Source organism: Mauremys mutica, chromosome 3 (genome assembly GCF_020497125.1).
Source record: "Mauremys mutica isolate MM-2020 ecotype Southern chromosome 3, ASM2049712v1, whole genome shotgun sequence".
NCBI lineage: Eukaryota > Metazoa > Chordata > Testudines > Geoemydidae > Mauremys > Mauremys mutica.
Genome location: NC_059074.1, coordinates 34567923 through 34712101, shown reverse-complemented (window position 1 = coordinate 34712101; position 144179 = coordinate 34567923). Strand labels below are relative to the sequence as shown.

At 41.7% G+C, this 144179-nt stretch overlaps 1 long non-coding RNA gene across 1 annotated transcript; it reads right to left on the bottom strand.

Annotated features, from left to right (window-relative positions):
- Positions 1-36883: 36883 nt before the first annotated feature.
- Positions 36884-130137, bottom strand: LOC123367276. Its single transcript, XR_006578384.1, has 3 exons — positions 130061-130137; positions 48829-48914; positions 36884-37434 (listed from the first exon to the last, which is right to left on the bottom strand). It is a non-coding gene; the product is annotated as an uncharacterized LOC123367276 (long non-coding RNA).
- Positions 130138-144179: the final 14042 nt, after the last annotated feature.

Here is a 144179-nt window from a genome sequence, read left to right as displayed (position 1 = left end):
GACGGTAGAATGCAGTACATTCTAGGAACATCAGCGTTTCAAGATGTTGTTACCTGGACCAGGGAGTACTGGGAATGAGGTTTCGTTTGCCTCACATACATTATACAGCACTGAAGAGGTTAAACAAAAGTTGCCCCTTCCTTAAAATGTACTAATTAAAAATGTAAACCCAGAGAAATACAGCTGGATAAATAAAAGCAGCCCAGATGGTATAGCAACCAACTTCTGGCAGGTCTTGCGGCAGACAGTATTCCTGCATATTTTATATCTTAGCCCAGTATGTCACCAGACCAGGCTACATCAATAAATGCTCATGAAGAGTTACAAAATGAAGGGCAATTGAATGCTGTGAATATTCCCAGGGCATCTCAGTTCCGAAAACACTTTTACTAAATAGCAGGGTGTTTATCTACTCTGTAAATTCAGAGTATTTAATAGCCCAGGGTATTTCATACTTAACTCTGGTGGAGTGGTTCTAACTGAGCTGTACTGTAATCTTTGCAGCAACACGAGTTCAAGTGCTACAATATTTAGGTCAAAATTCACCCCTCGGCTTTGCACAACAGAGGTACCCTATTGATCTCCCCTTATCAGTGGATTCCAAGGATATGTCTACCCTGAAATTAGACACCCGTGGCTGGCCCATGCCAGCTGACTTGGCCTCACTGAGTTTGAGTTAAGAGACTGTTTATCTGTGGTGTATGTGTTCCAGCTCGGGCTGCATCTCGAGACCCTCCCACCTTACAGGGTCCTGGAGCCCAGGCTCCAGCACACACCCAGTTGTGTACACAAACAGCCTCTTAGCCTGACCCCCATGAGCTTGAGTCAGCTGCCCCAGGCCAGTGTAGACATACCCTGCGTGACTTTAATAGACTTTGGATCAGGTGCTGCATGTGCAGAAATTCTGAAGTCTGGATCCAACAAGTGCTCAAGGTTAAAGTATGGGATTGGGAGTGATGAATCCTGGGTGATAGTCACCACTCTGCCACTGTGTGACCCTGGTTAAGTAACTTGTCTTGTCTAAGCCTCAGTTTCTCCAGCCATAAAAGCGGATAATAATTACAGTTGTGAAAATAATTGAGTTTTCATTTTGAATCGACCCAAAATGAAAATGTTTTGGTTTTCTTGGTGAAACAAAAATTTAAAAAATATTTCTTTCAGATTGAAGGAAATGTTTCGTTTGACTCGAAACTAAACACTTTATTTCAATTCTGGGCATATTGAACTGCTTTGTTTTTTTATTAAAAGCAAAGGAAATTTGGACAAGCCATTCATAAAACTGGATGTGTTGGCATTTACCCAATAGCTTAGTGGTTAGAGCACTCATCCAGCATGTGGGGCACCTGGCTTCAAATCCCCACTCTATCTGCTGTAGATTTGAACGTGGGTCTCTCTCTCTGATGGTGATTGTGCTAACCCTTGGGCTAGAGAGGAGTTCTACTGAGGTGGGTCTCAATGTCTCCTGTGAAGCTGTTCCACTTAGTATCAATCTTCATTGGTGTAGGCCCTGGAATCCAGGTGTCCCCCTGCCGGTGTGCGAGTGCCCTAACTGCTAGGCTGTAGAATCAGTCTTACTCTCTTGTGCAATGAATATTTAAGTAGTTATACAAATCAGAAGAAGATTCAACAGGAGAGACTAAGAGAGACCCAGTGGAGAATACCATCTGGGTGGCTAGGGCAGTACTTACAGGATGGGAGATTCAAGTTCAAATTCCCGCTTAATATCAGGCAGAGCGAGGATTTGAACCTGGGTATCCCTCATCCTGGGTGAATGCGCTAACCACTGGGCAAAAGGGGGAACCACCACCCCTACTTTATCCAGCTCTAATAATAATACCTTTTTAGTGTAGTGATCTGAGGTTTAATAATGTGTTTAAAATACATCACCTTTCTCAGATGAAAGGTTCTATAGAAGTGTAAAATATTGTTATTTCCCTGCCATTTGTTCACTGATTGGCATACAACTTGCAGTTTCCCAGGGGCAACATTTCTTATGGTCGCCTGCTTTGTTTCTGGTTCTTTATCTGGCCTTTTATGAAGGATAAACTTATTGCTGGATATATCTGTCTAACTGCACCCACATTGTGAGTGTCCATATTGGATTGAGTCCTCTTCTCCCACTGGTATAAATCTACAGTAAGTCCACTGGTTTAAAAGAAGTACCTTCAATGCTTCCTGGAGCCTCATGGAGCAGGAGCTACACCTAGATAGGTTCCCCGAGGAACATATCTTCATGCCCTTCCCCCTGCCCCTGCACAGTGATGTGGCTAAACACACTGGGCCAGATTTTTGACTCCAACTTTACCTGCTTTTTACTGCATCATCTGAAGATTCCCCTGACAGAAGAATAGGTGTGTTGGCGATGTGCAGGGACAGAATAGAGCACACAGTGCTGCACCTTATGTCCTGGCACACTGGTCCCTGCAGCAAGCATACTTTAATGCAGCCCTTAGACTTCCTTAACTGATGCCAGGAATTGTCTTGGCACCCTGGGCAGCTCAGGATCAGGGGAGTGGAATGATGGCTTAGAGCAGTGGCTTTCAGCCTTTCCAGGAATCTGATTTGTCTTTGTACCCCCGAGTTTCACCTCACTTAAAAAGTACTTGCTTACAAAATCAGACATAAAAAATACAATCGTGTCACAGCACACTAGTACTGAAAAATTGCTTACATTCTCATTTTTACCATATAATTATAAAATAAATCAACAGGAATATAAAGATTGTACTTACATTTCAGTATATAGTATATAGAGCAGTATAAATAAGTCATTGTATGAAATTTTAGTTTGTACGGAACTCGCTAGTGCTTTTTATGTAGCCTGTGGCAAAACTAGGCAAAATATCTAGATAAGTTGATGTACCCCAGGGGTAGGCAACCTATGGCACGCGTGCCAAAGGCGGCATGCGAGCTGATTTTTAGTGGCACTCACACTGCCCAGGTCCTGGCCACCGGTCCGGGGGGCTCTGCATTTTAATTTAATTTTAAATGAAGCTTTTTAAACATTTTAAAAACCTTATTTACTTTACATACAACAATAGTTTAGTTATATGTTATAGACATAAAAAGAGCCCTTCTAAAAATGTTAAAATGTATTACTGGCACGCGAAACCTTAAATTAGAGTGAATAAATGAAGACTCGGCACATCACTTCTGAAAGGTGGCTGACCCCTGATGTACCCCATGGAAGATCTCTCTGTAATCCCAGGGGTATGTGGCTTAGAGCACTTTAAAACTAGCATCACTGAAAATCTGACCCACTGTTTTGTATCCATAAAACCTCATCTTAATTGGATGAACTGGTCTTTGGTAGTTGTGTAGGAGAAGGAGAGGTAACACCTGTTGGGAGGGAATGGAGTGTAAATGTAATGGAGTATCATCATCTGATGAGTAGGTAACATCTTAGAACTGGGAATGTGGGCTAAATGAAGGTGTTATGCTGTGGGGACAAATATCAACGATAGGCAAAGCTTAAAACCTTTAGAATACAGGTGACAGCAAATAGACCAGGAGCCAACATTTTAAAAAATGAAATCACTAAAAAGATGTGAATAGCTTGTGGATTCCTTATTTGTAAAAGACATAGATTAAAATGTGTATAAGCAAGTATAAAACTAACAACTAGAAAGAAGGCAAGGGTTAAACAAGGGTGAAAAATAAAAGCCTGATAATAGTTAAAATTAAAAAATAAAGGCAGACAATAAATAAGGACTGAAACCAAATTTTTTAAAAGTGGCATTTAACAAAATACATAAAGAGGTAATCATGACTAGTTAGGAGGGAGGCTGGGGATTGCTTATATATGGGCTTGGAATGATTAGATTATTATTGGTAAATATTGATTTCATTGCACACAAACAAATTGGCAAAAAATATTTTCATCGATAATAATCGAAATTTCTAATAGGCAAAGTAAGAAAAATGATGCTCGAGAACTTATTAAAGTTTGATTTAAAGAAATTTCCTTTGTATATTTTGACATGTAACACTGACAATTTGTGTTTTAAAAGTTCTAAAGCTTTAACTTTAGAATCTGTCTGCTGACATTAAATTATTATTGTCTCATCCCTCCCATGATTTTCTGCAACTGTCAAAATTTAAATTGGTGAAAATAAAAAAAACCCTCAAACCCCATCATTTTGCACAGCTGTGAAAATGTAAGTAGATAAAAAGCTAAAAATATGCTTAAAAATAAACATTGATATTATCCATTGACATTATTAAAAATGAATTCTGCCAAGCCTACTTGAATATTATAAAAAAAGAAAGGATCATCTTGGTCATCTGACATGTTATATCCCTTTCCCCTACTTTAAAGTGTGTTATACTATTTTGGGCCCTGACGCTGCCAGTATTTACGCATGTACTTTACTTTAGGCACATGTAGTTTAATTCCACTCAATAGGTGTGTCTTCACTGCAGAGTTAACGTTGGTGTTGTCTTTGATCTCCTTTCTGTCTACACTAAAAAACCTCTAGGCTGAACCTCAGGTGCTTTGAACTCGGGCGTGGTTCAATGTATAAGCTTGAGCCTGGGTTTTATGTTATCCTGGGCTGGCGACCCACCTACGTTGTTGTGAGAATGCAGTCTAATCAAGCCTGGGTGCTGTTAGTTCTCCAGTTCTATCCCACAATTCCACCTGGGATGTACTTTCTTGTCTAACTCCTTCTTTCTGCACTGGAAATCATCTAGCTCAGCCATGTAATCCCACATTTGCCGGCTCCATTTCTGACGCATTCCACAGCATTTGAACAGAGATACTGGCCAAGAAACCCTCCTCCTATCATGCTGGCAGCTGGGCAGAAACTGACACCAGACTTCTGGTAAAGCAGTGGTGTGATATCAGTAAGACCTATGATTTGTGGAAATGTATCCAAAATGACACCTTTATGTTTAGTGGACAGGAAAGAAATGGAAAGGCAGAGAAGTCAGACAGGTGTGCTGTGAATCACTTTGTGATTTGCAGACTTAATTTCTTAATAACATTCTTATTACAAGTTCTTGCAGCCAAATGCTGTTTGCTTTCACCTTCAGAATGTCTGCATTAGTAATGAGTAAGTCCACTTGGGAGTTATTTACATAAAAGTATTGTCTTCCTGTCACTGCCACAGACAGCAGCTCCACACTAGGTGAGAGAGACAGAGAGAGAACCCTGAGAATGAATTCACAGAGCAGCCCAGTTTAATGAATGACTAAGAACCATGGGATGTCTCCATTGAAATCCATCCCAGCCCATTGTGGATGCAGTGACACGGATCTGGAATGGCTATGGCATTGCAATGGGGATGCTCCACTTGTGGTAGGTTAGCCCAGGCTAACTCTGCACTGCAGACATATCCACTGGGACTGTTCACATGCATACAGTTAAGTATATGTGTGTTTCTAAGCTCTTTGAATCAGGGACTGTATATTTGACATGTCTGTACAGCACCTCACACATTTTGGGCACTACTGTTGTATAAGTAATATACCCCACCCAATCATGTTTGTGGCATATGCCACAGATGCTAGAAACCAATTTTAGAAATGTTTACAGACTTTAAAAAAGTTGTCTTAATTCTTCTCTCCCATCAGTTTTATACTGGTGTAACTCCACTGATCACAGTGAAGTTACTTCTGTCTTGGAGCCTGATCCCTTTACAAGGATCCCCACAGCTGGATTCCTATTCTGATGTGGATCCCTTTGCAGGATTGGATCCTTACATCTGTGTAAGTGAAAATAATATGACTGTATTATGTAATATGATTGGAATTTCTTTTGTATTCTTTGTTTGCTCCTTTCCAGCCCACACATGGGTCTCAAGTCTATCATGGAAATCAGTGAGTCTCATATTAACTGTTAGACTAGGGCCATATCCACTCCTGTGCCCTCTTTAGCTTGTATTGAAGACAGAAGGCAGTATATGGCCCTTAATTATGGGACATAATGGATACTTATGCATTGTAAGTATAGAGAAGCTTTGGTGAAATCCTATAAGGAAAATGGTTCTATGGGTTTATTGTAGCCATGAACATCATTACTGTTATAGCAGGAACTAACAGCATACATTTTGCCATAGTAACTCTGAGAAAGTCTTATTCCAAAAATGGTCTCCTGAGTGATTTGGAATAGACTTTGACTTTATGGCCAAATTTTCATGCAACACTAGGTTGCTTTTTGCTGTAGTAAATGTACTGCTCTGGCAGATGTTTTATTTTCAGAATTTTTTTTCAAAATCAACACTACTGAGTGATACTGTGAAGTTTTGATGGTGTAATCCTGACTGAAAAAGTCTTCTGGCACATTTGATAAAGACTTGTGATATACATGCTGCTGTGTTATAATAGATATACCGCTGCACAACCAGCTATTTGAGTTGAGCACCCCTTCTTCCCCCAGTTTTGGACATCTTCCTCTGAGCTTCCCATATGGTTTGGGGAAACTTTGAGTTTTATGGACTGACTCACACCTTCTGAGGAGCAAAAGCAGCAGACCCCATACACCTCTGAATTCAAGCGGGAACAGAGACAAACCTTCTGTGTTGCAATAAAAAGAAAAAGCAGCTGGTAAGAACATGAGACATTTCTTTCTTCAGCAGTTTTCTTCCCATTTCCTTTCCACCCACCCTTTTCTTTTTCAGTTGTCTGTTCCTGGATCTTTTCCTACTCCAGGTGATGTTTCCTTCTAAGTGGAGAATTTAAAGACTGAAATGCCAAGATGCACAGCACACACACAAGTAATAATTTGTCTAGTGTGCAAACATCTGTTACTGGCTGCATAGTTAATGGCTTGAATGAAACAATCTATTCTTTACTGGATACTTTGGATAGTAGTGTATATTTTCCACCAAAATGTAATATTTGCTCTTCATTGAGCAGCTATGGATGACAATTTCAGATAGTGGCTGAGTAGATGATATATGCTGTATTATCTGTTTTAACATGAAATGTTGTATATTGGTTCCTAATGACACTGATGAAAGAGTTTTCTGATTGGCTTGGGAAATGAGGGAGCTCAACAGACTCAAGGCCACCACTTGATTGACCAGGAGTACAGTTTGATGAATTGTTCATTATGAATATTATTCACTGCAAATTTATCTCTTGTTTTTTCCAGTTAACAGATTGTCCACAAAGTCAGATTTCTACAGATGTATTTATTATTCATAGGTATTTTCCAAGTGGTTTGTGTGGACCTTTCTTTAACTTCTCACTTTGACTGCTTGCTATTTTTTTATTCATGGTATGTGCGTGGTCAGCTCAGTCATTTTGTCTGTGCTCCTTCACTGGCTAACTCCAACTTTTTGAAGAGGAGAGTAACCAATAGTGAGTGATCAGTAACAAATAGTAGATGGTGCTCTTCTTGAATGAGGTATGAGTCTTCAAATAGTCATTCATTATAGAACTGGTGAAAGGCTTTGCAAACATTTTCACAAATAGTGGACATTTGAATACTGAACAACAAATATTATGACCTCATGAATTACTGTGTAACAAACTAGCTTCTTTTATTGTGAAAATAGTCCTGAATCTCCTGAGCTGGAGACACTCAGGGCAGATCTAGACTAGAATCATGACATTGGTGCAGCTGCACTACTGTAGCGTGTCTAAGGAAGACACTGTATGCCGATGGGAGAGTGTCTCCCACAGACACAGTGCTGGTGTGGACAGTGCTTAAGTTGCTGTAACTTACGTCACTCAGAAGGATGTCTTTTTCACAAGTTAGATCAACTTAAGCAGTAGGATAGGCCTGCCCTCAGTGAAAGCATAAACTCAAGCCAACAAGTTATATGAGCAGAGAACAGGGAATTGGATTCTAATCATGTCACCTTCTCATTAAGTGACCTCAGGTAAGTCACCCTCTCTGTCTCAGTTACCCCATCTGTAATAAGGAGCTAAAAATACTTTATTTACCTCACAAGTGTATTATAAAAATTAAGTTGTTAATATGTGTAAGAGCTTTGAAAATGAAGGGCTTGAATTTTTAGGAAATTTTCTCTTTTGTTTGCAACTTATTGAAGCTGTAAATACTTGAGTGCCCAAACTACACTTGCAAAATTAGAAGCCACATTTAAAAGCTTAGGCTTAAAATTGTTACATGTAAGTGTTAGCTTTGACTACAAAAGCTCTGAAGAAATAATTACAAACTGTAATATTAATGCTTAGCATTTATGTAGAGCTTTACATGTTCAAAACACTGTATAGACTTTAGCTATTTTTCACAATACTCCCGTGAAGAGGTGAGTAGACATTATTGCTACAGCTGGGTGGGAAATGATGACATATGTTGTGGTTTGAAGATATGTGTGTTGTTTCTTTAATACTCTAGCAGAAAGGGTCTGGGGAAGTTATATGCATAAACTCTATAGTGAAGCAGAGAAAGTATGTAGTCTTTGCAATAATAGTTCCCTCCTGTGGGATACTGCCTTCTGATTTCTTCAATTGTTCTTCTATTTCTTATCCACGTTAAAGATATCTAAGGCTATGTCTACACTAAGTTAAGTTGACTTAAATTACATCGATGATCATCTACCTCTGTAATTAAATAGCTTTTGCACGTCCACACAATGCTCCTTATGACAGCGGAGCATGTTCACAGTTCGTGCTCTTGCATTGACAGAGAGAGCAGTTCACCATGGGTAGCTATCCCACTGTGCAACTCGTCACTATTTGCCGCTGGGTGTTCTGGGAATGGATCGCAGGGCCTCACAGGGGCAATCTCCGCATCCCATGATACAGTTTTCTTCATCCATGGGCTTCTTATTACATTTCATGCCACTTTTCAACAGCACCTGTAAATTGCACCTGCCATTTCTGTTTGAAAGCATGGATCCTGCACAGCTATCCAGTCTCATCATGAGCATTATAAACACAATGCGGCTGATGCTGCAGTATTTCATGAACTGCAGCTCTGATAATGACTCCATGGTGTCTGCCCTGCTGTGTGTGCTATGGAAAGAAACAATTCAAGATTGCTGTTGGCATTCATGAAGCAGCTGCACACAGTGGACTGTTGCTACTGGGCTCAGGAAACAAGCACTGAGTGATGGGATTCCATCATGATGCCGTTTGGGATGATAAGCAGTGGCTGCTGAACTTTTGGATGCACAAAGCCACCTTCTGGGAACAGTGTGCGGAGTTCGCCCCTGCCCCGTTGTGCAAGGACAACAAAATGAGAGCTGCCCTCATGGTGCAGGAGTGTGTGGCGATCGCTGTGTGGAAGCTGGCAACTCCAGACTGCTATTGATAAGTCACTAATCAGTTTGGAGTTGGGAAGTCCACAATGGGGGTTGCATTGATGCAAGTGTGCAGGGCCATTAATTGCTTCCTGCTCTGAAGGACTGTGACTCTGGGCAATGTGCGGGAAATAGTGGATGGCTTTGCGGCAATGGGATTCCCTAACTGTGGTGGGGTGGTAGATGGCTTGCATATCCCCATTTGGTCCCCAGACCATCTTGTGATGGTACATCATCACAAAAGGCTATTTCTCCATGGTCTTGCAAGCACTGGTGGATCACTGGGGTCGTTTCACCAACATCAACATGGGGTGGTTGGGGAAAGTGCATGACACATGCATCTTCAGGAAGACCTGCCTTTATAAAAAGCCACAAGCAAGGACTTTCTTTCCAGACCAGAAGGTTTCAACTGGAGATGTAGAAATGCTAATAGTGACCCTAGGAGCCCGAGTCTACCCCTTACTCCCATGGCTCATGAAGCTTTACACCAGAAACCTTGACCGCCTTCAACAACAGGTTCAGTAGATGCAGAATGACTGTTGAATGTGACTTTGGCAGATTAAAGGGTCACTGGTGCTGCCTTTTTGGAAGGTTAAACCTCAGTGAGGAACCTGTTCCCATGGTCATAGTAGCCTGCTGTGCTTTGCCTAACATTTGTGAAGCTAAGGGGGGGAAGTTTCCGAAGGGGTGGAGCACTGAGGTGGATTGGCTGGTGGCTGCTTTTGAGCAGCCAGATACCAGGGCTGTTAGAGGGGCACAATGGGGGCCTATTTGAATCAGGGAGACTATTAAGGAGCTTTTTGACAATGAGGCCCAGTAATGTGTCTTTCTGTAATGCACTGGCCCAGGCATTGTTTTCTAGCATTGTTGAATGACCTTGTAATGATTGCTGTGTGAACATTAACTGTAGTCTGAAAATGTACAGATTTCCTGTGTGTCCCATCTTTGCAGAACCTGAGAATATGTAGGATTAAAAGGCCTTCCCTCTGTATCCATCTCACAAGTCCTTTTATACTAGATGGTGTGATTTGCAGAAAGCTTCACAAAGGGAATGTTAGAAATGAGTGCCACTGTTTCCTCACTCTAATCCTCCCACTCCAGGTGATGGGCTGATCCAGGCTTTACCTCAGTGTGCCTATAGGACTGACTGTCTCAAATGTACAGTCAGTTCACCCTAGTAGCTGTATTCCCTGGAAAATCTTCATATAGGCAAAGTAGGGCAGAATTTTAATTGTCTGAATTTCCTTCCTTTCATAGGCTTGTCAGCCTTGTAATGTTTTGTTTTTCTTTTTTGTCCTTGAAAATTGCTTTAAATCTGTTTATTATAAGATTGTAATAACTGTGAATTAAGTTGGGTAGTTTGAGAAGTCACGACAAGTTTACTCCACTGTACAATTATACAGCCCACAATTCAGGAATTTTTTTTTAGTATTTCAAATCTTCCAGAATGTTCTGCAGAAAATATATTCACCATGTCTAATAAAGCTCTTTTTCTGCACTATCATTACATTTCTTCAAAGCATTTCCAATAAGAACACTCCGAAATATGTCCCCTTAGCTAGTTCATCTGTTCAGTCAATAAGCAACATTTTATTGCTTTTATGAATTAAGCCCACTTTACATCCAATCATTTTGCAAACATCTGTAGCTGAATCAGTCTAGGGAGCTTTTGAAAAATCAATCAGTGGGGAACAGCTTTCACTTCATGTGTTTTTTATTTTAATAAAGTATTTACACACGTTTGCTCCAAATGAAATGGAAAAAAGCACTAACCCTGGGTGCCATATTCTAGCAGTGCAGTGAAACACCGCTTGCAGCTGGTAAAAAGGATGATTGGGTGTTTGAAAAGAACAGCTATCACCATTGGAATAATAGACTATCAATAGTCTGCTTACTGACCACAAGCAACTAAACCAGAGTTTTTATAGTGACCAACGATGGACCCAGCAGACAAGGGCCAAGGTCCCCATTGGTGGTGAAGATGGATGAGCTATGAATGTCAAAGCATGGACTATACAAGGTGGAAAAGGAATGATTTTATGCACCTCTATCATATCCCCCCTTAGTCTCCTCATTTCCATGCTGAAAAGTCCTAGACTCTTTAATCTCTCCTCATATGGAACCCATTCCAAACCCCTAAGCATTTTAGTTGCCCTTCTCTGAACACCCTCAGGAGCCAATGGAACATGGTGGAAGAGTCCTTGGGAATGGAGATTTCCCCCCTCCAACCCAAAAAGCCCTCTACATCTCCCAGTCCCAAGACAGAGAGAAATGACGGGACAGACCACAATAAAGCATCAGGGCTAAAGCTCCTGTTGTTACAGACTCCAGGAGGAGGGGCGTGTTTCTCATGCATGTGACAGGCATGACCCAAGCTCTGCTCAGGGAAGGCCACAACTCTTTTGAAGTCCAACTCAGACCTCAGAGGTGTGTTCTGTGTCACCACGTGGAACATGTTAACACTGAACATTACTGGGTACAAGACAGATCTTGTCAGAGAACTCACTGGCTACAAGACTGTAATTGCCAGCATTACAGAGGCCTGCCTGCCACAGAGTGATGAAATCACTATTAAAGGAGAAACCCTCCTCCATTCCAGTGGTCTAGACTATACTCAGGTGTGGCACTTATTAGACAACCTGTAGCACAGACCTTAACTACATGGAACCCCATGTCGTCACACTTACTTTATGTTCAGCTTTAACACCACCATGCCCACTTATCTGTCTTTCTGGCCTACATGCCAAAAGAAGACATGTCACCTGTAGAAAAGGACATATTCTTCCACCAGCTAGCAGGAAAAAATCTGGTCATCTCAGCTGCATGACACATTGCCAGCGCTTGGGGATTTCAATGCTGTGACTGGCTGTGATTGAACAGAGTGTGAAACCATGATAAATCCCTTGTGCTTCAGGTTCCCCAAATGACAACACTGCTTGGCTTCTTATTTGTTGCCTATGGTTTGTCTGTCCTGGGCCCCTGATTCGGCACCTCAATAACCAATGCTGGACTTGGATTTCAAACAATGGACATCCTCCAATGAATAGTCTTGCCTATTGACACAAAAACGTCTCTGAGCTGAGACGAAGTTCAGGATCTAACAAACCTGTGTACTACAAGATTGAGCCAGATCTGGTAACATCACTCTACCATTCCTGTTATGATGCCATCTATTGGGGTCACTCTGACTTGTGCAATGGTCCTCAATAGACTATGCATGTTTGATGATGATGAATCCTGTATTGGCATATTTTCCTAGTTATATCTCATTTATTATTTTTTAAGATACACAGGCCGTGTGGGAGGTTGGAGAGGAAGGGTAATTTTGTGGCTAAGGCAGTAGACTTGGAATCAAGAGGCCTGGTTTCAATTCCCAGTTCTGCCATAGATTTCCTATATGACCTTGAGCCAAGTCACTTGATCTCCGTGTCTTGGTTCTCTCTTGGTAAAATGGGATGATACTTCCTTACTTCCACCTCTGTTTATTTTGTTTATTTAGATTTTAAACTCTTTGGAACAGGGACTCTCTCTTGCTATGTGTTCTTATAATGCTGTACAAATGAATAACAATAAGTTGCCCTCATCTGGTGTTTCCTCTGGTTGAGGTAGGAGTAGTAAGGGAAGTGTTCACTTCTGAGTAATCTTAGAGAAGAAAAGCACATTAATTATGGAGAATCAGGGTAAATTATGAAAAATTCAGAGTACTGCTTCCACCCTGTCTAATATACAGAGATGGCCTTTAAAAACTCGCTAGGTTTTCCAATGGTAATTATGAATGATCATCTCAATACCCACAGTACTCCCTTGTTTTTCCCTCACATAAATTCTAGGAAATATTCTCAATGCTGAAAATACTGTTCCACATTGTAACATTGGATTTTTATCAGAACTTTCCACTGAAGTCAGCAGGTGGTTTTTCTTAAAAATTGATGGCTATGTATGGTTCAATGAAAATACTCATTTAGGGCTATTTACATCTTTGTTTACATTGAGTAGTACCTTACTTTTGGAATACCCTCATTGATTTTGATGGGACTACTTATAATATAAGGTTCTATTCAGTGTGAGTAAGTATATTTGAACCTGGCTCTTAGGCTTGGTCTACACTGGGGCCGTGGGGGGGATTGATCTATGTTACGCAACTTCAGCTATGTGAATAATGAAGCTGAAGTCGACGTACTTAGACTTACTCACTGCAGTGTCTTCACTGCAGTGAGTCGACTGCTGCCGCTCTCCTGTTAACTCTGTCTGCGCCTCTCTTGGTGGTGGAGTACAGGAGTAGACAGGAGAGTGCTCGGGGGTCGATTTATCACGTCTAGACTAGAAGAGATAAATCGACCCCTGCTGCATCGATCACTGGCCACCGATCCGGCGGATAGTGTAGGGTACCCTGAGTTATCTAAGGCAATTGTCAAATTTTATTGGCTATCACCATCCCTCTTGCTTGCTGATATTACATTTCTGAAAATGTAAGGTCACTGCATATCTCATGCACTGTATATTCAAATTATTTGATTAGATTATTGATCAAATTATTGATACTATTATTCAATAGTAAATACTAGGTTAATTTGCATCTAATTTAAGATCAGCAGTGTCAGATAAAATTATGTATTTTATTTTGCTTATTACTCCTAGTATCCCATCCCAATTAGCACATGTACTAGCAGAAGTCTCTCAGAGTATAGGGCCTGATTCTCCACTACCTCACACATTGTGTAGTTGTTTATGCAAATGGTAAAAGTGGGCCAGATCCTCAATCCCTGCTTGGGTATTTTTGCACTGCTCTGGTAGCAAGAGAGGCTGCAAAGCTGTCTCAACAATGGGAGCTGAGGATTCATAAGAACGGCCGTACTGGGTCAGACCAATAGTCCATCTAGCCCAGTATCCTGTCTACCAATAGTGGCCAATGCCAGGTGCCCCAGATGGAGTGAACCTAACAGGTAATGATCAAGTGAGCTCTCTCCTGCCATCCATCCCCACCCTCTGACAAACAGGCTAGGGACACCGTTCTTTACCCATCGTGGCTAATAGCCATTAATGGACTTAACCTCCATGAATTTATCCAGTTCTCTTTTAAATGCTATTATAGTCCTAGCCTTCACAACCTCCTCAGGCAAGGCGTTCCACAAGTTGACTATGCGCTGTGTGAAGACGAACTTCCTTTTATTTGTTTTAAATCTGCTTCCCATTAATTTCATTTGGTGGCCTCTAGTTCTTGTATTATGGAAATAAGTAAATAACTTTTCCTTATCTACTTTCTCCACATCACTCATGATTTTATACACCTCTATCATATCCCCCCTTAGTCTCCTCATTTCCATGCTGAAAAGTCCTAGCCTCTTTAATCTCTCCTCATATGGAACCCATTCCAAACCCCTAATCATTTTAGTTGCCCTTCTCTGAACCTTTTCTAATGCCAGTATATCTTTTTTGAGATGAGGAGACCACATCTATATGCAGTATTCAAGATGTGGGCGTATCATCGATTTATATACGGACAATAATATGTTCTCCGTCTTATTCTCTATCCCTTTTTAAATTATTCCTAACATCCTGTTTGCTTTTTTTGACTGCCACTGCACACTGCGTGTACGTCTTCAGAGAACTATCCACAATGACTCCAAGATCTTTTTCCTGATTTGTTGTAGCTAAATTAGCCCCCATCATATTGTATGTATAGTTGGGGTTATTTTTTCCAATGTGCATTACTTTACATTTATCCACATTAAATTTCATTTGCCATTTTGTTGCCCAATCACTTAGTTTTGTGAAATCTTTTTGAAGTTCTTCACAGTCTACTTTGGTCCTAACTATTTTGAGCAGTTTAGTATCATCTGCAAACTTTGCCACCTCACTGTTTACCCCTTTCTCCAGATCATTTATGAATAAGTTGAATAGGATTGGTCCTAGGACAGACCCTTGGGGAACACCACTAGTTACCCCTCTCCATTCTGAGAATTTACCATTTATTCCCACCCTTTGTTCCCTGTCTTTTAACGAGTTCTCAATCCATGAAAGGACCTTCCCTTTTATCCCATGACAACTTAATTTATGTAAGATCCTTTGGTGAGGGACCTTGTCAAAGGCTTTCTGGAAATCTAAGTACACTATGTCCACTGGATTCCCCATGTCCATGTTTGCTGACCCCTTCAAAGAACTCTAATAGATTAGTAAGACACAATTTCCCTTTACAGAAACCATGTTGACTTTTGCCCAACAATTTATGTTCTTCTATGTGTCTGACAATTTTATTCTTTACGATTGTTTTAACTAATTTGCCCGGTACTGACGTACCTGTAACCTGACGGTCTGTAATTGCCGGGATCACTTCTAGAGCCCTTTTTAAATATTGGCGTTACGTTAGCTACCTTCCAGTCATTGGGTACAGAAGCTGATTTAAAGGGCAGGTTACAAACCATAGTTAATAGTTCCGCAACTTCACATTTGAGAACTCTTGGGTGAATGCCATCTGGTCCCGGTGACTTGTTACTGTTAAGTTTATCAATTAATTCCAATACCTCCTCTAGTGACACTTCAATCTGTGACAGTTCCTCAGATTTGTCACCTACTAAGGGTGCCTCAGGTTTGGGAATCTCCCTAACATCGTCAGCTGTGAAGACTGAAACAAATAATTTATTTAGTTTCTCCGCAATGACTTTATTGTCATTGCAAGGTTGCATCCAAAGAAGTGGGTATTCACCCACGAAAGCTCATGCTGCAAAACGTCTGTTAGTCTATAAGGTGCCACAGGATTCTTTGCTGCTTGGTGCTTTTATTCTCTTAACTATTCAGTTTCTCTGTGATCTTTAGAAATAACCTTACAATGCAGTTAACACAGATAAATGAACATTACCTAACCTGCTTGAATTCACTCGGCACGTTACCTATTTTAAAAAGATTTTTACAGGTACTTTAATATACGCTGCTGGCGCTTTATTCTGGAAGGTCATTTGAATGTTGCCTCAGAACTGCTAAATTGCTTATTGATCTCATAATTAATCATGTTTGTGGTTACCTCTGATGTTTGTCTCTGTGGGTTACTTTTTCATGTTATTTAAAAAGTTAAATTGAAAAATGATAAAAAGAATGAGTTCTGTTTCATGCTTTTAAAATATATTGTGCACTTCCAAAAAACAATGGTGGGGGGGGAAGGGGAAGAAGGAAGCAGAAAGAAATAACATAATTATTTGTTTCTTAAGGGAAGTTTTAGATTATTGCTTTGTGTTTATATAGAGCTGGAAAGTGCATATGTAAGTATTGTCTTGATTGTCTCCATGGGCTAAGCCTGGGAGATCCAGCAGTAGGAGAATGAGCCTCTACAGTTTCAGCTAAAGCGGGAAGTCCTCTAGTGGTTATCAGTAGCATACTTATTTCTTTTGTGGATCAGGCACAGAGGGGGGCACAACACAGATTGAACAGCTGTTTCCTGAATATGAAGGGCTGGGGCATTGTTTCTGGAAGATGGGATATTCTTTAATTAACATGGAAAAATGACACTGCTCTGTGAATATCATCTGAAAGAGGAACCAAATCCATCAGTTTAAAAACATCAAGGCCCTATGATGTTGTCTTTCCATAAACTAGCAAGCTCTCTAACAAGCTGACGTTTGGGTCTCCTGAGTAATCAGATCTGACAAACCATTGTCACTGTCACATGATTACCACTTAAAGTGGAGCTTTCCCACAGCGGTATTACTTTAAAGGGAGCCTCTGGCTGCATTGCCTTTTCTTTAGACCCCCTTTAGGGCCAGTAGTGGGGACAAATGCCCCTCTCTCCCTTTGGGCCGCCCACTCTCTGCACTCTAATCACACATGACATTTCTGGACACATGGAGAATTCTTCTTGGTGTGCAAGAAACTATCACATGTGGCTCCCAAGAACACTTATGTTTGCAGAATAAAATCAAGCTGTAATAGTATATTATACTGAGGAAAATTACATCTACTAAACCTGCTTTCAGAAAACCACCAATATGAGTGAGATACAAGTTGTAAGTGACTGTGTCAGCTAACCTCCATTCTCAGCAACTTGGTGATGGCTGGGAAAGGAAGCAGCAGCTAGAAGAGACAGCACTAGTGTAGCCTTGTGTATTCAGTGATGTGTGTGATATGTTGGGTTTGAGAGATAGTTTTAGTCAAAAATATCTGATCTGAATTACTCAAAGTATGGGGGCCAGATCCTTAGCTAGGACAAGCTTGACATAGCTGCCCTGACTTCTGTGGAGCTATGCCAGTTTCCATCAGCTGAGGATCTGACTCTCCATTGTAAGTAAAATACACTGCAATTGAAGTCTTCCTGCACTTAATGTTTTGCTAATGATAATAATGCTGCTACCTCAGAAGCTGCTAGACTAACAGTGCTGGAGGCTGAAGTCTTCTCTTATATAGAGAGAACAAAGAACAGCATGAACAGCAGAGCGAGTTTCTTCACCTTGCTTGTCTTCTTATGCGGATCAATATTTCTTTAAGGGTCACTATAGTCTTTACTTTAGATGCATCTCATTTCATTTTCATATTCATGTTCATAAGTTCCCTGAACAGCCATCGAATGAATAGTTTTTTGTCATTGCTGATCCAGGCTGGGTTTGAAATACTTAATGGACAAGATTCAGCCTTTGTGTAATTCCCCTTCTTTCTCTGGCTGGGGTTGCTTTTTGCCCATTGAATCATGTTTGAAAAGCCCCTGACCCTGTGCATCTTGCCATTGTAAAAGCTGTAAACGAGTCAGTGCTGAAATTCAGAGTTGTGCAAAGAAATAGATATATATAGCAAATGACAGCAATTGTTTATTTATGATTTTTTAAACACCTAGGGAAGAAATCTTGAGGTGCATAAAATTACTTTCTATTAAACCATTTTCAAAGTGATTATGATAGCTAATGTCTAGCCATTTATAGTAACTTTGTCCAGTAGGGCAATAAAATGCATTTTTAACACAATTTATATGAGACACTAATTGCCAGATCTGCAAAGACTTCCGACCTACATAATTTCATTGTTTACAATATTAACTACTAAAGCAAAGAGAATTGTTTGTGACACCCCCTGGACAGAGACCAAAAATCTAGATTTGCATTAATGCTCCAGTGAACAAACGCTCATCAAGGAAAGATTAAAACACAGAGATGGGTCTCCCTCTGCTCCCTCCCATTTTGCTTCTTCTATCATTATAACAATCTCTGCTGCATTTTCAAATGTTTGATTATCTAGTAAGCATTCTCTTTAAAATTGTAATAAAGGACTCATAACCCATATGTTCCCTACTACAGCAAATGAAAGCATTGCTTGTGTTTAGTTGCAGTAACTAAATAGGCACCGTTCATTCAAATCTTCAACTTCCCAGAAATGAAACACAAAAAATAGGTGAGAGCTACAGTGTACCATCCAATCCAATGCAAATGTATGCAAATTTCTTCATATTAGAGTCATTGTCTAGTTGTCATCCTCACATGGGGCACATCAAAGCCATATGACCTGATTTTGCACCTGCTGTTTAATTAAATTTACAAGGCAGACACTCTCTCTACTCCCGGTGATATACAAATCCATTTTTACTACCGCAGCTTCTAATTTACAAGGTAGTTGACTGCTGTGTTTCATAGTCAATAGCTGCCCAACTGCTCTTTGTTAAAGTGAAGATTAAAATCTGAAAACTGGCCACCATTTGGGTATATGAATTAAAAGAAATATTAAAAGTGATTTCCCTCTTCACCTTTTAAAAAAATGGGGCAAAAGGGAATCTATAGTAGGAACATTTCATACCAATTATAACAGCCTAGATATTTTTCCCCCTCCTGCTGTGCAGAGACCAAGACATAGCACTTTTGTCAAATTATCAATAGCTTTTGCTGTTTTGCTAGAGCCGTGTTTTGGAACATAGAAATACAGCAGTGCTCGCAGATATGATACTGAAAAAGCTGTCTCTTCCCATGCATGGCCATGCAAAGTTTATGGCAGGTATTCATTCTATTGGACTGAAACCTTGGTTAGAGATGATCTTCTTGTTTCTGCTGCCATTTTCCCTCTAAAGCACAAAAAAATGTTACCTTTCAGTCTCCTAAACCTGCAGTCAATAAGAAGCTCTAAATATCAGTGCTATAAAATTCTCTCCTGATCTTTGGAATAGATCCTCATCTTATTGTAATTAACCTTACTTTTTCTTGAGTGTAATCATTGTACTCTGAGATCCTGCGGTTTATATATACTGTTTTTAAATTAAATTAATACAAATTTAGATATAAAGCTTGCTCCTAAGATCATCTGAGATGATATTCAACAGTTGCTAGGTGCACATTAGTAGGAATAAAATAAACCATTGTATTTTCTTTTCCACTTCTCAAGAGAGAAGAATGTAGTAATATTGTATTGAGAAACGAGATGTTATCAATAGACTATCTTTAACATAAATAGCAAATTGTTTTTATTTATCCTTGCATATATTTAATTTGAAGTAACATCACTTTTTTAAGCTCCAGTAACATAAAGAAAGTGAGGAGATATAATAGAACTGAGATGTTTTGCTATGTATTTTAGTTGAATGAGCAAAGAGTCATTTCATAGAGTTGCCTATAGGTGGCAGCACATGTTCATGTAACAGAAACAAAACTCCTAAGAAAAGTTAGAACAAATCCATATAAATGAATCAAGGCTTTTTCCTGAAAATTTCTTGTGGGCTACATGGGCAAGTCCATGAAAATAAGTTGTGCTTTCTGGTGATACAGATGCTTAGCATCATAGAGTTTAAGAGAGAATAAGTATGCAAATGATACATACAATTCTGAATGTTATGGACCTGATTCTGTCACCTTCATTCACATTGAGTTGTGTACTTCACTTACTTCCTATTGATTTCAGTAGGGCTTTGTACTGAATAAGACATTAATCAATGTGAGAAGGGTGGCAGAATCTGGCCCATCATTAACAAAGATACTGCACGTTATCATAGCGATAAGAATTGCAATTTGGATAGTGCCCTATATCTCGCTTTCAAACATTTGTCATACAGTAACACAAAAATAACATGATGGGCGAGACTGATTCTTGTGGCTTAGCCCTGTGCAAGAGGTGGTCTACAGCTGTGCTGCTGCCCCAGAAGGATCTCTGGGGACAAATTGTTCTTGGAGAGTAAGTGTTCCATCTCCAAGACCTGTGGTTCCTACGAGATCTATAGGATGCCAGGACCATGTGAATGCCCTGGGTCTCTGCACCAGCTGAAGTTGATTTCTGACAAGTGCAGCTTTACTGGAGCCCCATTGCCAGGGCTTTCCTTAGACCCATAGCTCTCCGGACCTACGCCTGGGGTTTCTCCGAGTGTGGAAGGAACCTTGAAAAATTTTAATTTAGCCCAGTCTCATTAACTTGTCTAGATTTTCCCAGGACATGGGTGGAACAATGCTTGTCCCCACAGTAGAGTCTTCAGCCCCCGCCCCCACTGCTTGCACCCTCCCCAGTTGTAGATCTCTGACCCTGTAAGAGGGTGGGAGTGTTTAATGAAGTTCCCTCTGCATGGGAATGGAGGGTGATGAGGATTCCACATAGAAAGGAACTTCCACAAGAATAATCATTAGGGAGATATTCAAAGGCAGAAACCTGGCAGTTAAACCCCAACTCCTCTGACTTTCAATGGGAGTTGAGCACCTAACTGTCCTTAGTGTCTTTAAAAAAGAATGATCTCCTGTATAACTCAGGCCATAGAATGTCCCTGAATAAATTCCTGTTTTAAGCAAGACCATATCTTTTAGAAACACATCCAATCTTGATTTTAAAATTGCCAGCAATGAAGAATCCACAACAACCCTTGGCAAGTTGTTTGAATGGTTAATGACCCTGACTGTCCTTATTTCCAGGCTGAATTCATCTAGTTTCAACTAGATATTTAATTGAAGAGCCCATTATCCAATATTAGTTCCCAACTCCTTACTGTTCTCTTTGTTAAACTGAATAGATTGACCTCTTTGAAGCTATCACTATAAGGCATGTTTTCTTAATATTTTAATCATTCTCATGGCTCTTCTCTGACCCCTCTCCAATTTATCAATATCCTTCTTGAACTGTGAACACCAGAACTGGATATAATATACCTATAGCAGTTACACCAGTGCCAAATATAGAAGTAATAAAACCTCACAACTCCTACTTGATAGTCCCCTGCTTGTGCATCCAAGGATTGCATTAGTTCTTTTGGCCACAGTGCCGCAATGGGAGCTCATGTTCAGCTGATTACCCACCATGACCCCCAACTCTTCTTCAGCATTACTGCTTCCCAGGATGGGATCCCCCATCCTGTAAGTATGGCCTACATTCTTTGTTCCTAGATGTCTGACTTTGCATTTATCCATGGTAAAACACACCTTATTTGCTAGCACCAAATGAACCAGATCATTCTGTATCAGTTACCTGCCCTTTTCATTATTTCATCATTCAGAAATGAGCAATGCCATTTTCAATAGAGAGTGCCTGCAACGGTTCTCACTTGGGGTACGTGGCCTAGTGGTCACGGCTGCAGCTTCTGACTGCCAAGAGGGTTGTGGGGAGGGGAGCCCAAACTGTCCCACTCCACTGGGCTCTGACCCAGGGCCCTTTGGGCTACCAGTAGTCTGGCAACCAAGACTGCTTAAGGCTGTCCTCTCTGGGCCTCTTCCTTTCATTCACGCACTCTCCCCTCCGGGTTCAGCTTAGTCCAAGGCTTTCCCCTGATGGGGAAACCCAAATGACAATACCTACGAGGGGTTTACCAATGTCCTAGATCCGCTGGATGCTTCCCTCTCTGGTTGTCTCCAGGGTGGATCCTCTCTTCCCTCAGGGAGGGCCCTTTTGGGCAGCTGTTTCAGCTGGCTGGGGGCTGGAGCTGGGGCTGCAGGTCTGCTCACCTCCAGCTCTGCCACTCAAAGAATCTAATTCCCTGCCTTTTAATTCCTCCAGCAGTTGGAGCATTTGCTGCAGGTGGGTGGGATGGGGCTGGCTGAGCCCAAAATAATCCCTTAACCCCTTGTTGCCCAGTGTGGGGTTTTTACACCCCATCACAGTGCCACTCCCCTTCTCTTTTTGCCCACTCAATCCTTCCTAAATAGATTATAACCGTTAATTTAATATTCAAATCATGTGAATCATCCCACCGGGTTTCAGTAATACCCAACTAGATGATGTTTGTTACCCCAGATCCTAGTCTGGTATCATTCATATCACCATTTTAAACATGTGAATAGGTGCTTAAAGTTATGCACATGCTTAACTGCGTTGCCAAACTGGGGCCAAGATCAATACATTGCAGCCTATGAATTGTCTTCAAACTATGATTGTTGTCTATCGGAGCTGATCAGCAATTTTCTGATGAAACAAGTTTTTATGGAAAATGCCAATTAGTCAAGCCCAAAATGTTGCTTCAAAAACATCTGTGTTTGACAAACTTTTAGTGACTCTAAGGCAAGGTTTCCATGCAGGATCTTCAGATTTGAAACCAATTTCTCCCTGTTAGTCCAAATCAAGTCTAAAATGTCTGTATCCTGCACTTACTTCCTTAACCTTCTGAAACAAAAAGTTGTTGCCAGGACATTCAAAGAACTTATTGGACGTTTTGTGTTGTGCCATATTACTTTTCCAACAGATGTCTGGGTAGTTAAAGTCCCCCTTACTACCAGGTATTGTGATTTGGATATTTTTGCTATTTATTCTAGAAATGCCTCATCCACCTGCTCCTCCTGATTTGGTGGTCTAGAGTAGATCCTCCTACCATGATATCACCCTGGTTTTTCTTCCCTTTTTATCTTTACACACAGAGTTGCAGCTGGTCTGCCTCTCACCTCCTTCTGGACCTCAAAACAAGTATATTCTTCATATATAATGTAACACCTCCTCCCTTTTCCCCCTACCTGTCCGTCCTGAAGAAGTTATACCGCCCCATACCAATATTCCAGTCATCAGATTTGCCCCACCAAGTCTCAATGATGCAAGTTAAGTCATAATTTATGACTTATGGATTAATACTTTCAGTTCTTTGTTTTTATTCCCTATACTCCTTACATTTGCGGCAGATTCTCCCACTGTTTTCCCTCTTGCTACTCCTATGACCCTATTGCAATTTTGGATTCCTTTCCCCCTCCTCCACAACACTTAGCCCTATCATTTGAGCCTCTATTATGGTGGTTTTAAAAGTTTCCCTGTAGTTTGCAGGCATTTCACTCTTGTGACGGTTCCTTTTATTTTCCATTTAGCTAGCTTCAATTTTGTGTAGTTCCCCTTTTTGAAGACAACTGGTACTGTGGTGGGTTTCTTTTGTATTTTCTCCCCTACAAAGATGTTAAATTTAATCACATTAAAGTTGCTATTACTGAGCAGTTCAGCAGTATTCACCTCTTGGATCATATCCTGTGCGCCAGGTTCATATCTGGCAGTATCTTTAGTGCCCACATGGATGAGGAATATTGGCTAGTGGTCAGAGGATGCATGAGCCTTGGTAAACTTTCTTTAATATCTGGGATGTGGGCCCCAGACAGGCAGCACATCTCCTGGGACATGATGCCTACACCCCCCTCAGAAAGGAGTCCCCAGTAACCACCCTCCCACATCCTCTCTTCTTGGTGTGGTGGCCATGGAAGCAGATGGTTCTGTTCCTGAGCATTTAGCATCTGCTACTCTCCTTCTGTTGCCAGAACAGCATACTGTTTCATGACCTTGATGAACAGGGAACATACATGGGGAGTTTAGCACCATCTCTGCCTGAAGTGGCCAGCAGCCTGTCTTCTTCCTGCAGAGCAACCAATTTGCCTTCCTCCACTGGTGCTGCTGTTGTCTCTAGTTGGCTAGCATGCTCCATCCTGGAGGTCTCCACGTGCATCCTGTCAATGAAGTCCTCATGCTTCTGGATGTTATGCAGATGAGCCACCTCCTCCTGCAGCTTTCTTACCTGATTCCTGAGGGCCTCAACCAGTAGACACTTTTAACACTGTGTGGTTCCCCTTGCCTGGCTCTCTTCAGCTAGGACATGCAGGCTGCCTCCAGGGTTAGGATGCCTGTCTGGCCAGGGGCCCCCACAGGTGCAGGCAGGGGAAGAGCCAGCAGTGGTGCTGAAGATCCGCCATTATCCTCTTATTGTGGGTTCTTCCTTGTAGAATAAGTGCAAGTTAATGGGGGTGAACCCTTCCTTCCTGCCTTCCTCTGCTGGGGAACTCAATTGGCTAACTCCTTTAGTCTTCTAGCTGCTTTAACCTTACCAGCCACACACACAACTGGAATGGGTGACTTACCCCAGGGTATGTCTACACTACAAACCTAAGTAATTATGGCGGTGGTGCATGTCTACACTACCCTCCTTGGGTCGGTGGTGCACATCGTCACCAGGAGCACTTCCAACAACCTAAAAGGAGTAGTGTGGGGAGGTGAGAGACAGGGCTCTCAGCTCCGCTGGCTGCCTCAGCTGGCCCCCCTCCACTCTCCATTCCTCACAGGGAGCAGGGGAAGCTGCCAGTGGCTTCTCACCCCCTGTTCCCCACAGGGAGCAGAGGAAGCTGGTGGGGGCTTCTCAGCTGCCCCCTCCCCCTCCTGAAATTGACAATACAGCGGGAGGAAGACTGTAGTGTAGATACTGACATAATTAGGTCAACATAAGTTGCCTTATGTAGTGTAGTGTAGACCAGCCCTCAGCCATCTCTAATCACTGGTCTATTTATAAAAACTGCACTGCTCTCTCTTCAAAGAGCCCTGCTAGTATCAGTCACTAACTCACCCAACTGCAGAGCACCTTAGCCCAGACAATCAGCTGCCAAGCCTAGATTTCAAACACAGCACACCAGTAAACCAGCCCCGTCCTACCAAACTCAATGGCAAATTTTCAGCACAGAAAAGTGCTCCACAGTTAATCAAGACAGAAGTGCCCCAGAGAGGCTCCGAAGCTGGCAACTCCTTTAGCCTTCCAGCTCCCTTTGTCTCACCTGCACCTCTAGAAGAGAGAGCAGTAAATGTCGATACCCTGTTTTATAGACCAATGCATTGAGATAAAGAAAATATAAGTCACTTGTCCAATGCCACACCACAAGTCAGTGGCAGAACTGTGTTAAGATTTCAGGAGTTCCTGGTTTCTTGCCCATATTCAGTTCATTAGACAATACTGCTGCATTTCTTTGGACCCATAATTCGAGCCATGTGAAAGTGTTGAAAGCATTTTTGTGAATTTTCATTCAGAAAGTTCCTCTTTTCATTTTCAGGTAATTTCATACCATTGTCATTTGCTTTTCTGCTAAAAATGGGAACAGTGGTTATTTACTTCAAAGTACGCAAAAATCTGAAAAGGCAAATTGTTAAGCAGAAGTGAGGTAGTGGGCATCTTGATGTTTTTCTTGTGTGTGATATTTAAGGTTAGAGAGTGTCTGAAACAGAAGGACAGACTGTGTTTAATATGCTTCCTGAAACTTAACTCAGTATGGGCTCTTGCACATACTCTGAGTGCTTCAACCATTACTCTGAGTGCTTCAAACATTCAGTATGAGGAGTATTGTATTAGCCACACAGCTCAGCAAACATAAGTGTCCAGTAAATTGAGCCCCAGCATTTTTCCAGTTTACCATTAAGGAAGAGGGATGTGGGATGTATATATATTTAGACTGGAAGAGAGAACAAGAAATAAGCCTCACACAGCAACAAACACTAGCGGCAAGAATGAAAGAATGAGATTTTAGATGAGAAAGTATATGACCCATCCTACACAAAGACAACATAAACAGCATCAGAAAAGCTGGCGTGTACTCTACCAGGATCCCATAGTGTTCCCAGAACATTACTGATTAGTCAGCATACAGACACTCCCAGGGGTGATAATCTTGATTTATAAAAAGTCAAGCAGAAGCAGAGCATCAGAGTTAGACAGAACATCTGGCCTTGTCTCTAACCAGAATTCCTTGTATTTGGTGTAACCACAAGTATTGTATTTGACCTGACACTCATCAAAAGCCTCACACTGAATATCTGCCATGTTTGGAGGCAGGGTGTGCTCTCTATCAATTTTATAAGAATTTATGGCATCCATTACCATACTATCTGCGCACCTCACAATATGTAATGTATTTATCCTAACAGTACTCCTGTGAAGCAGGGAAGTACTATTATCCCCATTTTACAGATGAGAAACTGAGGCATAGAGAGACTAAGTGACTTACCCAAGGTCCCACAGGAAATTTGTGGCAGAAAAGGGACTTGAATTCAGTCTCCTAAATCCCAGGCTAGCATCCACTGGGTCACCCTTCCTCACCATTTCTTCCTTTCCTGTTTCTCTCTGTTTTCCCCTTTCCCTAACTGGATATTTTTCCTTCTGGGTGGCCACCCTGAAAATACAGAGAGGAAAATGATGTTTGCCCCATATTCTTGCTGAACGAGGAATGTAGAACCCCAAACTGCTCTGTTGTCCAAGCTTGTTTCCAACGGACTTCACTGACACCATGGGTGGGGGAGAACAGCATTGTCTGAAAACAGATTATTCACCGATAGTCTTTAATTTCGAGTGAATCTTAACCTGAACAGTGCTTTTAATGTTCCTCTTGGCTCAGAATGACAAGTCATCCCAATCTGGTACATTTCTTAATGGACCTTTCTTTGTTAAATGCACCTGCATTGAAAAATGGCCATCCTGCTTGTAAAATATATTAATTACCTTACTGGAGTAATTGTGAGTGCTTCCTGTGGTGAGAGTTGGCAGCAGTTGAAAAAAAATTGTACTGTGACTAGCGGGAACTGGAGCCGAAATAAAGATAGGGAGCATGTGTGGCAACAGCTGGAGATAAGACGCATTACTCGGAAACAAGGGAAATAGAAGCAATATGAGCAGAAGCAGTCACACCACTTAACTGAGTCAGTAGTGGCAGAAAGAAAACTTTTAAAAAAACATGGACGTAACTTTTAAATAGAAAAACAACCTTCGGTGTATCAAATGGACAAAGAGGTAGAAACCGTTCAGAGCTGAGATTTTCACCTAAGCAAATACTTTTCAATATGCTGTGTGGTAGCTTTGTGATTAAGGCAACAGAACTAGGAAAATGCTTGAGAACATCAAGTTGGATTATTCCAGATCTTTCTTAGTTAAGTGGAGTGATTCTTTAATTTTTACAGGTAAATAAAGGCATGGGCTTTATAATCATTCACTGCACCTTTAATGGGAATTATAAAATCTACTTGTGTATAGTGTAATATTGAGAGAACTTCAAAAGTTATAGGCGGGTTGCTCAGTTTCAATAACCTTCCAAAAGTTCTCTGTTTTTATTAAAATATCAGAGTTTCTTTGGACAAGCAATGGATTATGAAATCTTATGAAACAGATATTCTTGTGTGGCTTTCAGTACTTCCTGGTTCCAGTTAGGTTGGACTAGATGACCTCCTGAGGTCCCTTCCAACCCTGAGATTCTATGATTCTATGATTATGATAAATATTTTTCTAGTGGTATTCTGTTTTTTTTCCCCACTTATCGGTCCAAGTGGAGATGCCTGTGGAATAAGGAAGACCTCAGAAAACTCTCATGCTCAGAGTTTTCACAAGAATTTGTAAGTCAGCTGTCCCAAACATGAGACCAAATTTCCAGCCTGCATCAACTCTTCTCTTATTTTTTCTCACTCAGGTGCATGCACTCTTTTGTGCAAAAGTACATTTGTCTAGACCATTTTGTTCATTTACCCTTACAAATGGGCATTTTTTGTTCAAATATGGTAGTCCAGAGATGAAGGAAACTACCGTGCAGGCAGAGAGGGGGACTGGATAATCTAACAAAATCTTTTCCATATTCTAATTTCTATAATTCAATATATATGCAAAATTAGAGGCCAACTTTTTTAAAAAAATAGGCCATTTTAATGCACCATTGCAATTAGTTTAGCAGTTTTGAACTGGAGTCATGAGCCATACCTTGAAAGGATAAATGCTATCTCCTGCAGCATAAGATGTTTGCAATAGGCCTATCAAGTGATTGAAAAATTAAACACAATTAATCGCACAATTGAAAAAAATTAATTGTGATTAATCATAATGTTAATAATAGAATACCATTTATTTAAATATTTTGGATATTTTCTACATTTTCAAATATATTGCTTTCAATTACAACACAACACAAAGAGTACAGTGTTCACTTTATATTTTATTTTTTATTACAAATATTTGTGTTGTAAAATACCAAAAAAAGAATAGTATTTTTCAATTCACCTCATACAAATACTGTAGTGCAATCTCTTTATCATGAAAGTTGAACTTACAAATGTAGAATTACGTACAGTGGCCAATGGCAGGTGCCCCAAAGGGAATGAACAGACAGATTATCATCAAGTGATCCATGCCCTGTCACCCAATCCCAGCTTCTGGCAAACAGAGGCTAGGGACACCATTTCTGCCCATCCTGGCTAATAGCCATTGATGGACCTATCTTCCATGAATCTATCTAGCTCCCTTTTGAACCTTGTTATAGTATTAGCCTTCACAACAACCTCTGCAAGCAGTTACAGAGAATGACAGTCCGTTGTGTGAAAAAATACTTTCTTGTGTTTGGTTTAAACCTGCTACCTATTAATTTCATTTGGTGGCCCCTTGTTCTTGTATTATGAGAAGGAGTAAATAACACGTCCTTATTTATTTTCTCTATGCCACTCATGATTTTATAGACCTCTATCACATCCCCCTCTTAGTCGCCTCTTTTCCAAGCTGAGAAGTCCCAGTTTTATTAATCTCTCCTCATATGGAAGTCGTTCTATACCCCTAATATTTTTTCTTGCCCTTTTCTGAACCTTTTCCAATTCTAATATATCTTTTTTTGAGATGGGGCAATCACATCTGCATGCAGTATTCAAGGTGTGGGCATACCATGGATTAATATAGAGGCAAACTGATATTTTCTGTCTTATTATCTATCCCTTGATGATTCCTAACATTCTGTTCACTTTTTTGACTGTCGTTGCACATTGAGTGGATGATTTCAGAGAACTATCCACAATGACTCCGAGATCTCTTTCTTGAGTGTTAACAGCTAATTTAGACCCATCATTTTATATATATAGTTAGGATTATGTTTTCCAATGTGCATTACTTTGCATTTATCAACATTAAATTTCATCTGCCATTTTGTTGCCCAGTCACCCAGTTTTGTGAGATCCTTTTGTCGCTCTTAGCAGTCTGCCTGGGACTTAACTATCTTGAGTAGTTTTGTATCATCGGCAAATTTTTCCACCTCACTGTTTACCCCTTTTTCCAGATTGTTTATGAATATGTTAAATAGGACTGGGCCCACTACAGATCCCTGGGGCACACCACTATTTACCTCTCTCCATTCTGAAAACTGACCATTTATTACTACCCTTTGTTTCCTATCTTTTAACCAGTTACCAATCCATGAGAGAACCTTCCCTCTTATCCCATGACTGCTTATTTTGCTGAAGAGCTTATGGTGAGGGACCTTGTGAAAAGCTTTCTGAAAATCTAAATACACTATATCCACTGGATTTCCTTTGTCCGCATGCTTGTTGAGCCCCTCAAAGAATTCTAATAGATTGGTGAGGCATGATTTCCCTTTACAAAAACCATGTTGACTATTTCCCAATAAATTATGTTCATCTATGTATCTGACAATTTTGTTCTTTATGATAGTTTCAACCAATTTGCCCAGTACTGAAGTGAGGCTTACTGACCTGTAGTTGCCAGGGTCACCTCTGGAGCCCTTTTTTGGATGTGTGTGTGTGTACAAAAGATTATTTAAATGATAGGTTACAGATCTTAAAACAAAGATGTGCTGGGTCATCATCTGAGACTGCTATAACATGAAATATATGGCAGAATGCCGGTAAAACAGAACAGGAGAGATACTCTTCTCCCCACAAGGAGCTCAGTCAAAATTTAATTAACACATTATTATTTTAATGAGTGTCATCAGCATGGAAGCATGTCCTCTGGAATGGTGGCCGAAGCATGAAGGGGTATATGAATGTTTAGCATATGTGGCAGATAAATACCTTGCAATGCTGGCTAAAAAAGTGCTATGTGAACACCTGTTCTCACTTTCAGGTGACATTGTAAATAAGAAGCCAGCAGTATTATCTCCCGTAAATGTAAACAATCTTGTTTGTCTTAGCAATTGGCTGAACAAGAAGTAGGACTGAGTGGACTTGTAGGTTCTAAAGTTTTTCTTTTTTTTTTGCAGTTATGTAACAAAAAAATCTACATTTGTAAGTTGTGCTTTAACAATAAAGAGATTGCATTATGGTACTTGTATGAGGTCCATTGAAAATACTATTTTTTATCATTTTTACAGTGCAAATATTTGTAATAAAAATAATATAAAGTGAGCAGTGTACACTTTGTATTCTGATTTGTAATTGAAATCCATATATTTGAAAATGTAGAAAAAAATCCAAAATATTTAATAAATATTGGTATTTATTGTTTAAGTGTGATTAAAACTGCAATTAATCGCAATTAATGTTTTTAATCGTGATTAATTTTTTTGAGTTAATCACGTGAGTTAATTGAAATTAATCAACAGTCCTAGTTTGCAATGATTACTTTTCCCATCTGAACCATAAATAAAGAATAACAATGCATATTTTTAGGCCTGATAAAGTATTTGGCATCATGCAATACACAAAAATACAGTCGCAATCATTACTGTTATTGCTTCACAAATACACACATGCACTTGCTGGTTCCCCACTACTTACTCACTCTACCTACACTGCTCCACCAATGATCACAATTACAGCTTTTTTCTGCTTCCTTCTCAACCATTTCTATTCATTTTTGCACATGAATTATCCTTTGCACATGAAATTATCCTTCCAGACCTGGTCTGCAAAGCCATTGCCCTCTTATTTAAATTGCCCACCTCTATCATGTAGCCAACAAAAAGAGAATCCACAAAGTGATTTATTAGGTCATTCTATTTTTATTCTTTTTTTATATATTAAAAAACAAAAGCACTCCTACACGATGCTCACTTGTTTTTCCCAGGTATTGTTTTTGTTGAAACATCTTTCTATCCCACAGTCCTATTTGTTTCAGAGTAGCAGCCGTGTTAGTCTGTATCCGCAAAAAGAACAGGAGTACTTGTGGCACCTTAAAGACTAACACATTTATTTTAGCATGAGCTTTCATGAGCTGCAGCTCACTTCTTCCTATTTGTGTCACTCTATTGCATCATCAGCAATGTCTATGGTCTTCTTCCTCTTCCTGCTCCTCCTCCTCCACCCCCCATTTTTGCCTGAAGTCTGAGCTTGAGTTTGGTAAAACTGGGAGCTACAGCAGTGCTGCTCATCCACAAACAGCTGTCAAGCAAAAACCTATTTTGTTTTGGCTACTCTGTATTACTTGACTGTTTTAATGGGAAGTTAAAGAGCAGCTGGTGCTCTGATGCTAACAGTTACAGGCACAATTTATGGTGATCTTACTTAGGGTGGGATTTGCAAAATGTACTTAGAATTGGCATCAAAGCAAGTTTTACCATCGACTTCAATGGGATCAGAATTAGGCCTATGTATGAATGTTTTGAAGATCCCACCTTGAGGGCTGCGGTCACCACTTGATCCCAAGTGCTGCTGCATGGAAGGTACCTTTTCTTACACCCCCCCTCCATCAGCACCCCCAACAAAACCTTCCCATTAGGCATAAGATTAGCTGCTTGCATTCCACTTGCAATCTTTTTGCACATTCGTTTGAAGATGGGCTGAGGCTGTTACCAGCACTTTCCCTCGACTATCACAAATACAAAGGGCCAGTTGCATCACAAAAACCCTTTGAGATTTTATCTAAAAATGTTTTTCTGTGGTGGCAAAAAATCAGAACAAGAGGAAACAGAAATAGCCCAAATGTGCAGACAATTTTACATCTTAACCTCTTACAGGACAATTTAATTTTCAGGGTGAAATCCTGACTTCATTGAAGTCAATGACAAAATTCGCATTGATTTCAAAAGGGCCAGGATTCCACCCTCACTAATTCATACCCAAATTGTCTCCTCTGACTGTGGTGTGCTATAATTAATACAAAGATGTCTTTTCAATCTATGATAGCCAGTATAATAAGATCTTGATCTCTGCTCATGCTTTGAGCTCTGGAGGTTCAGTCCTCAGTGATCACACTACACAATACAAATAATAAGATGGACACTAACATTTTGTTTCTTTGGCCATTTATGTGCACATACTGTCTTAATTCAAGTGAGGTTTATGATTGAATGTACATTGTGTTCATCTGAAATAGTTCTCTAAAGTTGAGACTGTAACAAAGGAGATGAACTGAAAAATGCAACAATTAAAGCCAGCCACAGCACTCTCTTAATATGAAACATAAATGCACAGAAATTCAGATGTGAAAGTTATTACTTGAATTTTTACCAAATAATATCTCACACACACTAGCAAAAAAACCATGAAACCCTGGGGTTCTTTCACTTGGAACAGAGAGGGACAGAATGTTCAGCTTCACTGGGCACATCGGCAGAGGAGACAAAAGATAATGATCTGAACACAGTTTTGTACAAGTCTTCCCCAATCACAGTATACAACTCCCAGAACATATTGAATCAGAATCCTCATAGCTAATTCCCATTCCCTATTTCCTCAGGTCCTCCTATCACAAGGGTGGCAAAATATCCTTTGGCGTGGATACTCTAAATAGCCACAGTTACTTCATCTTCCATCAAGCAGCAATCCTATATGTAGCCATATGAGCCTCCTTTCTGTAAACACTGTCCAGTTTCCCAAGCAAAACAGCAATCTCTTAGCAATGAAGCCTTCTGTGCTTTGTCCCCAGACAAAGCTACACACATTTCCTCAACTTCCAATCAAGTAACAGCATGTTCCAGTACCATAGTAACCCAGGTGCACTCTACTCTGCACTTCAACCAAGTTAAATCAGGCAGAGGCTTTACAAAACAATATGCTGTAAACAAGGCAGTGGGTAAACCCCGCAGGTGATTTCTATTGAGAAATTGCTTAAAATAAAGATTTAGATTGAAAGTAAGGCGAGGGGAAAAAACAAAACAAAAAGCAAACCTTCTTCCAGAACCAATTAACTAACAAACCATTAATTGAATTACAGGTAACAACTAAAGTGAACTAAATGTTACAAGATTACCTATGACTTCAACAGAAGTTCTTTCATGTAATGCATTCACAGCTTCTGTGATCACAGCCACCTGCAGTAATTCTTTTTTATTGTAATGAATACATGTGATAGAGACAACAACATGATTACTGGGAAGTCCTGGGACTAACACCTTCTTTTAGAAGATTTACCTTATGGGGGAAATTAGGTGCCTTACCTTATCTGTGGGCCAGTCACTAGTAAGCAACGTAAATGAACAGACAGTCACACACACAAAAAAACCTCTTATGTTAAAAGAACTTTATTGAGGTTGCAAAATCAAGCACTCAAAAGTTAGGAGATGCCAGAATTAAGGTTGCCTGTGTGTATGCCTTTACATAATTGCATACATAATCTGACTAGAACAGAACTTTTGTTTCTTAACAACCTAAATCCAGTTCTCATCCCTGATTGAAGGGTTACTGTCAATTTGAATATTCAAAACTGGCCTACATTTAAAACAAATCAGTTTATGATAGAGCACCCTTTAAATAGCATATGCTAAATATTTCTTTTAAAAATCCTTTATATGCTTTATCATGCTTGGGTAATGTGTAAATTAAACCAAGTGAAAATAATGGAGATTTTGTTTCATTTAATCTCTTTCCATTTCTATTAATAATAGAAGGAATAATATTTTCAGATGGAAGTGTAATTTTGGAGGTGATGGTGTCTTTTTAACATATACAACCCATTGAAGAAAACAACTATATTCTCATATCATTCTTTTCTTATTTCTAAATGCACCTTTACTCTACATATTTAAGATACGTAACAACCCACAAGGGGGATGAAATCAAATTACATACTGTATGCATAAACCACAAAAGTACTGATTAGAGAGAGAAAAGAATGTTTGATCAGATTGAAAAATGTACTATGAAACTGCAAAGATCTGAATTTTTAAAGGCTTATTACCATACTGCTGTGCTCAGGGATATGAATACACATCAGTATACATTTTAATTAAAGCATAAAGTTTTAAAACTAAATTCTACTGAGTTCTTACTCAGCATACCCAGAGGCTTCCCCCACTTTTTTTTTTAAATTTTTTTTATTGGCCTGGATTTTTTTTTGCTAGATATTGCAAACGCCAATCTTTTAAAGCTTCTCCAAATAAGAAACATCTTCTCAGATTTATATAATGTATATGAATATTTGAAAAAAATTGTTTTAGAGTCATTGTAAGCCTACTTGATTGTTGCTAGTAAAATTAAAACCTAAAATTTAATTTAGAACCTAATAGCTGAAAAAACCTCAAAGTCTAAATAGGCTTCAATTTAAGGACACAATTTTATTGCAAAATATATGGCCATGTGGAAACTTCTATTTGCATGTGCCAATGAGTATTTCTGGCACACTTTGTTCTGCTGGTGCATTTTGAGTACCTATATGTGAAGACATAACCCTAATCATGATAATTCAACATCCTTCTACCAATTCTTGCTCAGAACTTGTGTGGAAGTAGCTTTCAGCTGCAAGTGATTGAAATCATTATTAAGACTCTCTCTTTTAACTCCAAAGTTGCTGACTCAAGAAACTTCTGGATATCTGATTCTGAGGCATTTCTTTGCTTATCACTGTTCCCAGATTTCCAAGCTCCTTTACTACATTTCCTTTCTTATTTATTAAGGTAAGCAGTGTTGTCAAGTGGATAGAGCAAGTGACAGGATATCCAAAGAGTGTTATTCACTCACTGTTTGACTTCAGGAAAATAATCATACCTACCATCTGGAGGGTTTGAGATTCTTGGTTAAGAGGAGCTACACCATTTCAAAGTATTACAATTACTTGATTTTTATCCAAATTTTGTTTTCAACAGGATCAAGTTTATTTTCTTGACTTTTTAAAAAACATTCTGCTTTAAAGAATCATTTTATTATTGTCCTAATTACATATAGTCTCAAGCAGTGATCAGGGTAACAGTCTCGAACTTCCTAAGACTTAGGCAGGTGAGTAGTCCCAAAAGTTAAGCATGTGCCTAAATCATTGCACAATTGAGCCCTATGATTTCAAATCACAAATACATTCCCAGTTAGGCTGTAATAAGCCACTTGCACCAGGGATGTGCATTCTCACAGTGGGAAGGAGAAAGTGATTGAGTAATCCATTCATTCATTTTCCCATTTAAACAGTTTCTCATAACCAAAATTGAGTCAGGTGACAGCACCATTTGAAGTTTGCTCTAAGATTCCTGGTGGAAGTGTTCACACAGCCCTCTTGAAAACTCTTTGATTTCCTTTCTTCTGGCTACAGAAGTTTCAAAAATCTAAACAGGGATCACGAATAATAAAATGTGACAGAGCCAACCAATCACACTCCATGAATAACAAACTGAGAATAGTTGGAGACGTAGCCAAACTGAAGTTTGTGAACAACCCAGAGGTTGAAAAAATGTTTACAGAAATTGTACTTTGAACAGTCTGAAGAATGAACAAATTAGTCTGTTCAAGGATTCTTCCCAAGAAGGCAAAAAGGGCAATAGTGCGCAGATAAAATGCTTTGCCCAGCTGTAGTGAAAAGCTTTTTGCAGGATTTGGAAGTATCTTTTCTCTCTCTCTCTCTCTCTCTCTCTTCCCCTAAGTCTGCTCCATTTCAAAAGCAAATAAACAAATAATTAAATAAGTATTGCTCTTCAGAATCATGTGTATAAATCAAAAGGAGAAGCCATTCCTTTCCAGTAGCATTCAGTGCATGGGTGCACTCCTTCAGAAGCAAAGAAATCATTCTATCCTTCACCTTCTGTGTAGAAAAAAGGGCCTGATCCCAAACCCACTGAAGTTAGTGCCGGGAGTCCCCTTCACTTCAATTGGCTTTGAGGTCTTGGGAACCTTAAAAAGGGACATGGGCAAAATAATCCAGCACATCAAGGCAGTGCTCTCAAGACCTGAAAATATGCCATCAATCTCAGTGTGGTGAATGCCCTGTTGCTTAAATTTTGTTCTCACTGAAGAAAGTGCATCCTGCCAGGACTCATCTTTTGTTCACAGCTTCATAATTGGCACCAATTAGTTGTGAGAACATTCTAAAGTTGTATTCTTGATTGCATCGAGTGAGACTGGACAATTGCTACAACTGAGTTCTTGAAGCTCATTTTTCAGCATTTTGTCTCAGTCTTCCATGGGGGAAAATAAAATCCAAATCTGAGTCAAGTTCATTCATAACAACAAACATAAAAACACCCTGGGAATCCAAGGGGAAAGTCAGAAAGACACATAGATAAAGCAAGAGTGAGAACAATTATTTTTAAAGTTTAAAAGTGATTATTTTGCTAACAGTGATTTTTGCTCAAATAGAAGACTAACTCCTTAGCTGGTGTAAATTGGCCTAGCTCCATTGAAAGGAGGCGTATGCCAATTTACAGTAGCTTAGCATCTGGCCCTTTAAATGATTGCTTCTAATAGCGTTGGAGGGGTGATCTGCAGCTAAGCTGGAAAGAGTCAAAGGGTAAAATTGATTTATTAATCATTATTTTTTTTAATAACAGCATAGCTTTTACACAGTACTTTACATATTCAGCGTGCTGTACAAACAGGAACTCATTAATTAATTCAAACTCCCCCTCCCGTGAAGTGGTTAAGTAAGTTTAATGGGAGTTCAGAAGTCCTCCAGATTTGATTAGAAGAGGCAATGAAATTTTTTGTCTAGGCTGATAAAGTGTCATGGTGCATACTCGATAGTGAAGTTAAAGATGTGCTTTTGACATTTTAGAGAGTTCACAACAAAACCTTGTAGAAAATGAAACATAAACATACATGCTCAAATTAAAGCTTGTTTTTCAAAGGATTGTTGTGTTTATATTTTCTGATTACTGGTAAAAGAATAGTATTCATTTTGGGTCAGTGTTAAAATCATTTTGGTATGATGACATATTTGTTACCTTCTTCTTGGTAAGAATTATTTGTTTATTACATGGATAGCTTGCAGTGTCTGATGTCATTAACTATTCTTTTCCTGGCTTTCAAGTGGGTGAGTTTTGTAAACAAGACGGTAGATTAATACGTTATCACTCAGCAATATTAACTGGCTTTGGAAATGAAGTTGCTTCTTTTTGGAGCAGAGAGATGAAGTTTAGATCCTGATCTGGAATTTGGATCCAGGCTTTTAGTTGGATTCCACCTTTACAAAAGAAGAAGCAGAAAAATGGAAAATTACTAGGCAGAGTTTAAAAAAAAAAAGGACAAAAGATGATTATATAAAATGAGGGAAAACTAGTGAGAGAGAGAAGCAAACAGTGAACTAAAAAGTAAAGGCCCAGTTCTCTTCTCTCACCAGTTTTACCTCAGTATAACTGTATCATCTTCAATGTGAGACAAGAGACAATAAACTAAGGATGAGGTTTATAGAATGATCAAAAAGTGCAAGTTAGGTTAAATCCAAATTTGACCCATTTTTTGCTGCAGTCAATTCACACCCAGAAGCCAAGTTTTATGTGACACTGGCTCCTTCTCTCCAGATGGATTAAGTGTCACAGTCAGACCTATTTTTAAAAGAGCTGAATCTTATTCATGGAGAGAGAAACAGAAAGGAGAGATGCTTTTAAGAAAAGGCTTGCTGTGAAGTATTCCATTAGAATATCTTGGAGAGCTCTTCAGTGTTTGAAACCTGAAAAGGAGATGGGGGAGGGTGAGAGCTAAAGATCAAGTTATTAAGGAATGATCTTAGAACCAATGTCTTCTTGCCCCTAAACCTGACTTCATAGAGTAGTTTGCTGATAAAGGATTGCAAGATTTATACCCTGTAGCCTTACATTTGGTTTCCTTTCAAAGAGAAATATAGTTGTAAAGTGATTCTTTAGTGACTCAAAGAATCTCTACTAGTAATGCAATGAGCGAAAATCAATTTTAGTTATTGTGACTACATTGTTAGAATTTAGCCTTTTTTTGTTTCAAAATCATTCGTAAACTAGCCCTGATTTCTTTGAATACATTGGATTCAATTATCACCAGATAGTTCGCCATGCTCATTTCACATTTTGCTTCTAATTTTCATAGTGTTTCTGTTTCTTTTGACCTGAATAATTCAGTTTAAACTTGTTCATTAGCAGTTCGTTATTTTATATTCTTTAGTCTTGGGCACTTTGACAAAATCTCTCTCTGGATATTTTCAATTCCTTCCCTAATACTTGAAATAATTTAATTGACTTTGTATGGAGATTTACATGAGAGAGGAAAGATCGTATCAAATCAAGGATACATTGAACCACCTTGTACAAGTGCATAACTAAAATAAGTTTAGGTATGTACTATCCACACTTTGCATTGGCGAAAGCTGGGTCAGGTGTGCAATGAAGGATTTACTTGGCTTGGTTCTCTGCTATATTGCACCTTGTGATATCATTGACACAGATGCAATATAGAGTGTTAAATGCTACTACATCACAATGGTAAAGACACCCACATTTCCTATGACTATAAAAGGTGCAGGATAACAGAGAATCTAGCATTCTATTTTCAGCCCCTAGGAGAGACGACTCATACCTGCTGCAAGTGACGGTGGGGGGCAAAGTGAGGGCAGAAGAGTCAGCAGATGTTACTGAGCATGCTCAGTACAAGCCAAGCACCAACTGTGGGGGAGGCATGTGACTCCTGCACTAAGGGCCCTGGCTTGAGAGAAAGCAGAACTATTTACAATTACTAAATTATGTAATATCCACTTCATCCCTCATTCCCAACATCTGTGAACAATAACCAAAGACAGACTGAAAATATAGGTGGCGGTGGTTATAAACAGAGCCTTCTGACAAAAGAGATGGAGGTTGGTTTATTCAGTGTAGCTGACAGGTTGACAATAATGATTGACAGGATGTAGGATATGTTTGGATACCATCTTGTACTGTATATTTGGTGCCTACTGTCATGTGACCCAGATGCTATCTTGCTGAGCATCATACACAATACCAACTAAAGCTAGTCAAAACTCAGAATTTCTGTTCAGCAGAAAATCATATTTTGAAATTTTCTTTTGTCCCAGATTGCAATGAAAAGTTGAATTTTGAAATTTACCTCAAAACAAAATTCCTAAATATTTTGTCTTGGAAATCTAATTGAAATGTTTCATTTTGACTTTATCATTTTAACTTTTGGTACAAGTGTAGGTGGTTGCTGTGGGCTAGACACAACACAGCACCGCATGGATAGAGTCAATGGTCAAAACAATTGTATGTTACATCCCCCAGATCAGCTGCAACATGTACCCCCATTATGTAAGTGATTATGTTAATGCAGACCTCTGAACAGTTCAGCTTAGCAGGACAAAATAGAAAAAAAGACTTTGTTTAATGTACTGGTAGTTATTGGGTAACATCGATGAATGCAGTCCAGTTGAAGAGTCCCTTAGGAAAAAAATGAGTTCAGTGCTGTGCAGTGCAAATGTTCACTGAGCTATACACTTAGAATATTCTAGTCCAAACTTCCAACATCATGAAATACACCCTAATCGGCTCAAAGGAAAAAAGATATAAAATGCTAGTACTTAAGGGAATACACAAGCTTGTGACTGCCACTGTTTCTAGTCCCTGGTTTGGTGACTGAAGTCGAACACTTTCAACTCAAATAGTGAACTACCAGATTTGTATATAAACATCCTTATTTGTGTGTTAAATATGCGTGTGCATTTGGAGATTGTCTATTTTTCAAAGAGTGAAAAATTCTTCCAATTTTTTGAGGGGATGGGGGTGGGTGGGTAAGTGGAAAAAAAAGATGTGTGAATAAAGCCATATCAAAGATCAATTCTGAATTATTGAAATAGCTTCACAAATAATTTTCCAGCTCTTCATCTAATTCTAATTTGTACACAGCTCATTATTGGGGTGTCAGATTAAGTCACAGAAATGTGGTGTTTTGTGTACCTGGTCATTTTTGTTTTTTTCTTAGATTAATAAGTCCAGAAGGTAACACATACCGTACAACCTGATCCAGTATCAAGCACACCAAATTCTCTTAGAGCTGTAGCATATCTTTTGGAAAGGTTTGATTTGACTGGAACAGTCTTAATTGAAAGACTACAAATGATGGAGAATACACCACATCCCTCAATAAATTGTTCCAATGGCTAATTGCCCCCTGTACTGCTGAAAAATCATGCCTTGTATCTCATCTGAATTTGGCTACCTTCAGCTTCCAACCATTGGATCTTGTTCTGTCTTTTGCTGATAAAGTGTGCATGAAGTGTAAAATGTGTGTGTGTGTGTGTGTGTGTATGTGCGCGCGTGCGCGCGCTTTGGGTGGGGGAAGGGCGTATAACCCACTGTTATTGGAATAGGAACCTAAACCAAAATATTGCTCTTACTGTACACTGCATTGTGCCATTTTCACCAGTGGCTAGAAAGCTGTCTAATTCTTCTTTAGGCAGCAGCAGCTGCACAATAGAGGGAGCACCAGTGCCACTAATTTACCTATATCACACCTGAAAAGGTTGCTTTTTGAATTAGAAAAATGCTTAGCATCAATTTATAAATATAGGGTCCAACTTGCTAATAACTGTAACAGGAAATCAATAATGGGGAAACCCGGAAGGACTTGAAAGGATTACATTTTGCCAAAGTTTCACATCTTCTATAGAAATATATAGATGGTGCCTTTGGCAAAACCAGTGGACTGTCAAAATTAGTTTTTCTGAAAATAAGCTATTACAAACCTTACCTATCTCATTCCCCACCCTACCCCCAAAGGCACGCATCATTGGTATCAAATCCAAGTGCAGTAAAGATATTTCAATTTGCCCCCTTAAAATACTGAAGCAAACAGTTGCACTTAAAAAAACAAAATCTTCCCTAGTCTTATCATTGCAGCATGGAGAACCTGAAAGTGAAATTGACTATAAACAAAATGAACCAAGCATAATGGATGTTTAAGGCTGGACTGCAGTCAGACCTGGGACCTCTGACTTTTAAAACACGAGTCTCCACTGCTAGAGCTAAAAGTCCCTCTGATGTTAGCCAAGTAGGCTCATCAACCTCACTGTATGGCCCAGTCACCACTAGAGGGGGACAAATTGCCACTCTGAGTGGGTTACACGTAAACTGTGACAAGCACATTGGATTTTTAAAATGCTTTCATTTTTACTACTCTCAGATGTAGCTAGAAACATAGGTAAATAAATTTATTTGTTTGTAACATATATTCTGAAGTTGATAGTGTCCTTTTAAAAAATATGCTGACTGAAAGATACAGAGAAAGCAATGAGATATTCAATCTTCCCTTAAAGTCTTTCCCAGTAAGTCCTATATCAGGGGTCGGCAACCGGTGGCTCGCGGCTCGCCAGGGTAAGCACCCTGGCGGGCCGGCCCGGTTTGTTTATCTGCTGCGTCGGCAAGTTCAGCCGATCGCGGCTCCCACTGGCCGCGGTTCGCGGTCCCAGGCCAATGCGGGAGGCAGGAAGCGGTGCGAGCCGAGGGATGTTCTGGCCGCGGCTTCCTGCCTCCCGCATTGGCCTGGGACCGTGAACCACGGCCAGTGGGAGCCGCAATCGGCCGAACTTGCTGATGCGGCAGATAAACAAACCGGGCCGGCCCGCCAGGGTGCTTACCCTGGTGAGCCGCGAGCCACCGGTTGCCGACCCCTGTCCTATATGATATATTCCTTCCAAATTGTGATAAGATTAATTTTATATTTAGCACACTATTTTCATTGAAAAAAGGGCTTAGAATCACTGTTAACTTCTTCTGTGATAAATAAGAGTAAAAATATACTGCCTAGGGAGTAAAATATTGATTTAGGCATGGTCCTAAATTACTGGGCTCAGTATTGGTATAAGTGGGTGAGATTTAAGGGTCTGTGATATACAGGTGGTCAGACTAGATGATCTAATAGTCCCTTCTGTCCTTAATCTCTATGAATGTATGAACATGAGCCTAGCATGCAGAGCACAATTTATTAATTATAATGAATCTGAAACTGAGACCTTTGGGCAAGTCTCCAAGGGTTTAAGGTGCTGAGCACCCTCAATTCCCATTGTCGTCAGTGGTAGATGAGGGTTCTCAGACCTGGTATGATCATGCAAATTCAATGAACTGTCTGCTCAAGTCATTTCACCTCAGTTTCACATACTGTAAAATGGGGTTGATAATACTTATGTCATAAGTGATGGGAGGATTAGTTCGTTGCTGAAAACCTGTTTCCATTGAAGGCAATAGCAAAACTATCCTTGATCTGAATCCACTTAATGGAAATCCTTCGACGTTTAAAAGCACTAACAACCAGTTTCTGGTACCTTCATTTACACTGAGTGGTACCTTACTCTGCAAGCAGGCCCATTGATTGCAGTTGTCCAACTTGTGCAGCAAGGTACTACTCAATGTGAATGAAGATATCAGAATCTGGCTCTCATATATGGCTATATTATTTGTTATTCCTATTATTATTCCTACTATTATTTATTTATTAGTTTGTGGTATTTTATTAGTTAACATACAAGAAACAGAAAGGACTGAAGTCTTCATAAGAAATATCTGGACATCCCTTTATTATGAACAGGGACTTCAAAAGGGTAATAATTTTTCCTTTGAAACGAAGGGCTTGTCTATACAGCCCCGCAGTTCGGACTACAGGGGTGTGAATTGCAGCATGCACTAGCATGCTGATCTGTAACTCCCCTGTGTGGATGCTGCTGGTTCTGCTCCTCTTTCAGACAGAGCTAAGTTACCTTTTAGTTTGTGCCAGTAGGGCAGTCCACATGGGGCAGTTATACCATAGCATACTAGTGCCTAATATTCTCAAGGAAATAGATGGAAGGGAAAAAACCTTGTTGTTTACATCCCAGGAGGTAACTAATAGTATTAACTTCAGCCAATCAGAGAGGGAGAGTTTGTTGGTGCTTAGGGGAGAAGTACAGGAAGTTTTGTCTGAGTCAGGACTGTAGAATCAAGTCTTATAAATATTAAAGGCAGTTACTATGGTACATTTCTTGTTGGTATTACCAAAACCAAGAGATATGTAATAACGGGAGAATGATTCCTGGACATTATTCATAATACATTATTAATTATTGATTGTCTTTGGATAAAAAAGCAAGAAGAGGAAACTTTTTCCTCTCACTTGCAGTAAATCATGTTCCTCATGGCAAGAAATTGCATCCATTAATACATCAGCATAAATGTGAGCTTTCAGTATTGGCATTTGGCCAGCATGATGGCATCACTCCTGTATCAGACTGTCTCCTCTTCTTAAACAGAGCTTTTAAGATTTGTTACCTAACAGTTCTATGTTCTTGGGGAACCAGGGCACAGTACCCAGCCTGTCTGACCCATGAAAGACCTTCCCCGCCCCAGCCTCTGCTTGAACCAAACCCAGTCAGAAGAAAGACTTACAAAAAGCAACAAAGAGGCAGTGGGAGACACATCTAAACCCCTCCAGACAAGGGTGACAAGATTAAGGAAACTCCCCTTGCCTTATTTATATATATAATTGGAGAGATACCAATCTCCTAGAACTGGAAGGGACCTTGAAAGGTCATCAAGTCCAGCCCCCTGCCTTTACTAGCAGGACCAATTTTTGCCCCAGATCTCTAAGTGGCCCCATCAAGGATTGAATTCACAACCCTGGGTTTAGCAGGCCAATGCTCAAACCACTGAGCTATCCCTCAAGGATGAGACAGGGAGCCATACCCATTAACATACAGAATGGAGAACAAAGATTCCAAGGCAAGAACCGCATTGAACTCTGGGACCAGAAAAGCAGGGAAGCAGTGCATGATGGGGGAATCTCTGCTCCAGATGTTGTTGAACCCACACCTGGACACACCCAGGTCAGTAGTTATAAGACCAATTCTGTAATAAATCCTTTATTGGTATCCAAAATACTGAAGCTGCCTAATTGCATTGTGAGCTTCCTCAAAGGAATACCACCCATAGCCAGGAATAATCAGTTTCTGTTGTCTAGCCTGAACAAAACAACTTTGGTATACTCCCTTGAGCCATCAGTTTACTCCCAAACAAATCTAGAGTTCTTCCTTGAACCATTGTTCTTTCTCTACAAAAACCCCTACTCATGCTCAAGTAAGTGCTCTGGTGCCAGAACCCAGACCAGGGAAGCTAGGTCCTGCAGGATAGCTCCATTGGGAGGGAACTTGCAGAAGGGAGAAGTAGAGCTCCGTATGAGGACACAAGTGACACAAGCAGTACATTGAAGAATTTCAGAACCCCCCCCCTTGGCCCCCCAGAGGAGTAATCATAATAAATGAGCATACTCCAAAGTAATGGGCAAATCTGGTAACAGAGCACTACCACTTCTGAGATGATACAAATTGAAATTAGAAAAAGGTGGCATTGCTAGCCATGTGACTTTATGTGGTGTGCTTTGTGGTGCTTTTGAATTGAGCTAGTATAAAATATTCAGCAAGAGAGCAATCAGTACAAAAATATAGAGAAAGTAATAGAGAAAGGTAAGAAACTGTCCACATCTTAGGTGCTAAAAATTCAGCTATCATTCTGGAGCACTGTTTTGTTTCTCAGTTTTTCATTGCATATTTACTCATTCGCTCTGAACCCTTATTTTCTGGACATCCTCTGACTTCTCTTACTGCCCGGAAGTGTCACCTGCTGTTGTCTTAAGGGCACACAACTGTTTCATTTCACTTGGCACTTTCACATGATAAGAGTACACAAAGTAGCACTCTTGTTTCCTGAGGTAAGCTGAGCACAGAATGGTAACTTCAACGATAAATCACCTCTTGTGCTATGGGTCCAGGTCAAACTGTGTTATTTTATAGTAGCCTGTTATGTATGTTTCCCTTCTTAGTTTTTTTAAAAAACAAACACAAAAACCAGAGGGGAAAATCAATTAACAAATCCTTTTCCCCTTAAAAGAAATTTGGCACAAAGAGTTTTCAATTATAGTATATGCACGATCTATGTACTTCTCTGTCTATACACTCATACTGCATCCATCATTATGGTGTCAGAAGCACCTTAATCATAATCAGTAATATGAAATGTTAGGTTATTAAAAATAACAACATTTCAAAGAAATGCATTTCAAAACCACTGTTCATTATCCAATATCATTACAAGTGTGGGTAGAAATACTTTTACAAGTAAATATGCTTTAAAACAATGTATTTTGATCATAACATTATTCTTTTGCTTGCAAAGTTCAAGGTCCTGTGTTTCCTCTCCTACAGCTGATGATAGATAAAGTCATGTAAGGAATGCAGCAACTTGCAAATTTAGGTGTTATTGATGCCATCATTTGCTGTCAGAGAAACTTAGACCCCTGAACCCAAGATTAAAATATAACTCACTTTACTGTGAAGTAAAGTCACTATTGAATGGGCCAGATTCTGCTCTTGGTTACTCACTAGAAACCCAGAGGAAATTCAGTGAAGTCAATGGGATTACTCTAGATTTATGCAAGGGAATGGATAGCTGTATCTGGTCTTTGGCTTCCTTGACCTTGGTAATCACAGAGGCTTATTCATGCAGTTATGCAGTGACTGATGTTCACCTCTGTCCATGTCAGTATGACAAATGGATTTTTCGGTGGTTTGTCAGTGTTTGCATTATCTGTTCATATCTTGTCTTTGTCCAGTATTACAGTATAGCAGGGAGTCACTGTGGCAGAGCTTGGTCGAGGTGAGTTAGTGTGGGGCTTGCACATTGTGCAGCTGGACAAACAAATTCTGTTCATATTTGGGGAACATATTTGACACAGGCTAAGCTGATATTCAATGTTTTGCACCCCTCTAGTAATGATGTTTTATACTGCAGTGGTTCTCAAACTTTTGTACTGGTGACCCCTTTCACATAGCAAGCCTCTGAGTGCGACCCCCCCCCTTATAAATTAAAAACACTTTTTAATATATTTAACACCATTATAAATGCTGATGGCAAAGCGGAGTTTAGGGTAGAGGCTGACAGCTCATGACCCCTCATGTAATAACCTCACAACCCCCTGAGGGGTCCCTACTCCCAGTATGAGAACCCCTGTTTTATAGTGTGGTGTCCAAGCAGCAGATTGGGTTTAGAAATCAGGCGTTTATATGCCTCTGTTTTCTCTTCAGCCAACACTCCCTTTGAATCATTTTTCTCATTAGGTGAGTCCTGTGTTCTGTGCTTGTGAAAGCCAATTGTGTGCGTGTCTCATCAATGACCTTGCATGTTATATCAAGCAGTGTCTTCCACTCACTTTCAATGTGATCTGTGGGTGTCAGATCCAGTGGAAGCAAGCTCTGCACTAATGATGTTACACAGACTGTTTTCTGTTGAGATCTTTCAAGCACTTTGTGCCTGTGTCTAGAGAGCTTTGGAGAATTTTCCTGATAATGAGGTTGAATACCAATAATAATTAGTCTTGTATCTCTAGAGTGGTTTGTCCAGCAATCTGCCCTGCATATGGACCTTGTGAGTTATACCCTGCAGGTTTCTTTGTTGCACAGTGTTATAATCAATCAAGGATGCATCCAGGATATTTTCTGCTTATTTGACTGCTGGGAATCTGTGTAGCTGATAACCAGCTCATACACAGCACATTTTGTCGTAAGAAGGAAAAATGTGCTGCGTCCCTTTGCAGATCTGGATTTCACAGCAGCCAACATGCTATCACAGCCCAAAGAAAGAAATCAAGGTGCAGATCACACCCAAAGAGATCCTTGTTTCAAATAAATATGAAAAATGTCTGCCTGGGTTTGTGTTTCAGTTAAAACTCAAAACTGAGTTTTTTCTCAAGTTATTTCTCAAGATTCATATGTCTCTTTGAGTAAACCTTGAACCAATTTGGGGTAAATCTGGAATCAGTTCAAACAAACTGAGGCCAATTTATACCTTAGTTTTGTGTTGACACTGTGCAAATTTAAGTCAGTTTCACCTGTCAAAGGAGTTATAGATTCAATGTTAAAGCATAATTTATCACTGGATCTGGCAAATATAGGCACCTCTTAGGTGAATATAGTTGTTATGTGCTGATTGTTTTCCTTTGAGTGGTTGTACACATATACATTCTTCTATACGTGTATCTGCGCCCAATGCACTTGAGTTGGAGACTTTTGCCAGCAGTACATGCTCCCCAGTGCATGCGTCTCTGCTACTCTCGTGTGCCAAACCAAGGATATTAAGGGTTATGACCACTGCCTCCCTCTCAGTTCCTTTTTACTGCCTGTAGCAAGAATTGGTGCTCCCCCAACACTCTTCAGCTTTGGTTAGCCAGCCTTTGGAAAGAGAATTTCTCTAATTTATATATAGTTAAAGATAATTTAATGTTGGTATAGTTCAGTTAACCTAGATAATTAGTTCTCTTGTTCAGGGGTTTAACATGCGAAAATCCCCAGGATTCAAGCAGTGTGCCACATGCAGGGCTGTGATCTCTGCTACAGATAGGACCAAAAGCTGCCTCATTTGTTTGGGTGAGAGACACGTGAGGCACAAATGTCCTATTTGTACCTCCTTTCCAATGAGGATGAAGAAGCAGAGGGATTTCTGCCATTCCGTGCATCTCATAGAGAAGACAATGAGTCCCTCTTCAGAACCTAATCCTGACCTCAAGAGGATGGACAGTTCCTGCACAAGAAGCAACCCTCCAGTCACCATGGCCTCTAAGCCCAAATTGAATGAGAAACATGGCTCATAATATTCACCTGAAGCTTCCTAGAAATGTCCTAAACCATCTGTTTCCTCTGAGATGAACAGTCTATCAAAGTCTCATTGCTCCACAGGAAAGCTTCTAAAAAGTTCTCTGGTGCTGAACTGAGGTCTGGTTGCAAACACCAACACTCACCATCACCATTTGAGGTGGCACCGTTGATACTGGTGTCTTCACCATTACCAGGCACATCTTTGTCTCTGGCACTGTAAACTGCAGTGCCATCAGCAATGGTAATGGAACACTTATCTCTGATTTCAGTGTCATCAACACTGCAGGGCTTCCTTGCAGTGAAGGACCTTTTGTGTCTGCCTCTGCTGGACTCTGGTTTACTACATTGTCTGGCACCTATTCCATTAGCCTTGACTTTGTGGGCTCCATTGATGGCATTTCATACTGTGGCACTCTCATACTGTGGCAATCTTACATGCAGCTCTCAACAGCCTATTTGCTGGCAGTCGGCATTGACCCTTCCTTCTGACTGCCTCACCTGCTGCCACTGGCTCAGTCAGATACATCTCACAAAACTCTTTTGCTTCAGAAATTACTGTCTCTTTTCGGATTTGGGAGCAATAGAGGAAGTTCCTTACCAACACAGAGGCAAGGGTTTCTATTCCCTGTACTTACTGATTACCAAAAGGAGAGGTGGTTAACCCATTCTGAACCTACAGGAGCTGAACTGATTCATCAGGAAAAGCAAGTTCAGAATGGTCACCATTGCTTCTATTATCCCTACCTTGGAGATTGCCATGTTGCCCTCAATTTGCAGAATGTTTACTTTCATGTGGTGATACACCCTGGCCACTGAAAGTATCTTCAATTCAACAAGCCCTACCAGTATACAGTGCTTCCCTTTGTTTTATTTCCAAGGGTGTTCCCCAAGTCCATGATGGTGGTAGTGGCCCATTTGCACTGCTTAGGTGTCCAAATATTTCTTTACCTGGATGATTGGTTAGTTTGGAGAAGATGAGGCACCACATCCAGAATAGCATTCTCATCACCAGACATCTGTTCTCTCATTAAAGCCTAAAAACAAAAGTAGAAATTGACATTATAACTGTCACAGTGAATAAGTTTCATAGAAACAGATCTGAATGCCACAGCCACCGTGGCTTACCTCCTGATGGACAGGTTTCTCTCCATAGCCTCCCTGTTCAAAAGCCTTAAGTCCAGCTCTAGGAAAACAGTGTGTTAATGTTTACAACTACTGCGACCCAGATCCTCATGCACATACATGACTCAGCATATCAGACTTCCCTTCAGATATCTGCAAGCCTGGCTTCACTTGGTATATCACGCAAGAAGATATTCAATGGACGTATGAAGAGATGGCTGAGGAGCTCGCTGGACCATTAAGTATGGTTTTCAATAAGACTTGGAGCACTAGGGAAGTTCCAGAAGACTGGAAAAAAAGCTAATGTTGTGCCAGTGTTTAAAAAGGGTAAACAGGATGACCCACATAATTATAGGCCTGTAACCCTGACATCGGTCCCAGGCATGATAATAACGTGCCTGATATGGAACTTGATTAATAAAGAAGTAAGTGAGAGTAATGTAATTAATGCAAATCAACATGGTTTTATGGAAAATAGATCCTTTCAAACTAACTTCATATAATTTTTTATGAAATTACAAATTTGATTGATAAAGGTAATAGTGTTGATGTAATATGCTTAGACTTTTGTGAGGCATTAGACTTGGTACCACATGACATTTTGATTAAAAAATTATGACATAAAATTAACACAGCACACTTTAAATGGATTAAAAACTGGCTAATTGATGGGTCTCAAAATGTAACTGTTAATGGGGAATCGTCATCAACCAGGCCTGTTTCCAGTGTGTCCCACAGGATTGGTACTTAGCCCTAAGCTATTTAACATCTTTATCAATGACTTGAATGAAAACGCAAAATAATCACTGATAATGTTTGCAGATGACACAAAAATTGGGGGAATGGTAAACAATGTAGAGAACAGGTACTGATTCACAGTGATTTAGATTGCTTGGTAAATTGGCACAAGCAAACAATATGTGTTTTAATATGGCTAAATGTAAATGTATACAGCTGGGAAGAAAGAATGTAGACAATACTTACAGAATGGGGGACTCTATCCTGGGAAGCAGTGATTCTGGAAAAGGTTTGGGGCTCGTAATGGACAATCAGCTGAACATGAGCTCCCAGTCCAACACTGTAGCCAAAAGGGCTAATGTGATATATAAATAGGGGAATCTCAAGTTGGAGTAGAGAGGTTACTTTACCTCTGCTTTTGGCACTGATGCGACAGCTGCTGGAACACTGGGTCCAGTTATGGTGCCCACAGTTCAAAAAGGTTATTGATAAATTGGAGAGGGTTCAGAGAAGAGCCACAAGAATGATTAAAGGGGATTAGAAAACATGCCTTATATTGATAGACTCAGGGAGCTCAATCTATTTGGTTTAATAAAGAGAAGATCAAGGGGTTACTTGATTTACAGTCTGTAAGTATCTAGATGGGGAACAAATATTTAATAATGTTGGCTCTTTTATCTAGCAGAGAATGGCATAACACAATTCAGTGGCTGTAAATTGAAGTTAGAGAAATTCAGATTGAAAATGAGGTGTACATTTTTAACAGTGAGGGGTTGTGTCACTGCCTGTCCTGTGACACTGGGTGCTTCCATGCTCTGCAGCTTTGGCTTATAGCCCTGATCCCAGCAGCCTGCTCACAGCACAATGGCCTCCTCCTGGCTTCTACCCAGGGCCGGCTTTAGGCCGATTCCCCCGAATCGGGCCCCGTGCCTAAGATGGCCCCACACCCTAAAGAAGAGCACCTAACTTAGGTGCCTTTTTAATTTTTACTCACCCGGCGGCGTTCTGGGTCTTTGGCGGCATTTTGGCGGCGGGTCCTTCAGTGCCACGGAAGACCCAGAACGAAGACCCAGAGCGCCGCCGGGTGAGTCATCCCTGCCGGGGCTCCCTTGAAACTATTTGAATTGGGCCCTGCACTTCCTAAAGCCGGCCCTGCTTCCACCAGCCTGGTTACTCCTTGCAGAGTGACACCAACAGCCCTTCCAGTCCCAAATCCCCAAAAACGATCTCCCCTGCAGTGCTCAGCCCCCCTCACTGTAGCACTCACAAACCTTATCATGTTTGCTGTCCTTTTAAAGAGAGAGTACACAGCACCAGCCCAGTTTTTTGGCTGAGGATTTTACTCTTCAGTTTGAACCACTGCACTGAGATAGTTGTGTAATAAAACAAGATTAACTTTAATAAAAAAGAACAGACATTTAAGAGATACCATTGCCTTGCATTTTAGCCAGGCAATGTGAATCTAAGAAACTATCTGTGTGTGTGAACCAGTGCTTATATGTGTACAGATTTTAAATTTGAAGTGCTAAAGGTTTCTAAGGAAGGGCTCCTACAAGGCTGCTGATGGTGATAGTAGGAATGAGAACTTTCTCTCAGCCAGTAAGGTTTTCTTATTTATCATTTAAAAGCAAACAAGTATGTAGGTACGTGAAGTTTAGTAATTTACTTTATTGAAAACCATAATGGAAATAGCATTTTATTTGGGCATATAGAAGACAGACTTTCACTAGAGAAACGTCTGGACCCCTGTATTTACATAGGTCAGATTCTTGGGGAGTTGACATCCCTTATTGACCCCTATGCTACTGTCATCTAGCTTCATACTGTGCCTTGTTCTCTCCAACAGTCCTGCTTATCTTGCATTCCAATGCTGGGGTCCAGCAGTGCAGGTTCTTATATCTTTAGATTTAAAGGTTTATGATAGGCCTCTCTGTTTTTCTTCCTTCGAAGTGTATATTATTTCTGCCTGTTCCAATAGGGCAGTGCTTTAATCCTTAAGTAGAAGTACTAGGTTCCCCATCAGTAGGCCTATCCTTTGGAAGGCTCTCATCATCAATGCTTTATTCCACCAATGGTAGGATTTAGACAGTCCTTCTCACCCAAAATGACCTGTAGAGATTGCTATGACAGCAGCACAAAACATCCAGCTTCCTTATAGCTGACAGTGAATGTCATCTGATCACTATCATATCACCATGATATGCATCCCATTAGACCATTGGGCCTGTCCCACAACTAATTTTTAAATAATATATTAAATACACATCAGCAGATATAATGGGGTAATTATTCAAAACTAATGCCCTGAATGAGCAAAATACTTAAGCCCATGTGTAAGTTCATTCTTTAAAGAAGTATGGGCTTAAGTGTTTTGTTGAACCAAAGCCTAGGTGATTAAACTGCAACCACATGACTACATGCTTGATGCAACAGATAATTGCAACAGATAATTGCACCCACCAAATATATATGTGTATGCACAGAACTGGGGATTGGGCATATAAATGTGCAAACGTGTGCATTTTGTGTGCTCATTTGCCAGCTTGTGACCATGTCTGAATATTTTTTAGGTGCAACCGAGTTGTCTTTATTTGAAAATTTGGCTCCTAGAACAGAGCACAAGTATGGTTAAATAACCAAAACATCAAAATTAAGGGGGAACTGAAACATAACATTTCCTTATTATACACAACTTTTCTGTGCCTATATGTGAACCTATGTGTTCTTCATATTTCAGGTAAGAGTTTTTCATCATAATTTTAAAAAAATCATATAAATATGTGGAGCAATATGAAGATATACCTATCTCATAGAACTAGAAGGGACCTTGAAAGGTCATCAAGTCCAGTCCCCTGCCTTCACTAGCAGGACCAAATACTGATTTTGCCCCAGATCCCTAAATGGCCCCCTCAATGACTGAGCTTTCAATGCTGGGTTTAGCAGGCCAATGCTCAAACCACTGAGCTATCCCTCCCCCCAGCCTTTGCACTAACTGGAGGTTTGCTGATTTACACCAGCTAAGAAACTGGGCCACTGTATGTAAGTGACTATTGTAGTTTTGTCTACAATGGTAAATGTGTGGTGTCCTGTTTCTCAAAGGTCTTCTTCCATTTTACAGTATTTTGTGGCCAGTCACACATTTTTAAGAACTATACCATATGGAGTACACATGTACTTTTATGGTCTAATAAATTAGTTCATTTTATTATTTATGGACCCATGGTCTGATTAAACAGTGCCAGCTCAAGGTTATCAGAATTTTTTAAGTGGGAAGTCAGCTACAAAAAGACAAGCTACCTTCCCCAGGAAGTCCTGAAATAATAACCTGCATCTAATAATTTCTATGGATAAAACACTAAACCTCGTTCAGCTTCCTCAGTTTGCCTGAATAAGGAGAACTGAGTAAAACATAAATGAGGCCCTCAGGATTTAGACTTATTTAAAGGAATATGGAACTCCTTTTAGTCTGAAAACAGGGCTTACAAGTTTCCAATACTAATGAAAATCCACTACATATTTAGTAGCATCTAGACCAAAGGCCAAACTGAAAGTTGTAATGTATCATCTGCCTTTAAGAAGAGCTTCCCTACTGCTTTCAGTGAAGGAGTTCTGCTTGAAAATTGGACCCGTGACCAGACCTAAGAGAGTGCAGTTCTAGTCTCAGCTACACCAGTATAAATTCCATGTGACTCCACTCTTTCCTAAATGTATATCAGTGTAAATGAGAACAATATCTTGCCTGTTGACTTCAGTGTCATTGCACCTGTTTGACTCAGGTCTGGTTTTTGGCCCAATATATCTAAATTCACCTCTCTTGCAAAAGAAGACATACTATTTTAATGTGTCAGGCTACCCACGAGTTTACAAGATAGGTCAGATTCTCAGCTAGTGTAAATCGACATAACTCTTGCTGATTTGTACCAACTGAGAATCTGGCTTCTCTTATTATAATATTTTTTCTTCTTTTCTTAAAATGAGTATGGAATTACTCAAAGGGCAGCAAAATGTGCTGGCATTCCTTTACTTTGCCTTGTCAGGTCACAAGCATCCATGCAAATGACTTGTGTGTAAACACACCTGACTGTGTATCGGTGCAGAACACTTAAACCTATTTGCAGCAGAGAAAGAGAGAGGGGAGGGAGATAGTAAAATTCTGGCTGATCTTGTTTAGTGATTGATGGCTCTGGTTTTATTGGTACAGTGGGAACAGTCAGAGTGGCCTGAGCAGAAAGCAGCTGTTCATTCTGCACTCCTTGAGCAGAATCTTATGTTGCCCTTCAGGCAAGCCAGGTGGTTGCAGATCTTCAGTGGCATCTTTGCTGGAACTCACTAACTCCTACTTCAGTGTGGGCCAGTCTTGCAGTCCCTCTCCAGGGGCATATACGATTAGCTCCAACAAACTCTCCAAAACAATGTTTGAAAAATTATTCCTGCCTTAAGTGTAGTGTTCAGAGGAAGGAGGGGGGGGAATCACAAAGCAACAGTAACCCCAAAACAAACCAAGCTGTGAGGGAAGAAGTGTTCAGGAAAGCTTGGCTGTAATTGTGCAGGTGCAGAGGTTGGGTGGATGCCAGGTCATGCTGGTGCCATAGGTTTTGCATTAACATTTATCAGACTTGAGAGAGTTTCTCAGGAAAAAAAAAAACAACAACCCACAATGATTTTAATATCTGTCAGCTGGCAATGAATTTCATAGTGGAGAGTAAAAATCTTCGGGCATGGTACATACTGTCACTGGAGCCCTAACGGTATAAAGGAAACATGCCTGCGATAGTGGTTCCTTTGGTTATTTTCGTCTGCATCTGACAGATTAGCAACATGATGTATGCTCACAGAAAAGCAGATACAGTTTGTCGCTAGAATTGAGCAAAATCTTGAAACACTGTCAAGGTGTCCAAGGGTCTTGATCCATCCGTCATTGAAGTTAATGGAAAGACTCACATTGACTTGAAAGGGAGTATAATTAGGTCCTGAATGACAATGGAATTAAGATTGAATATTGAAAAAAATTATTAAAAGGAAAAAAAATTGATTTAGAGAATAGGCAAAAAGGGATAAAAGCAATATAAAAAACTCATCATAATATACTTGTACTGTCGCCTAAAGCCATTCACCAAACTAATACATTGGCAAGATGTGGTTCTCATTTCCATTGGTTCATTCAGAGTAATTCTGTTGATTTCACTGGAGTTATTTGGGATTTACATCCTTGTAAATGACAGCAGATTTAGGCCCTTATGCGTATGGCCTTATGGGCCCTTATAGATCAGTTTCTTAAATATGCTGTTGTGTTTCAAGGTGAATTAATTTTTTCTTTGTGAACATGTTGTGCAATTAAAGGGAATACAAGCAAGAATTAGACTATCATCTAACCAGATTCTTGGCTATCCTGGTTTTAGGCTCCCTGACAGGTTATAACAAGATCCCTGTCCAACTGCAGTTGGGACCAAGTGAAAGGAGGGGACAGAAGGAGCCCTCTCTCTACTGAAAATCCTAATCCTGAGCCCCTGAAAAGGAGCAGATATTGTGCCCATGTTGTGGCTGAATGTACTTTCTTTACCTAGATAGGTTTCCAAACAAATCCCCCTAAAATTTCCCAAATAGCCAGTCTCTCCTACCTGGGGTTTCTTCTTCCTCTGGTGCTTCTGTTCTCTTTCCAGGTCACCTTTAGTAGCTGCCTATGCTCAGAATCCTTGTTGCTGTTTATTTTGTGCACCCCTTCAGTGGCAGAATTTGTGACCTCAGGAGAAAGCACCCGGGAAGGACAGACCCGACAAGGAGGCAGCTTGTTTACTTTGTGGAATTCTTGTTGCCAAACAGATAATGTCTTTTTCATTTTGCACCTTCCTTTTCCCAGAAGGGATGGGAATATCAGACTGACAGGATGGTTAAACCACTTTACTTGAAAAGGCAACTGTAATAAAAGCCACATCATTCTGAGCCCAGGTTAAAGATGTGTCACTAGAGTTGGTTAGAAATTTTCAGACAAAACAAAGTTTTGGACACAAACCCAAAATGCCAGCTTTCAGACATCTCTATCTGTGATCGTACTGTATCTCTGTAAGGGGAAGGGTAACAAGTCCTCTCTTGTTTATGTAATTTGATGTTAAGGCTGTACTCCCCAATGAAATTGGATAGTGTTTGTTCTCCAAATTGTATACGTTTCAGAAACATTGTTTCTTCAGTCTTTGGATGAAAAATGCACAATTTATCCCTGCTGGGTCAGAATGATTAGTTTTTTTCATTAGATATCAAAAAGGGACCCCATTCACATATGTTTAGTTGTGATTTACAAGTGTTTATTTACAAAGTGAGCAATTTGAAATAAAAGACCATTCAGAAAGCAGGGCATCTGTAACTTGCACATTTATAACTGAAGGTCACAAATTATGAATGATTTAAAAGTCATACTGCCAGACGATGTAATTTATTTTAATTATTATTTATTTGTACTAGCATAGCACCCAGGAACCCTAGTCATCGACCAGGACCCCATTGTGCTAGAGGCTGTACAAACACACAACAAAAAGATGCTCCCTACTCAAGAAGCTTATAATCTAAGAGTAAGACAAGAGACAACAGATGGATATAGAGATGGGGAAGCATAAATAAACAGTGAGACAGTATTGGTGAGCATGGTGAGTGAAGGTCTTTGCTGAATTCCCACAAGCTCCTCCTCTCATGTGTGGGTGTTACAAATCAAGGTTTATTTAACTGTGTAGAACAGTGCTGTTCAGTCTTTAAAGGTAGGTAGTCACTTCATCAAATGGATTTGCAGAAGGAAACAAAATGTCATTCTGAAAATGAGTTGCAGTATTTGCTGTAGTATTTGTGCATTGTTGCATCATTGCAATTTAGCATAATTATTTATTGATGCAACTTCATCTTCTGGCTCCTGGAATGGAACAATCTCTTCTGTTCTCTCAGACCTGGTTAATGCTGAACAATTTTTTTTCAGACTCTTCATTCACCCTATATGTTGTCTGTGGACACAGATGGATGGAAAAAGGTCTTCTCCCTACACTCTCATAAATGCTTGGAGTGGAGAGAAGGGAACCACTTTTATTGGTGGGAGAAACTTCAGGTCACCTCTTCATTCTGCCAGCAGTAGCGAGAACTGCCGTGGTACCCACATCATAATTCTATTTGCCCACATTGCCTGAGCGAGCACATGAAGTATTGATTAGATGCCTACTCTCTGTGAGAAGGATGATGAGTCACAAAGAGTTTCATGAAATTATAGAGCAGCAGATTATATCTCACTGGTGTAAACACATAAAGAAAGGTAGGTGTCATTAGTCCCATTTTACAGATGAGGAAATTGAATCATGGGGAGGTGAAGTAACTTCCCCAGGTCACACAACAAGTAAATGGTAGAGTCTCATGATTCCTGGCCCCCAGTTTTATCCAGTGAACCACATTGTCACTAAGATTGAAGATCACTTCTGGTTGTGACTATAGTTCCCTCCGAAGTGAGCAGAGCGCTGCAGAGTGGTTGTAGTTCACCCAGTGTGAAGATAGACTGAAGCAGTATACCTTATTGTTCTGCAGCTGGGCAATTGGCCTTGTCTGGGCACTTGCCAAGGAAATGAGGTGTAAATCCCAAAATGTATTCAGAGGACAAAAAGAGAAGGGATAATACACAGACCAAAGGTATTGTACTAATTTACTGGGAGAGTGAACGGAAATGTATAACCAAACACAATATGCAAAGTGAGGACTCAGAATGAACTCTGCAATTGACTTGATCAGTCATGTATTTCCTTTGGTGGAAATAGAAAGTATTTTCAGTGACTAATCCTGAAATTCACTACAGCTTTACATCAGGCCTCCGGGCAGTAAGTACCCTGTAACTCCCTTGAACCAAAATAGATTCAAATGACATTGCATATTACCACCCCAGACCCACTCCCGCTCTGTTTTCATCTGTTTTAAGTGCACTGAACTGCACAGTCTTTCAGTGCAGATTTTATGTGTGTGACATCTTAGCCCACACAATCCACCTGCTTCAATCTCTGTTTCATTTTAAACAATTATTGTGGGTTTCTTTAAATAGCAGCACAGACGCTGGATTATTTACTGAAGCATTAAGCAACTGAATAGTTATGAACTGGCTTCTCTGTTCAGGTAAATGTCTTGCCAGCTGTCCAAGTGATGTCAAATAGGCCTTTTGTCTCTCAGATGAAGTACTGGAATTTTTAAAACCAGGAAGATGAGAAGAGTAGAATGACTGCTTCTTTCTTTCTTTCTTTGGTTTTTATATTCAGAAACTGAAAGGAGAAAAAAAATCAAAACGGAGTAAAAGAAATTAGACCGTGGAACTCATTGCCAGGCAATGTTCATGAGGCCAAAAATTTGAGAAGATTCAAAGAACGATTGGATGGTTAGCCAGATAACAGAAATATCCAGCATTGTTATAGTTAATGCTAACAAAAAGTATTAGAAGGAGCTTAAGCGCAATCCCTAACTATTAGAGATCAGGATGAGACCTTCACGGGGGGAAGATTACCCCATAACTGCTCTCTGTGGTGTTTCTTGCCCCTTCCTCTGAGTCATTTGATGCTGGCCACTGTCACAGGCCGGATATATCTAGATGTATAAAGTACATAAGCTGCATAATCATAGGGGACTTCAATTTGAGTGATATGTGCTGGAGGTCTCATTTTGGCAGAACTAAAACAAGCTTGGAATTTCTTAATATTACAGATGACAGTTTCCTAATTAAAAAAGGGTTGCATCCAACAAGGGGGAATTCTGTATTACACCTTGTCTTGACAGATAAAGACAAACTGATCACAGAACTAAAAATGAATGGTAACTTAGATATGAGTGATAATGACTGGATCACATTTACAAAGTGCAAACAGAATGAAGTCTGAATTGAATATAATTCATTCTAATCAACATGGGTTATGGAAAATAGATCCAGTCAAACTGAGCTGATAGCACTTTTTTTTATGAGATTAGAAGTTTGGTTGATAAAGGTTATAGTATTGATGTAATACATTTAGACTTCTGTAAGGCGTTTACTTGGTACCTCATGACATTTTGATTAAATAACTAGAAAAATATGAAATTAGCATGACATGAATTAAATGCATTAAAAGCTGATGAACTGATAGGTCTCAAAATGTAACTAAACAGGGAATCATCTAACAGTTACATTTGTAGTGCAGTCCCACAGGGATCGGTTCTGGAACCTATGATTTTGAACATTTTTATTCATGATTTAGAAGAAAATATAAAGTCATCACTTATCAAGTTTGCAGATAACACAAAAATTGTGGGAGTGGTAAATAATGAAGAGGATGGGTCACCGGTTTAGAGCAATATGGACCACTTGACAAGCTGGGTGCAAACAAACAGCGTGTTTCTAATATGGCTAAAAGTAAATATGTGCATCTAGGAACAAAGAATGTAGCCCATACTTAAACAATGGGGGACTCTGTCCTTGGAAATAGTGACTCTGAAAAAGATTTGAGGGGGGGTCATGGTGGATAATCAGATGACCATGAACTCCTAGTCCAATGCTGTGACCAAAAGGGTAAATGAAATTCTTGGATACATAAACGGGGGAACCTCAAATAGGAGAAGAGAGGTTATTTTAACTCTGTTTTTGAAACCAGTGCAACCAATGTTGGAATACTGTGTCCAGTTCTAGTGTCCACAGTTCAAGAAAGCTGTTGATAAATTGGCGAGGCCTCAGAGAAGAGCCATGAGAACGATTAAAGGATTGGAAAACATTCCTCATAGTGATAGACTCAGGGAGCTCAACCTATTCATCTTAGCAAAGAGAAGGTTAAGAAGGGGATTGATCACAGTTTATAAGTACCTACATGAGAAACAAAAAATTGATAATAGTCTATTCAGTCAAAGATCCGATGTCTGGGAATCAAAACTAAACAAATGCAGATGGGAAACTAGACAAATGCAAATAGGGTGTAAACTTTTAACAGTGAGGTTAATTTACCATTAGAACAACTTACCAATGATTATGGTGGATTCTTCATCACTGATAATTTTGAAATCAAGATTTTAGGTTTTTATAAAAGATCTCCTCTAGGAATTATTTTAGGGAAGTTTTATGGCCTTTATTATACAGGAGGTCAGACTAGATCAGGGGTCAGCAACCTTCGGCACATGGCCCATCAGGGAAATTCATGGGTGGAACGTGTGCCGAAGGTTGCTGACCCCTGGACTAAGTGATCACAATAATACCTTCTGGCCTTGAAATCTATAAATCTATGACACTGGGGTAGTTGAAGCCTGGGTCTTGATATGCCAATTCCTTTGTTCCTATGGAGGAGTGAGGTCATTATCTGTTGGTCAAACTGTAAAGTTTTGAGTCCAGTTTTACTTGGATTTCTCTCAAGCCAAACTTCTACTGATGTCAGCCAGGAGCTTACCCTGAGTGATGATCTCAGGCTTTGGCCTAGTGTGTATTTGATTTTATTAATATTTATGCATAGTTTAAATTTACATTTTTATTCTCTTCCCACTTCCATTTCTTTTTAGGAAGAAAGAACTGCCTCTGGAATATAAACGTGCTAGACTAAATTCCTCCTTCATTTACATCCATGCAGCTCCAGCAAAGAAAATGGGTCAGGTGGATTTTACTAAGGACAGCATGTAGTCCTATGTTTATAGTACTAGTAGATGCTCATTTTGCTTGCTTGACCTTTAATTTGTCCCGCCCGTTTCAAAACATGAAAGTTATAGTGACTCTCCAAGTTAGTTTATTCTTAGTCATGAGGGACCACAAACATATAGTAAAAGTTTTCCTCACTTCAAACTTGATAACCTGCCTTAGGGAGATATCACAATAGCAGGATGTAAAAATGTAATTGGGAGGAATGTGCTGATGGTTTTGAATCCTTTGTACAATGTCAGGGTTCACTTATGTATCTGGTACATAATTACCTATTAAGTTACACTTCTGCTGGTGATCCTGGAGCTATTTAAACCAGTGGGACTCTATCCTTTTCAGGCCATTACATTTAAAAAAAAATTAAAGATGGCAAGATAAACCTGATCATACATGTGCTGAACATTGTAGGAGATATATAAATCATATCAATCTTTCTAGTTTAGAAACCCAGCAACAGATGAGCTTGGAAAAGTGGCCTATATCTTAATTTAATTTCCTGTACACTCAGAAGAATGGTATACACGCATTAAAGTGCTCAAGCACTGGGGAAATGAATGGCTCTGGGCATGAGTAACAGCTACTAAGCCATTCCTTTCAAAAACTGGCTGAAGAACAGCCAGGATCAGTAGTGACTGAAGGCTGTCTTACATCAAATGACCATCTCGTGACTGTCTGGAGAACGGTGTGAAATGAAGTACTTGTGGTCAGGAGGACACATCTCTAAAACCACCACCAAAATCAGCAGACAGGCAAAGGTTTGAATGAACATGAAAACAACTAGAAATAGGAACATAGGAATTGCTATGTTGGATCAGGCCAGTAGTCCATCAGGTCTAGTATCTGGTCCTGACAGTAGCAGTACCAGTTATAGATTTTCTTGCACCTTCTTCTGATGTAATAGGCATCTGTGAGATAACCTGCTCTTCCAGTCATTAGAAACAGTTTTACAATCTGAAAAGTGACATGGTTCAGATTTAGGCTGAACCACACTGGTAAGGATTCAGCTGTGGCTGCCTATTCTATACCAGGTCTGCATATCCAAAAGAAACTTCCTTTTCCAGGACTATCAATTTGACAATTTTCATGGATACCAATATCACTATATATTGAAAAGACTATGGAAAAGTTTTATTTGATGCTTTTTACACAAAGTGAAACACTTCAGAATATTTTAAAAAACAGCATTGTTTTCTCTCTCTCTCTCTCTTTTTTTTCCGGTGGATTGCGTAGTTCTCACTGTCTATTAATATCAGCCCTGGGAAAACTTTATTTCCATATCCAACACTTCACATTCTGTGGTGTAGAAGAAATTGCAGTAAACACAAGCTGCCCTTATGACTTTAAAATCACACACCTCCCCCTGCTCTATCACAAGCTGACAGACTACAACTGGCCACAGTAACAAGTACTTAAAAATCACAATGCCATTTAACATTTAAATTGCCATCAACACATCCCTGGCAAATGTTCACTATGGTTGGTGACTTTTCAGAAGCCTTCACACAGCTGATGCCATGTAAAACAAAAGAGTTGATGTTTATATGAATATATTTAGATACATATATATGCATATATTTAGATAAAATGTTCTAAAATTCTTTAATCCCACAAAAAATGGCTGCAGTTAGTTTTCCTAAGGCTTATTTTAAAATGTTTTCATTGTATTTAGAGCCATTTTAGAAGTCTACATATTCTTGTGTTTAGGTGAACAGTTTTCAAAACCCATCTGTTATGACCCCTGCTCTTTGGCAATTCTTTTGCTTAATGCACAAGAGGAAGCGCAGTGTCTAAAAGTGATATAAAACAGATTAGTTTGCCCAGAAAGGAAAGCTGTTAAGAGTCATACTAGTGACCTGAAGCAAATTTGCAAAAGAGCTGTACGATAATAACTGTCTATCCAGAATCAAATGAATTGGGAATCTATAGTATTGTCCTCACAAGTTTATTCTTTCTCTGCCCATTTTTAAAAGATCCCAAGATGGCGTCCATCTGTATGGGCTCAAATCACTTGTACATGCAGTTCTTTGATCTGTAAATTAAATGTGAAAATGATAGACTTTTCAAATTCAAAGCACCCCAATTTGCAGTCACAATTTATTTTTAATACATAGGCTTGGAAGGATTCTTTTTATTGGTAAATGTCGGTAACATCGATTTCAACATACACACATACTGACAAAAATTATTTCCATTGATGATAATTGAAATTTATGGACAAAGTAAGAAAAATGCTGCTTGAGAACAAAGTAGAATTTGATTTAAGGATATTTACTTTGTATATTTTGACATGTGATGTTGAGAATTTGTGTTTTAACAGTTGTAAAGCTTTAACTTTTTGAATCTCCACATTTACTGTTGTTAAATAATTATTGACTGAACATCTCCATTGTCTGACCCCTCCCACAATTTCCTGTAACTATGAACATTTAAATAGAGAAAAATAGAAAATATGTTTAAAATAAACATCGCTATTATCCATCAACATTTAAAAAAATATATCAAATTCTGTCAAGCCTATCTAGAATATGTGTGTACAGCACCCTAGCACAATGGAACCCTGATCTCGCAATGGGGTCTCTAGACACTACCATAATACAAATCATTAATGCTCCTTTTATCATCTGAGCACACAAGTGATCATGCACAAAATTGTGCAAATGAGTAATCACTCATGCAAAGCAGTGTGTTCCTAGAGGCCACATTGTAAAATAATTGGTCCTTCATATCTTGCTATCTACCTAACCACTCTAAGATCACAAAAACATTTTTAATAAATGTCTCATTTATGGGAGAATGACACAATTTTGCTTTCAGCTGCACTCATGCACTGACTTGGAATTTGTCCCAGTGGCAAGATAGGTCGGGGACTGCCTAGTTTGTGCCTTATGACACATCCATTGAACCACTAGCTACATGTTCATTATTAGATTTATCTACGAGGACAGACTTTCTGGTCACAATCACTTCTGCCTCCATGGTAGGAGAATTGTGGTCTTTAATGGCAGACCTCCCATTTAGGGTATTCACCAGAGAGAAGTGTCACTATCGGACCACCCAAAGTGTCCTCGGAATTTCATATTTATCAAACCATTCATCTCCCAATTTTCTTCTCAGGACTTCATCAGATGAGTCAAGAAGTCGTATTTCATACTCTTGACATCTAGGTAGAAGGCTAATGCCCTCCTGACCGGACCAAACTATTTAGAAAATCTCCTAGACTATTTATAGCCATTGTGGACAGAAACAAGGGTTTGATAATTTCAAAACAGAGATTGCTAAAGTGGATATCTAGTTGTAATAAGATTTCTTATGACAGTGCTCATGTCCAACCCCCTTCAAGAGTGAAAGCACATTCTACAGAGCACTATCTACAGCTATAACCTTACTTAAGGATGTACCAGTTGCACACATCTTTAAAGGGGCAACTTGGTCCTCTGTTCATACTTTTCTAGTCATTATGTCCTGCAGCAAGATCACATGTGATTATAGGCAATGCAATTCTCTCTTCCATATAGGACTCTTTTCAAACCTCCCTCCTCCTTGTGTTGGGGGAGATACTTCTTGGGAGTCACCTGAAGTGAAACACTCACAGGGATGATTCTTGAAGAAGAAGTAACTCATCTTGTGCAGTACCTGGAGTTCTTCAAGTTGTGTGTCCCTATGGGTGCTCCACTACATCTCCTCCTTCCCCTCTGCTTTGGAGTGGCCCTTGCTGGACTCTGCAGTGGAGAATGAATTTAAGGCAGTTCACCACACAGCTCCATATAGCCTCAGTGTGGGGCACGAGGATGTGTGGGGCACCTGCGGGAGCCAAACAGGCACCACTACCAAAAATCTCTAATCAAAGGCATAGGCCACAGGTACACCTGAAGTGGAGCACCCACAGGTGCACACATCTTGAAGAACTCCAGCTAATGCACCAGGTGAGTAACCAATCCTTCCCCCCCCCCCCAAAAAAAGATGCTGATTATACTGACTACATTAACTTTAAAAGATGGTCTGTGCCAACCAAAATAATCTTTCTTCCTTAAATGTAGACTCTAAATCAGAGGTGGGAAAACTACGGCCCATGGGCCATATCCGGCCTGCCAGCTGTTTTAATCTGGACCTCAAGCTCCCGTTGGGGAGCAGGAGACAAGAATTCATGGGAGACAGTATTTCAAGTGCTGCCCCTGCAGCTCCCATTGGCCAGGAACCGCAGCCAATGGGAGCTGCAGGGGTGGTGCCTGTGGACGGGGCAGCATGAAGAGCCGCCTGGCCATGCCTCCATGTAGGAGCCAGAGGGGGACATGCTGCTGATTCTGGGAGCTGCTTGACGTAAGTGCCGCCTGGAGCCTGCACCCCTGAGCCTCCCACCATGCCCCAATCCCCTGCCCCAGCCCTGATCTCCCTCCCGCCCTCCAAACCCCTCAATCCCAGCCTGGAGCACTCTCCTTCACCCCAAACCCTCATCCCCAGCCCCACCCCAGAGCATGAACCCCCAACCAGAGCCCTCACCCTTTCCCACATCCCAACTCCAATTTTGTGAGCATTCATGGCCAGCCATATAATTTCTATTCCCATATGTGGCCTTGTGGCCAAAAAGTTTGCCCACCCCTGCTCTAAATAGAACTGGTCAGAAAATAGTAAGTATTTTTCATGAAAGTTTGAAAAAGAGATGAAAAATCTTGTTTAAAAAAAAAAGGTTGGAAAGTTGACTGGCATATAGCTAATGTGATGCTGATTTTTTAAAAGGCTATAGCAGTGATCCTGGCAAGTACAGGCCAATAAGCCTAACTTCAGTACCGGGCAAATTGCTTGAAACAATAGTAAAGAACAGAATTATCAGAAACATAGATGGACATGATATATTGTGGAAGAGTCAACACAGCTTTTGTAAAGGAAAATAATTCCTCACCAATCAATTTGAATTCTTTTAGGGTGTCAACAAATATGTGGATGTGGGTGATCCAGTGGATATAGTATACTTGGACTTTCAGTAAGCCTTTGACAAGATCCCTCACCAAAGTCTCTTAAGCAAAATAAGCAGTCATGGGATAGGAGGGAAAATCCTCTCATGGATCAGTAACTGGTTAAAAGATGGGAAACAAAGGGTAGGAATAAAGGGTCAGTCTCCACAGTGGAGAGAGGTAAGTAACAGGGTCTCCAAGGATCTGTAGTGGGACCAGGGCTGTTCAACATATTCATAAACATCTGGAAAAAGGGACAGACAGTGAGGTGGCAAAATTTTCAGATGATGCAAAATTACTCAAGATAGTCAAGTCCAAAGCTGACTTCAAAGAGTTACCAAGGGATCTCAGAAAATTGGGTGACTGGGAAAGAAAATGGCAGATGAAATTCAATGTTAATAATTTAAAGCAATGCACATTGGAAAACCTAATTCCAACTATATATACACATGATGATGGGGTCTAAATTAGCTACTTGCTCTCAAGAATGAGATCTTGGAGTCTTTGTGGATAGTTCTCTGAAAACATCCACTCAATGTCCAGCAGCAGTCAAAAATGCTAACAGAATGTTAGGAACCATTAGGAAAGGGATAGATAAAGCAGAAACTATTGTAATGCCACTATGTCAATCCATGGTATGCCCACACCTTTAATATTGCTTTCAGTACTGTTTGCCCCATCTCAAAAAAATATTAGAATTAGAAAAAGTATAGAGAAGGGCAACAAAAGTGATAGTGGTATAGAACAGCTTCCATGTGAGGAAAATTTAAAAAGACTATTCAGCTTGGAAAAGAGATGATTGAAGGGGAATATTTTTGAGGTCCATAAAATCATGGGTGGTGTGGAGAAAGTTTATCCCTTCACATAACATAAGAACCAGGGGTCATCCAGTGAACTTAATAAATAACTGGTTTAAAACAAACAAAAGGAAGTAGTACTTTCACACAACACATAGTCAGCCTGTGGAATTTGTTGCCAGTGGATGCTGTGAAGGCCAAAGGTATAACTGTGTTAAAAAAAGACTTAAGTTTATGGAGGATAGGTCCATCAATGGCTATTAGCCAAGAGGGTCAGGGATGCAACCCTATTCTCTTGGTGTCCCTAAATGTCTGATGGCTGAAAGTTGGGACTGAGTGACAGGGGATGGATCACTCAGTAAATTGCCCTGTTCTGTTCACTCCATCTGAAGCACCTGGCAATGGCCACTGTTGGAAGACAGGATACTTGGCTAGATGGACCACTGGTCTCTGACCCACTATGGCCATTCTTTTGTTCTTAAAATTGCCAGTTTCTCAATGAGAAAATTATAGGTTAACCCCATATTAATTTATTTTAGTTTTAAACAAAAATTTTCATATTTTCAGGGGTGGGGTTGGGTGAAATACTAGAAAATTTGATTAAACAAAAAAATTCTGTGAAAAAGTATGTTTTGAAGATAAGGCTATTTTTCATTGAAAAAAGAGCTTTGATAGAAAATTTTAAACCAACTATAGTTCTGAACGGCAGTCATGTTTTCAGCTTTCTATTAATAATTAGGGCTGCTTGATTTTTACACCATTTTCACACTAACTTGGAAATAAGACATAGTGAGCCCAAGTTACTATATTGATTTCAGTGGCATTACCCCCAATCACAAGTGTAATTTATAGGGGAACCAGTTGAACACATTTTTATAACCTGTATTTGTGATTTAATATTTAGAAGATTGCATGTATTAAGCATATGAAAGGAGACAGGTGATTTCTAATGTTTCCCTGTCAGCATCTTTTTAAAGGGCTTGTGTATGCCTTGAAATAGAACAATACAAAACAAAAGCACTAATTCATTGTTTTTAACTAGTTGACAAATGTGTCTCCATATAAATATGTATGATCTATGTTTTCAGCTGTATATAATGAGCATTAGCTTTAAAAAAAGCCCAAACATTAGGCTACATAAATGCCGTCTTTGAATGGAGATATATGAGTTTTAGATGAGATCTACAGAATCAATGTACTGTTGCAGGCTGTGTTTTAATTAACTGGGGATATAATCACCTTAGTGCATACAACTGTCCATATATTTGTTTATGCAGAAAATGTAACAGGTGTGAGGAAGATCAAATTTACTGTCTTCCACAAATGAGGATAGATCTGATAACTTCTGACTGGTGAAGTAAATTCCTGCTACCAGATACTGTAAATACAATCTGGTATCTTAACAGTCCTCATTTAAAATGTTATTTTTAAATGCGATGACCTGATTTTTAGCTTTGCATTTGAAATTCAGGACCGACCTACTATATTTTGGAAAAAAAACATTCTTACATAATATATTCAGCCCTTAGGACTAGTTCTCTTGTGCAGTAGGGGGTTTGCAGAGCCACACAGTCTTAGCAGGAGTTGCCAGCAGCCAGAGGCATTGTTCCTGACTGCAGCACAATTCCTATGGGGGCCTGTGTAAAATGGGGAGATTTTCTAACCAGTTTAAAATTATGAAAGTAATGTTAAAGCTAGCTCATGGTGGGGTTTACACCTGGTTTACCTTTTTTTTTTTTTTTTTAAACCTGTTTGTGGCTACAGTTGTGGTTCTTGAAGTTGCTTCAGTATAACAGGCCAGACTGCTTCAAACCAGTTCTGCACCAATGCTCTGAAATAATTTTAGCTGAACTTGTTTGGAGATGGTTAGAAATCTTCCCCAGTGTGGACCGGGGCTGGGAATGCTGGGGGTATATGGGCAAGCACAGCCTTTTTGAAATGGTGCAGTGGATGTTCCCTACAGCATAGCTGTAACATGCCCATGGCTTTACCATCCTTTTGTTCTGCCCCATCCCATTATGGGTGATTGGTGGTGTTCGTGCTAGCCCAGAGCAGTCTAACCACATATTGTTTTATTTGTTTATTTTACAGTGAGGTTTTTTTTAATCTTTCACTAATGCACTACCACTAATGCAGCTCCTCCAGTGGTAGAAACAGTGGAACCAGTGACTGGAATTTTAACCATTGTGTCATAGAATATCAGGGTTGGAAGGGACCTCAGGAGGTCATCTAGTCCAACCCTCAGCTCACAGGAGGACCAATCCTCAACGAAATCATCCCAGCCAGGGCTTTGTCAAGCTGATCTTAAAAACCATGAAAGAAAGAGATTCCACCACCTCCCTAGGTAACCCATTCCAGGGCTTCACCACCCTCCTGGTGAAAAAGTTTTTTTGTAATATACAACCTACCCTCCCCCCCCCCGACTGCAACTTGAGACCATTACTCCTTGTTCTGTCATCTGCTACCACTGAGAACAGTCTAGATCCATCCTCTTCGGAACCCCCTTTCAGGTAGTTGAAAGCAGCTATCAAATCCCCCCTCATTCTTCTCTTCTGCAGACTAAACAATCCCAGTTCCCTCAGCCTCTCCTCATAAGTTATGTGCTCCAGCTCCCTAATTATTTTTGTTGCCCTGCACTAGTCTCTTTCCAATTTTTCCACATCCTTCTTGTAGTATGGGGCCCAAAACTGGACACAGTACTCCAGATGAGGCCTCACCAATGTCAAATAGAGGGAATGATCGCGTCCCTTGATCTGCTGGCAATGCTCCTACTTATACAGCCCAAAATGCTGTTAGCCTTCTTGGCAACAAGGGCACACTGTTGACTCATATCCAGCTTCTTATCCACTGTAACCCCTAGGTCCTTTTCTGCATAACTGCTGCCTAGCCACTCGATCCCTACTCTGTAGCAGTGCATGGGATTCTTCCATCCTAAGTGCAGGACTCTGCACTTGTCCTTGTTGAACCTCATCAGATTTCTTTTGGCCCAATCCTCTAATTTGTCTAGGTCCCTCTGTATCCTATCCCTACCCTCCAGCATATCTACCATTCCTCCCAGTTTAGTGTCATCTGCAAACTTGATGAGAGTGCAGTCCACACCTTCCTCTGGATCATTAATGAAGATATTGAACAAAACTGGCCCCAGGACTGACCCTTTGGGCACGCCGCTTGATATTGGCTGCCAACTAGACACGGAGCCATTGATCACTACCCGTTGAGCCTGATGATCTAGCCAGCTTTCTATCCACCTTATAGTCCATTCTTCCATAAACAATACTTCTTTAATTTGCTGGTAAGAATACTGTGAGAGACCATATCAAAAGCTTTGCTAAAGTCATGGAATAACATGTCCACTGCTTTCCCCTCATGCACAGAGCCAGTTATCTTGTCATAGAAGGCAATTAGGTTAGTCAGGCATGACTTGCCCTTGGTGAATCCATGCTGACTGTTCTGATTACTTTCCTCTCCTTTAAATGCTTCAGAATTGATTCCTTGAGGACCTGCTCCATGATGTTTCCAGGAACTGAGGTGAGGCTGGCTGGCCTGTAGTTCCCCAGATCCTCCTTCTTCCCTTTTTTTAAAGATGGGCACTACATTAGCCTGGTATACCCAGTTGTGGAACTGCATTGGTGGTGGTAGTGCAGTGTAGACAAGGCCTGTGAATGGAGGGACTGTGATTGTGATAATCCCTTTGCACAGGAGAACGAAAGGCAGTGGGATGGATTTTCAATTCTTTGGAAGGAAAGGGATGTTTTTTCTTCTATTCTTTCCCCATGTGGATCCCACTTTTGGTGTACATGAGCCTCAACCACCGAGATTGGAATTTGTTCATCAGCAGTGTCTGTTGGAGCCACACCTGTACCCTGCATGTCCTTCTGCCACCCACTACCCCAGGGCATATAGGGCAGAGCATCCCTGACCACCTCAGTTCTTTCAGAAGCCCAGTTGAGATGTACGCCAAAAAGAGGATATGGAGAGCAAGTTGCGGGATCTACACAGACAAAACATCTTGAAAAACCACAGTTACTGTAACATAAGTGACTGTTCTTTCTTTTTCAAGTCTCTGTCTGTGCGGATCCCACTCCTGGTGAGGAAAGTGCAAGGAGTCGTAGCTACAGCCACATAAACAAGGATTGCAGAACTGCTCTCCTGAATTTGGCATCTGATCTAGTTCCTAAATACAGGGTGTAGTGTTTGGCAACTGTATTGGCTGAACTGCAAGGGGCTGCCCTGTGGATCTCTGATACAGGAATCAAAATCATAGGACTACAAGGGACCTTGAGAGGTTTTCTTGTCCAGTCCCCTGCACTCAAGCCAGGATTAAGATTATGTAGACCAGGGGTCAGCAACCTCTGGCACACAGCTCACCAGGGTAAACACCCTGGTGGGCTGGGCCGGTTTGTTTACCTGCCACATTCGTGGGTTTGGCTGATTGCGGCTCCCACTGGCCACAGTTCGCCGCTCCAGGTCAATGGGGGTGGCGGGAAGCCACAGCCAGCACATTCCTCGGCCCATGCCATTTCCCGCCGCCCCCATTGGCCTGGGAGCAGCGAACTGCAGCCAGTGGGAGCCACAATCGGCTGAACCCAGGGACATGGCAGGTAAACAAACTGGCCCAGCCCTCCAGGGTAAGCATCCTGGCGAGCCACATGCCAGAGATTGCCGACCCCTGATGTAGACCATCCCTGACAGGTGTTTGTCTAACCTGCTCTTAAAAATCTCCAGTGATAGAAATTTCACAACGTCTCTAGCCAATCTATGCCAGTGCTTAACTGCCCTGACAGTTGGGAAGTTTTTCCCAATGTCCAACCTAAACCACCCTTACTGCATTCCCCCTTGTCCTATCCTCTGAAGTTAAGGAGAACAATTTTCTCTCTCCTCCCTGTAACAACCTTTTATGTACTTGAAAACTGTTGTCATGTCTCCCCCTCTCAGTCTTCTCTTCTCCAAACTAAACAAATCCTTTTTTTTCAAATTTTCCCTCATACGTCATATTTTCTGAACTTTAATAATTTTTGTTGCTCTTCTCTGGACTTTCTCCTATTTGTCCACATCTTTCCTGAAATGTGGTGCCCAGTTGAGGCCTAATCAGTGTGGAGTAGAATTAAAGAATTACTTCTTGTGTCCTGCTTACAACACTCCTACTAATAGATACCAGAATGATGTTCACTTTTTTTGCAACCGTGTTATACTCATATTTAACTTGTGATATACTATAACCCCAGATCATACTTTTTCCTAGACAGTCATTTCCCATTTGGTATGTATGCACTAATTGTTCCTTTCTTAGTATAGTTTTTTGAATTTGTCCTATTGAATTTCATCCTATTTACTTCAGACCATTTCTCCAGTTTGTCCAGATCATTTTGAATTGTAATCGTAATCTCCAAAGCACTGGCAACCTCTCCCAGCTTGGTATCACCCACATACTTTTAAAGTGTACTCTCTATGCCATTATCTAAATCATTGATGAAGATATTGAACAGACCCTGACCAGAACTGATCTCTGCAGGACCCTGCTTGATATGCCCTTCTAGCTTGACTGTGAACCACTGGTAACTACTCTTTGGGAACAATTTTACAACCAGTTACACACCTACCTTATAGTAGTTCCATCTAGGTTGTATTTCCCTAGTTTGTTTATGAGAAGGTTATGCAAGACAGTATCAAAAGCTTTACTAAAGTCAAGATATGCCACATCTACCAGTCCCCCCATCCACAAGGCTTGTTACCCAGTCAAAGAAAGCTATTCGGTTTGTTTGACAAGATTTGTTCTTGACAAATCCACGCTGACTGTTACTTATCAGCTTATTATCTTCTAGGTGTCTGCAAATTTATTGCTTAATTATTTGGTCCATTATCTTTCTGGGTACTGAAGTTAATGCGACTGGTCTGTAATTCCCCAGGTTGTCTTTATTCCCCTTTTTATAGATATTTGTCCTTTTGCAGTCCTTTGGAATCTCACCCATCTTCCATGACTTTTTGAAGATAATTGCTAATGGCTCAAACATCTCCTCAGTCAGCTCCTTGAGAATTCTGGGATTATTTCATCAGGCCCTGGTGACTTGAAAACATCTAATGTGTCTACGTAATTTTTAACTTGTTCTTTTCCTATTTTAGCCTCTGATCATTTCCACAGGCATTCATTAAGTTAGATGTCAAATTGCTACTAAACTTTTTGGTGAAAACTGAAACAAAAAAGTCATTTAGCACTTCTGCCATTTCCATATTTTCTGTTACTGTTCCCCCCCACCCTCATTGAGTAATGAGCCTACTCTGTCCTTGGTCTTCCTCTTGTTTCTTATGTATTTGTAGAATGTTTTCTTGTTATCCTTTAGGTCTTCTACATACTTGTGTTATTTGTTTATAGTCATCCTTTGTAATTTGGCATAGTTTCCACTTTTTGTAGGATTCTTTTTTGAGTTTCAGATCATTAAAGATCTCCTGGTTAAGCCAGGGTGGTCTCTTGCCATACTTCCTATCTTTCCTAGGCACTGGGATTGTTTGCTCTTGTTCCCTTAAGTATGTCTCTTTAAAAAACTGCCACCTCTCATGAACTGTTTTTCCCCTTAGACTTGCTTCCCAAGGGATCTTACCTACCAATCCTCTGAGTTTGCTAAAATCTGCCTTCTTGAAATCATTTTCTTTATCATGAACTCTATATTTCTTAGGCATCCCAAAGAGGTTGCCTCGTCTATAGCTGAGTGAGCTCTGATGCTTGAGAGGAAGAGTCATATCTGCTAGTTGGTAATAGATTGCAATACACCAAGCATCCATGTAATAAATGGGGTGATTTCCTGAATGGCTTTGTCCTGTCAAAGTAATGAAGAAGGGTTCTAAGATATTTAAAGTGCGGACTTTGGTTTCACCCAGGTTTGTGCATTCAAACTGGTACAGTGTTCCTTCATCCCTCTGTTTCAAAATTTCTAAAAGGACTGAGTTATGTTTATCGCCTCTACACACACTCTGCCCCCACCGTCTTGGGCCCTAAAAACCAAATCATGATCCTCCCCATTTCCTTTCCCAAACCTGCAGCCCTGCAATGGGTTGTTTATGTAAAGTAACTGGTTCTTTGAGATGTTTTACCCATGTTGATCCAATGACACCTCCCTCCTTCAATCCTTATTCTTTTGGAGTCAGTCTCTGCTGGGATTCTGAATTAGCGAGAGGGCTGAGAAGTGGCCAAGGCCATTCTGTCCTAGATACCCTGGATTGAAGGAGGACATTCAGGGTACAGTCTTGAACACAAGCCTGAACAAAGCAGACACTGCTGGTGAAAATACTCCAATCTCACATGCATGAGGCACATGCTCAGCAGAATAGGATCCACAGGGACAAAACATCTCTTTAAGTTCTTTTCTCTTTCTTTAAAGGGCAGGAATTGCTGGCAATTTATTAGCAGTGAACATTTTGGAATGGAGTTATTTCAATTGTGCCACAGAGGCATCAGTGATTTTCTAAACAAATGCATCTATGAAACCATTTGCAATTTTTCCTTGTACAGTCTGATGATACTCTGGAGATCTTATATTCCTCTAAGATATTTTCTATACCTCATTATCTTCCAGTTTAGCTCAGTGTTCTGGCCAACTGTCAGATGGCTGTGAATGCTGCTGCTAATGAACTGTAAATTGTCCAGGGAATAAATGTTGTCCTAGCATTTAGTATTACCAATTTGAAGATCTTACATACAGAGACAACAGAGTTACACTTCTCTTTCTTTAACTTTATTGGGGTGTTAAATAATAATTCAGTTTTACGTATTGCTGCAGACAGGCAGTTGTGTGGTGCTGTATATAGCTTTTATCCATATGATTCAATCACAAGAAGGAGAGATCATAATTCACAACAGGTGAATGTTCAATCTGAATTCAATTAACAGCGTAAAGACTTTTTGTGTTAGGACAATGACTTCATCTTTAAGTTACTCCATTGTGCCTGGGGAATGAAGGTCTCCCTATAATATGGGTGATCTGTGGTGGCCTGTAAACTACAAAGCACAGGCAAACAGAATGAGCACAGTTCTGCTCTGTTATAAGTGAAATCCTATTAGAATCAGTTGACTTATACTGGCATTACTGAGAGTAGAATTGGGTCTGATCATTATAAACCAGTGAGGCTCACGGAAGGCCACGGTATCCTAGTAATTTAATGTAGTGTAAGAATAAATTAAGGCCAAATATATTATAAAGGTACAACAGAAGCTTTTTTTATAGCACTTCCAAAGTAAAGCTCTTTGGAAGTCAGTGCCACAAAAATAACATTGCTTCTGGAAATACCAGTTTAAAGTCCTGGCCCTGCAACAAGATTCACCTACGAGGACCCTTACATCCATGCACAGTTCCACTGAAGCAAAGTGGATTCCATGTGGGGAGATTCCTATTGCAGGAATAGCATCTAAAGGATTGATAATCCAGGGGGACACAATATGCGAACTACCTACAGAACTCCCAACTCCCTGAACTATGGTGAACTACCTTGGCTTCACGACAATATACTGAGATAAATTTATAGAATACTTTAACTATTTTCATAATAGACGTACATACACAATGCTGGCTTTCTGTTATGTTTATCTTAGTTGTACAATCAGTTCTATTTATTCTTTTTTTAATTATCCTAATTATGGATGTAATAAAGAACATAGTTCACAATTCAATGCTACATTGAGGTAGTCTATAAGAATCAGAGGCATCATAGTCAGCAGAGTCTTCTCCTCTGTGAGTAGTTCTGTTACACACATATTATGTAGTCACAGTATATCATATAATTCTTTGAAAGAGGCTACAGGAACTTGCATCTGCTGAGGACTGGTGGCGAGGTTATAAAAGCCATTATGTGATTTATCAGCTTCCACAATTCAGGGTTCTGCAGGGACTGGTCCACCAAACCACTAAAGTCACCCAATCTTATCAAGCTGTTTCTCCAATAGTCTTAAGATAAAATTATAAATAGAAAGGGTGTTCTAATCTGCATTTAAAAAGTGAAAGCAGCAAAGAGTCCTGTGGCACCTTATAGACTAACAGATGTATTGGAGCATGAGCTTTCGTGGATGCATCCGAAGAAGTGGGTATTCACCTATGAAAGCTCATGCTCCAATACCTCTGTTAGTCTATAAGGTGCCACAGGACTCTTTGCTGCTTTTACAGATCCAGACTAACACGGCTACCCCTCTGATATTTAAAAAGTGGATATGGTAGATTGGGTTCAAATCCACTAAAGCATAATAGGTAAGAGCTGGAGTGGAAAAGGAATGTGCATGTGACTGGGAAACAAAAAAGGTTGGTTTGTAATACCAACTTGGTCAGCAACTTGCTTTATGGCCTTAAGGAGAAAATGAGGAGATTTTCAAAAGTGCTCTTATGTTGGCCTATGGAGACAATGGTAAAACTTCTATTGACTTCAGTAAGGGCAGAATTAGACCAGCAATGAGTATATTCAAAACTCCCACCCTGTATGTTTCAATTGGCATTCCCATAGTTAGAGGTTCTCAGTTTCCTAATCTGTAAAAAGTGGGTAAGGTTTAAACTCTTCTTTTGTGAAGAGCTTTGAGATATCTGGATGAAAAGTACTCTAGGGGCCTGATTCCCATTTAAAGGAGCATTAGTATAGATGATAATTGAGATCTAGAAGTCTATTCGATACTGCATTTATCACTGATATCAGAACACCTTCCATTAGGGCATTATATGATATGACTAACATGTCACATATGGTTGGTTTGTTTCTCTCATCCTCTCCCTTTGGGCAAATTGTGTGCTCAATGTGCTGTTTTGGTTTGTTTTTTAATTACATGCTGTAACAGGGTTTACTCACCACTGTGGTGCCTCCTGCTGTCTGTCCTGGGGATTAGCTCAGTTCACCAGTGCACCCTCCTCTGGTGGTGCCTCACCACTGTCACTCCTTTTCTAGGACCCACATCTCTCCAAGCATCATGGCATCTTCTTCAGCAATGCAGCACTCTGGCCATGACACACACTGTGCTCCCCCATTCCGGGGGACATGCAGTCCACAGTTCAGCCACTTCCCTTAATTGCTACTGCAGCCAATTGTCTGGCCACTTCCTCATGACCTCAGTACCCTCTTTGCCCTTGCCTCAGGGCCTCAGCCTACAAACCCCAGCAGCCAGACAGGATCTGTCTCTCGCTCCCCCAGTCCTTGCTAGCAGCACTGTCCAGGGTGCTGGCAATTCACTCAGCCCTCCGGGGACACAGTCCTTCCTCCCTGGGCTCCTAGCAGAGAACTGCACTCCTCTGCTTTGAAGCTCCCTTTTTATATGGGGCCGCCTGGTCCTGATTGGCTGCTCCCTTAAGCCCTTCTCTGACTGGCTGTCTCCTGTGCAGCCTCCCTAGGGCTCTATTAACCCTTTAGAGCCCAGTGTGGGGCAGGCACCCTATCACACGTGTGTACTGTGCTATATGTTTATATTAGTGAGGGCAACATCAAAAGAGCCTTTCAAGGTCATCCACTTAAGGATTCCGGCTCCCACTTAACAGTCGTCACCGCTCTTTGGCAAGACCCCCGTATCTCTCTGTCTCATGACTGGGATTTGAAGGATTCACTGCTCCCTGCCTTACACTGCAATATCCCCAGCCTAAAGACCAATTCCGGTGCTTCACTTTCTCTCAGAGGGCTATGAACAGTATATTGCCAGCAGTTACAAGTTAACACATGGCTCTTTCTAAACAAGCACATTTATTCGATAGGTAAGAGCATTACAGAGAAAATATATAAAAACAATAAAGTTCCTGTATGCATGGTAAAGTCTTACTGAAGTCACCCATCAGCATTGTAAACTTGCGGGAAGCTCCAATGGCTATGACAGTTTACACCAGCGGAGGATCTGTCCCTTGTAAATCAGTTGTCTATCACTTATTCTATGTTAGCAAGTCAAAAGTCCCCATACTTCAGGTAGGTTGGGGATAAAAAAGCATATTTTGTGGCTAGGACATTACTAAAAGGCTTTTCTGTGATTGTTATATCACTCCAGTTAATATGACTTTTCTTAAACAAAATAAGCCCAGAACAGGAAATTTGCATGGCTAGGAACATTCTTTTTTCTTTTTAAACTGTTTTATGGATTTTTAAATTTTATTTTGTATCTTGGTGTTTCTAAAATATATATACTATAAGGGAAATTAAACCTAAGCATATGAAAATACATCAGAATTCTAATTTGTCAAAGCATTATGTGATGTACCTTTTGGATTCACAGACTGAACCTCAGCATAACACAAAGTTTGAGTTAAAGTTTTTCTTGCTCAAAGTTTCCTGCTTTTTAGTTTTTGTTGTTGTTTCAGGCGGACATCAGAATATTACTGCCATGTTGTTGTTGTTTTAAGTTTTATATATTTGTGTCTATGTGTTTGCCTGTTTACTAGACGATAACAAGGAATAGAAGAGAGGGACCAATAATGGACTATAAAGATGGGAGGGGTAGGGATTATTAAATACACTTGAACCTCCAGAGGCAACATATTTCTATCACTTCCTCTGGCACCAAAAGTTGTTGGCATGAGAACAACTGTCTCATTTACTCTCTTTAGAGTAAGGAGACAAAGTTACTGGTAAGATTTGTACTACCCAAACAAAACAAAAAAGGAGTGTTTCACTAATTGTCATATCTATACTGCACAGACTCCTTCCTCATGTGCTTTTCAAATTAGCAACATGAAGCATATTAAAATGATTAAGTGCTATGTGAATTCAGGATCAAGCTGGTTGAAAGCAGTGGATTTCATTTGCAAGTCTAAAACCATGGGACACTGAGTAGAACTGGTAAAACAGTAACATCTCTGGGATCATTTATGAGTTAGATAGGACATTATCTATACAAAATTATACATTGTTTAGTCTGGAGTTATGGGATACAAGTTAAATGAAATTTATGATTAGCATCAGGGATAACATGTTTATTGTTCATTTTAACCTCTTAGCTAAGCCAATGGTCCTGATTCAGCCCCTGGGGACTCTGTTGAAGGAAAGGCTACTTAGCGAGGGATGTTACCAGTACAGAGGAGTCCAGCATGAAGGCAAGATGGCTTCCAAGCAGTCAACATAGCCCCAAAAGTGCATGATGGTGGCCAGTGAGGGGACAAGCGGGTGTTCTTTGATTTAGCAGGAATCAGTGCAAACCTACTGCAGCCTCAACTGGGATTCTCCAGTGAAAGATGGCAAAGATTCTGCTTTCCCAGGCAGAACCGGCCATGAAAACATCGCTTATCCTCTCCAACTGTTGAACCACATCCCTTCGCCTAAACAAGAAGGAGCAATTTGTGAAACGCCTCACACACTGCTTGGTGTTAAGAACTGGAAGCCAGGGTTTGACTGAGCTCTCCCCTCCCACCTGCTGATGAACTTGGGGAAAGACTCAGGAGTGACCCTGTTTCCATAGACACACCTACTTTGCCTAGGTGACCAGCAGACAGCCCTGCTTTGCCTCCCTAAGAGATCAATTTGGCTGTTTTGGACTAAAATTCACTTTAGATTTGGAACCAGGGATAAGGAAATGTTATTGTCCTTATTGTATGACTATACAGCAGTGGAACTATACTTAATATGGTGTAATTGAAGGGCTCTCCCTAAACTGAACCTCACTCACTAAGCTAGGGATAATGATGCAGCATCAATGAGGTTCCCCACTACCCAGTGACATCATGACAGAGCTGAAATCATGAAGAACGGGGCTAGGCAGTGGAATCTCAGAACATGGCTTCTCAGCAGGAGGCAGAGGCCATGAACAGCATGAGTAGCAAGCAGCAGCAGAGACAGTGATGAGCAGTGGCAATCAGTGGCAGTGATCACTGCAAGCAGTGGCAGAGACAATGGCACTGATGGTGAGCAGTGGCAACAATGAGCAGCGGAGGTGGTGGAGGCATTGCTCAACCCTGTCTCCTCTTCAGGGTGGAAGGTGAACCCATTTGAATGGACCCTTAGATTCTGGGACTTTACTGACCTCGGACACCCAGCCATGAGTGGGGTGCAGTGGAGGGAAAAAAAGGGGGTGGAGTGTTAAAGGACATTCATCCATCGAACTCTCATAAAAGAAGGTGGGAAACTGAGGCAAAGAACACTGCCCAAGATACGATTGGGGCAAGAGTTTACTTATTGTTTGCATACTTTTGAATCATTGTTGGGTATTTTCCCAAATTCGTGTGCATTAATAAAAGTTTTCTTGTGCTATTCACAGTCTCTCTGCTTGCAAGTGGGGAAGTTTTGTCTTTTAGAGACACCTGAAGGTGGTCTTTAGATTTCCCAGGTTTCTGGGTGGGGCTCAGTCTGGTTCTGTTTTGTAATGTTATGAGAAACCCCTGGATATTGAAACCAGTCCTCGTTGCTGCCGACACCACCTGACAGAGGGGTTACATAATAATCTATGTAATCTACATAATGGTCCGCATCGCTCATGGCTTTGCATGAAGAAGAAATGAGGAGAAAAGATATCCTCATGGCTAAGGCACTGGACTGGGTTCTGCCACAGACGTCATTTTTCACTTTGACCCCAGTCCTGCAAAGACTTACATTTGAGCTTAACTGTTTTGCACTCTGTGCATCTTATATTTTTAGTGAGACTACTCACAGTGCATAAGGTTAAGAATGTGTGTAAATTTTTGCAGCATCAGGGCCTTAATCTCTTTCTGTGCCTCATTTTGCTGTCTGTGTAATGGGAACAGCAATTCTTCACTATTGGGGTGTTTGGATAAATTCATTAATGTTTGTGAGGTACTGAGATGCTACAGTGTTGGGGGCAATCGTCAAGCTAGCTAGATATGTAAAAGAATGACAAAAGTGTACAACTATATCTCTGACCTATGATGCAAGAGTAAAGGTTACATGTGTAAAGGATGCTTATCAGGCTTTCTTCCACACCGAACACTCATTTTGTGGAGAAGCTAGCTGGCCACCTAGTTCATGAGAGAGCTGATAAATCTAAGGTACCTTAAATCAGAGCATAGGCACAGGGAAAAGCTGTCTGTAATTCTGCTGCAGCTTCTTTATTCACTGAGGTCTTTGTTTATGACCCTGATAATTAATTTTACGGTGGTACCTCTCCTCAGCAGAGCTACATGATAATGATTCTCATGTTAATAGGGGATTAAGGATACCAAGTATTTGGCTGTTTGTTTAATCCTTAGAATACTGTCATTTACCAGACTGCCACCCAAATTAATGCTTCTACCAAGGATAATATTTGCAGTTTGCAAAGGGTTAACACAGGGACAAAGAATAATGAGAACAAATTACCTTCCAACTGCCAATTCAGGGAGTGCAGAATTACTGAAGTTTATAAGCCAAATGCATGTGTACACAGAGGCGGATTTACCATGAAAGAAACAGTGTAGTGGCACGGGGCCCCCCATGATGGGGGGGGGGCAAAATGCAGGACAAATCTCATCTGTCAACCTGCCCCTGAGTCGTGACTGGCAGTGCAGCAGGGCTTAGGCTGCCTGCATTTTGTGGCCGGTGGGCCCACGCCGCTCCTGAAAGCGGCCAGTGGCTGGCACGTCTCTGCATGCCCCTGGTGGGGGGAGGCGGCTCTGTGTGCTGCCCCCACTCCAGGCAGTGCACGAAGACCCGCTATCCCCCTCAAGGGGCGCGCAGAGACGTGCCAGCAGCAGGGCTAAGTCGGCTCCCTGCCCGCATTTCCTCCCTCCCTTTGTGCCGCGCCGCTCCCGGTAAGTGCTGCCCCCATGACCGCTCCTGCACCCCACCCCCCTGCCCAGAGTCCGCCCCCCGCCCCACACCCCAACCCGCTGCTCCAGCCCAGAGCCCGCACACAGCACCCAAACTCCCTCCCAGAGCCTGACCCCCGCATCCCCTCCTGCACCCCAACCCCCTGCCCCAATCATGGTACCTCACTTTATTTTCCTTTACTTTCTTGTAATATAGGAGGATCATGAAGAAAAAAAGAATGAAAAACTGGGGGCAGGGGAAGATAAGAGAGGATGTTCTTTTTCTTGTCTGAATTCCGAGGGGGCCCTCCCAAAAATGAAGCTGTACACAGGGCCCCACTAACTCTAATTTTGCCACTGTGTGTACACGAGAGATACACAAGATGGCAGGTTGCATGATGGCCTTAATAAGAAATAATGAAAAAGACTGAAAGAGACGATGCAACAACACACTTGAATACCAGGGATCTGAAGTCTGACAGTGACACTGCAAGGAGCTGGAGCAGCAGTTTTCCTGCAGGTCCTGGCATTTGCAAGACATAAAGAAGACACATGTTCAGCCTAGGTTTGGGAGCATGGGTTTATATAGTGCATGCAAACAACCTGCTGCATGTACAGTCCCCTAGCTTTGGATTACAAGGACTACAGAGTGGAGAAATGAGAGAGGTGGTTTGTTGTTTCCATGTGGCTCAAGATTTTTATTATTTTGCCAAAAGAGACCAGGGAATGCTAGAGCTACCCACAAACACGTCACAAAATCCAACTTTGCCCATGGAATCTATGTAAATAAAATGTTACACCAGGGACTGTCAATGAGGACAAAAGACCAGATAAAATTGTGCCTCTGTCAGAGTGCCAAAAGAAGCATGAATGCCAAAGAAGGAACACCTATTCTTCTTCGAGTGATTGCTCATGGGTATTCCACAGTAGGTGTGTATACTTGCCACGTGGACTGGTGCCAGAAGTTTTTCCCCTAGCAGTACCCGTAGGGGAGCGCCCCAGCGACCCCTGGAGTGGTGCTTCCATGGCGCAGTATAAGGGGTGCTGCGCGCTCCCTCCACCCTCAGTTCCTTCTTGCCGCCAGTGAAGGTGCTTCGGCACTGCTCAGCTCCAGCTTTGCTGCAGCTCATCCCCGAAACTGCTTGTTCATTCAGTGTATGGTACCTGTAGTTAGTCAGTTGTTTAATTAGTTTAGTTTAGCTAGAGCACCCAGGCTGGGGCATGCCCTGTGCCCTGGGTTTTAAGTCGTGCGACACTTGTAGGCGATCTATGCCACTGAGTGATCTGCACATAGACTGTCTACGCTGTTTGGGGGAAACTCATCTCAGCGATCACTGCAAGATTTGCAAGTCATTTAAGCCTCGGACCAAGAGAGAAAGGGACATTAGGCTCTGGGCTATCCTGATGGAGTTGGCGCTGACCCCAGCTCCGGCGCGCTGCTCCGAGTCAGCACCGGGCCCCGCGGTATCAGTGCATGGCGACCCTCCAGTGCCATTGACTATTTGGCACCACTTCCTATCTACGGGGCATGCCAAGAAGGCTAGGAAGAGGCCTTCTTCACTGCGGCACTGGAGTAAACCCAGGATAGAGGCTAGACCCACATCGGGCAGTCCTCGATCCCTCTAGTCCTCTGACTCAAGTTGAGTGCAGTAGTCTGGCCCATTTGGAGCAGGCCTCCCCAGATGTCCGGATGCCCTCCACACTGGAGGCCCTGCAGGAAGCCTGGGATGATATGTCTATGCTGGTACCAGGAGCACCGCCGATGTTGGCCCCATGCTCCAGAGGCAAGCTGCCACTGGGATCTCCGCAGTTGCCCCCGGCTTGGTCTCGGTCTCGGTTGAGGGAATGTTTCCAACGTGGTTCACTGCCCAGCAGCCATTCAGGGCAAAGGCCACATGGATCACCCTCAATACCCATCAGGTTGTCTGGTTGGATTCCGTCTGACCAAGACTCTTGGCATCACTCCGCCTCAAGGAGCGAACACTGAAGGACCCAGGAAAGATGTCACCAAAGGTCCTCGTCTCAGAGGGGCTATCACAGCTGGTCATGGTACGAATGTCCACATCATTCCCGTTCAGTGTCCCGCTCCAGGACTCTGCCACGGCGCCGCCTCCGCAGCCTTGGACATCAATCGCTGGCATCTCGCCATCATGGATCCACCCGCCGGAGGCAATTGTGGAGCAGCTGTTACCAACGGTACCGGTCTGCCACGTCGGTATTGCGGTCTCGTGGTCAGCATCGCTTCTGGCACCGCCGCTCCTCCCAGTCCAGGGACAGCAGCAGGTCATATGTCAGCCTGGCCTCCCTTCATAGTCGTCCATTGATTGGTCAGGCCAGCCAGCTTGAACAGCCAGCTCCGCCAGTGCCACAGCAGCTGCAGTGGCACCGGGCCCTGTGGCCAGCCTAATGGTACCAGTGGGCACCGTGGCCTCCGACACAGCCCCCAGTGGGGGTTCACTCATTGGCTGGAGCCTCAGAAGGACCATTGGCCTCCCTCTCCAGACCTCCGAGGAAGGAGTCGGTGGGACGTACATCCTTAGCTGCCCGGAGACCAAACAGGTGGTGGACCCTCTGGTGCCAGTGGACAACCAAAGTACCGCGCCGGTTTTCTCACCCTACCTGGATGAGGCGAGTATGGCCCCTCCTCCCTCCATCCCACAGGAGGACTTTAGGGCCCACCAAGAACTCTTAAAAAGGGTGGCATCAAGCCTCCACCTCCAAGCAGAGGAGATGGAGGAGCCCTCGGACTCCCTGTTTAACGTGCTGTCCTCCTTGGCACCGGGCAGGGTGGCCTTGCCTCTCTGTGAAGGGGTGTCGAAATTTCAAATGCCCTGTGGCAAACCCTGGCCTTATTGCCCCCCATCTCTAAGAGAGCAGAATGCAAGTATTTTGTACCTGCCAAGAGGCATGAATACTTATACACCCACCCTGCTCCTAACCTCCGAGCCCTGTACATGGTGTTTCATAAAGATAAGGTCCAGCTCCGCCCACACTCTTCGTTCCTCCCGAAGGTGGTCGTTCCTCCTTATCATATGGGTCAGGACATTTTTCTGATGGTCCTCTGCCCCAAGCCCCATGCATCCAGTGAGGAATGACGCCTCCACACACTGGATGTGAGACGGGCTCTGGCCTTTTACCTGGAGCAGACTAAGCCATTTAGAAAGTCCTCACAACTGTTCATCACCTTGGCTAAGTGCATGAAAGGTTGTCCAATCTCCACTCAGCAGCTCTCCATCTGGATCACCTCATGCACCCGTACCTGTTATGACCTGGCGGGAATCCCTCTGCCACCAATTATGAAGGTGCACTTGACTTGGGCGCACACCTTGTCAGCTGCCTTTTTGGCCCATGCCCCATTCAGGACAATTGTAGGGCTACCATGTGGTCTTCAGCTTACACGTTCACCTTGCACTATGCGATCGTCTCCCAGACCAGGGATGACGCCGGGTTCGGCAGGGCTGTGTTCTATCCCGAGAATTTTTGAACTCCTACCCACCTCCAGCAGATATAGCTTGGAATCACCTATTGTGGAATACACATGAGCAATCACTGAAAGAAGAAAAGACAGTTACCTTTTCCATAACTGGTGTTCTTCGAGATGTGTTGCTCATGTCTATTCCACATCCTGCCTTCCTTCCCTTCTGTCAGAGTTGTCTGGCAAGAAGGAACTGAGGGTGAGGGGGAGCATGCAGTGCCTCTTATACTGCACCATGGAGGCGCCACTCTAGAGGTCGCTAGGGGCACTCCCCTACTGGTACTGCTAGGGGAAAAACTTCTGGCAACAGTGCACATGGCAAGTATGCATACCTATTGTGGAATAGACATGAGCAACACATCTTGAAGAACACCAGTTATGAAAAAGGTAACTGTCTTTTTGTCAGAGCAAGGTGCAAAACCCAGATGGGTAATAAACAGTTTATATTGCCTACCATCATTTGGTAGGAGCAAAGCAGATCAATCTACTGTTAGTCTGTGCATATAACATGGCACAGCAGGTTTTATGAAGAGCCTAGAAGATGTAAATATCTCCTAACGTAGCCCTGATCAGCATTAATAACAGAGTTGGGCCTGAACCAAACTTCCAAACCTGAAAATCTTCATACTTTGTGGAAACAGAACTACTGACTGCACTTTGTGCTGGTCCCTTTCTGTATAATGGGCCATAACAAAAACTCAAAGCCAAATGCCCTCAGGCATAGGACAATTTGTATTTATATCTGAACAGTATGACTTGGGCCCAGCTTTAGCTAACAGACAAACATTCTGTAGTCACCCTCAAGGATTGTGTGCTGTGAAAGTTTCATCATTCAGCCACTTCTCCATTTTCTTAAGGTATTTTTGACATGTAATCACAGCCGGACTCTTTTCTGTATGGGTTTGACGGCAAATGTACCTTTATATTGGTTGGCAGTCAAAGGTGTGCAGCCAGAGCCAGGAGACCAAGGTTAGAAGGTGAGATAAACATGTTTATATCCCCCAAATCAGGATTAGCTTCTGTAACACCTTAATTGGGAAAATTCTGGGGCATCCACAGGGACTCAGAACTATGAATTTGTAATAAATTTGTAATAATTGTGTAGTAATACTCTAGTAAATTGAGTCGTTTTGTGTTAAACTAAAATATGAGTCACCATATACCATGAGAAGGTTGATGGATTTGGCACTATATAGAAACAATTCAGCATCTTAATATACATTTGAAATTCCAGTGTTTCTATCAGTCCCTACTCTAAAATGCTCAGGTGCCTATATATAAGAATTTTGATAAATGTCCCATGACCACCAATAGGCAGAGAGGATAGTCATTTTCTTGATACACAGGAGTGGGACCCATGAGGTCTGGGTTATATTACTGGATCTTTCACATACTTCCTTGATCTTGAACAAGTCACTTTAAGATGAAATTGTGGCTCCATTGAAGTCAAGGAGAGTTTTGCCAATGACTTCAGTGGAGTCACAATTTTACCCTTAATGTCTCAAAACTCAGTTTCTTTATCTATAAAATGGAAGTACCAGTGCGTACAGGGATGTTGTGATGGCTAATTCACTGATGTATGTAAAATATTTTGAGAAACTTGGATGGCCATCACCATATTCATGCAACTTATTTATTATCTATAGGATTCCTTATGCATTTTGTAACATATTTCTGAAGCATATAAAATCCTATAGATATGTAGGTTGCATGTATATGGTAATGGCCATTCAAGGATCTCAAAATATTTTATATACATCAATGAATTAGCCCTCACAACATCCCTTTGAGGTACATGTAAACACTGGTACCCCCATATGTGGGCATAAAGATATAGATATATAAGTTACAAAACACATAAAGAATCCTATAGATAATAAATAAGTTGCATGTAATTATATAGTATATAATATGTCTTTCTTGAAACAATTCACCTTTTTCTGAACATGACAGTATTCCTACAACAACTGAAAAAGGCTATATTTAGACCACACATAGTTTGCACTGCATGTGTAGATAATGAAAGCATTTTGACCCATTTATATGTCCAAATAAAAGCAGCAGGTTCCAGTTGTTCTTTCTTTCCCACCTTTTTTCTTCTGCAAAAAGTGCTGCTTTTTTTATTTATTCAGTACTAGACAAGCCTTCAGTTAATCCCTGCTGACATCTTTGAACAGAAGTTTAAAAGCTTTTTATGCTTAAGAATGGCCCAATATTTTTAAATGGCTGTAACTATGTTGTTAGCCATTGAAGTGCGAGGTACCACACTATAAAAATCAAAGCATGAACAAAGAAATACCAATGTATGTACAGAATGCCTCAAAAATTCAATCTGCAAGAAAACCCAAGCAATAGGAAATTATAATGATTTCAGGTCCCAATCCAGCAAAGCACTTTAAGCACATACTTGACTTGACGCACATGAGTAATTTGATTCCACTGAACTTCATAAATACTTTGCTGAATTGTACTCTTAATGACTGCATATTTAGCTCATGGAAAATTTATAAAGTACAGGAATTGAGAAATGCTCTAGTCTTCCTATACAAGAGACAAATAAGAAGGTTAATCCAAAAGACAATGGCAAAGTAAGAGGACTAATGTCACTATTTCAGGAAACTGCCATAATGAAAAACTTCAGATAATTCCAAAACTGTGTTCCAGTCTTGTATGCAAAGTATTACAGGATGCTGAAAAAGATGCATTCTGTCTCTCTAGCTTGATTCTTATATGACTCCCATCACTGGGTGCGTGTCATTATGTATTTGGGACATTAAAGATGAGGCACACCCACAGCAGATGACAAAATAGTTAATTATTTAATGCACACAGTAAAATGTGTATGTTTAAATAGTCATAAGAAATAAACATGATCTTGTAAATATGTAAAAGTTAATGGCAACTATAAGCCTCATCCCTGTGGCCACCTTTAAACATTTATAATGGTTGCTGTTAAAAAAAAATCTTCATTTACCAACAGTTACTCTGTCACAGTTTTGTGACACCAGTGCCCCAGGTGGGTTGTCAGCAGTGGGAATCAAACCTGGGACCTCTTGGTGTTAATGCATGAGTCTCTATTTCCTGAGCTGAAAGACATCTTTTTATCAGCTGAAGAGGTAGCAGGCCCATCAATCTCTAGCTGGCATAGCCACCACTAGATGGAGACAGAGTGTCACATCGAGCAGAAGCGGCTTACATGCTCTCCCTGGGTGGGGAAGTGTGTCCCAAGCTTTCGAGACTTCCATGTTGAATTCCCTGCATGGCCACCACGTGGACCTTGACCCTGGGTGGGTCGACAACCTGGGATCCCTTGACCTTAATTCATGAGCTTCTATGGCCTGAACTAAAAGACATCTTTCTATCAGCTAAAGCTGTACCAGGCTCTTCAATCTCTACCTGACATAGCCGCCACTAGAGGGGGACAGAGTAGGCATCACTTACACTTAGAAAGGAAAATATTGTAAACTGTGCATTGCCTTTAAAAGTCAATGTTTGACAAGACAACTGCAATAAGCTACCTATGTACATTTGTATGTGCTCAAATAGGGATTTTCAATGAATGATAAAGTGATGAAGATGGTTTGTTGCTGGTAGATGAGCTAGATGTGAATAGGCGACTAGCTATTAGGTTTTACATCTTGATCCAGAACACAAAGAAGAGTTATAAAATCTAAGGAGAGCCAATGAGAGGCCCATTGTTGGGTAGTTAAAAAGTATCAGATTGTAAAAGAAATCAGCTTTTACTTTGCACCAGGCTAAGCAATGTTTACCCCAGGTGTCCGCTGTGTTTATGACAAATCAGTTGAAGTCCCAGGATTTAGGAGTACATATAAACCTACATGCAACATCACTCTACAATTTGGTACTTGCAACAGCAGAGTGTGCCTTAAGGTTCTGAAGAATGGAGGATTTAAAATTTAAGGATCACCCTCAAGCATCAGAGTCTGTGATTGAACAACATGGAGGGAAAGCACTGCAGGGAACATGATCATAGTAAGCCCAGCTGCAACAGAAGAGAGAAGTAAGAGCCAGCCCTCGCAGCAGAAAGAATCATAAGCCAGCAGCAGAACAGCAGCAAGAAAAGCAGAGGCCAGCCAAGAATACAGTCATTGCAGAATTGTACTTTCAGCAACTGAAATTTTGGAGCTGTAGGCAGCCATTGTTTGACTTGTGAAGGAAAGGTTATAACAAGTCAGTATGTACAGTCATGTAACAATAGTAAGGAAGTGCAGGAAGAATCCTTCTCCTTACTGTTAAACAAGAGATTAGAATTTAATTAGGAGCAGGAGATGCCTTTTGAGATCACTTTACAGATGGTCTGCTGAAGCACAGAGAGATGAAGGTCAAAACTATCTACCTAATTTTGGGTGCACATTTTCAGACACCTAGGATCTGATTTTTCAGAGTACTTAGCATTGTATGGCCCTTTCTATGTTCAGGCACAGCTCCCATTGACTTCAGTTGCAGTTGTGAGTTTTCAGCCCTTCTGCAAATTAGGCCCCCGGGTCACAAGTTGAGCACCCAGAAAATGAAGAACACACAATTTGTAGCCTCCCATGAAAGGTTTAATTTAAGTTATTTGCCCAGTATCACTTAGGAACTCTGTGTGGCAGAGGCATGGATTGAATCAAATTCTCCAGGGCAGCATACAATTACCATAACAATAAGACCATCCTTGTTCTTTGTGCAATCCCCTCCCACATTTACTATACACCTTCTAATTTTTTCCACAAAGGAGGCTGGCACCGTACAGGCAACATCCTCCTTTATTACACAACCATCTTTCATTCCCGGAACAGGACCATCTGTGCACTGAATGAGGCAGAGATCCTGTGGGAAAAAAATAGTATGCGATTGTGATAATCCTGCTGGAGGCCCTGAGGTGCTACTACATCCCACCCCAGGAAGGAGTAGCAAAGTTTGGTCCTCCAGGCCTACCTAGAGTGGCCTCAGGGAAGCAGCCAATCAGAGCCCAGCAGGCTCAAATAAAAGGAGCTGCAGGGCCTTAGCAGGTCAGTTCCTGGCTGGGACTAGGGAAAAGTTAAGTTGCTCTGCCCTGCCTGAAGGGAGTTCAATGGGCTGTGTTTGTAGAGATGCCAATTTTGGTTGGATGGATTCCTGGAGGTTTCATCACAAGACATAATCTTTAATTAAATATTCATATTTAATTCCTGGAGACTCCAGGACAATCCTGTAGGGTTGGCAACTCCATGTGTTTATGGTAACCTGAGTCTAACCCTAAGGTAATGACTGGAGGTAAAGGGACTAGGGGGAAGAGACCCAGGGAAGGTAGCGGTAGCTAACGGAAGGAATTAAAGGAAGCAGTACATGCCTGCTGTTTATATGGTGCCTGGTTTGGAACCTGAAGTAGTGGCCAGGCCTGGGTTCCATTGATGAAGTGGCCTAATCCTCGAGCAGGGGGAAAGGTTCCTTTTAGAGGCCTGAGCAAAAGGCTGAATTTAAAGAGCCCAGAGATGGGGCTGAAGACCCTGGTGAGGTCAGGTAGTTTGTTGAACTCTTGCTACCCTGGAAGAAATTCATTCATTTTGACTGTGACTTGGCCAGAGGACTGTGCCAACGAAGATACCCTCCCCCGCCCCCCCCGTGGTAGCAGCAGGACAAGGCCTGCAGTATCAGACATAGGAGTAGAAGGTGCTCAAGAGGTGAGTGTTCCCTTTTACAGCGATCTTTTGAGCGTGTTTCTTTGCAACCTTAATAATGTTCTTTTCACTTAGATTTTTATGTGTAATCCCCTAGGTTTTTACTAAGGCAAAGTGAAAAACAGAAATTCCATTGAGTGGCATCATATTGACACCCAAGTAGTTCATCAGCAGGATTAGACCCTTTAGATCTGCTGAGCAGACCGGTGTGACTTGAGTTAACAGAATAACTGATAGCAATAGTAGGTTGTCATCATCTGTGTGGACCAGCACCCGTAGGTTTCACAGATAGCATAGGAATATTGAGACAAAAGGAAACTTGGCTTCCATTCCAGGCTCTGGAGGGAAGTGTTCTCTGGAGGGTGCAGATTTTTCTGCCTACTTACCCCAAGCACAACCCCTTTTCCTGCATACCCTCCAACCTCTCCCTGCCTCAGTCCTGTCTCTTTCCCACTCCTGGCTCCTTGTCCCAGTGCCCTTCTCCTTGCTGGCCCAATGCCAGTCTTCACTCCTTAGTCTGAGTCTCAATCTCCTCCTCCACAAATCCAGTCCCAGTCTCCTTGCTGAGCCAGTCTCAGGTCCCTATTCCAGGCTTCTAATCCAATAACTCCCTTCCACTGGCTCCGAGCCTCCTTCTCTGATCTCCCTCCTTAAACTCGTCATCCAAACTCAGTCTCTCTTCTCCCCTCCTCCTCCCACCCCCATGTCTCTTCCCTGTCCCCTTGTCCCACTCTTTGTCCAGCCAGTCCCAATTCTACCTCTGCACCCCAGCTCCTTGTCAGATTTGTTTCTCTCCCCAATGGTCCCATTCCTTTGCTACTGGTTCCTAATCCCAGTGCCTTGTCCACTTCCTCATTTAATCTCAGTATTCTCACCCCCAAACTAGTTGGCTTCCAAAGCCTACCCCACTCTAACCTCCAGTTTCCATTGTCAGCTACTAGGCCCAGTCTGCCCTATGCCATTGGTCCTAGTGTGTCTCCTTGACCAACCAGTCTGTTTTTTAATCCACTCCACCTTCCAGCCACAGTATCTCTTCCCTCCCCTCAATCCCAGGGTACGTCTACACTATGGGACTATTCCGAATTTGCATAAACCGGTTTTGTAAAACAGATTGTATAAAATCGAGTGCGCGCGGCCACACTAAACACATTAAATCGGTGGTGTGCGTCCACGGTCCGAGGCTAGCATCGACTTCTGGAGCGTTGCACTGTAGGTAGCTATTCCGTAGCTATCCCATAGTTCCCGCAGCCTCCCCCGCCCCTTGGAATTTCCGGGTTGAGATCCCAGTGCCTGATGGGGCAAAAATCATTGTCGTGGGTGGTTCTGGGTAAATGTCATCAGTCACTCCTTCCTCTGGGAAAGCAACGGCAGACAAGCATTTCGCGGCTTTTTTCCCTGGATTGCCCTGGCAGATGCCATAGCATGGCAATCATGGAGCCTGTTTTGCCTTTTGTGACTGTCACCGTATGTGTACTAAATGCTGGCTGACAGAGGCGATTCACAGCAGCGCTACACAGCAGCATGCTTTTGCTTTTGCATGACAGCAGAGATGGTTACCAGCCATACTGTACCATCTACCAATCCATAAATTGGTAAAAAGATGATCATGGTTACCAGTCCTTTTGCACTGCACCATCTATTGCTGTCATAAGTGCCCCGGCTGCTCTTAGCCAGGGGCGCAAAAGCCAAAATTGGGAATGACTCCCTGAGTCAATCCCTCCTTTTTGGTATCTAAAAATAGAATCAGTCCTGTCTAGAATTTGGGCAAGTGTACTAGAGAAACCACTGTATCATAGAACCAGAGAGCACAGCTGCTCTGTGTCAGATCCAGCAGAAATTATGAGCTGTATGCTATTCACAGGGGGTGCTCCTGCAACAACCCCACCTGTTGATTCCATTCTTCCCCCAGCCTTCCTGGGATACCGTAGCATTGTCCCCCCACTTGTGTGATGAAGTAATAAAGAATGCAGGAATAAGACACAGTGACTTGTTAGTGAGAAATGAGTGGAAGGCAGCCTCCAGCTGCTATGATAGTCCAGACAGGACACTAAGAAGTGTGGAGGAGAGGAGCCCAGCATCGCGCTGCTAGTCCAGGGGCAATTGAATCTTTTCTTTACACATGAAGGGTGGGGGCTGATGGAGCTCAGCCCCCTGTTGCTATGATGAAGATGGTTACCAGCCGTTCTGTACCATCTACTGGGAATGATCAGGAGTTTTTTTACCCAGGCGCCCCCAGCCGACCTCACCGGAGGCCAGCCAGGAGCACTCACGGGCTGATGATGAGGACGGATACCAGTCCTATTGTACTGCACCATCTGCCACAAGGCTGATGATGACGATGGGTATCATCGTACTGCACCATCAGCCACCCATGGCGGGGGGAGGGGGAGCAAGGATGTTGGTGTTGAGTGCTGCTGCATCGCGTCTATCTGCAGCATTCAGTAAAGATAGGGTGACATGTAAAAGAGTCAAGAGAGGATTGTTTTCCCTTTCACTATTGGGGGTGGGTGGGGGGGTGCGTAAATTGCCGAGCTATGCCCTGACCCACCGCGGACACTGTTTTTGACCCTAGAAGCATTTGGAGCTCAGCCAAGAATGCAAATGCTTTTCGGATACTGCAGGAACTGTGGGATAGCTTGAGTTCTCCAGTTCATGAGCATCCATTTGATTCTTTGGCTTTCCGTTACGCTTGTCACGCAGCAGTGCGCTGAGTCCCTGCTATGGCGTCTGTCTGGAGATTTTTTAAAAATGATTTTGAATTTCGTCTTCTGTAACGGAGCGCTGATAGAACAGATTTGCCTGCCCTTACTGCGATCACATCCGCATGGTCCATGCTGGAGCTCTTTTTTTTATTTTTATTTCGGACTGCATCGCCACCCGTACTGATCGGAGCTCCACGCTGGGCAAACAGGAAATATTCAAAAGTTCGCGGGGCTTTTCCTGTCTACCTGGCCACTGCATCCGAGTTCAGATTGCTGTCCAGAGCAGTCAGTGGTGCACTGTGGGATACCGCCTGGAGGCCAATACTGTCGATTTGCGGCCACACTAAACCTAATCCGATATGGTAATACCAATACTAGCGCTACTCCTCTCGTTAGGGAGGAGTACAGAAATCGGTTTAAAGAGCCCTTTATATCGATATAAAGGGCCTCTCAGTGTGGACGGGTGTGGCGTTAAATCGGTTTTACGCTCCTAAAACCGGTTTAAACGCCTAGTGTAGACCAGGCTCCAGTTTCACCAGTCTCCTTGTCTCAGTCTGCAAGCCACTGCCTCACCAGGAGGATTAGCAAGATCAGTGCTTTGCTGGCCACTCCACATATACAGCAGTACTGAGGCCTCACCCCAGCCTCATGCCAAAAGTGGCCTCAGATTTTCACCTGTTACAGTGTATTTCCCTCCCTGTTGTCTTCCCCAGATCTTATGCTCGCACAGGAATCCTGCTTGCTTTCACTGGCTGTTAGAAGAACCTGGTGCTATTGCTTAGAGGCCTAAGCTCTTTAGAAAAGAAAAAAATATTTGTTGCCTTTGTATGGTAGGTGTATATTTGTTTTTATATATTTACCTTCAATATATATACCTTCCTATAGATAGGCCTACATTAATTATAAAACCAATAGAGGTATTTAAAAATACAATCTGCAGCCAAAATAAAATAGTTAAAATAAACAAACAAATCTAGATTTAAAATTACTCAAGACTTCATAAGGACTGACTATCTTCTTAGCCAAACTCTCAAATGTAATATTTTATTATTTATTGAAATGTATTGCAAGAGTTCCTCTAGGCTCCAAATCTGTTTCCAAAAAATACATTGCTGATCTTCTGGGAACCTTACCGAGGAGTGAGACTCCTTTTGCATCTTGCCCCTTAACCCTCCCTGTGCATATTGCGTCTGAGGGTTCTTGGGCACACATTCTCAGTTTAAACAATGCATTGATAGGCAGAGAACGAGGTGGTAGAGATGCAATATAAATAAAATATTTGTCATTTTTAAGTGTTCATGCTTTTACTAATCAGACACTTGGCAATTCTAGATGTGTGTGTGTGTGTGTGCACATGCATGTGTGTGAGAGAGACAAACTGATGTTGCCTCCTGTTTCTTTCAAAATACTGATATATTACCTTCTTGCTTTTATTTTAATCTTACATTTGTAAATACTGGAGTGATTGGTAGAAAAGAATAAAGTAGGCTGGGGCAAAGTACAGTGTGATCTGTAATGAACAGGACATCTAAGGAGGGAATGCAGTAGCTGCATCTCACCAAAGCAAACATATTTTATAAGGATGTGTTACCTCTCTTGAGCTTTATATTTATTACACAATTTTTTTATTTACTGACAGGGAAGAAAAAGTGGTAGACGGGAATCCAGAAGTCATTTCTCACTAATAACATGCATGTTTTTTCCTAGGGAAAAAACCAAGATCCAAATTTTTAATAGGGGCCAATCTTGCAGACCCTCACTGGTGGGTATAGTACTTACTATCATGAACAGTCCTACTGAAATTAATGGGACTCCTCACAGTAGTAAACATTACATCTGGAAGTATTTCCAGGTTTGGACCACTAATGTAGGAGTCTTATGGTCTGTCTCTAATACACCTGTACCCTGCTCCTTTTCTCTATGAATAAGTACACATTTCACTTCCACAAAATCAAAGATATTGGAAGAAAGTTCTGCACATCTGGAATTCATGAACTTGTGCTATCATGTTTTTAAAGACCAACCTGTGCTTGGAAAGGTCTGTCTCTTTGAAATCCCCATCCCCACCCTCCTGGCTATGCTACCAGAGTGGAAAACCAGAAGAACCTCAACCAAAGGAATGCACAAGCGATAGTACCAGTCTGTGTACTGATGGAAGCAAGGTGAAGTTTGAATATTTGGCAGTACAGCATATGGATGCTTCCACTTTTGAGGAAAAAAATTGATAAATGAATGGAATTATTTATCCACACTCTCTTCTTCAGCTTAAATCTAAATGGCTAAATGCATGTTGTGGGGTTAATTCCTCAGAAATGAAGAAAATCCAGTTAAATTATTTCATTCCAAGGTACGGTATATGCTCTGATAGTGGATGTTAAGAAAGGACTCTTTAAATGTTTATTAGGACACAGGGCATGCTAACCTGCCAATGGTGACGGAACACCACTGCCACCATGCAGCATTGGCTCTGTGTGAGGCCATGGGTGCTTCTTCCTACCCACACAATACATTTTTGTTATGTGTGAATGCACTGGATGTGTTCCCAATAATACTTCTGCACTAGAACTGGTCTGTGTTGGTGGTGAGGGGGGAGGGCAATCCTATAGACAATTGTGACAAAGGAAGGGAGGGGACTTATCAGAATGTCTACTTGTTATCAAAAGCTGGAAAATGTCTTTGTCTATTTTTTAGTTGAAAAAAAATGTTCAAGGAATGGGTATACTTTCCACAAAAATGCTCATTTTGTTAAAAACCCAATTTTACATTGAAAAACTTCAATGCAAAACTTTCTCCACACTCTGTATGGTAGACCCCGGAGCGCCACAGTGGCTTATCTGGGATGTGCAAAGAGGTGTAAGTGCCTCTACGTGGGCTTCCTACGCCTAGCCATCTCTTACCTTGTGCAGCAGGAAAGAAAAGCACACTTTCTGCGACACCAGCACGGAGACCTTGTGAGTGCAGGGCTTTTCAGGATCCAATAGACTTTAGACATGCCGAATAAGTCCATGTAACAATATGGACATGGACCCCTGCAACTTTGTAAAGACTGTTCTAGTAATTACTTTTCTGCATACCACTTATGTTCTTTTAACCATAAAAGTGATTTATATCCGCATGATGCATTTAACTTCCCCCTTTTCCTCTGTTTTATTTTGACCTCTCAAGTTTCTAATTCAGCCTAATGGTAGAAATGAAAACATCTTGGCTTGCTGCATTACCAGTTCGAAGACTGATGACATTTTCAAAGGATCCATAAAAAACTCCTTGCCCCCAGCATTGACATTGCCTTTGCATGTCATAGCTCAGCAACAGAGAAGGCCCAGGTGATCTTTTAGAAAAGAACCTCACTCTTAGCAGCTCTGCCATACCACATCAGGGGTCTGCATGTTGGCCCTCTATGGACAAGCAGTTTTCTTTATTAACTTCTCTGGGCATGAAAAAGTATTATCAAATACCACAGAGGGAGCTTGGTAGAACATAGGGTATTTTCCGTTACTGTTTCATTTAATTCCAAATATTTTTAAATCAATGCTTCTACTGGAATAATTTAGTTCTCTGGAAATTAATGGCAGCCTTTTAAAATGAAAAACCCATTCTAGTATTTGAAGAGTTTTTTCCTTCCTTCCCCACAAGGGGGGAATCTTTTAAAAAAAAGCTGTTTTGTTTCCATCCCCTCTTCCAGCTCCCACCTGAGGAAGATCTATTTTTGTATCAAATTGCTTTGAAAACTAGGTAAAATATAACATCACGCTATCAACTTGATGTAGTGAGATGACACAAAATCAAATTAACTACTCAATTGGAATAGCCTGACTTCTAAAATGTAATATTGATTACAACAACTAAATGATCCTGGCCCATTAAAACATATCCTTCATTTTTAAATGTAAAAGTGGATATGTGATCCTACCTTCTAACTGATAGAAATGGCAGTTGATTGAACACAACTTTGAGGAAAAGGCTCTTTTGCTGCATATTTGACCCCTCTAGATTCCTGATCAGGACTTTGGAACAATCAAAGAAAAGACTGTTCCCCCATGGCATCCATCCAAGGTCTCACAATGACTCCAGTACATGCTGGGACAAGTGTTTGAGAGTTTAGGTTTGTCTACATCAGCTGATCTCTCTAATCAATTGAACTGCACCAATATTTGTCAGGTATTGCCTCAGTTGGCTGAGACTTAGTTAATTTGGAACAGTGTGTTCCTTCCACCCAACACTACAGCCTGAATCAACATAAGTCAGGCTCACTGTGGACACTAGAGCAAACCTTACAGCAGCGGAAGGTGAGCAGGGTGAATGCATTCAGTTGTTGGCATTGCCACCACTTACTGAGTGCCATAGTATAGGCAAGCCCTGTAGGCCCAAATCCTCAAAGGTATTTAGGCACCTCATTTCCACTTAACTCTTTTGAGGATCTGGACCTTAATGCCCAATCCTGCAAACATTACTGCTTTGGGTACTTTCATTCAATTACATCCAGTAAGTGCTTTCATATAGGTATCTCATAGGAACCAGAAACATTACTGACTCATTCACAAAAAGAATAATGAAGTAACTGAAAATGTTCGGTTTGCAAAGTTTACCATTTTATTTTCTTGAAAGGGAGTATTCCCGAGATCAATACACACAATATTATCTCTTGCACATAGGTTGCATTTTGGATAATTCACATAGGTGAAACACTGGTAATAGTATATGGTAACAAAAATCAACTCCAGTATGTGACTTGTTGTGAGTGTCTCAAGCACTGAAACAATAATAAGTATGCGAAACAGATTTTGTGCTACCTACAGTACTGAATGCTACACATAGTGAAAATCTGTTCTGGAACTATTAACTTCCTTTTCAAATAAAAATACCAGCAATAATGTAGATTTTTAATTAAAAAAAAGTTTTTTTGTTAGCTTGGAACTCATCAGAGTGGCCAATACTGCTTATTTGCTATCATACAAGCAAGGCAAAACAGTAGTCACCCTTGCATGCACAATAATATGCAAATTAAAAGACTAAAGAACTGCTTTAAGCTAGTTGCTTGAAAATGAACTCTTTAGATTTTAAATAAAAAAGGCACAGATACACAACCTCTTGGTGCTCTGAAAACTTAATAAATTCACAGCCGGCAGCATGACACAATAAACCAATTAACTTACCAGTCAAAACAGCAAGAATATATCCCATCCTACTCTATCCAAGACCTCATTCACTCAACCTCATTCGCTTATCTCATTAGGAAAACAATGTGTGCACAGAAAGAAAGGGACAGAGTTAATATCTCAAGATGTGTTTAATGGAGCTAAGGGTGAAATCTTGGCCCCACTGTCATCAATGGCAAAACTCCTATAGATTTTGGTGAAGCCAGGATTTCACCTTAAGTGTTTAACAAAGCCATTCATCCAGTCCAGCTTTCAGAGAAGTCAGTAGGAGCTGTTCCAGGCCCTATAACTTTATCCCAACCATTTAATATAAGGATGAAATGTAAGGTTTTATAACCAATGATTCGGGAAACAACAGTTTTGCATGATATATTGCAGAAGAATATACTTGCTGAATTTTCTGTACTTTCTTTTAGAGAAGTTTTATCCTATAAGAATTCCTTTAAAACAATTATCACATTTTTTTTCAAGATTTGTGAATATTTATGTCATGTATTTTCCAGTCAATGTTTAGTTTCAATCTTTAATATATATTATTCCTTGTTGTAAACATTAAACAACCTTGCTCCTATTCAGTACAGCTGTCAATGACCAGTAGATTTATTCAAGGCCATTGCTAAATGAAACAGTACATATCTTTTGTGGCAAGTAATCACCTTTCACCAACGATGATGCACAAAATGAAAGTGGAGTACTATTTACAGGATTAATATTATCCAATGTTTACAGCTAATGGATTTTTGTTACTGCTTCATTTTACAAGGACTCTTCTCTTCTTTTTAATTCATCTGCAGGTCTGCTGCTTTATTTTTCCATCAGCCTCATAAAAGCCATTATCTTTCCATTAGTGGACCTGTTAGATAACTCTTCATATGCTCTTTGATCTGTCCAGCACTCATTTGAAAAACCCACTGAAAAGAATGCAATTACTCTCAAGAATTTTAAAGTATTAGTTTTCTGAAAGCTGCTTCACACACTGGGGTACATTAATTAATGAAGGATGTAAGAAGGGTTCGCAACCATGTCACTGCTCCTTGCTGCCTAAATATCTCCTGGTTTCATTCTGTTTCATGCAAATTGGGTCACAGATGTTTAATGGCTGTGCAAATGCTTTAAAAACTTTTTTGTATAAGAAGAAGCAAAAGATAGCTCTAAAAAATTATGTAGAAATAATCATGCTTATTTTATTTGTCAGTTTATTTGAAAAGGTTGCAAAAGTCTGGCCAGTATTATGTCTAAAATACTTTCTTGGTATTCTCTCTTCCTTCATTCTGTTAAGCAGATTTTAGACTCATCTATATTCTTAGGCTATTTTACAATGCTGCATTCAAGACCAAAAAAAAAAATCAAGAACCAATTTAATTTTAAAATATATAGTGCCTTGTGTTGCAGTAGCATCTAGGTGCCTCATCATTGGCCAGCACCCTATTCTGCAAACACAGGGTGGGATCACCCTCTTTCCACCGTGCATCCCAGGTCTCAACCATCATCCTCCCCACTCTAGATTCTGCAGAGGTCATTCTGTAGTTCTGATGTGTATACTGGGGATGCTGCAGAGACTGGTAATCTGGTGACAGGAGTGAATGGCCTGGGGTAATACGTATTGAAACTCCTCCAGCTCCGTGGGTATTCCCAGAAAAAGATAATGCAGAGCTGGGCCTCTATAATCAGTCCCAAGGGCATCTGCTGCTGAGGTAGTCCCTGGTAGTACAGCTTCATTGGACCCATGCTGCAAAGGAGCTGCGGGATGGTGACTAGTGGCTCAAGCAACTGAGGAACTGTCCTTGGATTCCCAGGATTCTCACTGTTTCTAGGAGGGCTCCGTGGCCTGTTCCTTGGGGGCACAAACACGACTTTTCTGACAGAGTGATATAGGAGAATTGCTGAGGATAGCCTTCTTAGATTTCCTGCCTCCAGGTACCCTCCTGCAGGTTGGCCCACGGGTGAGGGGATGATATGACCCAAAGATTACAGGGCTGTAGGGGAAAACAGGACCATCCTTCTTGAATGTTGTGGGTTGTATTGTGCCACAGGTTTCTAAGCAGCACTACACACCATATTTGTCCCTTTACATCTAACACAACGAGGTCTGTCCTGAAACAACAAAGGGTAAATGTAACTGCTCGCATAGGGGTTCCCCCTGAAAAGACACACATTTAATTTCAAGTTTTACAGCAGTCCTTACTCAGGGAATTCTCCAGTTGTTGTCATGGGAATTTTTGGCTGCTGAAAGGGCAGCAGGATTATGGCCTTTCCCAGCCCAAGGCCTCCGTGCTCCTCTCCAAGTTGGGTGAATGCCCCTCTCTGAGGAAGGTCAAACAGATCAAATGACCCCATGGAAGGGAGTAGAGAGACTGCTGGGGTTCTCAGACAGCAGAGAAAGAAAAAGGCAGCTGAGCAATCAAGGCTGGTTTCACAGAGTTCCCATGCAGTGTCCTCCCTGCCACGCCTATGTCTTTTCTTCACCTGCTCCCCACTGTCCTTGGGACGGCAGTGGGAAAGGGAATTCTTCCCAGCTCCTCTCACCACAAGCTGCCATCAGCTCTTTGGGGTGTACAGGTGCTTCCCTATCACTGTTCTCTTTGGGCTGATGCTCTTTAAAATAGTAGTAGCAAGCAACTTCTCTGATGGCCCAGCTGCTAATGCAGTAGCTAACTCCCTGGGGAGGCTTATGTGAGACCATCAGAACAAGGGGCAAGATTTATTCTAAAGAAAAGGGAGAAAGGGCAAGTTACTGGTCCCAAAACATCCAGAATTATCATAAAAGTAAAATGTATGGGTTTTTTTTTAAGGTTAACATTGGCCATTTAATCTCCCTGCCTGTCTGCCGCTTATAAAAAGTGAATGTAAGTAAAAATAAATTTTTGGCCAGTTGTACTGTAGACCACTGGTCATGCCCCAACAAACCCACATTCCTCCTACCTCATGCTGTAGCCTGGAGATCTAATACAGACACATGCATATGGTGGCAGGGTACCCCTCTCTGGGCTCTCCTCGGTCTGGCCACTGGTGCACTGGAAATTCTGCATTTCCTTTTCTTTGAGCCCTAAGGTGCTCACATAAGCAGACTCAGGATTGGCTCCAAAATTTCAGCAGTGGCAGCCAGACATCTCAAAGAACACTCTATGGCTAAACCCCAGGAAAGGAACTTGTTTACCACACTGTTTCCTCTCCCGTTGCCTCCATTATGTCCTTGATAATGTGCCCTTGATTATAATAGCTTTCTGGGTCCATGCACTTCATTGCTTCTAAAAGGAACTTCACTATACTGCTGCCAAACCAGCAGAAATCATGTCAGTCACATTCAGCAAACCACTGAACTGTTAAGAAATGTTGACAGTAACATACATGACTTCAGCCACCCTGGATACAACTAGACAGAGTTCTCTGTAATTGATATTAGAAGTGAGCCCACTAAGATAGACCAATGTGACACTTGAATAATATGCATTTTGAACTTTCCAGTGACCTTGTCTGCCTTAAGCATGATTGCTTTCCCGAGATAAAGACCAAAAAAAAAGGTTTATGAACTGTAACTTTCTGTCATCTCATATCACCATTAGCTCAATTTGTCTCAAGAAGTTACGGTACCAGTATCTGTTCCATGCAGGGGCAATTGACACAAACTTAAGTTTTTTCGAGGGAGTGTTTCCTGCCAAATAAATAAATCACAGCCTCTGCTCAAGAACACGGTGTCTTTGGAGTTGCTCCATTATCCTGCAGCCTTTCACTGCGGTTTCCAGGCTTTTGAAAAGCAGTACAGAACAAATCGCTGTCTCTGCCTTGCCTTGTCAGTGCCTATAAACCTGGTCTTCTTCACAGCTATAAGTATCATGAGCCTCCCCTCCCCTGCCAAACCCTCAAAATACTTGCATTCAAACCAAGATCTGCCCCAATGCCCGTTGAAAGCAATGGAGATCCATGGTGCAAATGTCTGGGTGAGATCCTGTGCTACATCGAAAAGAGGCATACCACAGAGCTCGCAGCCTGGGGCAGAGGAGGGCTAAAGTGGCTTTAAGCTGCTCTCGGCACACTACTCCTTCCTTATGACTGTTCTCCTCAATTCCAACTCTATGGAAATCTTACTCCCATTGGATCTGGGGTTTGGAATGGAGCCAGAGTGGGAGTAAGGATCTCACCATCTCTATTTTGCTAATCTCTCCATTGATTTTAATTATAGAGTTGGATTGGGCCCCAGTGCAGTCCATGACATTACTGACATATTTTTGCCCACCCTTCTCTCATCTGCATATTTGCTGTCTTCATCATGTCAGCATCATAACATGGATTCTGAGTTGTCCATAGCAGGGACATTGGCTTTTGTCTGTAAAGCACCCTGGACATTTATAGCAATGTATGAATCAATCAATAAAATGAATACTAGGAATTACTCTAACAAAGGGATTTGGAGGTTGCACATTTTGTAGCTTCTATAGACAGAGTTTATTGTACACCTCAACAGCTCCTTGCATACCTCCAACTGCCCTGCAAACTCAGTGTGCCACCCTCCCCCTCTATTTCAGGGACTCTGAAACTCATCCTCACCCTCTCCTTCAAGCCTCAGGGGTCTGTGTGTCCTCTATTTACCCCTTCCCCCCATGGCAGTGGCTCTGTATGTCCCCTATTTCTCCCTCCCGCCATACCTGTTCCCTTAATCTGCCCCCACAGCAGTGTTTTTCTTTTGAGTGATTATGCACATATACATTCCACTATAGGCATACATGCTCCCAGTGCACTCAAGTCAGAGACTTTTGCCAGTGAATGTTCAGTGCCACCTCAGAGCTCTGGCCTACACCCTCCAGTATCCCATCTCATGCAATGGCCATCTTTGGTGCTTCTGAGGAAGGAGAACAACATCCCCACCCTGGAATACATTGGAGGGGGAATCCCTTCCTGACTCCTGCAGGTGATTGGCTGTAGCCCTGAAGCATGAGCTTTTAGGAACATAAAACATATATTACAAGGGCCACCAGAATGGCCATACTAGGTTAGAAACAATGGTTCATCTAGCCCATTATCCTGTCCCAGATGCTTCAGAGGGACTCAACAGAACAAGGCAATTTCAAGTGATCTAAGGATTTTCAAATTTCATTGTACCATGACTCCCATCTACATGACCCCAGGGGCAAAGCCTGAGCCCAACCGAGCCCCCCACCCTAGGTGGAGGGACAAAAGCCCGAGCCCCACTGCTCCTGGTGGGGGTGAGGGGGGCAAAGCCAAGGGCTTCAGCCCCAGCTAGAGGCCTGTAACCTGAGCCCCACCGCCCAGGGCCGAAGCTCAAGGGTTTTCGCTTTGGCTCTGGGTGATGGGGCTCAGGCTTGGGCTTTGGCTCTGTGTGATGGAGCTCAGGCTTGGGCTTCGGCCCTGGGCTCCAGCAAGTCTAAGACAGCCCCATTAAAATGGGGTCTCAACCCACTGTTTGAGAACCCCATATCTAGTCCCAGCTTCTGGCAGTTAGAGATTTAGGCTGCTGAACCTGGCCCCCCATTATAACAAACAACCCTGTCATATGACCCCACCCATACATTTGTCCAGCTCTTTCTTAAAACTAATTAAGTTGTTTGCCCCCACCACTGTTGCAGAACCTCACCTCTCTAATGGTTAGAAATCTTCCTCTGATTTCCAGCCTGAATATGTTCATGGCCATGTTAGACCTTTTTGGTCTTATGCCACCATTTTCCTTTAGATTAAATAGCTTGTCACTCTCCCTGATGTATTAATAGAGAGCAATCGCGTCCCCTTTCAACCTTTGTTTTGATAGACTAACCAAGCCATGCTCTTCCCGTCTCTTCTCATCAGCTAGGCCTTCTGTTCCCCTGATCATCCTAGTAGCTCTTCTCTGCACTTGTTTCAGTTTGAATTAATCTTTCTTACACATGTTTTCTCAAAGAAAGAAATCAGGTTAGCCTGGCATGATGTAGCTTGGGTATACCCATGTTGCACTATATCCTCTTTTCTGTTTACCTCCATGATTGTTTCCTTCCAAATTTGTTCTAAAGCCTTGCAATCTATTGATATCAGACTATCAGATCTATAATTGCCTAGATCACTTGTTTTCCCTCTCTTAAATATAGGTACAACAGTAGCAATTCTCCAGTCATACGGCACTATTCCTGAATAGATTTAGTAAAAACCCTTGCTAATGGACTAGCAATCTAATGCACCATTGCTTTCAGTATTCTCTACACCCTGTTTGAGCGTAGTAAGCTGTCTACATTTTTTTTCCTTCCACCTTTGATGAGGTAATTTCTGTATGCATACACCCATTTTCATAACTCATTATGCCCATGTGCCATACTCATCCTTATTAAAACTAAGGCAAAATATTTATTTTGTTTTTGCTCCATACCTAGATTATCTTTAATTTACTCCCCAGCCACACTGCAAAGTAGTCCAACTTCATCCTTCTTTATTATTTTTATTTTTTATTAAAAGCCTTCTTATTTATTTTAATTTCCTTGGCAAGAGGTAATTCATTTAGACTTTAAGCAATTCTCACTTTATCCCTACATTGTCTAACCTCCAATGTGTAGCTTTCTTTCCTGATTAGTCCCTTTGTCCATTTCCTATAGGCTCTCTGCTTAATCCTAATAACGTTTCGAGGTGCTTATTCAGCCAGCTAGGTCTTGAGTCTTTCTGATCCTATCCTAGGAAGTTTGCAGAAATTTCTTGATGAATCAGGTTAACCTATTGCAATGGTAGCTATTCACCTGTTTCTCAGACTATCATCTTTGAATGGTTGTGTTTACTATAACATATCTGTTAAAATGTACATTGTCTTTTCCATGGAACCTCTATCAAGAAGGTTATTACTACATATACATTCTAGCAAATGCTACATTTAAGTTAGCAAATCTTTATATCAACTTTATATCAACCTAATTTTACAGTCATATCTTAGAAAAAATCTAGCTGAAATGTCCCATGTTTGTTTGATGAAAATGCATTCAGGTGTTCTTGAGTTCTATGAAGCTGAAAAAATACATTTTTCCTACTATAAAAATAATAATTTTCTAATGAGATTGCTCCAAAATGGCTGAACTTTACAAGTAAATAGGCCCATTTTGGAGATTATCTGATAAAATTAGAAAAATCTCGGTTGGATAATAATAAAGACCCAGATTATGCTCCTATATTAATTGCTGCTAATTCAGGGCATGTCTACACTTACCTCCAGAGTGATCGATCCAGCGGAGGTCGATTTATCACATCTAATGAAGACGCGATAAATCGACTCCTGAGCGCTCTCCCGTCGACTACGGTACTCCACCGGAGTGAGAGGCGCAGGCAGAGTTGATGGGGGAGCGTCAGCCATTGATCTACCACAGTGAAGACACTGCGGTAAGTAGCTCTAAGTACGTCGACTTCAGCGATGCTATTTTTGTAGCTGAAGTTGTGTAACTTAGACCGACTTAGCTCCCCCTCCTCTTCCCCCAACCCCCAGTGTAGACCAGGCTTCATTCTCTGCTGGGTAATAGAGGGCTCACTTCACTTCTGTATTCTGAAGAGAACAGTTATCAATGTTTAAAAAAGGTTGAAATAAGAGGAGGAGCTCTCATTGTTCCAGACAAGTGGGAGCAAGAGATGTGGGCAGTGCTACTCATCGAAGCCAGAGAGAGAGAGAGCTCTCCCTCTGCTCTGGATTACTTTAACCCCTTTGTGTTATTGTGTTATATGTGCAAGTGTGTTATTATGAGTGATTTGGATGTGCAGTGAAATAAAAATTGGGGATATATTCCATATTTCCCGTGTAGGAGAGATTAAAATAGATTCCTATTGCTGATGCAAAAGACCAACTCCTTATACTTACGATGCACAGAAAAACAGTTACAAGAACTTGACCGGCTGCTGGCATTTAGCTAAACTTCCCTATGGGCATGATGCAACCTGTAGTAATGGTGCATAGCGTGGTTACAGATCCAGTGTCAGGGCAAGCTGCATACTCATTCTTTAGCCTATCTGCACAGCCCTCCCTCCTGCATGCAAACAGCAGTCCTCAAAATAACTGCACTGCTGGACAATTGGTGGCAAGTACTCTGGTTGTAAGGGGCATTATTTTCCTGACATACTGTTAAGTGATTTATTCAGCACGTGACTGATGGCCAGGTGACATTCCTTTACAGGCCAGTCCCTAAACAGAAGTTGTGCAAGAGATAGGACTGTGCATTACCATGACTCCACCTCTGAATCCCAAGGGGATGTGCAAATTCTGGGCATCTCAGTACTGAATTGAGCTGTCAGTCAAAGCTTGTTAAAATTGAGTCATGGAGCAAAGACAAATTTATCTATTTTACCCAATACAAGATTAAGGTGGTTTTGTTCTTTTTTCCTGTTCTGGAGACATCAGGAAAAGGAAACTGCAGAGAGATTGGCTTGGGAACAATCTGGAAATGGGGAGAAGCTGCAGAGAGTGGTGGTGGTGGTGGGGAGGATCATAATAGGAGCTTTTAAGAAAAAGATTGCAAATGCAGTAGGAGCAGACAGAACATTGGGAGTTATCCAGAAAGAGGTCAGTCAGAAATGGATCTACAAAGCACTTGGACAGACTGACTCTAGGTAGTCTTTGAGTAATTGCTAGACTATACTACAGACCATTGAACTGAAATTACAAATGGAGTTACAAAAAGGCACCACTAATTTATATTCTTGTCATCCTTAGATCACTTTTTCTAACTGCATGGTTCTACTCTAAGGTCTGTACTTAAAAGTATTCAGCCTTGCCATATTACTCTGAATACCACAACCATTCCATTAATGCCACTCATGTCACCTTAGGGAGGAGGAGAGAAATAGAGGGAAGGTTCTAAATATAGAAATGGTTTCCATGAATTTGATGTCATCTAGCATTTCTATATACTCCTGTACACTCTTCTCTTAGCATCTTTATGGAGCTTTATTCCACGCAGCTGAAAGAAAACTTGCTCTAATCTTGTGCCTGTTTTTCATAGTAGGGCTACATAGTCCCTCCCGCTGACTGCAAAGAGTTACCAAATTGGACACATTACATTGTTCCTTTATGCAGAATGACATGCCATCAGTAAAAACTCCTTTTGTTTATACTGTTAATCACAGATGTTGCTCCGCGACATCACACATGCTGTTTAATATTATCAAAACAATTATTCATTTATTCATCTTTGTGCAGTGTGTGCAAGCTGGCATTACAGATCTTGCAGACATGGCCTACATGAATGCACAAACAGAAATGCATGTCATATATAATAAATCACCCTCTACAGTCCCATCACCGTTCTTAATCTTACATCTAGAATTTGATAATGTTATTGCTGACAAACAGATAAGGAAATGGCAGGCAAGACTTGTGGCATATATGAGAGCTACTGAAATGATAGAGGTTCACGTTGTATAAGGTGAATTCAAAGGACAATCATGTCACATAAACATACAGAAAAAAAACCCACCTTTGTTTTCTTACTACATCAGTAATAGGAAATTTCATTCCAAAATCAGTTTATGCCAAGATAAAGAAACCAGTCCAAGAATTGGTTTGATGCCTTTTGATTGAATTAAAAAGAGCTCCTTTTAATAGGATTTTATTAAGCACTGGGTTACAGGGATGTGAGTTACACTGTAGAATTTTGTAATAGTCCCCATTTCTTCAGCAAAACCTCAAATTTTTATATTATCAATGAGTACAACAAAATTTTGCACTCACGATTTATTGAAGCCTATTCCCCACTGGAAAAAATATGACAAACCTGTATAGTCCTTATAATCCTATGTAGTTGTTCTAGAACCTTCAAGGACCCAATTTATCTATGGGGTAACTGTTCTGAAGTCAGTGGAATTACATCAGGGATATATTTGTTCCCATAGGCTTAAAAATAATAGCTCCTCCTAGGGAAGTTAACTATTAATCACCTGACATTATTTTATAGGTCTTCAATCCTGAGTTGTCTTAGCAGATGTTTTGCTTTGTAGTGCATTGCAACACAACTCTTAGTTGTACCTTCATCATTAGTAGCTGGGTGACCCATAAAAGAGGCAAAGAAGAACTGGAATGAATGGATGACTGCAGGTTACCATAATTTTTTTGCTTGTTCGTTATTATTTTCCTTGGGATTGAGCCTACTGAGACAGGGCATTGTGTATTAATTAAAGACAAATGTTTTAATATGATTGCGCTCTGCTCTTACTCTCTCTTTTGTTATTTTCTGCATTTATATAGGTTTTCTTGGTTGAGTTTTTGGTTATTCCTTTTGGGAATGTTTAACAAAAGCCTAGGAATTGCCACACTGGATCAGCTAGGGACTGGGATGTTGGCCTAGTGGTTGGAGCAGGAGTCAGTAGCAAGGAATCGGAGCTGAAGGTCTGAGCCAAAGTTGGAGGTTAGGAATCAGAGCTGTGGGTCAGAGCCAAGTTAGCTGGAGTGAGTCAAGATAGGGGCAAAACTGAGTCCAAAACAGGAACAAGGCTGGAGCAAACAGGTGCAGGAGTTATCACAGCTGTAGGCAAATATTTTTTGCCGTCAGCACCCTGCTGGTGGTCTTAAGAGCAGGCCTGCTGATCCCCTGAGCCAACTGGCCAATCCGATTGCTCAACTAGGGCCCAACTGTGCTTGCTAGACTGCCTGGGAGTTAAGCTAGCAGGTCAGCAGGCTAGCTGCAGGTCCCTACTCCAGACAGAATCAGACCCATCTGGCCAGCACCGGATGCTTTAGAGGAAGGTGCAATAAATCTCCCAATCTCTAGTAGAATTAGATAGAACAGTAAACTAAACTTGAGAACTTGGTTCTATTTTCAGCTTTGAATTGACTTTATGTGCGATCTTGAACAAATCATTTAATCTTAGTTTCCCAATTTCAATTTCCCAGACTGCAGCATGGGTACAATAATGCTTAGTCAACTTGAAAAATGCTACAGATGAAAAGATCTGTGAAAAATGCTAAATATTGTTACTAGTTTAGTGTAGATAAAATTAATACTTCCTTTGTGCTAAACAAGCCACAAAAACAAGCCACAAAAAAGTCCAGTTCCATTGTGGTGTGGGTGGTCTGTTTAAAATACACAAGAAAACAGAGAGTTCCTATCAGAAATGGTCTTGAGATGCAAAGTTTGGATCCAGCCTTGTGCATGGATCTAAGGTTTGGGGAGTGCCTAGTTCTGAGGTTTTAATGTGGACCCATTTCTAGTTACAACGTTCTGGGGAGAACTTGTTGAATGATGTCTTCTAACCTTGTTTAGATGAAAAAGAACTGCTTGAATAGCACTAGTTGTTCACTTAATTTTATGACATTATTTAAGTTGTTTGATCTGGGGCAATGTAAATCAGAGTACAAGGTCAGACCAAGTCTAAAACTCCAGCTGTTCTATTTAATTCTGTGTTGACTTGTTGACAGCAGTTACTGATAAGGATCTTTCACAAAGCTGACCCTGGTTTGCTCCCACAGTTGGGACATTTCTGTTGCATGGGGACTTTCTGAGCTTAGACCAAAGATCACAGTTATTCAGTGTGCTGCATCTAGTTCCCATAATTAAGGCATTCATTAAACTCTTTGGTTAACGTGCCTGTGTTTTTATTTGAGAAACATTTACTATTATTAACTATTAGATACATCAAAAGATTATTTTAGATCTGCAGGTGAACTGCCTCACTATGTAGATGTGTGGGAATCAACTATAAAAGGAAATAAAATAATGAATGATTGTTCTTCAGCTATGAGATATGAGTATAGCAAGGGTCCGAGCAATGACAGCAGAACTCACCAAAGCCAGAAATTTTAACAATTGCTTAATAGGGTCTATGTTGCCTGCATCTTTAGATTCGTTTTTTTTTCTCCTACAGAATGTTTTTATATATTGAAAGCAGAGAGTAGTAATGTGCTTATTTTCTCTAGTGCACCCCTTCAAATCATGAACAAATTGTCTTACAGATTAGAAATAATGTCAAAAATGTAAAATAGCAGCATGTGTTTAAGGCCATAATGTTTAACTTCTGCCAAAACATGGCTGAATTGAAAGCGCTCTATGTGAGCGCGCACTAATCTCAGTGTTCTGTCCCTGAGGGTCCTAAGGAGAGGAAGGATGCTCCAATGGTAGGACCTAGGTTCCAGTCCCTGCTCCACCACAGATTTTCTGTGTCAATTTGACAAGTCACTTTCTGTGTCAATTGACACTGCAATTAGATACCTGCAGCTGGCCTGTGCCAGTGGGTTCAGACTAAGGGTCTCTTTAATTGCTGTGTAGACGTTCAGGCTCGGGCCCCTTCCAATTCAGAGCTCCTAGAGCCGAAGCCCAAATGTCTACATCGCAATTAAGCAGCCCTTACCCTGAGCCCTGCGAGCCAGAGTCAGCTGGCATGGGCCAGACATGGGTGTCTAATTGCAGTGTAGACATACCCTTAGCCTCTCTGTGCTTCAGTTCCCTGTCTGTAAAATGGGAATAATAGCACTTCCTTTCCTCACAGGGGTATTGTGAGGATAAATTATATTAAAGATTGTGAGGTGCTCAGATATTACCATAATAAGGGCCATATACATACCTTAGATAGCTAGGTAGATATTCCTAAAGTTGAAATCAGCCACAGGTTGCCTGTATCATCAAGCAATGGAGCACTGCTGAGGAAAGAGTCTCTTAACAAAGAGATTGTTTTGAGAATGGAAAATTTTTCAGTCTAAAAGTGGTGTCAGGAAATGGGATTTACCTGTTCAGTATGAGACAGGTGTCAAATTGGCAATCTCAAAACGACCAATTATTTACAGACAGATCTTTATTTCCCCTCATTTATTTTTTAAACGGGCAAATAGTTAAACATATGATACTGAGTAACCAGTGTTTCTGTGTGAAATGTCCCCAGCAGAGGCTTGGGAATGTTCTCACATTGTTGCTGGGTTCTTCCTTGAGTGCTGGTTCCTCGGGACATTCAATGTGGGGGGGTGCATATGGGCCTAGGACCTAGGATCAGAAATTCTTCAATAAGCAGCATTTGTTGATCTACTCTTATAGGCGATACCTCCACATGCTGCAAATGGAGGGCTTAAGTGGTGATGCAAACCGACCACCTCTTCAGTTCCTGGTCTGTCACTTGCGGTCTGGGATGGAGTCTTTCTGTGTTCCTATTCTCTTCTTTCACTTGACATTTACCTGAATAGTTGTACATAGTTATTCATTTTTACTTTAACATAGTTAGTTTAAATCTACTTTAGTTAGTTAGTATTGGTGGGGGAGGGTTCCTTTCCCCACCCTGTCTCTCCCCAACACCAGGGCCTTCTGCCCAGGGTTCTGGGCTTCCAACCCTGCCTCACCTACCCCCAGATCTTCCTGGTAAGTGACCCTCCTGACGCTTGCTTAAGGGCATCACACATCCCATCCAGGTGTGGGATTTGAAGCTTATTTCTCCCTCACACCAGGCAGGCTCAAGAGTTCTGATTCTGCTGACACCTTATGGAGCTAACCATGAAACCTAGATCAGATCTGGGCTCCTCCCTTTTTCCAGTTCATTGACTGGAACTGCCAAGTAGTGCTGAACGGGCACTAGCCGAATGCCCTGCCAGGCTGAAAGACTACCTAAGCAGAAACATGACACCTGAGGTTTGAATGATGTTCCATGCCCTAGACAGGATCAACCCAGAGCTCCTGGAGAGGTCAGACAGAAACCAATGGTATCAGGAGCTTCTGTTGCTGTGAGCAGCACTGTAACGGGTTGGACTCACCCCTGCAGTGCCTCCTGCTGGTGACTCCGGGAATTAGCTCTGTTACAGCACTGGAGCGTCCTCTGCATGCTGGTGATCTGCCTATCTTCTGGCCCCCGTGTCCCTCCCTGGACCCGGTGCCCTCTTACATGGGGTGCTGCCCCCTGGCAGTAACCCCTTTCTCTTAGGATCTCCCCTCCTCAGGGAACCCCCACCTTCTATCCCCATCTCGCCTCAGTATTGGCCACTGCCAGTCATTGTCTAGTCCCACACTCTGGGGCAGACTGCAGTATCAGCCTACCCATCACAGGCAAAGTTGGGTTTGGACCTGCTGCCTTGGCCTACACCTGGGCTGCCTCTGCAAACCCCAGTACCTGTTAACCCACTGCTAGGCTGCAGCCTGGGGCTTTCTAGGCTGGAGCTCCCCAGCTCCTCAGCCTTTCCCCAGCCCTGCTTCACTCAGGTATCCAGCCTCAAGCTCCCTGCAGCTAGGCCCGTCTCTCTCTGAAGGCAGAGAGAGACTGTTGTGGGCTTCTCTGGCTCTTATAAGGCCCTGGGCTCAGTTTGGGGCATGGCCCCAGCTGCAGCCACTTCCCCAATCAGCCCAGCCTAGAGCAGCAGCTCTCAAGCCCTGCCAGGCTGCTTTTAAACCCCTCACAGCAGGAGCAAGGGTTCACCCTGCTACAAGCACACATATGGGAAGGAGCGCACACCCTCTTCAACAGCAGTGCCACACCACACACTTCAGCCTGCACCGATAGTTCCAACATCGAAGACTCCAGACAGCTCTTCCCTGGCAAAACTGAGATACACCCTTCTAGTGGATCTGGCAATCTGCTCAGATCTGGAGTCCCTACTCCTCATAGAACTTGTGTTACTGCAGGACACTGAAACACCATCCACTCACCACTCCCCGATCCCCAGCTCCCGCAAAGCTATGACATCAGGATACTCTCCCCGACCCACCTCCAGCTGTGCCACTGTCATGTAGGTGACACTGACCTCTTGAGTCAGAGGAATCCTATTCAGAGAAGGAACAAGAGACAGCACCACCAGTGTCAAAAAGGGCCTCCCCATGATATCTTAGCCCAGATAGTACTTCCAGGGTTTCATGGAGACCCTTCCATATCCAGGACCCATATTTACATTGAAGGAACACTGTCACCACCATACAGTACACCTCCCTAGCATTAGGACTCCATGTGGCCACATTGGGGTGCATCAGATCCTTACCATTGAGCCCCAGAATTGGCTTACTTCAGGAACCAATCTTGCCCTCCAACAGTTAGAGAGGAAGCTCCAGCAGAATATCAAGGGGACGCAGCCAAAGCAGTACTACTGTACTACTGGCACCACCTTCAGCTTTGTCCTCATCTCCAGTTGAGGCGGTATTGCCAGTTTCTCCTACTCTGTCTGATGATTACTGGCAATACTTAGAGCTGCTCAGGAGGATAGTCAACACACACCAAACTCCATCATAGGAAGTGCAGAGCCCAACATACAAGTTGCTATATATTCTTCAGTCTATGGCTCCTGCCAAGGTGGCCATGAATGAGGCCATTTTGGATCCAGCTAAGGACATTTGGCAGACCCTGCCACCTGTGATTCTACCCCAAAGAGAGCCAAAAAGAGAGATTTTGTCCCCCCTGAAGAGCGAGATTGTTTATTTGCCTGCACCAATCCCAACTTGTTGATAATCTAGGTGGTCAGTGAACATATCTATCTCATTAGATGAAGAGGCCAAGCGGCTGGATCTATTGGGATGAAAAAAACTTCTCTTTGGCAAGCTTCCTCTTCAGTATTGCAAACTATCAAGCCCCCACAGAAAAATATGATTTCCTCAGTTAAAACTGGCTGATAGAGTTTGCTGACAATCTACCTCCAGAGAGTAAGCCTCAATTTCAGGCCATACTTAGTGAGGGAGAACTAGTGACCAGGTCATTATTAAAGGATCACTTGATGCAATGGACATGACATTCTGCTGACTAGCAACCTTGGGGTCATGAGACTAGACGGTTGATTCCAGACATCTGGGTTTCCTAAGGAGGTGTAAGCAACCAGGGAGGACCTCCCCTTCAAAGAGAACACCTTCTTCAGCTAGAAGATAGATGAGGTACTTCTCTCACCAGAAGATTCTCACGTTGCCCTCTGCTCATTTATACTCCATTATCAGGGCGGAAATGCCACAACAGCAGAAATACTGGCCACAAGGCAGCAGCATGGCTCCATCACCATCTTCCCTCCAGATTCATCACCCCCAAAAAAGGCATTTTGATTGATCACTCAAGAGCACTCAACCAGTTTTTCTATCACCATCTTCCTCCCCATTTGACAGTTGCCTTGCCTGTTTCCTTCCATGATGGCAGACCTTTACCTCAGACAGATAGCTTCTTGACTTTATTTCCACAGGCTATACCATTAAGTCTCAGTCCACCCCACCTCCCAAACCCCCTTCCCTACCATTCTTCAAGGACACCTCTCAAATAGGAAATGGAATCCTTGATCCTCTCAAGAAGGATCACTGAATGAACATGACTGATTTGTGGTTCTTGCTCTGAAGGACACATATTTTCACACTGACATACATCCATCCCCCACAGGATATTTCTGGGCTTTCCAGTGGGCATGCACCACTTCCTGTTCAAAGTACGCCTCTTTGGGCTATCAGCTGCCCCTGTGGTGTTCACAAAAGTCATGGCAGTGGTAGCAACCACCTTCAGCAGATGCCACTATCATAGAATCATAGAATATCAGGGTTGGAAGGGACCTCAGGAGGTCACCTAGTCCAAACCCCTGCTCAAAGCAGGACAAATCCCCAGCTAAATCATACCAGCCAGGGCTTTGTCAAGCCTGATCTTAAAAACATCTAAGGAAGGAGATTCCACCACCTTCCTAGGTAACCCATTCCAGGGCTTGGCCACCCTCCTAGTGAAAAAGTTTTTCCTAATATCCAACCTAAACCTACTCCACTGCCACTTGAGACCATTACTCCTTGTTCTGTCATCTGCTACCACTGAGAACAGTCTAGGTCCATCCTCTTTGGAACCCCATTTCAGGTAGTTGAAAGCAGCTATCAAACCCCCCCTCATTCTTCTCTTCTGCAGATTAAACAATCCCAGTTCCCTCAGCCTCTCCTCATAAGTCATGTGCTCCAGCCCCCTAATTATTTTTGTTGCCCTGCACTGGACTCTTTCCAATTTTTCAACATCCTTCTTGTAATGTGGGGCCCAAAACTGGAGACAGTATCCCAGATAAGGCCTCACCAATGTTGAATAGAGGGGAATGATCACGTCCCTCGATCTGCTGGCAATGCTCCTACTTATACAGCCCAAAATGCCGTTAGTCTTCTTGGCAGCAAGGGCACACTGTTGACTCATATCCAGCATCTCGTCCACTGTAACCCCTAGGTCCTTTTCTGCAAAACTGCTGCCTAGCCATTTGGTCCCTAGTCTGTAGCAGTACATGGGATTCTTCCGTCCTAAGTGCAGGACTCTGCACTTGTCATTGTTGAAACTCATCAGATTTCTTTTGGTCCAATCCTCTAATTTGTCTAAGTCCCTCTATATCCTATCCCTACCCTCAATCATATCTACCACTCCTCCCAGTTTAGTGTCATCTGCAGACTTGCTGAGGGTGCAATCCACGCCATCCTCCAGATCATTAATGAAGATATTGAACAAAACCGGCCTCAGGACCGACCCTTAGGGCACTCCGCTTGATACTGGTTATTAAGTAGACATGGTGCCATTGATCACTACCCATTGAGTCCGATGATCTAGCCAGCTTTCTATCTACCTTATAGTCCATTCATCCACCCCATACTTCTTTAACTTGCTAGCAAGAATACTGTGGGAGACCATATCAAAAGCTTTGCTAAAGTCAAGGAATAACACACATCCACTGCTTTCCTCTCATCCACAGAGTTATCTTGTCATAGAAGGCAATTAGTTTAGTCAGGCATGACTTGCCCTTGGTGAATCCATGCTGACTGTTCCTGATCACTTTCCTCTCCTCTAAGTGCTTCAGAATTAATTCCTTGAGGACCTGCTCCATGATTTTTCCAGGGACTGAGGTGAGGCTGACTGGCCTATAGTTTCCTGGATCTTCCTTCTTCCCTTTTTAATAGATGGACACTACATTAGCCTTTTTCCAGTCATCTGGGACATCCCCCGATTGCCATGAGTTTTCAAAGATAATGGCCATTGGCTCTGCACTCACATCCGCCAATTCCTTTAGCACCCTTGGATGCAGCGCATCCGGCCCCATGGACTTGTGCTCGTCCAGCTTTTCTAAATAGTCCTGAACCAGTTCTTTCTCCACAGAAGGCTGATCACCTTCTCCCCATATTGTGCTGCCCAGTGCAGCAGTCTGGGAGCTGACCTTGTTTGTGAATACAGAGGCAAAAAAAGCATTGAGTACATTAGCTTTTTCCACATCCTCTGTCACTAAGTTGCCTCCCTCATTCACTAAGGGGCCCACACTTTTCCTGACTTTCTTCTTGTTGCTAACATACCTGAAGAAACCCTTCTTGTTACTCTTAACATCCAAGTGTGATTTGGCCTTCCTGATTTCACTCCTGCATGCCTGAGCAATATTTTTATACTCCTCCCTGGTCATTTGTCCAATCTTCCACTTCTTGTAAGCTTCTTTTTTGTGTTCTGTCATCTCAATGGGATCAGAAATTTAAGTTGTCATAAGGGATGCTCAAATTGAATATGTTACAGAGAAAATTTTTACTCTAACTTTTCCTCCTTTGTTGAAAATATATGTGAATTTTTTTTGTTAATAATGGTGTAGTTAGAGAATATTATAGGCAGAAAAGATAATGAGTCATATAGTTAAGATTGCAGAATGCTTTCTGTTGTCAGACTTTGTTTTCAGTTGTTTATAACTTTGCCAGACTTAAACCATTTGGGTTGAAATTTTCCATGTCAGGTGAAATACACTTACGTTTTGTCTCTTCCTAATTTTTGAGTGCTTGACTTTGTAAACTTACATTCTTCAATGCAGTTTGGATGTAATTGTTATTAGAGTTAGAAATTGTTCATGAAAATAAAGTTCAATTAGAAACCAAATTTTAATTCTCCATATAAATATCTTGTTTGTATTTGCTTTCCATGAACATTTATGTAAGCAAAATTTTGCTGATAGGAAAGTTTTTGGAAAATGGATTTGTGGCCAGTAGCTGAAATTTGTTTTGTGATTTAATGAAAATCCTTTTAGATACAAGCAATATTGCTTCCTGCTTTTCCAAGTCAATTTGTCCATAAAAGACTGACCTTTCTGAGCAGCAGATGCCACTGGTCTGCAAGTAGCAAAAGTTTCAAGTTAAGATGATGAAACTGGGTTGGTAGGGACCATGTCAGGACTACATCATGGCATCTGTACTTCGCTTAGGCAATTCTTTTTGGCAGACCTCTTTCTCATTCCTGTGCTATCTCTTTTGTTTATTATGTATGCTGCTGACCAGTAAAGGCAGAAATGCTGTTGCTGTTCTCCTGAACCCTAGCCAAAGCCTTAACACTGACGCTATTACTAAGATCCAAGACCTTTCACAATTAAGAAATCACATGTATGCAAACCATAATGACTATGCATCAATGACTGTATGGCAAACTATGATGAATGATATAAAAATTGGAAACCAATAAGATTACATAATACAATAAGGTTGGGTGGTTTTTTATGTAATACTGTAAATAACACAGTAATATAGAGTGCATTGCTCTCCAGAAACCTGTCCAATCTCTGATACAGGGCATATTGCACGGTTCTGACTGAAACTTCCCCAAATAGAATTTCACCTTAAACCCTCATTGCAATTGCTGATTTGTTTATGGCAACAACTGTGGTGAATGGAGCTAGGTGACATAAAACTGTACACCAGTATCTTTAACAAATGCACATGGTAGGTACATGAAATGTTGCTGTGCAGTGCTTGACACCAGAGTAACAAGGGGAAGGACTGTGTTCTCAAAGCCAGCATCCATCTATGAAATTATGTGTGTCCCCCTTTCAACTTCTTAGGACAATTGTAAGTCTACAAATGCTTCCCTCCAATAAAAGAGAGGTATGGAAGTTAGTATACATTCTGCCATCTAGTCACGAGGAAAATATTTTTGTAGTAAATGTCAGTGGAAACATTCATGAATGGTGAGGAATATTTGACTGGGTTCAATAAATGGGTAGGGTGGGGGGGGTATGTGGGCAGGAATGGTTCATTCATCACGTGAGTTGTTTGTACACTAGGGTGTTTCCAGAGTTGATGGAACTTTTGTTATGAAGCCCCAAACCACCTGATTTTCTTCTGGTTCCAGGTTTTGTTATAAACTTGTTCACCTGCAGCTTTTTAAACTTGGCACAACCTTTATATTGAACCTGGCCCAGTTTTGAACCAATACAGGTTGATTTATGATTTTGTATTGAAGCCATGTGAAGCTAAAACTCAGGGAGAAACTCCTGTAGTACAAATGCACGCAAATCAAAACCAAAGAAAAGACCTGTATGAACCTTTACCCACACCCATGCTACCAAGTCTCAAGCGGGTTCCTCTTTTTCCCTGAGTTGGCAGCCTGTCAATTGGCCTACACTTCCACCAACTGTTGTGTGTTTACTTTCAGCAGTATCCTATTCCCTGTGTTAGCAGTGTATGTTTTTCTTGCCATGTTACAAGTTTATCTGCTATCATTTGGGATCCTTTGACTGAAAAACAAAGTGTGTCTCACTGCAATCAGTCAGACAGTATGTTGCCAGAACTGTAACTTTTATTCATTGAGAACAATCAGAGGGCTATAGAGAATTTAATTTGGTGCAATGTAGATGTGTAACAGTAAGCAATCTTTACAACAGCTGAGGGTTAGAGAACGTGAGTTGGAAGAAGGAGGTAGTCAGGAAGATAAATGAGTATGAATGGTTTATTAATGAAAGAAAGCTCCTGCCAGAACTGGAAGTTGAGACAGCAGAAAAGAAGGTCCAGAGGAGAGAGTTTAGGGAATGATTCTTGGAGGAAGTAGCAGATAAAGGAAAATGGATGTAGGGAATGAGTGGGTAGGGCAAGTATAAGAGCAAGTGGCAATACTGACTATTTTTGTGGGGAGATTCCTTTGTGCACTTTGGCTTATCTGCATGGAGATGATAATACTGCAATGCCTTATTACTGGAAGCTATGTTTAAAGAAGATGCCAAAAAGGGCAGCTATTGTGAGTTAGTGGACAAATTATAGACTGGATCCTTCTTTCAATTACACCAGTTTGTACTAGGAGCAACTTCATTGAAATAAATTGAATTATACTAGTGTAACAGTCGTGTAAATAGAGGATAGCCACGTCCTTTGTGTTTTACATGTGGCATCTGCAAGGTGACATAAAAACATGTAAAAGCAAGGGTTAACTGTAGGTAGAGGGACACATTTCATTTTTCATTCAGGTATGTGGGCCACGGCTTTGATGATAGAGCCATAAACCACTCTCAATGCACAGTAGAAATCTCATTTATGTCAGGGGGAATTTTTCATGGAGGATAGGATGTGATTCTTATGAAGCAATGAACACTGTTAGTAAAGCTAATTGTTGCATTCAGTAACATTCTGAGGACAATATGATCAAGTTCATCTTTAGAAGCAACCTATTTCTTCCCTTTGTTTTTCTTCCTCACCCATTTCTCAATCTCTTTCTTTCCTTTATTCCCACCTTTCTTTGTGTCTCTCTACCTTTCACTGTTCTCTCTTGGTCCTTCTCTTCTGTCTTTTATCATGATTCCCCCACACCCGTTCTTTTGAGTGGCAGTCTCCTCCCCAGCAATTCTTGGTTTCCTCTCTGTAGGTTTCATTCTGTAGGGTGGGCTCTATATATCCAGGGAATCCCTTGAGTTTCGTGATGGATTGTAGGGATCTGCTGGGCTCTGGGGCAAGACCCTTGCCTTTTCTATTGGGTATGGAAGCAAAGCCCACTCTACAATGGAAGCAATATTGAGCAAATGTACTAGGTAAGTCAGCCTTTATAAAAATCATAGATGCTGCCTCTGTTTCATGGTTCCTGTGAACATATCCATCTAACATAAGCATTAAGCTCTATGTTTCGAACAGTTCATAAAAAGCACTAACTGCAAGTTGGGTTGTTAGAGTCAACAAGCTTGGAAGAAAAATTATTGTTTTCAGTCATGTAAACCTACCCTATTGAACAAGTGCTAGCTAGGTAATGGTATCTAGCTAAACTGAGACAAACACAGATTACAGCCCAACTAGTTTTGTTTTCTATTATTGATACAAAAAGAAACAGAGCTGTCTTCCATTTTTGTAACTAGTCAGGCTAGTTAGTAATACCTTCTTTTCCCTGCTTTCCTGCTGTGAAGTATGACTGAGTAAGCTGTAAGCAGAAGTAGCATTTAGTAGGCAGGTGGTGTGTGTCTGTGTGCACGTGCATAAAATTGTGGGCATAGATTACAGCTGTGATTGATGCTGCTACATAGTTTGGTCTGAACTATTTCTGAAATGCTCAAAATGAATTTTGGGTTCCATTAAAAATTAAGAAACCAAAAGTGGAACAGATTTTCAAAATGCTGAAGGAATGAAATTAAACAGTACTGTTGTTGTCAAAAAGGGTCCTGAATGTAGCCAGAAATGGGCACGGCTGCTGTAAAGACAAGAATGGTTATTACAGGAAATGCAGCATAAAGAGGGGCCTATGACCAATGCCAATATACCATTCTTCCTTCTACACACATAGATCATCCATGATGGGTGTTGCTCAGTTCCTGGCTCATTGCCATGGCTAGGATCCAATTCCAAGATCCATTAGCACTCCTTACCTCTTGAAGCTCCTTTAGATCAGCCAGTGTTCATGATAAGGAAATTACACATTAATTTGCTAAATAGAATTTAAAATGAGATACACCAAGATTGCCCTTGGCAACAGACCTGAACTGATCGATGCTAACTGTTCCCTAATTTAATTTATTGTTCAGTGTCATTCCACTTTATCTTACTATCTATGGAATTCAGAACTGAAAAATAAAAAACAACCTTTCAGTCAACCCTAATATATACAAACTTCCATGTTGTAATGATCTACTGAGTAATTTAGAGGTTAACTTGTACCCAGGCAGGTTATGGTAGGGGATTCCTGGTGCACATTTAATTAACAGAATATGATGTGGGTGAACCATCTATTACCACTTCACATCAGCATACCAAACATGGCTGAGTGAATCATACACGGAAAGCAGCACTGTGAGTGACCACATATTTACCAACGTTGCTCATAAGGTGACATCTTCCTGATTTCTTTCTCATTTGCACTGAAAACTGTCCCTGGTGCTCTTACAAGAAATATGTATGTATTCAGTTATACCCCCTAGTGACTATTCTAGGAGAGACTGATAAAAAGTCAGAGAAACCCTTTATGAATGACCTCAAAGAAAGCTAAGCTCCCACAGGCTATACTTCCTTATTGTCTCAACCCCTCTGCCGTCAGTCTTCTTCCACAGCATGTAGTGACAATCTCTTCAAAGAGAGGCTCCAAGCTCTTCTACAGGCAGGAAATATCTTTGTGGGAGTCTTTGGCTAGGTCTACACTAGGTGGGGGAGTCGACCTAAGATACGCAAGCGTAGCTGAAGTTGGCGTATCTTAGGTTGATTTACCTGGTCCTGAGGATGGCGGCGAGTCGACCACTGCTGCTCCCAAATCGACCCCACTTCTGCCTCTCGCCACGGTGGAGTTCCGGAGTCGACGACAGAGCAATTGGGGATCGATTTTATCACGTCTACACTAGACGCGATAAATTGATCCCCAATAGATCGATCACTACCCGCCGATCCGGTGGGTAGTGTAGACATACCCTTTGTGTGCTCACTCCACCATTCCTGACTTTTGGGGCTGGAGGTTTAAAGGTCCACCTGCTTCTCCTTCCCCCATTACAGCAAAATTGTAAAAGGGCCTGGAAAGAAAATTCTGAAGCACTCCCCAGGCAGTAGTCAACAGCAGCAGCAGCAGATTTGTTGGGGCACCTGGCAGTCTTTGTGCTTAGCCTTCTTTGCCTCAATATTTTTAAAACAACTGAGCTCTGTGTCTTACCTGTTAGTAACACCCAATGTGGAATGCATAGAAGCTTCAGAATTCAGAGCATTTAAACATACTGACAACAAAGCCCGAGGGAGAAACTGTCAGACCTGCCCCAGAAGAGAAGAGGTGATGGGATGTATATTCAGAGCTATCATTATGTAATCTAAGCCAGTGGTTTTCAAACTTTTTTTCTGGCAACCCAGTTGAAGAAAACTGTTGATGCCCACAACCCAAAGGAGCTGGGGATGATGGGTTGGGGTGTGGGAGGGGCTCAGGGCTGGGGCAGAGGGTTGGGATGCGGGGGTGAGGGCTGTGGGAAGGGCCAGAAATGAGGGGTTCAGGGTGTGGGAATTGGGGTGCAGGAGGGGGTCAGGACTGTGGGCTGAGGGTGCAGGCTCTGGAGTGGAGCCAAGAATGAAGGGCTTGGGGGTGGGGCTCAGGGATGGGGCAGGGGATTGGGGCGTGGGTTTACCTCAGATGGCTCTGAGTCAGCGGCACAGCGGTGATGCTAAGGCAGGCTTCCTGCCTGTCCTGGCACCGCGTACTGTGCTGCACCCCAGAAGCGGTCAGCATCAGGTCTGGCTCCTAGGCAGAGACGTGCAAGTGACTCTGTGCGGCTCTCGCCCACTGGCACCAACCCCCCAGCTCCCATTGGCCGGTTCCTGGGCAATGGGAATGCGGACCCAGTGCTTGGGGCGGGAGCAGTGTGCGGAAACCCGTAGCCCCCCCACCTAGGAGCCGGACCTGCTGCTGGCCACTTCCGGGGCACAGCATGGCGTCAGAACAGGTACGGACTAGCCTGCCTTAGCCAGGCAGCACTGCCGAAGGGACATTTAATGGCCCAGTCAGCGGTGCTGACCAGATCCGCCATGACCCAGTGCCTTACATTCTGTGACTCAGGACTGGGTCGCAACCCACAGTTTGAAAACCACTGGTGTAAGCTATTTTTCTCCACCCCAAATGATTTACAGAGCATTATTAAGAGCTGCAATATAAAATTAGCATTGAGCAAAGCTTGTTTCAGGAGTGGGGGTTAGAAATGGAGGCACCATGTAGGGGTAGTGCATTGGGTAGCCCTCACAAGCAGAGCCATTTTGAGAATATGAGAGGAGAAGTTTCAGGTGGGGATCATCACAAGACTAGGTCCAACTGGGCTCTGATCAGTAACTCTCTGTCCTAGGCAAACCCAGTAAGGCCATGGTGCTAGGTCTGAGAGCTAGTAGCACCGTCCTAATGTACCAGGGGAAGAGAGGCAAGATATTATTAAATGTGATTTTAAAAATATAGGCTTTATTATTTTGCATGTTAAATTCTTTAAAAGTATAATTTCCATGTTTGTAATGAAAGCATTTTTTGTTGCATGCTGCCTACTCGTCTGCAGGCTGCCTACTCGGCTCATGTACAAAGTTCATATCTTTCGCGGTGGCAGTTTGAAATTCTGACAGGCTGGCCTCCAAGCTGGCACTCTGCATGCTGGTGACTGACATGGGAACAGAACTTTCCCAGCCGTCTGTGCATCCTCAGTTAAACAGGCCCCCCTGGGATGCTCCAGCCTTGTTTTCAGACATCCTGTTGGACTGCCACCTGAAAGGGTGCCTAGGGACCGTGCTACGGCTTGAAACCAGAAAAAACTAAACTCAAAATAAAAACTAAAGCAATGAACACATTCACACCTGCAGCTGCACAGAATGGCATCCGCTCCATTTCTTGCACAGGCAGGCCCTGTAAGGACATTTTAATAAAATTAAACTTTTAAAATGTTCAGACTGGATGCAATTTTTTTTTGGCCATCTGGAACCACAACCTGTCCAGTTTAGATGCACGTATCAAGAGCATATTTACTCTTTTCATTGGCTCCCTGCCTGTCTTACTGATCCAATTGAGGTTTCCCATGCTGAGGCGGCTGTTAGGTTTTTTTATTCCTCTCTCGGTAAGATTGAACCTTTATAGGCTGTGCCATTTGGTCTGATTCTTGATACATTGTATAATTGTTCCCCAATCTCCTACACATGCTTTTAAAATGATGCTGCTTCAGCTGCGTTGACGCACATATGTATGTGCCTGCCTTCAATTGTCCTGTCGTCACTATTTATAGAATGCCATTCTGGCTTGCACGCTGGAGTTACTGTCACACTTTTTGGGGGGTAGGCACTACTTGGCAATTTTGTGTTCTGTTGATTCATTTTTGTGATGATCCTTGCACTTTTAAAATAAAAATGTAAAAAAACAAACAAATGAGGAAATCAAATATTAAAACTCTAATTACTTTTAAAGAGCTGAATACAGCACACGTAAGAAATTTAGAATTAAAATCCACACTGCCATTCTCATGTTAAGTCTTGCCCTTGTGCCTAGGTATCACAGCACACACTACATTGTGATCAGTGAATACGAAAAGCTGAATATGAGTCAACAGTGTGCCCTTGTTGCCAAGAAGGCTAATGGCATTTTGGGTTGTATAAGTAGGGGCATTTCCAGCAGATCAAGGGATGTGATCATTCCCCTCTATTCAGCACTGGTGAGGCCTCATTTGGAGTACTGTGTCCAGTTTTGGGCCCCACACTACAAGAAGGATGTGGATAAATTGGAGAGAGTCCAGCGGAGGGCAACAAAAATGATTAGCGGGCTGGAGCACATGACTTATGAGGAGAGGCTGAGGGAACTGAGATTGTTTAGCCTGCAGAAGAGAAGAATGAGGGGGGATTTGATAGCTGCTTTCAACTACCTGAAAGGGGGTTCCAAAGAGGATGGATCTAGACTGTTCTCAGTGGTAGAAGATGACAGAACAAGGAGTAATGGTCTCAAGTTGCAGAGGGGGAGGTTTAGGTTGGACATTAGGAAAAACTTTTTCACTAGTAGGGTGGTGAAGAACTGGAATGGGTTACCTAGGGAGGTGGTGGAATCTCCTTCCTTAGTGGTTTTTAAGGTCAGGTTTTTAATGATTTAGTTGGGTTTGGTCCTGCTTTGAGCAGGGGGTTGGACTAGATGACCTCCTGAGGTCCCTTCCAACCCTGAGATTCTATGATTCTATGAATACCAAAATCTATTTATAACTCTGTGTTTATCAATGAACTCAACATTTTGGCTTTTAGTTTCAGACAGGTTGGCAAATTGTTCTTCTCCTGAGGTTTTAGGGAGAACTAAGACACACAGCCATCCACCTAAGCTCTTGCCTCTTGCTGTAGAAAGGGGGAGAGGGGTCTATCACAGTGCTCAGCCTCTTTATAATGGTAAATGTGGATGCTCAGTTCCTCTTCACCAGGTGCTACAGCACTATGAAATGTTAATCTGCTTGGTAACATTCCTTCAGAAATTTCCATTAATCCCTCTTGACAGAAAAAGATGTATCCCAGACAGGGACGGCTCTAGGATTTGCGCCGCCCCAAGCAGGGCAACACGCCATGGGGGGGCGCTCTGGCGGTCGCCGGTCCCGCGGCTCCGGTGGACCTCCAGCAGACATGCCTGCGGAGGGTCCGCTGGTCCCGCGGCTCCGGTGGACCTCCCGCAGGCATGTCTGCGGAGGGTCCGCTGGTCCCGCGGCTCCGGTGGACCTCCCGCAGGCATGTCTGCGGGAGGTCCAGCGGAGCCCCGGGACCAGCAGACCCTCCGCAGCCATGCCTGCGGGAGGTCCGCCGGAGCCGCCTGCCACCCTCCCGTGGGACGCCGCCCCAAGCGCGCGCTTGGTGCGCTGGGGTCTGGAGCCGGCCCTGATCCCAGAAAAGCCACAGTCAGAAGGGTTATAACCATGACTACTTTTCCTGGCTCACACAAAATCCAATATCCCTGCGCAGGTCTCTCCATACAGAGCCATAGAGATGATTTCCAATATGGAGCTTAGTAGTTACTGGGCATTTTAGTGCACATCCCTCACGCTAACATTTTGTACCCTGCCTGCATTATCCATCTGGGCATAAGTAACCTCTACGGTGGGATTTTGTTGTCACCATCAATAGCATTAATTTGCTGCCAACAAATTTCTGCATCTTGGTGTTACAAAATATAAAGGTTTCAGTGTCTAAGAAGTAGTCATGTGCACAAGGTAGGGGAATGTACCCTTCATCTCAGACTGCAATAGATGCTGTGGCCCTTTACTACAGATATTGCAATATGCAGAATGGGTGTTCCCCCAACACCTCCCATAAAAAGTCTGATGGGATTAGGCATTTTTACTAGGTTTCTTACCATAACCATTGACACTTGGTACCTTTTTATTTTTGTTTGTTTGTTTGTTTGTTTGTTTGTTTGATGGTTGACTGGCCTGATCCCGTAAGTAGCACAGTAACTTAGCTAATTTCTATACTACATTTGGATTTTGGTGGCACTTCTTTTTAACCTTTTGTAACACAAAAACAAGAACATGGTCCGTTTGATTCTACTCTCAGTGCAGAATGGAATATGCTGAATGGAGATCAAATGCTTATCAAAAATATAATTTGGACCTAGAGCTCTATTGTCTAATTTTAGTCAGAGCCAGTAACCATCATACACCCTAGGGTTAATAAATAAATTGGGCGAGTGGACAAGGAGGAAATGTTTCACACTCCTTTCTAATTTGTCCAGTGCTTATGAGTTAGTTTCCATGGCAATCACACCCAGTGATATTTAGTTTTGACTCACAGCTGCTGGAGTCTCTGGCATTGTGTTGGTTTTCTTTTTTGTTGGATTTTTTTCTATAATAAAAATGTTCAGACTATAAGCATCTTGCTTGAGGCATAAGCAGCAGCTCAATCAAGAAAAAGTGCTTGCTGCTTAAGGATTATATTTTAGTTTTAGGGTTGTTTTGTTGTTGTTGAGGGAAATGAACTAAATGGCAGTCACCTTTTCTTACAATTTTAAACTTAGCTTGCACAAAATGCATTTACACACACACAAAGTGAGACACTGCAGTAAAAATTTATTCTTGATTCTTATATTGCAGCTTTTTGTGGGTCTTCAAGAAAGCATGTTTTCCTAGAGAATAAATCAAAGACGCCCATGTTTGAGTATATAGCACCATTCTGTTCTGTGCATGGAACCCCAATGGAAATGGATGGGAATTCTGTACAGAAATTGACTTTGGTCCTAGGATCTGTAATCTGATGAGTGGACGAAGAATTGCTTTTTATTTACCCAAATATTCTCATTCTCCTCTTTCAAGTCCTTTCTCAAGAACCCATTTCTTTTACCTTGTTTTCTATTGTTGATGTTCATTTCTGTCTTCCCTCCTCCTCACTTCTTACCCTACCTCAGTCTCTACCTGAAGATATCAGAATGTATAAAATTTCCTTGCACTGTAAGGACACATAATTTTAGATTGTTTAACCTTCATCTCTCCATTCTCTACCCGAATCCTTTTAGCCAGATTCTGCCTCTCTTACTCATGCTGAGTACCACTCTGATCCACAAATAGCCCCATTACAATCCGTAAGAGTATTTAAGAGGAGCTGGCAGAATCAGAACCCTTTGGCCAGATTGTGATACTATTGCATGGTTAGGTCACACAAACAACCTTAACTCTGTGTCGAAGTGACACCATGAAGGGCGGAAAATCTAATGTGCCTTTAAAAATCAGTTGAATCTGGGACCCTTACAATTCCTTAATCATAACTATATGCTTACTGCATGGTGTTGCTACAGGACAAAGTTAAGGTTGTCCTGGGTTTCTATCACTGGATTTGGGGACAGTTATAACATCCCTTTAATGCAATTTTGTCTGGTAAAATATTGTTAGATATTTTAAGAGGTTCTAGTACCTCAGTGGTAGGTGGTAGAGACTTGAAATTTGGCCATGAGAATTCCTACATCACAGATGTTCCATTCCATTTGATGGTCTGGTGAAGATTGGTTGTAATGTGTCAAAGTTATAGGGGTTTAAAAAAGTACTCTATGCGTGCACACTGGAATGTATAATGTACTCCATCAAGATACCGCCAGGGTTCTAGTGGGTCAGTGTATGAATAGCTTAGTAAACTTTGTAGGGGAATGATGTATTTCTCATGCTGAATGAAAGAACTCAGGGTGGGAAAGAGACCTGCCTCGAGTCTCCTTCTCCTGCCCTTCTCACTAAAATTGCCATTTAGCCTATGGGAAGGAGCGCTGGCCTGGGAACCAACACACCATGATTTACAAGCCAATCTCTTTCTTAAGACTCTACATGTCAAAATCCATATTTAGTAAGGCCTTACATTCTGTCCCAGGAGGCAATGTATGTATCCTACACCAGCCAGCCCCGCCATTGCAGATGGCATAACTGAGGATCAGAGAGGAGGTTTGTGACACAGCTTGGGATGGAAATCGGTTCAGTGAGTTTATTGGTATGACAATCTATACAAATGTTCCCAAAATATAAAAACAAAACAGACTCTTTGGGTACCTGTCAAGGGTGGGTGCTATCTGCACACTGTGGTTTGGATTTTACCTTCTCTGTCCATTTGTTATAATTATCAACACCCGAACCAGCGGTGGGTTATTGCATAACACAGTGTCATTTCTCTCTCCTCCCTGCCAGGGTCAGGCACAATGTTGTGTCAGTGCTTTTCGATTAGATATCTTTTATGATTCCTGATCATTGGAAGGAATATCTCTTTTGCATGCCCTGGTATTTCAGACATATGAGTAGAAAATGGCTCTGTCTCAATCTTTCCTCTGACATATTGGCTGCACAGTGGCAGCTTAGGTTTGGACTGTGCTTTGTGTTTCCACCTCTGGTCTATGGTCATGAATTTGCTGAGGACTGCCTTAGCTGGGCACATTTCACTGTAGTCGAGGTGTCTGCTACATCTTAGTTCTGTGCAGGGATCTGTAGTGGTTTGTTGCTGGTTTTCATTTGTTCTTCCCATTGCCTCATATACTGGCATCTTTTTTCTAGCATTGAATGGAGCTCAGCTGCAGAAAGACTATAATCCACTGACTTTTGTTTGTCTTCCTTCCCTTTCCCTATCCTTTCATTTCTATATCCCTTTCCTTTGACTACACATGTTGGTATATCTTTCCCTCCCTTTTTCCTCCCTGTTTTCTCTTCAGGCTCGTTTTTCTGGCCCAAGGTATTCACAATTGACTAGTGATTTTGGATGCCTCAATTTATGGGTGCCCAACTTGGGGCATCTTAGAAGCCTGATTTTCAGTGTGAATCATCAGTACTTTCCGGAAATCAGGCCCCTTTAAGTTGCCTCAGGTGGACAGCCACAAATGGAGACATCAAAAATAACTGATCACTTCTGAAAATCTTGGCCCTATATCGCTTCTAATTGTTAATATTTCCTTTTTTCTCAGTCCATCCTACTACTTCCCCTCATTTTCTCTCATGTGTTGTTTTTTCAATAGTCTAGTCCTCATCATCAGTTCTTCCTTCAGTCTCATCTTTCTCTTAAATCCCTCACTTCTGTTTGTATCATTTCAGTGGACATCTGCATCTCTCACACTCATTGCCTTCACCGCCTCATGCCACAGTACATCCCTGGTGCTTCCCAGTACTGAACTGGATTCATAATCTGTTCCATTCACTTTGCAGAAATAGTTGGTGTCTGTTAAGCATGGAGTAAGTATAAGCATGTACGGCATTCAATTACAATTTCAGGGAAAAGTCTGCATTGTAAACAGAGCAGAAAAATAGCAGTTTAAAACTGTAATGGAATATTATGCAGTACATTTTGTTCTTTTGGAAAACAATTCTCTCAAGTCACTGACTTCTGGTACCATACAACAGTGCTCTGAAGGGTATTGTTCTCACTCATTATGTGCAACATTAGGCATGCATTTGTTTATCACAGCTAAATTCCCACATTCCTTTGTTTTTTATTCCTTTTGTCATGTTTTTGACGTCTTGCCTTCCATGAAAGTAACAATTGGAGACACCCACAATTATGGTCCACGAACTTCCTGTCCAACCCTGGGCAAGTCACTTAGGGCCAGATTTTTAAAGGTGTTGAGGCACCTAAAGATGTAACTAAGTGCCAACTGGAATTTTCAGAAATGCCAAAGCAGGTTAACCATCTAACTCCCGAACACCTAGTCACTTTTGAAAATCCTGTGTCACCTATTTGCATCTTTAGGTGCCTAAACACCTTTAAAAATCTGGCCCTTTAGTCTCGCTCTGTTTTAGTTTCCTATCCATAAAATTAGGATAATAGTACTTCTCCACTTAACATTAAAAAGATTGTGAGATGCTCAGATACTGCAATAGTTGGGGCCATATAAATGTCTAAGATAAATAGATATACGTAAGAAAGGTTTTGTGTTTAGATCAGATCCAAGTGACACATGAGAAACAGCAACATAATTAAAATTAAAAAGAGTATTACGGCTCAGCATTCCTTGTTATAGGTTCTGTAAGACCATTTGCTAAACCAAGTTACAAGGGTATCTCTCTCTTTCTTTATGGTTATTGATGCTGTTTGAACAAAAAGTGCACTGTTAGCCTCCCAAAGCAGGGAAGAATAAACCCAAGGTTCAGATGTTTGCCAAGACACTTTCTCAATGGAAAATTCCATCCCATTATTTTGCTCAAGACCCCAGCCACTTTAAGGAATTCACAGCATGAGCGACTGCAACATCACCTCAGCACTGTTTCTTACCTGTATCCAACTTGCCATCAATTCCACAGTCTCCAAGGGTCCTTTTCTTCAACATCCACTTAAGTGTAGCTACTCTTCAGACAGCTGAAGACAGAAAGATACATGCAAGAACTTTGTTGGCACATTGCTTATGCTTTGAAAGCCAGGGAATATTTCCCACACTGAATACGGCAGAAACACAGTGCAGCTGTACAACATAGCAGGAGCATTTCTTATCTCACTGTAGTATCTGCTTGTTCTAGTTTGAATTCCAGCAGCAAAATAAATTCCCCATTGAGTTTGTATTGTATTATATACCAACCCTAGGAGAACTAGTTAGACTGCAAGCTCAGCACATTTGGCAAGGAAACGATGTCTCCTTGACAAAAGCTAAATGTGGGCAGACATACTGGTTGAATATTTTGCTTGTTCTTCTAGTTTACTTAGGCTACGTCTACACTACAAAGCCTATGTCAGCATAGCTATGCCAGCATAGCCCCCTAGTGTAGACGCAGTTTGCATCAACAGAAGGAGTTTTTCCATCAGTGTATGAACACCACCTCTCCAAAATAATGTTAGCTATGTCAACAGAAGCACTCTTCTGTCAACACAGCAGCGTCTACACTGCGGGTTCTGCCAGTACAGCTTTGTTCCAGGTGTGTGGTTTTTCACACCCCTCACCAACATCGCTCTGGTGATATCTTTTAAGTGCAGACCAAGTCTTAGGTTTGAAAAATCCAAATCCCTAAGCAATGTAGCTGTGCTAACCTAACCCCCAGTGCAGAACACTTCTGTTCACTTAGGCCTGGTCTACACTACGAGTTTAAACCGAATTTAGCAGCGTTAAACTGATTTAACCCTGCACCCGTCCACACAATGAGGCCCTTTATATCTATATAAAGCCATGGAAGGGACCTCTGGTGAGTGTACCTTGTAAATATAAGACATGGTTTAAAAGCAAGCCTTTTTTAATGATTAATTTGCCCTGAGGACTTGGGATGCATTCGTGGCCAGTACAGTTACTGGAAAAGTCTGTTAACATGTCTGGGGATGGAGCGGAAATCCACCAGGGACATCTCCATGAAGCTCTCCTGGAGGTACTCCAAAAGCCTTTGCAGAAGGTTTTTGGGCAGCGCTGCTTTATTCCGTCCTCCATGGTAGGACACTTGACCAAGCCATGTATGTAGCAAGTAATCTTGTATCATTGCATGACAAAGCCTAGCTGCATATGGTCCCAGTGATTGCTGGCATTCAAGCAACATCCGTTCTTTATCTCGCTGTGTTATCCTCAGGAGAGTGATATTGTTCATGGTAACCTGGTTGAAATTCAGGAATTTAAGTAAGGGAACAGAAATGGCCATTCCTACTGGGCTGTTTGCCTGTGGCTTAAAAGAAATCCTTCCCTGCAGGTAGCCAAACGGGGGGATGGGGGGGCGCGATTGGCGCTGAGCTTTTCCATGTTTGGCTAGCAGGGATCTTTCCTGCTACCAGCCACGCGGTTGAGGGGGGGAGGGGGAAAGGGTGGTGTTTAGCAGTGATCTTCCATGATACCAGCCACGTGGTTGGGGGGGGGAAAGGGTGGTGTTTAGCAGTGATCTTCCATGATACCAGCCATGGGATGGTTTCTGCTGCTGCACGTTAACAGGAAAGAAGCAGCACTCAATGGGCTTTGCTTGCTATTTGGGAAAGGAGGGCGCTGGATAGATGAAGGCTGCAGAAGATGAAAGACAATGGCTTACCATGGCTGCATGCAAGCCAAATTCTGATGCCTGGACCTGCGTCTGTGATCTGTAACACCAAAGCCGCAGGCACTCAATATTAAGATGCAAAATGCGACCTTGTAGTGAAAACACATGTGCTATGTAAGGTGAATAGTGTTGTTCACCGTGAAAGAGTATGACCATTGTTCTCTAAAATGTATCTTTTTAAATACTTCTCTCCCTTTTTTCCCTCCCTCATGAAGCTGCAAATTTTTCAAGCCTCCCTACTCCATCCCGAAGGCTATCTCAGATAAGGCGGCGGAAAAAAAAAGACGCAAGAAGAAATGTTTTCGGAAATCATGGAAGTGACCCGCAATGAAAGAGCTCATCTGAATGAGTGGAAGGACGTGGTATCAAAGTACAGGAAAGATGTACAGTGACTGTGAGGACAGGAGGGACCAACATGAGGACAGGAGGGACGAACGTGAGGACAGGAGAGACGCTCGAGATGAGAGGAGAGATGCTCGAGATGAGAGGTGGCAGCAGGAAGATCAGCGGTGGCGGGATGCAACTCTGGTGTTGCTGCGTGATCAAACTGACATGCTCTGGCATATGATGGAGCTTCAGGAATGGCAGCAGGATCACAGAGTGCTGCTGCAGCCCCTGTGTAACCACCCTCTCCCCTCACCATGTTCCTTAGCCTCCTCACCTGGCAGACGAGTAAGAACTCGTGGGGGTAGGATCCGTGCACTCGCCCACTCCACCCCAGTGGACAGCCCAACCAAAAGGCTCTCACTATTATGAAATTTTTTTAGTGGCTTTTTCCTTCCATACTATTCTCCTCCCAAAACCCACCCAGGCTACCTTGTCAGTTCTCTCCCTCTTTTTATAATTAAGTAATAAAGAATACATGATTTTTAAATGAGTGACTTTATTTCCTTAGAAAGCAAGCTGTGATCGAAGGGGGGGGTGGCTTACAGGGAATGAGTCAATCAAGGGGGGGTCATCAAGGAGAAACAAACACAACAGTCAGTACCCTGGTCAATGATGAAACTCGTTTTCAGAGCTTCTCTGATGCACACCGCTTCCTGGTGTGCTCTTCTAATCGCCCTGATGTCTGGCTGTGCATAATCAGCGGCCAGGTGATTTGCCTCAGCCTCCCACCCCGCCATAAAGGTCTCGCCCTTACTCTCACAGAGATTGTGGAGCACACAGCAAGCAGCAATAACAATGGGGACATTGGTTTGGCTGAGGTCTGAGCGAGTCAGTAACGTGCGCCAGCGCGCCTTTAAACGGCCAAATGCACATTCTACCACCATTCTGCACTTGCTCAGCCTGTAGTTGAACAGCTCCTGACTACTGTCAAGGCTGCCTGTGTATGGCTTCATGAGCCATGGCATCAAGGGGTAGGCTGGGTCCCCCAGGATAACGACAGGCATTTCAACATCCCCAACTGTTAATTTCTGGTCTGGGAAGTAATTCCCTTGCTGCAGCTGTTTAAACAGAGTAGTGTTCCTGAAGACGCGAGCGTCATGAACCCTTCCCGGCCATCCCACGTGGATGTTGGTGAAACGTCCCTTGTGATCCACCAGTGCTTGCAGCACCAGGGAAAAGTACCCATTGCCGTTTATGTAGTGGGTGCCCTGGTGCTCTGGTGCCAAGATAGGGATATGGGTTCCATCTATCGCCCCACCACAGTTAGGGAATCCCATTGCAGCAAAACCATTCACTATGACTGCACATTTCCCAGAGTCACTACCTTTCGTAGCAGCAGCTTAGTGATTGCTTTGGCTACTTGCATCACAGCAGCCCCCACAGTAGATTTGCCCACTCCAAATTGATTCCCGACTGACCGGTAGCTGTCTGGCGTTGCAAGCTTCCAGAGGGCTATTGCCACTCGCTTCTCAACTGTGAAGGCTGCTCTCATCTTGGTATTCTGGCGCTTCAGGGCAGGGGAAAGCAAGTCACAAAGTTCCATGAAAGTGCCCTTACGCATGCGAAAGTTTCGCAGCCACTGGGAATCGTCCCACACCTGCAACACTATGCGGTCCCACCAGTTTGTGCTTGTTTCCCAGGCCCAAAATCAGCGTTCAATGGCTAGAACCTGCCCCATTACCAGCAGGATCTCCAAAGCCCAGGGGCCCGCAGTTTGGCAGAATTCTGTGTCCATGTCCTCATCACTCTCGTCGCCGCTCTGCCATAGCCGCCACCTCCTCACCTGGCTTTGCAGGTCCCGGTTCAGCATTGACTGCACGAGAATGCGTGAGGTGTTTAAAACGTCCATGATTGCTGTCTTCACCTCAGCAGGGTCCATGCTTGCTGTGAAATGGCGTCTGCACAGTTCACCCAGGAAAAAAGGCGCAAAACGGTTGGCTGCTGCTGCTTTCACGGAGGGAGGGGTGAGGCTGTACCCAGAACCACCCGCGACAATGTTTTTTGCCCCATCAGGCACTGGGATCTGAACCCAGAATTCCAATGGGCGGGGGAGACTGCGGAAACTATGGGATAGCTATGCGATAGCTACCCACAATGCAACACTCCGTAAATCGACGCTAGCCTCGGTACATGGACGCACACCGCCGAATTAATGTGCTTAGTGTGGCCGCATGCACTTGACTTTATACAATCTGTTTTACACAACCGGTTTATGTAAAATCGGAATAATCCCGTAATGTAGATGTACCCTTACCTACCATTGCTCAGGGAGGTGGTGTTCCTACTCTGATGGAAAAACCCCTTTTGTCAGTGTAGGCTGTGCCTATGATGATAAAGTCCTTGTAGTGTAGACGTGCCCTCAGTCTTTACAAATTACTGGATAAATGTGAGTAATTTTATGGAAAATGTGCTTTTATTTGATGATTTCTTGTCCCTTTTCTAACCTCTTTTAAGAGTATTTTGGGTTTTGCATTTGGGATAGATGTTATTTACAAGGCTACCTGAATACTAATTTTAGTACTGACTTCTAGAACGTTTTAGGTGTCCTTCAGCTATTTTTAAACCGTGCTATATTTAATTGTTGGTGTGTTTTTCCATTAAATTGTGCAATTAACTTGAAAAATGTTATGTTAACAATGAAATTATCTCAGATCAGTTAATAGAGAAAACAGCTCTCCCTGATCATGGAATATCTTTTCTGTAAAGTCTACCTCAGCAAACAAGTTTTGCTCTTTCCTCAAGTGGGCACAGTTCAATGGATCTCGCTTTCCTTTATTCCATGCCTATGTTCCATAGACACCATTTGCTTTGAGACTGGACGTTAATCATAACAGAGTTTTTCTTGTCTCGCCATCAAGATTATACATTTTAAAAAAAATCTTGCTCTTGTCCTATGAGTTGTGGCTCCCCTGGGAATTCATGTATTAACTAACAATAAATCAGGATTGAAACTGTTGTTTCAGCATTTGAGCCATATTCCTTTTACATTATGGGATCATGCAACATAGGAAATTATATTGTTTACTGGAATCATAGGACATGATTCTCCACTTCCTTACACTTTGTATAGTCACTTACACCTGTGAGTCATGGGTACAAAAATACCATTCTAATCAGGTAGCACTTTACATTTACTTTGCACAGGTGCAAGTGACTACACAGAGTATAAGACAGCGGACAGTTAAGTGGGTGGGAAGTAGTTTTTTTGCCCCATGAACATTTTTGAGATTAAAAAACAGTTCCTGTCCTGAATTGGGCTGAACAATCAAAATCACAAATATTTTTGAGAACTGGAAATCCCCCCCAAAAATTCAGTTTGAGTCAATCTGAATGCTTTTCTTTTTGACCATTTTTAATCTGTTTATTTCTTTTTAATTCTAATTAGCTTAAATTTCAAAACAAAAATTCATTGCAAATGGGAAAACCGGAATTTATTATTCTGCAAATGTCAGAACATCCCATTCTGATCAATTGGAAACTTCCCTGGAGAATCAGGCCCATGGAATGTAGTGATCTGTCTTCTTGCATGTAGATTTGCAGTAGCCCCAATAAACAAAGGACATTTCATTTGTAGCCCTCTTCAATGGTTTTATTATTTATTATTATCAGTGCATCACCTAGATGCTCTGATCAGGGCTCTAGTCTGCTAGACAGGGTGTGGACATAAAGTACAATAACAGTCCCTTCCCCAAAGAGTGTATACAACAATTGGACAAAGCAAACAGAGGTGGGAGAAAAGAGAAAGAGGAGGTTGCATGTTTAGCATGGTAAGCAGTAGTCACATCTTGCCACCTGCCTGTACATGATTGTTAGTCAAATTGAGTGGAAACATTTAATTAGACACTTGCAATAGTTTATCATCCATACTTCTCTCAGGGCCTTACTAGAGCCTGAAAATGCTGTGATGCAACAAATTAGGCCTCCTTTCATTTTTTATTTGAAATTGACAGCTGCATCTTCCAATGCAAACATCCAGTTCACTCCACTGGCTCCAGGGTCAGTGCTGTTTGATTTCGTAGAGAAAACTGTTAAACAACATTTTTTTGCAACGTTGCATGGGTAAACTGGCTTAACAGGGAACGGATCATCAGCTGTGGAATTGATTTTCTCCCATTGGTTTTCCAAAACTCAAATGTATTGAGCTTTAAGTCACACAGCAAGCCTGACACATTCTCCAAGGCTCCTTTAGTGTAGGGACAGAATGAATAGATAGGTAGAGAGAAGCTAGCCTTTGGTGGGGCAGATATGGGACAGTCTTATTTTTGGACAGTGAGTCCCACATATTAATTGATATTTCTATAACAAATGAACATTCACTCAGAGAACTAAATGAGCACATTTTTATATATTTATAAATAACTAACCCATTGGTTCTCTTTTCCTTACATGCAAAAGTCAAATATTAGTTCAGAGCAAGGGAGGAGATTTGGTTTTAGGAATACGCATCTATTTCAGTTGCTAGAGAACAATAGATATCCCAGTGGCCCTTCAATTCTGTTTTAGCCTTGACTTAGTGACAATATTTCCCTGTCAGTTCTGCTCCCAATCTGTCTCAGTCTGCCGCACTCAACAATCATATATAAAAACACTGTGTAGAAACACTTTGCTTTAGTTATCTTCTATTCATAAGGCAAAACTCATGGGAGAAAACGTACCCAGCTTTTATGGACTAAGTAGCACAGTCTTTTGTAAACCAGAGGTTATTCATCTGAGACCTTTTCCCACCAGGTCTGAAGAATATTACGCTCACTTTTTACCAACCATACAGTTTTTTTTATTTCTCAGTTTGAAAGCTGTTTCATGCCTCCTTATTGAAAGTTGCCAGATTTGTACATTTATACTTTAAGACTGAAAATACATAGGAATAGCATTAGAAAACTAATGTGTATTCCAGCACAAAAAACTCCCATCTCTGCAGTTTCTCAAGGTTGATGGATTTTTGTACAATAATCTTTTTTTTTAAAGTCATGTAAATTTTATGAATCTGAGACACATTGATTCCAATAAGTCTTTGGGCTATAGACGTAGAAAAGATACAGGATGTAATGTAGCAAATCAAAATATATGAAGCAATCATTCAAATGTAGCTTGCAGTAAGTCAATAAACCTCTACTGTATTGAAGCAGCTGAAGTGTAGGAGATATTCATGCAGAAGATGTTTATTCAGTACATATGAAACCTATTTTTGTCTAAGTTTGCCAAATGTGCCTGAAAATGTATTGCTAATTTATCACAAACCCAGCAACAATGCAGTAGATGCATTAATGGAAGTGAGGAAAACATGGCAAGGATAGTTTTTTTTCAGGTTGTGTCAGAGGCCTTAATATTTATAGTGCAGTTATAAGAACAGCAAACAAATGACTGTGAACACAAAGTTTTGCGTTTCTTTTCGATTCTCTTATGGCAGGGGAAGCTAAGCCAGCTGCTTATGTGGGGTCTTGTGCATTATTACCTGTTCTGAAAAAAGGTTTTTCAAAGAAGCAGAAGGTCCATGTCACTGTGGCCGACAGATATCGAACTCCAGTTGAAACCAGTGGGAGTTAGGCTCCTAAATACCTTTGAGGATCTGAGCCTGAGTCACTAGGGAGAACTTGGCGCTTTACATGCTTTAAAAGATTAATCGTGACAATGTCCCTTATGAGACAGCAGGTAAATATTAGTATCCTCATTTTACAGATGGGAAAACTAAGATAGAAAGATCCACATGACATGACCAAGGGCACAGAGGAAGTCAGTGTCAGAGCTGGGAGTAGGATGCTGGCTTGTGAGATGATGGCAATTTTAGTAATCTCATTACAGAACTGAGCACAACCAGAATCCTAATCCCAGCTCTGATACTGACTTCCTCTCACATTATTGATTTGACCTCGTATGGGCAGAGGCCACACTGGGTGCTCAAAAGAGAGGCTGGCTGAAGGGAGCTTGCCATTGTCTTAGCATGTTCAGTGACACTCTTTTGCCTATGGACAACCTGTACTACTTCCTCTGAGTGTAGTGGGCATCTTCTTGTCCCAGTCAAAATCTGCAAACTATTATATTTCCCTGTGGCAGCTGGTTTTGGTTTAAGACTCTCAGAAGTGCCTGGCTGTAATGAGGAAGCTATGCTGGTGTTGATGTTAGGGCTGGTCCCTTGCATCACCTGGGGCTCAGAAGTCTATAATCATTTCTCTTCAGTGTGTGGCGATGGTCCATAAAGGCTGTTAGTACATTTTATAGAAGACAATACTTACCATAGCAAGAGAACCAGGCTCTCAAAGCCCTTCTTCAGAGCCCTGCTACAGAGGCGATGAAGCAAGGGCCAATTACAACTAGGACCATGCACACAAACACAGTTACTATGTGTAAATGTCAGAAAAGAAAACTCTGCACTCAGCCGGTAATGGTACAGTTGTCCAGTTTTACTGGGAAAGGTACAGCAGGAAAAAATGTTGTGGTCCTGAAAGGAAAATGTGTCGAATTTGTCTAAAATTCCCTAAACCTGCTTTTTCATGTTAGCTGTCTGGGAGAGACTTAAAGTGTCTCCATTAAGCTATCCTCTAGAATAGATTATAAGAATTACACTCATCCAGTTAGAGAACAGAAACAATACCCTGTGATATTATTTATTGTGAATTATTTACTCAGATGTCACAGCTGAGATGACACAATGATTGTGGCATGGAGATAGGTAAGCTTATATCAGGAGAAGTGATGGAAAATCTTTAGGTCTTCATCAAGGCTTAGGCTCATCTTGAACTCTTCATTGCCTTTGATTTCTCAGCTCTGCAAAGAGCCTGTTACCCACGTCTGTGCTACCTCATGGGAAAGTGTTTCTGTGGCATTAAGGAAACTTGGTGGGAGGTCCAAATGGAGAATGGAAAAATAAAGTGCTAATTTTATATCATGAAGTAATTTAATACTTATGAATTAATTACTTACAGGTGTAACATTCTTCACTTGAATGTAAAACCTTATTACACTGTCTTTCATTGTGTTAATTTTTAGTGAAGGAGTGGAAAACAAGCAGACCAACCATTTTATAAAATCCAATTTTATATCCCACTCAATGGCTGTTTCAGAGAACATTCTGACAAACAGAATGCATGGGACCAGAGGCAATTTAATTATAATTTCATGCGTATGGAGGTTCACCAGATGGCAAATATCTTTGCTGCAAGAAGAAATCCTTGAAGACAGGAAATGTACAAGGTTCATATGATTTGGTATTTTATATGTCTGATGTTAAAAAGAACTGGAGCTAATGGTGAATGACCTAGTAAGAAAGGTTCAAGGGTGAAAAACAAATGTAGCCACTGGTGAGGCCCCTTAATTGTCCTCACATTTTCCCCTCTGAGGAAACACATTATTAACTTCAGCACGGGTGTTCATACTTGAAGGATGGCATGTGACTAGATTTAGATAATGCCAATAATAACCTGTTTGTACAAGATAGAATCCTCTTAACATCTGTCAATAATTTAGTCACTGTTTTCCCAGTGGAGTAAAATATTTTCCCGTAAATTACATAATGCCTTGAATTATATCATACTATGTTCCATGGCATCATCATAACAATCTACTGCTAAAGCCTGTGTTGCTTTACAGCTATAGAGCATCCTGCTGTCACAGCTCCAACTTTCACACAGTAAATAAGCACCCCGACTTTCACAATAGACCAAAAATCAAGCTAATCCCTTTTCAAAATAAGGCCAAAACAAGCCAATCCCCAAGAACCCCAACACTCTATGTGACTAGATCCCCCCGGTGTGCAGTCTGGGACTGTGGTGGGCCCACTGTGCACCCCTGACTCTCTCCCTCCCCTTGCCCATGCTTGCCAATCAAAAAAAAAAAAAGCAGCAACAAGCTGCAACAAGCTACAAGCAGACATGCCAAAAACTAGCTAACAAGCAACTCACAAGCCAATTAAGCCAAAACCAAGCCCAATTTCTGTGTTTTTTTCGCAGGTTTGGCATGTCTTCCCTGCTGTATGTTAAAGAACATTCTTCCCCTCCCCTATTCACTAAGAGTTTGAGACTTGAAACACATGTGAATCAGGGTCTGATTTGAATTTATCATGGAAGATCATGAATCAAGGCCCCACTCAGATCAGAAGTAAGTAGCTATAATTCTGACTTACTTGTGGCGGAGTCACATACGTGCCTGCCTGATCCTTGGTTCTGATCTGGATTTATCATGGAGAATCAAAATAACTATTGGACAGTGAGGTCCTGTATCTAAACGAAATCTGGGTAAAACTGCAAGAATATTGCTATGACTAGTCATTAAACACTTTAAGTAAATTCACTTAGACTGTCCCCCTGCCCCCCACCTTTTTTTCAGTTCACTTTCCAAATCAGGTTTCTGGAAGGAATTTTCACTGAAACAAAATAAGTGTAAAGGAAATATCACAATCAAAATGCTCTGGAAAGCTGACTATATCTTACACTCATCCAGCTAGAGAACACAAACATACCCTGAAACCTTACGGGCCTGACCTTTGCATCCAAATATGCTGGACTTGGCACAGGATGCAAAGGAGAGGTATGAAAGTAGCTGCATGTTACCTTTGCTCACCCATAACTCGCAGAGGCTGCTCTGATTTACACTGGCTGGTAAATGATGACAGCTCCCCAGGAACTATTCTCTCATTCAGAGTTTACTAGGATGCATCATCACTGCAGCCATTCCCTCTCCATCCCAGGCATGCCCCCAACATTCCACTTATGTCTAAGGTGGGGTGGTGGGGAGGGAGGGATTGACACAGAGCAAGACTAATCCCCTTCTCATTCATTCTTCAGTGCAGAGGGTAGCCAAGCTGGGTCAGCACCACCCTCATCCAATAGGTTTTTTGGGTGTGGATTGCTGGCTCAACTCTTCCCTCTGCCTCTACATACAAATCCCAGAAACTCTGATGCAGTTGCTAGGTAGCAAGGGGATAAAGGGCTCATGTATCAACCCTGAGAGGGAGGTATGAATTATTATAGTGCCTATTTTATGATGCCCAATACTATTTTTTTATCTCCTGCCGCTCCCATTTGGATCCTTCACCCTGGTCTCTCTACCCTTTTCCATTCTGCTCCATATACGAGGAACACCCTGCCTGTTTCAGTTTATCAACCATCCAGCTTGCTGAAGAACCAGTCCCTTGTCTTTACATAACACCCAAAATGCACTGCAACAGTTACAGGGGAGGAATAGTTAGCCAGTTTGTGTTAGGATGGATACACTGCATAAAGAGGCTATGTCTATATTACTGTCTATATAGTGAATTAATTTCAGGTTCAGTGGTGTGGATGCAATAATACTTACCATTGCATTTCAGCAAAATAGCTGATAGAATAAGTGGCTAGAGTACCTTCCAAAACAAGCACACTCACCAGCATGTGATCTAAATTTTGACAAGGTATACAACAGTGCTTGAAAGGAAAGCAATCTTCAGATAAAGGGTGACTTTCTTTCTCACTTTGAAAAGCTCCCAGGTCCTTTTTAACAATTCACTTTGCCACATACCTAGTTGGTTTAAAAAAAAAACTAGCACTTTTTTGTTGAAAAAGAGCAAACTGTTTTATTTATTTTTAGAAGAATAGCAGAGCACTGGATGCTGGGGACAGCTGGAGTGTGTGGGATGTGGCATGCTATTTATTCCCCTCCACTATGGGAATGCAGCAGATGGGTGGCTACTCCATTATATCAGAGTCCATGTATGGTATCTTCCAGCTGTTGCCCACATGATCGATTCTACTATGGGCAAAAATAGCCTATGCCTATATGCTCCCAAAAATGATATTGCTAAGCTGCAGATTTACATCTGTCTGGCTTTACTGTTGGCATAGGCAATGTGAGCCTTAAAAAAAGAAATACAAAAGCTTTTCTTGGAATTTCTGAATGCTTACTCTTGCATTTACTCTTGCAGCAGCTTACAGTCACTTCTATTTGAGTAATGCAGCGTACACTTTAAAGGCATAACCAGGCACAGCACACTTGTAATAAAGCAAAACTTTAAAGCAGTGCCAACCAGGGTAAGCAGAGGTAAACAGGAGAGGGCATTATTCAGCCTTTGCTAAACAGAACCAGAGTAAACAACATTGTGTAGGGAACTGAGCGAGGAGGATGGGAATTGAATCCCTATCTGCTCTCCGCATAAGAGTCCTGCCCACTGGATCTCCTTACACAAAAATCAAGTGCCCTTACCCTGGCCTGCCTGTGACCTGCCACCAATGTCCACTTCTGCACCTTATTATTTGAAACCAGCCCCCAACAGACCCACTCCACCTGCTTATGGATATAATGTGCAGAGGATACACTGAGGCTCAAGTATGTGGAGGACCTTGTGTGGCCCCGTTGGAGTGGGCTGAATGACATCGTGGGCAAATAAAGACTAGTCATTACTGGCAGGATGTAGATACTCCTAAGATCCCTGCTTCTGCCTAGACAATCAGTATATTAGGGCCTGATCCAAATCTCTCCATAGACATCAGTAGGCATTGGATTAGGCCCCTAGTGCTAAAAGGGAGTTATAAAATAAAACTTGCCTTGCATGTACCGGTATTAGCTTGGTATTTCTCTCTGCCCCATACCCTACCCCACACATATTCTATACATTTCCTCAGATTTAAAAGTGTGTGTGGTTTAAAAAATGTGATGTCCACCATCTTGGCCAACACACCAGGGACCTACACAGCTGAAACTAATAATCTTTTTATCCTGAGTCAAAAAGCCATGGTCTTTAGCAGACTCACATCTTCTGTGGATCTGGCACAGACAGGGGCACGTAAGACACACTTCTGCTGGGACCTCCTCCCAAACATCTGAGATCCACATCAGTTGGAATCCTAGACGAGGCCCCACTTACATCTTATATCTTACATCTGCCATTTTAGCCAACACACTGAGGATTGAAATAGGGGCTTCCAGAGCTGAATATATAGATCTTCACAGCTTCAGCTAGAGCACCAGACTCTGAGCTGGGGCTTATAACCGATCCATATACTCTGTGCATCAGAGGGTAAAGCCTAACACACATTGAACCAGATATGCACTATCTCCTGTTTCAGACATATTATGGGACAGAGCCAGTGAAAAAATCTGGTAGAAGTTTCTACACTGAAAAGCAGGTAGTCAGGGTGGGTGCAGACTTGATTTTACAAGTGCATCTGTTCTGTTTATTTTTGCTTCTTTGCAGTATTATCAACTTCTGCTCCATATGGATAATCCATATTGTGCCTTGGTGAAATGATACCACATTATGCTTTTATGCTTTTATCATCAAACACTACTCATGAAAAAATCACCAGGTTTGCTTAGGTTCATCTGTTCAATTTATTTTCCCAAAACTTTATTTTGAATAAAACACCTACAGTAAATGTGATTTATGTAAACGAATAAAACAAAACAGTTATATAAGTTTTTTGAATCATTCAGGTTCTTTCTGTTGCTGTTAAACCATATGAAATACTTTAGCGATGTATTTTCTTTGGATTATTTCATTTCTGAAATCTAATAGCTAGAAACATAAAATTATATGGTATATACAAGGGCTTTAATATTTTTTCTTCTTGTCCTCCTTGCCAATCTTCCCATGTACAGGGATTCGAATATTTCAAAGAGGGAGTTTTACTTTTCATTATCTTTCAGACCCTTTCCAAATGCCTATAGCAATCCGTCCCTCTCTCACTTTCTCATCTTGGGAGAGCAAGCTCTCTCTCTCTTTCCCTCTATTGCCTATGTCTTTCCCATCAGATGTTGCTCTCTTTTTTCCTGTCTGCTTTTGTCACCCCATCTTTTTGCCTAAGGCTCAGTCTTATGTGGTGCTGAATGTCCTCAGTTCTCATTGACTGCAGTGAGATTCCAGGGCATTCAGCACTTTGCAGGTTCAGGCAACGTCTTTCCCCTCTCTTGTGTTTGGAATAATAATATTTAAGTATCCAAATGTGATTTAAAAAAATAACAACTGAAAATAGATACAAAACATTACAATAACCAGTGTTTAATTCAACTGTACGCCGAGAGAATTCTCTACAGATACG